The 112,964-nt window shown below is 33.0% G+C and overlaps 8 protein-coding genes across 8 annotated transcripts; 2 read left to right on the forward strand and 6 right to left on the reverse strand.

Moving 5' to 3' along the window:
* Nucleotides 1–334: 334 nt before the first annotated feature.
* Nucleotides 335–17,483, reverse strand: LOC127714780 (glutaredoxin domain-containing cysteine-rich protein CG31559-like). The gene is made up of 4 exons (XM_052220819.1): nt 16,850–17,483; nt 3,481–3,717; nt 2,696–2,761; nt 335–1,773 (listed from the first exon to the last, which is right to left on the reverse strand). Exons 1-4 carry the CDS (start codon nt 17,267–17,269, stop codon nt 1,585–1,587), a joined length of 912 nt encoding a protein of 303 aa, XP_052076779.1. The 5' UTR covers nt 17,270–17,483; the 3' UTR covers nt 335–1,584.
* Nucleotides 17,484–19,840: 2,357 nt separating this feature from the next.
* LOC127714774 (ankyrin-3-like) lies at nt 19,841–23,206 on the reverse strand. The gene is made up of 2 exons (XM_052220814.1): nt 23,068–23,206; nt 19,841–21,763 (listed from the first exon to the last, which is right to left on the reverse strand). Exon 2 carries the CDS (start codon nt 21,757–21,759, stop codon nt 19,906–19,908), a length of 1,854 nt encoding a protein of 617 aa, XP_052076774.1. The 5' UTR covers nt 21,760–21,763; nt 23,068–23,206; the 3' UTR covers nt 19,841–19,905.
* An 8,600-nt stretch (nt 23,207–31,806) lies between these two features.
* LOC127714776 (male-specific lethal 3 homolog) lies at nt 31,807–53,282 on the reverse strand. The gene is made up of 11 exons (XM_052220815.1): nt 53,098–53,282; nt 46,697–46,779; nt 45,593–45,685; nt 44,571–44,799; nt 43,727–43,780; nt 43,185–43,271; nt 42,108–42,250; nt 39,340–39,483; nt 35,476–36,095; nt 34,628–34,712; nt 31,807–34,084 (listed from the first exon to the last, which is right to left on the reverse strand). Exons 1-11 carry the CDS (start codon nt 53,194–53,196, stop codon nt 34,027–34,029), a joined length of 1,695 nt encoding a protein of 564 aa, XP_052076775.1. The 5' UTR covers nt 53,197–53,282; the 3' UTR covers nt 31,807–34,026.
* Nucleotides 37,015–39,329, reverse strand: LOC127714778 (uncharacterized). Its single transcript, XM_052220817.1, has 2 exons — nt 37,063–39,329; nt 37,015–37,026 (listed from the first exon to the last, which is right to left on the reverse strand). Exon 1 carries the CDS (start codon nt 38,404–38,406, stop codon nt 37,282–37,284), a length of 1,125 nt encoding a protein of 374 aa, XP_052076777.1. The 5' UTR covers nt 38,407–39,329; the 3' UTR covers nt 37,015–37,026; nt 37,063–37,281.
* A 2,793-nt stretch (nt 53,283–56,075) lies between the features above and the next one.
* Nucleotides 56,076–60,554, forward strand: LOC127715796 (uncharacterized). The gene is made up of 2 exons (XM_052221935.1): nt 56,076–56,111; nt 56,720–60,554. The coding sequence occupies exons 1-2, from the start codon at nt 56,076–56,078 to the stop codon at nt 60,179–60,181; spliced, it is 3,498 nt and encodes a 1,165-aa protein (XP_052077895.1). The 3' UTR covers nt 60,182–60,554.
* Nucleotides 60,555–68,344: 7,790 nt separating this feature from the next.
* LOC127714779 (cathepsin O-like) lies at nt 68,345–83,360 on the reverse strand. The gene is made up of 9 exons (XM_052220818.1): nt 83,190–83,360; nt 79,895–79,997; nt 79,305–79,413; nt 77,789–77,854; nt 76,274–76,430; nt 74,458–74,573; nt 73,100–73,263; nt 69,487–69,579; nt 68,345–68,983 (listed from the first exon to the last, which is right to left on the reverse strand). The coding sequence occupies exons 1-9, from the start codon at nt 83,346–83,348 to the stop codon at nt 68,946–68,948; spliced, it is 1,005 nt and encodes a 334-aa protein (XP_052076778.1). The 5' UTR covers nt 83,349–83,360; the 3' UTR covers nt 68,345–68,945.
* Nucleotides 83,361–83,570: 210 nt separating this feature from the next.
* On the forward strand, nt 83,571–93,187 carry LOC127714783 (40S ribosomal protein S3-B). Its single transcript, XM_052220822.1, has 6 exons — nt 83,571–83,652; nt 85,774–85,998; nt 89,517–89,611; nt 90,546–90,733; nt 91,124–91,313; nt 93,135–93,187. The coding sequence occupies exons 1-5, from the start codon at nt 83,623–83,625 to the stop codon at nt 91,309–91,311; spliced, it is 726 nt and encodes a 241-aa protein (XP_052076782.1). The 5' UTR covers nt 83,571–83,622; the 3' UTR covers nt 91,312–91,313; nt 93,135–93,187.
* Nucleotides 93,188–106,681: 13,494 nt separating this feature from the next.
* On the reverse strand, nt 106,682–110,370 carry LOC127714785 (uncharacterized). The gene is made up of 2 exons (XM_052220824.1): nt 109,938–110,370; nt 106,682–108,318 (listed from the first exon to the last, which is right to left on the reverse strand). The coding sequence occupies exons 1-2, from the start codon at nt 110,020–110,022 to the stop codon at nt 107,804–107,806; spliced, it is 600 nt and encodes a 199-aa protein (XP_052076784.1). The 5' UTR covers nt 110,023–110,370; the 3' UTR covers nt 106,682–107,803.
* Nucleotides 110,371–112,964: the final 2,594 nt, after the last annotated feature.

Consider the following 112,964-nt stretch of genomic DNA (forward strand, 5'->3'; position numbering starts at 1 on the left):
TTCAATATAAAAAAACTATTGTGTTTCTCTTCCCTTCTAAAACAATTGTTTTCTTCAAATAATTTAGAATCAAACAATGCATTTAAAACAAAAAGAAAAAGAAAAAAGAAAACTGTTTGGTACCTTATTATATATAGCGATAATATTAATTATAAAACCAGAAGTCTTTCTATTAAAAAAAAAACCCACAAAATTCCGGTTAACGACAATACAAAATCTAAGTCTTTAGAAAAAAAACTTTTTTGTCTTTCTTCATATATCTGAGCAAATAACATTTGAGAAGAAGCATTGTTGTCATAGTAGCAAGCAACATGCACAACATAAATCACAAGACTTATAGTTAAACCTTTTTATTCAAAATTACATACATTTTACAAAAAAACATTAACAATTATAAATACAATGTAATTTGCTTTAATCAGCACTTTGGTTTGACAAACATAATGAAAATGAAAGACTAGCTTCATGTCAACAATACTAATCTGAAACCAGTCATAGCCACTTTCTCATTCATAAACAGGCAATCAGACTAGCTACGTGTCCAAGATACAGAACTGGAACTACAGTCATGGACACTTACTCATTAATAGATTTAACAGGCAACCAGACTAGCTACATGTCCAAGATACAGAACTGGAGCGACAGTCGGTAAAAGTAAAATATTACAAGGTATGGCGGAGTGTTTTATTTTACAGTGCTACATGTAAAAAGAAATAATCTCATTTTCTCTTCTGATCTCTATATTTAATGTGCAACTTGCTTATATTAATTAAAACTAGTGGCAACTTAAAATCAAGAGTTTACTGAATCTTATACACAGCCTCCAGTGATGTCAACAATGTAAACGTTAACATCCAGTGCTGGCAACAGTGAATGGTTAACCTCCAAGGATGGCCACAATGTAAACGTTAACCTCCAGGGCTGGCAATAGTGTAATTGTTAACCTCAAACGATGGCAACAATGTAATGGTTAACCTATAGTATTGGCAATAAGGTAAATGTTACTCTTTACAAGCTGCATGACATTTGCAAACTACTTAATTATGTTACATGCCTGTCTTAAATAGACTTAATCATCTCTGATGTATAACACGTGGTAAATATGATGTACTTTGAAAGAAAAGAAATCATAATAAGAATCATTTTGAAAATAATTATCGGTGGACGTTTAAAGCTTCAAAACACCATTCTCTAAGCAATTTTGAAGTAAAGCTGAAGGTCAAATAACGGTTCAATTTTTTTAGGATTTTTCTGACTGTCATTATTTGACCATGATTAGGGGTTAGTGCTTCCAGTACTGAGAGACGGTGTGTTAATAATAACCACCGAAATGTAACTACAAAACAGGAGATCTTAAGTTTGATAAAAAGTACAAAAGAATCAACAAATTCGGTTATATGACGCACAAAGAGAGGTATTTTCTGCATGCAAAATAACTTTGAACAAACATTAATGTATGGGCAAGGTTCGTTAGTAACATCTCGGGCATTAAAACTGTGCATAAAAAAGTCCAGCTTTTCTATGTTCAGGCAAGGATTGCACAACATATTAAAAAAATCTTTAGTTTATTCAATATACACGTCGTTATTCTTGTTGGTCCAGACACATATCACATCTTTGTAAACCATTTTCATCACACTGCATACAGCGAAGTGAATAGAATTCTTCCGTAAAAAAGTTCCTCTTTAATGACTTTTTACTACCATGACAATGTATGCATGGAATATACCTGTATCCACCACATTTTTCACAATGAGATTTCACATTTATTTTCTACAAAATCAAATTAAAATACATATATTGGTGAAAATGTTTTCTATTTTAATGAAATATTTTTAACAAAAAATTTGAATGATTGAGGCCATGTCTAGTTTTGTTTAAAAAGGAGCAAACAAATTCAAATCATAAACTAGACATTCTATACAGATAGATTGGATTTTTTAAACAAAAACTAATTCTTGCCCAAATTTATTCAGCAAACTGAACATGAGTATTTTAAGTATTCAGTTTATTTTGAACCACATAAAAATTTGTGATGACTAATGCGTCAAATCCCCTTTGTAAATGATATTCATAAGATTTTTTCAAATATTTTTTGTATTTGTTTTTTGTTTTGTTTTTTCGGTTTTGATACATCAAACAGACACACAAAAAAACCCAGAAAAAACGACTTTGGTCCTTACAAACACAGGCAATTGTCTCTGAAAGTATATAGGTAATTGTTTTCAGAGACAAGTGGCAGTGTTTACAAACCTGAACGACAATATTTTTGACAAATGGATACACACTTTTGTATAAAAAAAAAACGTATCAAAAGTCACATGCGTGACTTCTTTATCCTCTCCTCTGAAACCCCATCCCCTAATCTTTTTCTTTAAAAAATCTACTTCTTTATACCCCTGATGCTTCTTACATCGGCAGTTAACTTCCTATTTATCAATTATGTATATACCTGAACATATTACACGTGTGATATTTGTATACCTTAAGGCAAAGGTGGACCATTACTACATGTGCATTATTCATAAATCCATTCGAGTGGATTGTTAATCTGTCATAAGAAGAATTTTCCTGTTTGTAGAATACTTACTGAGTGTTTATCGAGTGCTCTTTGATATCTAATTTATTGCTAAATAAAATATTTAAAGGTAATCAAATGTAGAAATCTCGGTACGCTTAACTTTAATTGTCTTACCTCAAAATGTTCTAAGATTTTCTTTAGTTCCCCAATTTCGTTTAGTTTTTCAAGTTCATCTTCACTCTGAAAAAAAGACAGATATAATTTTTTGACAGACATACTTCCATAGTGTAAACGTTTTTTATCAACCACCGGTCAGAAGCAATATATCAACACTTTCTTCATGGTCAAAGGTCGGAAGGACCCTCCCTGACTAACTACCTCCAAGTCAAATTGTCCATAGATTGTTTTGGTTGTACTGTTTTGACAGTCTTGGTGTTTATGCTCTCAAACGTTTTGTGTGTTTTTTGGCTTTCTAATCCTTTGGCCGGGAGCGTACATGATGAGATGTTTTTCAGGGCACCAATTTTGATTTATGTAGTATGGGTATATTAACTGTATTGTCGATAAAAGTATCAATATTTCAACAGCATGAAGAGTTCTTGCTTGGGTCTAATTTAAATGAAATTTCAGAACTTTTATAATACAAGTAGTTCTCATCATTATTGATCTCAAACTTGAATAAGTGAAATCAACGTTTAGCCAAACGAACACTTGCATATCTTATCTACTTATGCACACCGGTTTACTGCGCATGTTCGCCACCACGACATGCAGAAACACCTAATACTTGTTCCACTATTAATCATAGTCACACTTTTTTATATAACATTACACATCGATGATATTGCACTGCTCTGTAAGTCTAAACGTACTGAATTGCTTTTCGTAGAAGAATCAAGTATCAAACAAACTTCTAACTTGTCTGACGAAAGTCAATGCTAGCTATGCACGTGACTTACCCCTAATAAATTTCCATCGGCGAACACCTGTGGCAAAGATATCACGTTACTTCCCAAACGTTCCATTAATTCTTTTTGATTGTCACTATTCATAAACAAATCTTTTTCTTCATATCTAACCATATGATTTTGTAGAATCTTTTTCACAATTTTACATCGTTCATGAGTTTGTCTCACTACTGTCATACTTGTTGTATATATCACAATTTTTCCTATTTCTTGCTCTCTTATCTTTCTCTGAAATTAAAAAAAACAATGTTACTTTAATACTAAATTGGTCTTTATTCACTTGGAAAAACTATAAACTGAGCACCCAGTGTTTCTTACACATTGTGTTATTTAACTATATCAGCAAACAGTTTTAGTCTTTTTGGCAGTAAATTAAATACCAGTTATTTCTGTTTTATGTTTGGTTCTAAATACTCCAATTAATTACCTCAGCGGAAACATTTTAAGTAAAACCAGACAATAAAGGTCATGGCCTACAGCAACAGCAAATATGGCAAAAGACAAACTGTTACACTTGACTATGTCACTGGCTAAAACCTAGTTGATATATTTATATACAGTGGACACACCATACAATTATGCATTAATTTTTAGTTGCAACAAGTTGATTTCAGGTTCTGTCTCCTCTGAGCAAGACATTTGTCTGTTGTTGTTGTTTTTTTTTTTATTTGCTGCCTGCCTGTATAGGTTTTCTTCACTGAATGAAGCCCTCAACAATAAAAATTAGTTCTTCCTCGTATGTTCGTAAACCAACTGGTACACCAATGAATCATAATATAAACCAACTGGTACACTACGGAATCATAATATAAACCAACTGGTACACTAAGGAATCATGATATAAACCAACTGGTACACTAAGGAATCATAATATAAACCAACTGGTACATTAAAGAATCATAATATAAACCAACTGGTACACTAAGGAATCCTAATATAAACCAACTGGTACACTAAAGAATCATAATTACCATGAGTGCAATCTAACAAAGGAACATTCAGGAACTAGTATTGCTTGAGTGAATAAAAATACATATCCCCTTCGCGTTAAAATTGGAACAGAAATGGAGCAATGAAGACAATGAGAACAACGGTTCTCATCAGTTATAAGGACTGGTTTATTCAAAACAGTCGCACTATGACCACTGGTGTATCCAATAAGTCGTTAATATATATGGTAATACAACTTTGTGCGTAATATCAAGTTTAAGCCAAATTATAAGACATGTTCTGGTCTGGACCAGGCTTACTTCCCAAAAAAAATAGTTAATTTGACCTTAGCTTGATGTCAAAGGTCATGGTTACATGCTTACCATTATACCGCTAGTACTTTTGGCCTAGATAATCTCACTTTGAGCGAGTAAATAAGATCGACAATGAGAGTTAAAAAAGTAAACCAACGTACATCATGTACATGATAAACGTAGTTCCCGCCTGAACTAATATCCCTTGACGTTTCCTGGTCCGAGAATTTTCGTAACAAGTAGTAGGCTGTAAGTAATGTTTAAAGGTTTTAATTAGTTTTTTTTCGTAATTAAAAATTTCCTATTCTTAAGGCAACCATTTACGTTACTATTTATAAGTATCTTGTCCTTAATCGTCGGTGTTATAAAACAGTGCAATAGTTCAGAATTAAATATCACTGTTGACGTCAGAATCATATATTGCTTAAGAACTAGCCAATTAGCATTAAATATGTATTACTGTGTCCGGTGTGAGAGCAAGGTTTTTTCTCGTATATTTATTGTGATCGCGGCATAATCTATCGTGTTTCCAAGAGAGTGCAATGAGTTACTGCCAGAGATTTTTACATGCATGGAGCGTGGTACTCCTGTAACACTGGCCATTGGGTGTAAAGCACCCATTTCGACCAGACAAAGCCGCGTATGTGTGCGTTCTGCACATATAATCGGACGTCCCCTTCCCGTCACCAATACTACCCTATACGGACAGGGAAGTTCATTTGACCAGATTTTCGGTAAAGCTTTTGGTATGTAAATGCATAGATTTGAGGGAAATGTAATTGGTATAAACAGTGCTTTGAACATAATTATTTTCGTAGTGGAAAATTAAAATGACCACTTAGCTGAACATTAAAATATCCACCGGCTTTACAACTCAATATTAAACAAATCACTTAAAAATATCCTTTAATTTAATATAATTCGTCTTTAAGGTAATCAACTTTGCTCTTTGAACGTTATGTATTAACAATAAATATGTGTGTGTCTGTGTGTGTGTGTTTATGCAAGAGAGTGTGTGTAAAAATAGCGCCAAGAAAAACTAGAGCCTCTCAAGAGCCTGTGTCGCTCACCTGACTCTACTTTAGAAATCATGTAAAGATAGATAAAAATCATAACAGATACCCAAATAATGATTGAGGCCAAATTTGGTTTAATATTGGTCCCGTTATTTAATCAAATATCCTGAGTGGCCATCTTGAACAGTAAATCGGCAACAAAGTAGCAACACTTGGTCAGCACCTCATAAGGAACATTCATGCCATGTTTGGTTTCATTCCATTCAGTGGTACTCTAAAAGAAGACATTTGTATGTATTTCCCATAGGGTCCTATGTTAAACTAAGTCCCCCGCTGGCGGCCATCTTGGATGATGGATCGGCTGCAAAGTAATAACACTTGGTCAAAACCTCATAAGGAACATTCATGCCATGATTGGTTCCATTCTATTCAGTGGTTCTCTAAAAGAAGACATTTGTATGTATTTCCCATAGGGTCCTATGTTAAACTAAGTCCCCTGCTGACGGCCATCTTGGATGATAGACGAACTGCAAAGTAACAACATTTGGTCAGCACCGCATAAGGAACATTCATGCCATGTTTGTGTTTCATTCCATTCAGTGGTTCTCTAAAAGAAAACATTTGTATGTATTTCCCATAGGGTCCTATGTTAAACTAAGTCACCCACTGGCGGCCATCTTGGATGATGGATCGGCTGCAAAGTAACAACACTTGGTCAGCACCTCATAAGGAACATTCATGCCATGTTTGGTTTCATTCCATTCAGTGGTACTCTAAAAGAAGACATTTGTATGTATTTCCCATAGGGTCCTATGTTAAACTAAGTCCCCGATGGCGGCCATCTTGGATGACGGATCAGCTGCAAAGTAACAACACTTGGTCAGCACCTCATAAGGAACATTCATGCCATGTTTGGTTCCATTCCATTCAGTGGTTCTCTAAAAGAAGACATTTGTATGTATTCACCATAGGGTCCTATGTTAAACTAAGTCCCCCGCTGGCGGCCATCTTGGATGATGGATCGGCTGCAAAGAAACAACACTTGGTCAAAACGTCATAAGGAACATTCATGCCATGATTGGTTCCATTCTATTCAGTGGTTCTCTAAAAGAAGACATTTGTATGTATTTCCCATAGGGTCCTATGTTAAACTAAGTCCCCTGCTGGCGGCCATCTTGGATGATAGACGAACTGCAAAGTAATAACATTTGGTCAGCACCGCATAAGGAACATTCATGCCATGTTTGTGTTTCATTCCATTCAGTGGTTCTCTAAAAGAAAACATTTGTATGTATTTCCCATAGGGTCCTATGTTAAACTAAGTCACCCACTGGCGGCCATCTTGGATGATGGATCGGCTGCAAAGTAACAACACTTGGTCAGCACCTCATAAGGAACATTCATGCCATGTTTTGTTTCATTCCATTCAGTGGTTCTCTTAAAGAAGACATTTGTATGTATTTCCCATAGGGTCATATGTTAAACTAAGTCCCCCACTGGCGGCCATCTTGGATGATGGACCAACTGCAAAGTAACAACACTTGGTCAGCACCTCATAAGGAACATTCAGGCCATGTTTTGTTTCATTCCATTCAATGGTTATCTAAAAGAAGACATTTATATGTATTTCCCATAGGGTCCTATGTTAAACTAAGTCCCCCGCTGTAGGCCATCTTGGATCATGGACCGACTGCAACGTAACAACACTTGGTCAGCACCTCATAAGGAATATTCATGCCATGTTTTGTTTCATTTCATTCAGTGGTTCTCTAAAAGAAGACATTTGTATGTATTTCTCATTGGGTCCTATGTTAAAATAAGTCCTCCGCTGACGGCCATCTTGGATGATAGACCGACTGCAAAGTAACAACACTTGGTCAGCACCTCATAAGGAACATTCAGGCCATGTTTTTTTTTCATTCAATTTAGTGGTTCTTTAAAAGTAGACATGTGTATGTATTTCCCATAGGGTCCTATGTTAAACTAAGTCCCCCGCTGGCGGCCATCTTGGATAATGGACCGACTGCAAAGTAACAACACTTGGTCAGCACCTCATAAGGAACATTCATGCCATGTTTGGTTTCATTCCATTTACTGGTTCTCTAAAAGAAGACATTTATATGTATTTCCCATAGGGTCCTATGTTAAACTAAGTCCCCCGCTGGCGGCCATCTTGGATTATGGATCGGCTACAAAGTAACAACACTTGGTCAGCACCTCATAAGGAACATTCATGCCATGTTTGGTTTCATTCCATTTATTGGTTCTCTAGAAGAAGTTCAAAATGTAAAAAGTTAACGACGACGACGACGACGACGACGACGACGGACGACGACGACGAACGCCAAGTGGGCCAGGTGAGCTAAAAAATATTAACACAGTGTGTGACAAAAATAACACATATGTGTGACCAATCTTTCAACGTTTTTATAGATATTACGGTCTGTCAAAGTTTGATGAAAACAAAGAAGAAACGTATCAAAAATACCAAATGATGAATAAGTTTACGAACAGAAAACAAACAAGTTCAAAGTCAGATTTTTAAGAATACAAAATGAGAACTTATATTGCATTTCCCAATTAAGGTTTAAAAAAGTTAGCGTATTCGTTTTTTTCCATATCTAATAATGTCCGGAATAAAAAATTTCAGGTGTATACACGTGTATTATGAAGTGTCATGAATTAATACAAAGATATCTATAAATATATATATTATTCATTAAGTTTACTATAATTATTTGACGAGATCGATATCCATTTGGATCAAAATCGTGGTCTTTCATGTAAAAATCGTCAGGAATTTAATATTCATGGTCGTTTAGACGTTAAAGATTTTTGCTTTGAAATTGATAATTATTTTTATTGAACGATATATATTTTCTTTTCATGACTTTATCACTTGATGTTAAATCAATATCAATTCCAAAGAATCTGCTAGTCGGTGATGTGTATGTATTTAAAGGCTATTGTTTTTTTATTGTTTTTTTTTCAAGGTAATGTGATCTGACAGAATGAAAAAAAAAAACTAGAGGCTCTAAAGAGCCTGTGTCGCTCACCTTGGTCTATGTGCATATTAAACAAAGGACACAGATGGATTCATGACAAAGTTGTGTTTTGGTGATGGTGATGTGTTTGTAGATCTTACTTTACTGAACATTCTTGCTCCTTACTACTATCTCTATCTATAATGAACTTGGCCCGGTAATTACAGTGGAAAATACTTTGTAAAAATTTACAAAAATTTACAAAATTTATGAAAATTGTAAAAAATTGACTATAAAGGGCAATAACTCCTTAAGGGGTCAATTGACAATTTTGGTCATGTTGCCTTATTTGTAGATCTAACTTTGCTGTACATTATTGCTGTTTACAGTTTATCTCTATCTATAATAATATTCAAGATAATAACCAAAAGCTGCAAAATTTTCTTAAAATTACCAATTCAGGGGCAGTAACCCAACAACGTGTTGCCTGATTGGTCTGAAAATTTCAGGGCAGATAGATCTTGACCTAATGAACAATTTTATCCCCATCAGATTTGCTCTTAATGCTTTGGTTTCAGAGATATGAGCCAAAAACTGCATTTTACCCCTATGTACTATTTTTTAGCCATGTCGGCCATCTTGGTTCGCGAGCGGGGTCATCGGACACATTTTTTAAACTAGATACCCTAATGATGATTGTGGACAAGTTTGGTTAAATTTGTCTTAGTAGTTTCAGAGGAGAAGATTTTTGTAAAAAATTACAAAAATTTACGAAAAATGGTTAAAAATTGACTATAAAGGGCAATAACTCCTTAAGGGGTCAACTGACCATTTTGGTCATGTTGACTTATTTGTAGATCTTACTCTGCTGAACATTATTGCTGTTTACAGTTTATCTCTATCTATAATAATATTCAAGATATTAACCAAAAACGGCAAAATTTCCTTAAAATTACCAATTCAGGGGCAGCAACCCAACAACGGGTTGCCTGATTGGTCTGAAAATTTCAGGGCAGATAGATCTTGACCTAATGAACAATTTTATCCTCGTCAGATTTGCTCTAAATGCTTTGGTTTCAGAGATATGAGCCAAAAACTGCATTTTACCCTATGTACTATTTTTTAGCCATGTCGGCCATCTTGGTTTGCGGGCGGGGTCATCGGACACATTTTTTAAACAAGATACTCTAATGATGATTGTGGACAAGTTTGGTTAAATTTTATTAGTAGTTTCAGAGGAGAAGATTTTTGTAAAAGATTACAAAAATTTACGAAAAATGGTTAAAAATTGACTATAAAGGGCAATAACTCCTTAAGGGGTCAACTGACCATTTTGGTCATGTTGACTTGTTTGTAGATCTTACTTTGCTGAACATTATTGCTGTTTACAGTTTATCTCTATCTATAATAATATTCAAGATAATAACCAAAAACGGCAAAATTTCCTTAAAATTACCAATTCAGGGGCAGCAACCCAACAACGGGTTGTCCGATTCATCTGAAAATTTCAGGGCAGATAGATCTTGACCTGATAAACAATTTTACTCCTGTCAGATTTGCTCTAAATGCTTTGGTTTCAGAGATATATGCCAAAATCTACATTTTACCCCTATGTTCTATTTTTAGCCATGGCGGCCATCTTGGTTGGTTTGCCGGGTCACCGGACACATTTTTTAAACTAGATACCCCAATGATGATTGTGGCCAAGTTTGGTCAAATTTGGCCCAGTAGTTTAAGAGGAGAAGATTTTTGTAAAAGTTTACGGACGACGGACGACGGACGACGGACGACGGACGCAAAGTGATGAGAAAAGCTCACTTGACCTTTCAGGTCAGGTGAGCTAAAAAGCACAACTAAACATAACAACGTTAAAACTGTGAAACACGGAACAACATAAAACTGTGAAACACTTAACAACATAAAACTGTGAAACAATGAACAACGACGAAGAATTTTAATGAAGTTGTGCCCACGGAGGAAAATTATGTAGGGCAAACCGCTAATGAGACAGTAACTTAACAAGACGGATTAACCAAAAGACACGCCTCGTAGAGGTCATCATACGGCCTAGAAGTCATCATGCGGTCTCGAACGATGAATAAGCTTCAACACCGTGTAGTGAATGTCTTCACATGACTGAAAATAGTAATTTGTATTCTTGTTTATACTTAATTGCATCGGATAAAGTTGTGAAGAAGTTACAATCTAATTTTATACGTCGAACTCTCACTTATAGTATTAGATGCGAATAATGTTCAATGTGTAAAAAAATAATTGTTCAACATTCCTGTGTCTGGCATGCAACATGGACAAAATCAAACACATCAAACATACTCACCCATTCTTCTTCATCAATCTAACAATAATTATGAAATACAAGGAATTTATTATCTTTAATTTGTACAAGTAGGTGCTCCTAGTGGCTCATTAATGTATCCTTTTCCTATTGTATTATTAGCAGTTGGTTTTAAATCGAAATTTTCAATATTTCGGACTTTTTGCATAAACGTCCCCAACAGTTGCATCGACCCAGCGGTTGTAAAGACTTACTCATGATGCGTATTCGGCTACACAAGACTCATCAATGGCGCACGAATGCATGAAAACAGAAGGACGACTGCATGGAGACATCATAACTTAAGTGATCTAAAAAGGAGGAAGACATTTTTTCTATCGAACCTGATTCCTGAATGTGCCTATTTTTTTTTAATTTGGGTCATTTGTTTAAATAGTGATCCAACTATATATACGACAAGAAGAGTATCTCAAAATAATGGTTTGGAAACGTGTTCTTTTACTTCTCCTTATACAAATGCTCATTTACCCTACCACATGTACAGTTCGTTGTATCAAAACCGTGTACATGAAAAATTTAGAGGAAGTATGGAACGTTTAAAGGTTACTTTTAACATCAAGGTAATATAATATATTATAAAAAAATCAAACTAAAGTATTAAATGCTTCCTTGTTCCAAATTCTTTTGTTTGAAATGAAATACTAGTAAAACGTAACTTATTCAAATGATGACGATTGGAATTCTCAAATTCATATGATTATTCTCGTTGTGTTTAAAGGGAACCATGGTGTAGTTTTACAAATAAGGAAGGGAAAGGTTATTCACAAATATTTTTGTTTCATTCAATATTTGGTATTTGTTAAAATACAATTGATAACATTTTGAATAGTTCCTTATTACACTACTAAGTTTATTAAAATATAAATATATTTTGACTTTAAGGAAAAATCAAGTCGACCTACTGATCAAGGCCATTTAAAGTTTTTTTACCACCAGGTCTTTAGCTGTCAAATTCATGTTCACCGATTTGACTCAAATTCTCATATTTAATTTATAACATACTAAAACGTATATCCAAATTACAAAAAGTCTAAAATAAACAATTAACAATGCATGGACTCGATAATATGTATCAAAATGTCGTGTGTATTTTTGTCTAGACGTCATCTAATTAACCATCGAGATGACCTCCGAAGACTGCCGACGGTCATATAACCAGATATTAACATAAACATAAATATAAACAGATGGCGACCACGTGCATTTGGATTTTATAGGTCTGTTTGATTTTATATTGTACGTTAAAAAGTAAGTTTGTCATCGTTTTTACCTGTATACGAATGATGTTTTGTGGATCGAATTAGTCAACCAAATGGTTCAACCTTGTTTCACTTTCAATATTGACATTCTTTTCCTTTTAATAACTGAATACATGCGTAACCCATCTCCAGCTAAGGAATACGGATTCAATGAGGTCGAATTATTCACTTGCAAGTGAATAATTCATAAGCGATGTTTCTAAGCTTATTTTGACAAAATTGAACCTAAAAGCGAATTATTATTTCACTATATCACTTTCATTAATGATTGAACAAAACAAAAATCAAACGTAATTTTTTTTTATATCTCGTGGCTAATGTCCTTTTAAAGCCGCATTGAACTTATCAATCACAATAGTGATTATGGAAAATACAGTTCTTCAAAACTGACTGCCTTTATTTTAGCTTCCCTATCGTTAACGTGTTTATCCTTTGACTATTGGTTGCCTTAGGTTTTAAAATATACACTTTGTGTGTATATTGGTTCTGAATTGATGTCTTTCTTTCTTAAAACGGTTTACATACTCTGACTGGGTCCATACTACAGCGTATATGTACTGTTTGTCAAGACTTGACTTACAATGGATAGTTTTTGTGAACCTAGCTATTTTACTGAATCAAAATTTGTAGCTGCCTCAAGCCGAACGTGACAGTTTCAGCGATTCGTTTTAGAAACAATGTTATTATAAAACTCCCCATGAATGTATTTCCACGTCTTTCTTGGCTTTCGAGACCATTCTTGGTGAAATAAAATCAAGAAATGCTTCAAACGCAACCCATTCTTTACTTTTCGCTTTGATCCCTTATAGTATTTACTATTTTCCTAGTCCCAATCGTAACTGTAAAAATAATTTTATATATATAGCGACTGACGTAATTCCGAATTGCTATAAAAAGCAAACAAATACATGTATATATATATATGTCATCGATAAAAGTGACTATTTGGTACTTTTTACAAAGTAATTTATAACAGGTACTTCAACAAAATTTGCATGTCTAGGTGAAGGTAAAACTTGCATTATTATGTTTTATAAAATATATATGACCAAATAATACGAGGTATGATACTACATTATTACTTATGACCCTTGGCTAAATCTTTGTATTGCAACAAGTTATCTTATCTATATATAAAATATGTCAAAGGTTGAAAGTGACAACAGTTTATTGCAAATAAAAATTGATTAAACTTGTTTTATTTCTGTATGATCAATACATCAGATGTTAACTTAGATATTTTAATGCACTTGTCTTTATTTACATATATATTAAAGCCTTGTTTTTATTTGAAAAAAGGAACTATATACAGTGAATTTGAATACAGTCTTCCGTGTTCGTGACCAGTTGCTCTGTTTGCAAATTTTAGGTGATTTTAAATTTAATTTAGTGAAAATTTTCTATCATCATCCTTTTGCATTCACTTCCCCACTAAAGAAAGGAGAGCTGCAGTTCACGGCACGATAAGAGATATGTTTACTTTTATGGTTTTGTGACAAAAGACCACCTTGTATTACTATACATTTTCCCACATAATTTCCATGAAAATCCAGATACTGTATAATTATATCGGCTATATTGCCTTGTCCGTCCGTTTGTCCGTTCGCCAAACAAATATTTTCGTCACACTTTTCTCAAAAACCACTTAACCGAATGGTCAACAGCCCAACAGTAATAATTTGTAACGTGTGTTTCTGATCTTTCAGTCACCTAACTCCTGTTTCCGACACTTTGAGTTACGAGTGGGGGTATGCTTAGCTCGACAACGCGTGAATTTTTGTTATTAAATAAAGACATTATTCTTTTTCATTTGGGATCCTAAAGGTTGCATGTATAAAAACCAAACACTATATTATGTGACAGTTTTAAGTCCCATTTTTTTTTCAGTTTTAATTTAAGAAGTCATTAGGACGTTTACTGAGTTCCAATTCAATTTAAATAAGCATCTGAATTTTGGACTTCCGGTGCAGGGGATTTTAAACTCAAGTTTTTTTCTCCACAAATGATGTTTGCGTATATTGTTTTTTTTTACTTCTACTTAAGCATTGATTTTAAATAACAATAGACTATTGTAAACAGCCTTCAAGTCAATATAAATATTTTAAAAAGGTAAAGTCAAAACGTTTTATGACCACGTAAATGTTTATTTAAAGACTGATTTTGTCCATAAGCTAAGTAGTAAATATTTTTATGTGCAATACACACAAACTTGAGACGTTAACAAGCGTTTGTTACATATAAGGTACGTGTATGTCATACGAATATTTGTTACTTTGATACGGTAAAACAAAGGTTACGACAAAAGATGTGAATAATTTATCATGTCTTTTTCATGTTCACTGTCATAAGTAAGACTTCCATCACTGTCATTAGCTCTATATTAGATTATTTTAGAAAGAAAACGAGTCCATTAAAATAACACACTAAATAATATATAAAAAGAGTTTGCGAGGTTTTAACATATGTCCAGGTTGTCATTGTTATGTACTGGTTATATATCTGACTAGATTTAGTTGATAAGACTCGATGTATGTTGGCAGATGTTCCAAAGGCACAAGCGATTTCTTCTTGGTTGAACATTCTTTGTATAGTATCCAACAGACGGAAAGGGGGAAGGGGTCACAACATTGTACATCCCTTTGAGTACAATTAAGTGGGATAACCGAGTGGTACCTTTCTCACTTTTTTCTTTGTTCTCCATGTAACCTTTTATCTAAAACCTCACTATTTCTCATGCAAGTGCATCGAGGATGGGTACCTTTTCACGTTCTTTTCCTTTTCTCCTTTCTCACAATCTTTCCTCTAATCTCAAATTACAGTTTTCATGCTATGAACACAAACACACACACACACACAAAACCCAAGATACAGTCTTTAATGGTGGTCAAGTGTCTGAACAATACATCAAGCTCTAACTCGCTCGGAGTAATTTCACATGGACTTTTAAAAATTTACCATCAAGTATGAAATTTCTTAAAACATGAAGATACATGATTTATAGTAAAAGACAAATACAACTGATTGGTTTCCTTATTTGAGCATTAATATCCCAACCCTCTCCGGCCTTTAATCCGGAAGAACGAAGTAAGTATAGGTACATAAAAGAACGCCCGATAAAAATCAGTACAGGAAAAGCACTTAGCTTTATAATACCGGTATAATAAATACAATTGTACATCATACTGCAGCGATCCAAAGACCAGACTGGTCAATAAAATATCAAGGGTGAGTAAGTTTGGCTTAACGTTCGCATTATTTCTAATTAAAGATGAGAACGTTTTTAACCAAGATTAAAATGGATTTTATAAGTTATTTACATGTACGTGTAATTTAAAATTTCAATTATAGATAATTTAAATGTATTCATTATAAATAACAGACTTTTGAAAGATAAAGAGATCGATCAAATACACATCAGGATAACCTCCTTTATCTAGAAATCAAAGGTTTAGAGATAGTTACTCATACATGTACACATACATGTATATATATATATATATATATATATATATACATGACAAAACGAATTCCAGAGATTAACTTTGTCAATGTTTGTACAAGGAAGTTATCGTTATTACAAAATCATTGTATTTATATTTCTATTGTTTTTCCTTATTCATCAAAAACAGTACTCGGAACTATAAATGCAATAACTTTATTATTTAGACTAAAATCCAAGACCACATGTCAAGTAATTTATTGCTTTTCAGTATTAGGTAAACTTTTATGACCACGTCCATGTGCGTTTAATTACAATTCATTTAATAATTCTCTCTTCCTGCAAAAATGATTTAAACAACAATGACAAATCAATACCATTCAATCAAAAGTCATCAATGTTTTTCACAATCAATTTATCGATACAACTAATTTTTCACAGTGACATAAGGTTTCGAACTTTTGTTGTTATTAGATCAACTAATACATCAATCGATCAATAAATCGACATATAATACATAAATTAAATAATTAATTGTATAATAGAAAGGGAATTCTAAAAATCATGTCAAAACCCGGACATTGCCACCAAAATGCCATTCTCATCTCAAGGCTACTGTTTAATTTAATTAACTTTTGACATAATTAGACGAACAAAGTGCTTACTAATGAACGGTTTTTAAATTTTACGAATTGTTATTTTAATTAGACATGCCTGTGTACTTTTATTGAATTTTCATTTGTAATATATAATATATAAATATAGATAAGTTCAGCCTATTGTATCGCTATGATTTATCATGGTTTTAAATAAAGTTATCGAAATCATCACATATTATATACTTTAAAAGACTGCGGATATCATGGTAGATTTTCAGTGGGGTTTGGCAGGAATTGGGAACTCCACTCCGACAATCATAGGATTCAGATATTCTATATAAAATATATATGCCCTGTCCTCACTGGATAACTAGACGACACCAAACTCAAACATTTCTTAACGTCCTCCTCCAAAATACTTAACATTCCTATTGTTTTTGTATTAAAATATTTAAAACCTCACCGTGTTATCTGGTGCATCCCTCAAGAACGTATTGATGCCAGCACGAACTCTGTTTTTGAATCCTCGTACAGAGCCTTTCCGACTAAGGATCTGTTTCTCCTGAAGTGAAGACGGATCAAGTACGTTACGTCTGCCAGCAAACGTTTTATCCGTAGAACCGTCTCCGCTTTCTAGGTCTAGGTAAAATGGTATGGTACCATTACCATTAATTCCATTCAGAGATAAATGTTTAACATGGTTTTCCAGTTCGGCATCGGTGTATCCATTCCTTCCAAGTTTGCAGTACTTCCTATCGTCTACTTTATTATAATCCAAATTAAAAGAAGCTTCAGACTGGCTTCTCTGCAATCCAGTGAATTTTTTATGCTTGCTTAATGGTGTAACACAGACTCCAGAAGAATCTAAATTGTTAGTTTTCATTTTCTAAAATAAATAACAATGGCTTAAATTAACGCCTATATTTTTAGCAACAACGTCACTGAATCTAAACATAAGAATTCTTTATATTTTGTATCTTTCTTTAGGTGTGGTCGATTCAATCAATTAAAAAAATATAATATTTCCCTGATGTGCGCAACAGACAACTGCAAAAGCAACTATCATTATCCACAGGTAAATATGTTACCTGTAACCACGTGACTATCATCTGATATGTGGATCGTTAAACATTAGCTAAATACCAGAATGGACAACTTTACAAATAGGTACATGGAGTTTAATGTTCCAAACAACATTATTTAGGCGAAAACAGGATACCTTAATGTAAAAACAACGGTTTTAAATTTATTTACATTGATACAGTGACTGGAACTGCCCTTCATAATATTTGTGTTTATTTTCCGAAAAAGAATGTTAAAAATGAAAACTCGACTTTTCTTTTCAATGATCTCATGGAAAATATTCAATTTCATTGAAATTGTCATTGGGCGCCGGGCGGTGAACCAAGAAAATCAAAACATCAATTTCAGTTGCCAAAAGGACAAGATAAAATGAACAAGGGGCATAGTCCTGAGTTATGGTTGTCATTGTTTTAGGAGTCTCAGTTTTCTTGTTTTTTTTTAAATTACTAGTGTCAGCCTTAGCACCTATTACACTGGGTATTCATGTTAATTGTACAAACAATGTTAAACGTTTCCTAGAAAGAAAAAAAAACGAATATGTATATAATGTGCAAGGAAATGAATACACTATACTATTCCCACATTTAAGGAGGCATTTTATTTAGAAAAACAGAAATGCTGGTATTCTTAAAAAACGTTTGTGTAAATCTATATATATGTGAAAGTTTGTGTCTACTTCGGTAAGTGGTGTAAATGACGAACTGTTCGCTTGCTTTCAGCTACTATATACATGATACAGTTTGCCGCGATGCCAATTTCTCACAATCGAACTATACATCATGTTAAAAAAAAATATTTGATACCAAATAATGATTTGAAATAACAGATAAATACTCTGGGTGTGATAAATATCTTCTTAGAGCAAATCTGAACTTTAAATGTTCAATTTTTTAACCATTACATGACAACCTATATATCAGAAATCATTAGTTGTATACAAATGAATGACCAAATTAATTGATCGTATACCTCATGTTAATTATTTTGACAATACCAATTTCTATGCATTTTGTATGCGTTACATGCATATTTGATGATATAATGCCAATAAATGAATGTGTATTGCTTGTGTAACACTCGTTAGTAGTACATTAATTGTCAATATATTTGTACCTTTTTGTTATTTTGTCCATAGTTGAGTTCTCTCTTGACACATATCTATCAATGACAGCACGCGTCTATGAACCTTTTAAGAAATAAGCGGCGTCTTGCAGCACATTACCATTTATATGTAAAGACGTCAACACATAAATCTGAAAAACTGTTTCTCGCCTGTTTCACGCAGAGTTATGAATTAAAAGAGATGTAATTATAGCAAGCAAAGAAACAGAAATTTACAAAATTGAAATCTTTTAAGGTTTATCGAGATTATTTTGAGATAGTTTGGGGGAGTTTTTTTTAACTAACCGTATATCATAATATTTAAATAAACGTCTAGCAAAATCAAAATTTGATGCAAACTTTAAGTATCAAAGACATTTCAATCTTATATTGTGGTTTTCTGTAAAACGCTAAGAAGAAAATTTAATAATATATCTCGTGTAAAGAAGCAGCCATTCTCTTTGTGCACCCAATAATCTTTGCAAATAACTCCTTTGGGTTCGTAAGTAGTCTACTGTGAGACAGAGTTTCCGAATCGATCCAAAATGCCCTCATTTTACAGTAACAGTCCAAAATTCCTGCTCTTCGAAAGTCATCCCAGTCGACCCACTCAGAGCATATACTTGTGAGATGTATTATTAATTTTCAATCCTGAAGATATATCAAATATTTGCAACTAGATGTTAAGCAAACAACAATCAATGAATTAGTCTTTTTTTTTAAATATTTTAATTCATTAGATTGGTAAATACTTGCTATTTTGTCAGTCATCAATTTTAATGTCTCAACGGTTGTTATAAAAAAGTAAGAAAAATGGTCTTGCAGATCTCTTGGACAATGGCATTAAAATCGACCCAAATCTAGGACAGTTGTGGGTTAATCTACACGACCCACCTACAATTAAGATCGATATATGGTATCAACAACAAAGTATTGATAGACAAGCACCCGGTCGCGAAAACCAATGACGAGAATTTCGGTAACTCCCTGTTTTATGATGGAGCTCTCGCTTCATATTTTTTCAACGAATTGTTGCATATACTCTCTGTTTATCAAGCGGTCTTATCAATTTTTTATTCACGGTTTATGGTTACCCCTTGGCACCCCCATTCTTTATCTTGGAATTGTCACTCCAAACCAATTTATGTTGATACCTGGTTTCTTCTAATTCTCATTTTGTAAAGAAATCTGGATCGAAACCACGATTCCTCACAATCATCTGAGGTACGGTCTGTACTTCAACAAAAAAAAAGAGTAAATAGAGCGGAAATTGAATAAGATTCTATATTTTGACACATGTAAATCGCAACACTGACCCCTCGAAAGAAAAACAAGTTAATTTAATAAAATACGAGTAATAACAATCTTTGGTAAGGGTAAGGAAGACATTCCAGAAAATGACAAAGAATTGTCCCTGAAATAACTTCTGATAGCTGCAACAGTGTGCATAAATAGGGACACTGGTTTATTACGTTGGTCTGAAAGTAATTGTTTCAGAACTACATCTAAGTCGTTGTTGTCCTCAGAATCAGTGCTGATGGAAGAATCACTATCACTATCGTCGCCATCAATATAAGACTTGCTATTGTCGCTTTTTTCTTCGTCTTTTAAAATGTCAGACGACATAGATGAAACACGTGAGCCATTTTGTAATAAAAGAATAGCAATTTCTTTATGATCCTTGTCTTCCATATCTTCAAGAGCAACATCTAATGGGATCATTTTTCTTGAATTTTCTTTGTTTACTTCGGCTCCATGCGCCAATAGCAATTTTGTAATTTCAACCGATCCTATTTCTGCACATTTGTGGAGGGGGCTATCAAGGTCTTTGTTACAAACCGTAACATCCGCATGAAGATCAAGGATATTGCGTACAAATGTTAAATTTTGCTTCTCTATTCCTAAAAATAATGCAGTTTTTTGTTGATCGTCAATTCCATTAACGTTACACGTTGTCGATCTCAAGTGGTTTAAAACAAGTGCCAAACTTTTCTCCGGCAAGGAGACAGTCGCATGGAAATAATGTCTGGACCCAAATCCTGCAGCATTTTCGTATCTTATGCTACAGTTTTTGAGAAAATACCACATTACCCGTTCTGAATTGTTTATAATTGATACATACAAAGGCGTGTTATCATTTATGTCCTTCCTTAAATTTACGTCAGCTCCATAACTTACCAACAGTTTGGATAAATCTAGTAGATCATATTTAGCAGCAAACTGTAAAGGTGTCATATCAAGCCTTTCCTGTCGTGTTATTACTAAAGCGGATTGGTCAACTCGACAGCCTGCATCTAAAAGCCACGTAAACACATCTAGCCTTACTTCTCCTTTTTGATAGCTTGAACACAAACGTGCAATAGGTGTTGAAAGGTAACTCCTTGGACCATCCTCACATTCAAGGTCCGCTTTTAAGTGGTCGCCAACATTTGGATTTGCTCCACATATAAGAAGTAATTTTATCAAGTCAGAATGCCCGCGTGTTGCAGCGAGAAGTAATGGCGTTTCATGGCCATATTTTGCAATGCTGTTAACGGTCTGCATAACCATCGGTTGGATCTTTTCTGAAATATCAAGTCTTGAAAACTTTTGTGGAATGCTTTCTTCAATATGAACCCATTTAGACATTATCATGACCAGACTCCTACAGTCACCTTTTCTTGCAAGCGTATGTATTGGCGCAAATCCTTCGTCGTTTAATTCTATCAAACTACTTCCAATTTGAACAAGACGCTGAACGATATCATAGTTGCTGTTTTCTATAGCAAGATGAAGTGCCGAGTTGCCTTCTGCATCTTTTCCTGTCATATGACACCCAGCATTGACCAACCAATCAACGACTTCAGTCTGCCCTGACTTGGCGGCAAAACAAAGAGGAGTTAGTTTAGTCAAAGGATCTGGTTTATTCAAAAGGCATCTAGGATGACCGATCAATTTTTTCACAATTTCAAAACGTTCTTTTCGCATTGCGAGCAATAAGGGAGGTTCCCTATCATAATCCTCTCCATTTACGTCACATCCGGCATCAATTAGATAAAATGCTATGTCAGTTTGGCGGTCAGATATTGCAGCACATAATGCCGTTCCTCGTAATCCCATAAGTTTGTCCATAGCAGCACCTTTTTGAATGAGGTGTCGAACTCTTTTCTCGTCTCCATTTTCTATGGCTTTGTGCAACAGTTCTTCCATTTATCTGGAAGAAAAAGAAAGCCGTAATAATCTCAAATATACTATAATTTCATAGAGAACTAAAATATTTTCATGAGCGAGGGCTACGTTTCTTTTTTTTTAACAAAGCTTTAATGTAAGGAAAAATTGTATATAAATTTTTTCCTTGGTTATCAATGACACAGGCACTTGTCTTAGAAAAAATTTCCTATATACCTTTATATCAAGATTATATATAGGACATTTTTGTCTGAGACAAGTGCCGGTGCATGAAGGGTGAAGCTATTTAAGCAGGGCCGTAGCGCAGGGGATATTTCAATATAAGGCAGTAGGGGAAACTGAACGATGATGATTTAGATATTTAGAAGCTATACAACAGTGTTCTCTTAGATATAATGGCAACTTTAAACATCTGTGTATCTTTTCCTTGGACCTCTTTGATTATTTTGCTCATATGTATAATATATATAAATCTAGATTCGGCTTTCAAATCTGTTTTCTAGTTAAAAAAAAACCACGAGAACAACAACGTATGTCAAGTGATGGCATTTGTTTAACGGATCAGGTGGGCTGAAAATATTTTCATGTACCTAATATCTACCGAATATCAAATTATTTTACGGCAGTCCGAATGTATCACTTTTTATCAAATTCAAATATTTCAGTGGATAAAGCACATATCATATGATTAATATGACATTGCGTAATATAAGTGTACAACATGCATGACATATACAACATGACAAATAATGTAAAAAAAACATAATGCACCACAAGAGAAGATTAATGACAATGAATGATATGCTATATATATAAGTAACTAAAAGTCTATTTTTTTTTGCATAGTATACTCCATAACTTATGGTAGACCAACTTGTGACAGAATATAAGTTCCCCCATAATATTTGTTCCAAAGAACTTTTATCATATAACAAAAGTTCCATTGGGAACTTTCCTTACATAATAGTTTATCCAATGCTATAAGAAAATTTCCTTTAAAAAGGATAAAATATTACATAATGAAAGTTCCAAATGAAACTTGGGAACCGTACGTTGTACTGGGTTGAACAGTTACTATACACTACAGTACATGGAACAAACTCGTCAGGTGCTTGTGTCTTTTTTCCCAGTACTAAGAGAGGCATTAGCTGGTTAGGGCGCGCTTAGTGTCGGAAATATGTACCAGTTGACTAGTTTGCGTTTTAGATTCTGCATATAGTGATATACAGTCCGCTATTATATATGTGACAATCAAAAACATCATTCTATGCAACGAGCCTCTGTGGTTAATAAGGTTGTGAAGAGTTCACGTGCTAGTGTCAGTCTCACCTTTACTTTAGCGTCCTTGTTTACACATCACAGTCGTTTAAAGACTTTAATGTTATGTATCGGTATTCTTATATTTAAAACGCTTTAAAGTACAAAATGTAACACGTTAGTTTAAACTCGTAAACTATATCCCGGATTTTATCCTTTCGCAGCTTTAAAATAAATCGTTTTGCTCACGAAATGGATTAAGATGATATAAGAAAATCATGACTAGATAAAATAACGAAATAAAATCCGTCAGTGTTTCTTTTTAAAGAATAATTGTCCCAATTAGATTGATATTAAATGCACTGCTTAAAAGTTAAACCTTCATCGTTTATATATAGATTTACACCATAAGTTTTAATTACAAGTCGGAAGAATACATGATTGAATGAGGGTCCTTAATGTCCAGCGAAAGATATCATATAAGACGGTCGTTTTTGGTTAATGTCATTTGTAATCAAGCTTTGTATCAAACCAACGGGCTACATGCATCGGATTGTTTTTTAAGTTAATACAAGGAACAGTCCACGTCATAGAATTGATCTCCCAGAGCCACTTATTTCTAGCTGGTATACCCGTATTTTTTATTTTTCCTATTCGGGCTGCCTGGTATTAGGCAGAGAAGCAGCAATTTTTTTTTGGCTCGACAATGGCGACCATAGGCTAGATCACTTGCACTCTCAAGACTTTAACGTGTTCAATATTATATTTAGTAATTGAATTAATGTTGTGATCACATAAAAAACGTTAAAAAAACAGCCTCGGGATACCTCTAGTTCGCAGATTCAGATAAATATTCTAACACTGCATCGTCGAGTGTGATTTGATTGGAATCTGCTTGTATTTAACGCTCTATGATCACAAGTGTATAGTAATCCGCCTAGAACAAGCTTACGAGTGTGATACGATATTCGGTCAACACAATTTGTAAATGTCGAGTAAATAAAAAGTGTATTGCACGAAATACGGAGGTGGAATCTGTCTCTCTAATGGTTTTTTAGACGATTAAAAGAATCAACCGTTCGAGGAGATTATAAATTGCCTAAGAATTGGAGAAACTAATTAATAAATCAAAAAATGCTATAGCAGTCTGGAAACCGCGGAGTAGGTTGTATTAATTTGTATGTTTTAAATGTGCATGTGGTATGATTGCCAATGAGACAACTTTCCACTAGAGACCAACTGAAGTAGAAGTTAACAACAATAGGCCAGCGTACGGCCTTCAACAATGAGTAAAACATATACAGTACAGTACGCTAGAAAAGACCCCGAAATAACAAATGTAAACCAATTCAAATGAGAAAACTAACGGTCTGATTTAAGTACAAAACAAGTAACGAAAAACAAATGTGACAACCACTGAATTACAGGCTCCTGACTCAACAGGTTCAGTGATTCCCAATACCGTTAAAGTGTTAACTCAGTATTAAGACAGGTGGGAGAATAAAAACCATTAACACAATTTAACAACGCATGGAAGAACAACATTATTTAACCTTTGAATATTTTTTCCCCCCGGAAAATCAAACCTGTTGTGTGCGAGATTGAACACTGTACATTATATTAATCTTAGGTAAACTTTGGTTTGGCAGTATATAACTAGTGTCATTGACTGGTAAACTTGTGTTCTGTTTGACAGTATCTAACTAGTGTCATTGACTGGTAAACTTGTGTTCTGTTTGGCAGTATCTAACTAGTGTCATTGCCTGGTAAACTTGTGTTCTGTTTGGCAGTATCTAATAAGTGTCATTGCCTGGTAAACTTGTGTTCTGTTTGGCAGTATCTAACTAGTGTCATTGACTGGTAAACTTTGGTTTGGCAGAATCTAACTAGTGTCATTGATTGGTAAACTTTGGTTTGGCAGTATCTAACTAGTGTCATTGACTGGTAAACCTTGTGTTCTGTTTGGCAGTATCTAACTAGTGTCATTGAATGGTAAACTTTGGTTTGGCAGTATCTAACTAGTGTCATTGACTGGTAAACTTGTGTTCTGTTTGACAGTATCTAACTAGTGTCATTGACTGGTAAACTTTGGTTCTGTTTGACAGTATATAACTAGTTTCATTGACTGGTAAACTTTGGTTCTGTTTGGCAGTATCTAACTAGTGTCATTGCCTGGTAAACTTTGGTTCTGTTTTGGCAGTATCTAACTAGTGTCATTGACTGGTAAATTTGGTTCTGTCTGACAGTATCTAACTAGTGTCATTGCCTGGTAAACTTGTGTTCTGTTTGACAGTATCTAACTAGTATCATTGACTGGTAAACTTTGGTTCTGTCTGACAGTATCTAACTAGTGTCATTGACTGGTAAACTTTGGTTCTGTTTGACAGTATCTAACTAGTGTCATTGCCTGGTAAACTTGTGTTCTGTTTGGCAGCATCTAATAAGTGTCATTGCCTGGTAAACTTGTGTTCTGTTTGACAGTAACTTACTAGTGTCATTGACAGGTAGACTTGTGTTCTGTTTGGTAGTATCTAATAAGTGTCCTTGACTGGTAAACTTGTGTTCTGTTTAGCAGTATCTAACTAGTGTCATTGACAGGTAAACTTGTGTTCTATTTAGCAGTATCTAATAAGTGTCATTGACTGGTAGACTTTTGTTCTGTTTGGTAGTATCTATATATATAATAAGTGTCATTGACTGGTAAACAAAGGTTCTGTTTGACAGTATGTAATAAGTGTCATTGACTGGTAAAAAGTAAACAAAAATACCGAACTCCAAGGAAAATTCAAAACGAAAAGTTCCTTAACAATTGGCAAAAAAAAGCTCAAACACATCAAACAAATGGAAAAACAACTGTCATATACCGGACTTGGTACAGGCATTTTCTTATGTAGAAAATGGTGGATTAAATCTGGTTTTAAAGTTAGCTAAACCTCTCACTTGTATGATAGTCGCATACAATTCCATTATAGTGACTACAATGTGTGAACAAAACAAACAGACATAATAGGTAAAAATGTCAAAAAAAGAGGTACAGCAGTCAACATTGTGTTATAATCTCAATCACTATAAAAACAAACAAATATGTCAACAAAGAAAAACAAAATGGCATATAGACAAAGCACATACGCAACATTAAACACAAGAATACAAAAAATGACAACAGCACAACGACGTACCTATAATCTTTACATCAAGACCATCATGTATTATATGTGAAGTTGATACGGAATATTTATCAACAAGGTCTTGGTATCTTCCGATGAACTTTTTTAGAAAAAGGACGAGACGTTCTATGACATAACCCTGGTTCATCAACTTTTTGCTCAGACACTGGTGACGTTTTACAAAGTCTGAGTAGCAGCTGTAAGCTCTTGAATACCGAATGTTTGGGAAATGTATATCCCATACGCAAGTGAAGTTGGTACATTGCTATTAAGGTGGGGGAAATTGATAATTTCAAAATTAAAATCGTCTCGTTTGTCATAGATTCTGGTACCGAGATGACCGCTGATGTCAAATTCGAGGTATAAGTCTAAAAATGAGACTGAGAAAGCCGTGTCTGTTGTTTCTGTAATTTCTAGTTCTGGAGGATATATTAATGGAACCCAATCAGAAAAGTTTGGATTGTTTATGGAAAGAACATCATCAATAACTTCTTGTTTTTGACAACTCCGACTCATATGAAAATAAAAAGAGGTCGGCAAGGAGAGGCGCACAGTTCGTTCCCATAGGAAAGCCGACAATTTGTCTAACTCAAAATTCAACAAATATGTTGTCAGAAAGAAACTCCAGCATACTGATCACTTGTTCCTCTGTGTAGAATGTTTTACATTTTTGTTCACTATTAACAAAATATGCCGTATGGTATCCATAAGGAATAAATTTATAGCGTATGCTACCATTCTTTTATTGAAAAGCATTGTGGATTATTTCTTTCAGAAGATTTTTCAATTTCACATGGGGAATGGTGGTAAACAGGGTTGAAAAATCAAAAGTTTTGATAGAATTAATTTCAGAGAAAGATCGAGATTTAAAATTATCCAGAAGTTTTTTAGAGTTTTTTTAGAATCCACATATGGTTAATACCACTACGCGAGTAAACAGTTTCACAGTATTTCTGAAGACTCTCTTTCACTACCGACAAAATTTTCGTCAATCTAATGGACAATCATTTGTAGAATATACAGATGAGCCGGCAATGTACAATTATTTGTACGGAATTTTGTAAAGCTTAGGTATCCAATACAAACAAGGTAAGTCCTCAGATTTGCTGTTAAATGTAATTTTCATTGAAGCCATGAATGACGTATGATTCGCCAAAATCTCATCCTTGTCAAATGACATGTTTTTGTATGTGGGATTACCTGAGTGCTCATTTATTCCTAATTCTTTTACAAGGCACTCGTAGTAGTACGATTTACATACAAAGACAATATTATATGAAGCTTTGTCCACAGGAACAACAACATATTTATCGTGAAGAGATGATAGACATTTCACAGCTTCTTTGTCTCTGTAAACGGACATTAGTCGATTATTCACACAGTTTTTCAACTTATTATTTGGACGTTTTATCAGTGACCTGATTGTTTTGACCCATTCTGATAAAGTGTCTATTTCAACTTCTTCTCATTTAGCCCATGCTCTGGCGTAGCCCTCAATGGAATCCATAATTATTTTGAAGTTATGGTTCCAATTGATGTGTTGGGTTCTCTAAACTTAGGACCATGAAATATCACCTTTCGTAGATGTTCATGTTGAATTATGTTTAGATCCCCAGTAATAACATGGCCAGAGGGGCTGTAAATCTAAGGCGAGTAGAAACAGTCGCATGTCAGAGGGTTTTTTAGGTATTCTTCTAAATCAAGGTCCTGCAATGCTTGCCGATAGTTAAATACTTTAGGTGCAATGGTTTTAGTGTAACTGTAGGATACAATAGGGACAGACTGATTTTGAAAATAAAGTGGAATTTTGGATGTTACCTCCTTGTGATGAAGAACGTTGCTGATGTTAATTGCATCACTTCCTTTATTTGAAAATTTAACTGGAAGGAATTTTCTCTTTTCATCATGTAAAGGTTCCGATCTTACTGGTTTAAAAAGATGGAAAAGAGCTACATTACAAATTATACTGACTAGTCTGTATATTGAAAAAAATGTATCTATGCATCCCTTGTCAAGTGCTTAATCTCTCAAACATTTTAGAAAATTAACCGGCAATGAAAAAAGAATAGTTATAATGTTATGTAACCCTAGCGGATGATGAAGATGTGAAAGAAGGTCATCAAAGCTCCCAGAGGGCGATCTACATTTAGAAAACTTTTTTACATTGGACCGATGGGAACGTTTTTGCCAATGACTACGCTGGTGTCTTAAAGTAGTATTAAATAAGCCCATTACATTTACATCACAGCAGGCTGGACTTGACAAATTTCCTACTCCTTTGATGTTAGCATAGCAACACTATGGCATTGCAGTACCTAGTTCCCTTATCCAATAATTTTCTCTATCTTTTCGGAAAGGAGTACTTAATATAGGGCTATTGGTGTGTTGATAAATTTTCTCGATGATGCGTACTTTCATACATAAAGAAGGATCATGTAAACGTAGGTTCTGTTTGACAGTATCTAATATGTGTAATTGACTGGTTAACTTTGGTTCTGGTTGACAGTGTCTAAAAAGTGTCATTGACTGGTAAACTTGTGTTCTGTTTGGTAGTATCTAATTAGTGTCATTGACTGGTTAACTTTGGTTCTGTTTGGCATTATCTAATAGGTGTCCTTGACTGTAAACTTGTGTACTGTTTTGCAGTATCTAGACAGTGTCATTAACTGGTAAGCTTGTGTTCTGTTTGGCAGTATATGATTAGCGTCATTGACTGGTTAACTTATGTTCAGTTTGACAGTATCTAATATGTGCCATTGACTGGTAAACTTAGGTTCTGTTTGGCATGATCTAATATGTGTCATTGACTGGTAAACTTAGGTTCTGTTTGGCATGATCTAATATGTGTCATTGACTGGTAAACTTAGGTTCTGTTTGACATTATCTAAAAAGTGTCATTAGTTGGTAAACTTTGGTTTTGTTTGGCAGTATCTATCTAGTGTCATTGCCTGATAAAATTGTGTTCTGTTAAGTAGTATTTTATAAGTGTCATTACCTGGTTAAATTGTGTTCTTTTTGAAAGTATATAACTAGTGTCATTGACTTGTAAACTGGTGTTCTGTTTGGCAGTATCTAACATGTCTAATAAGTGTCATTGACTGGAAACTTTGGTTATATTTGGTAGTATATAATTAGTGTCATTGACTGGTAAACTTTGGTTCTGTTTGACAGTATCTAATAAGTGTCATTGCCTGGTAAACTTGTGTTTTGTTTGAAAGTATCTAACTTGTGTCATTGACTGGTAAACTTAAGTTCTGTTTGGCAGTATTTAGTGTCATTAACTGGTTAACTTGGTTTCTGTTTGGCAGTTTCTATTGTCATTAACTCGTAAACTTTGGTTCTGTTTGGCAGTTTTAAATAAGTGTTCTCAACAGTAAGGTTGGATTTTGATTTGTAGTATCCAATAATCATCATTGACTGGTTAACTTGGTTTCTGTTTGGCAGTTTCTGGTGTCATTAACTCGTAAACTTTGGTTCTGTTTGGCAGTTTTAAATAAGTGTCCTTAACAGTAAGGTTTGATTTTGATTTGTAGTATCTAATAATCATCATTGACTGGTTAACTTTGGTACTGTTTGGCAGTATCTAATAACTGTCATTAGCTGGTACACTTTGGTTTTGTTTGGTAGTATCTAATTAGTGTCATTGACTGGTTATCTTTGGTATGTTTGGTAGTATCTAATAAGTGTCATTAACATACAAGGTTGGATTCTGTTTGGCAGTATTTAGTGTCATTAACTGGTAAATTTGGTTTCTGTTTGGCAATATCTAGTGTTATTAACTGGTAAACTTTGGTTTTGTTTGGCAGTTTCAAATAAGTGTCATTAACAGGTAAGGTTGGATTCTGTTTAGTAGTATCTAATAAGTGTTATTGACTGGTAACCTTTGGTTCTATTTTGCAGTTTCAAATAAGTGTCATTATCCGGTAAGGTTGGATGCTTTTTGGCAGTATCTAACTAGTGTCATTGACTGGTAAACTTTGGTTCCGTTTGGCAGTATCTAATAAGTGCCATAAGCTGGAACCTTTGGTTCAGTTTGGCAGTATCTAACTAGTGTCATTGATTGGTAAACTTGTGTTCTGTTTGGTAATATCTAATAAGTGTCATTGACTGGTAAACTTAGGTTCTGTTTATGAGTATCTAGTGTCATTAACTGGGAAACTTGGTTTCTGTTTGGAAATATCTAGTGTTATTAACTGGTAAACTTTGGTTCTGTTTGGAAGTTTCAAATAAGTGTCATTGACTGGTAACCTTTGGTTCTATTTGGCCGTATTATATAAGCATCATTGACTGGTAAACTTGTTTTCTGTTTGGCTGTATCTAGATACTGTCATTGACTGGTTAACTTAGGTTCTGTTTGACAGTATGTAATAAGTGTCATTGACTGGTAAACTTAGGTTCTGTTTGACAGTATCTAATATGTGTCATTGACGGTTAACTTTAGTTCTGTTTGGTAGTATCTTATAAATGTCATCAACTGGTAAACTTAGGTTCTGTTTGGGAGTACATGTATCTAATTAGTGTCATTGACTGGAAAACTTGTAACTAATAAGTGTCATCGTCTGGTAAACTTAGTTTCTGTTTGGCAGTATGTAATAAAAGTCATTGATAAGTAAACTTGTATTCTGGTTGGTAGTATCTAGATAGTGTCATTGACTAGTAAACTTAGTCTGGATGTATGCATGTTTACAATATCTATGTATGTATATATGTTAGTATACAAGTAAAAACTGCAAAAAAATGCATTTTGTTTACTTTGATGTGTGATACCTTGAAATTCCATCCACAGAATGTGTATAAAATGGTATGTTATTGCTGTATCATTTTTTGTCTATTGTTATGAAAATATTAGGGGTCACCAGATTTTTTCTCCAGTATTTATCAATTATTCTCAATATTTAGAGTTAAAAAGCATCAAAAAGACAAAATAAGCATAAATATTGTGACTGTAAGATTTCATGTTTTTTCTTAAAACATCATTCAAATTTGAATGATTTTTACAGCAAAAAATCATTAAAAGGGAAATGTTAACAGCAATAAGATATCAGTTTTAATCAAAATTCTATGGACAGAATTTGAGAAATCAGTTTAAGGTATATGAATTCCATTTTTCTTGTTTTTTTAATGAACATTCTATACGTGTATCTCTAAAAGTGTAAATGCTACAAATAATATTTTTCTAATATTCAGGTGCAGCTTAGTGTTTTAAATGCATACAAAATCTTTAAAAAAAACTGAAATACTGTCCAATTAAGTTTACCATGCCTTGAACATGAATAATGGAAATGTTGGGTATATATATCCATGAGACAGTAGTCAAATGACACCAAATACCAAGGAACATCTAATAACAGCTATTCCAGGAAAAAAAAGTATTGGCGGTTGGAAGGCACATTTTTTTGAAGACTCCCCACTTATTCATTTTTAGTTAGAAATTAGAGTGTATATTAGTGTTAAAAATTGTCTCAACCCCATTACCCATGTATAATTAATATGTATTAAAGTGCCTTGAATACTCCCTATACGACTCCTCCTGAAATTACCCTATATCCTTTTTTTATATATTGAACAAGCAGTCAAGAAATGTAAGTATTCATCTTACATATAATAATAAACCCAACTTTCAACTAAAGAAGTAAATATAAAAGTTTTTGAACATGACACATTTATTAAATATATCTACATAGACACTAAATTTTAAAATCATGCAAGCTTATGAACTTTAAAAATATATACAACTCAACATTTAAGATATGAACAGGAATAGGAACAATGTTTTACAAAAATATTCGACACATTCTATGAAATTTTACAATGAAGCTCTATATGTTTTATGAACTTTAGTTGCTGTTAACATCTTACATCTACAATGTAAATATTCCATATGAGTGTAGTACAAAGAAAGCAAATAATTCATATTACTTCACTTAAAAGTTAAGATTTTCGATTCTAAAAATATTTTTGCATTTAATTTAGTTAAATGTTTGTATGTAGAACTTTCACAGAGTAAAAATGCACACAAAAATATACTATTGGTTAAAATATTTAAATTTTACAAAATCAATGAAATATTGCGTTACTCCAATTGCTGACAAACTATATGAATCAAATTTACAATAAACTATGTTTCCTGCTTAACTATCTTAATAAAAAAATTCACATCAATTTCAAAATTCATTGTAAATCATAACAACAACTGGTTTATAAACCAAACTATTGGCTAAACAATAATGTGTCCAAAGAACACCATCCCCCACTTGCACTACCAAATATTTCCATGTTCAGTGAACCATGAAATCAGGATCAAAATTGTAATTTATCATATAATTTTAAAAGTTCACTAACCCCAAAACTTTAAACTGAGAATGTACTAATTTCCAACTATCACATTTCTATATTCAGTGATCTGTGTAATTGGTGTCAAAACCGTAAATTGGCATGCGATTCAAAATTTCAGAATTCTAGGTAATATTTTCACTAGAGTACACCAAAAGGTTGTGATTGGCTTACAACGTCCTAAACAATGTGAATTCGACCAATGATGTGACATAATCTTCATATTGGAACTAAGAACAATAAATTACCCACAATCCTTAAAATTTTGAAACAAATTCAAAAAGTTTGCATAAAAATTAACATGTGTACCAAGTATCAAATTGTTGTGACTTCAATTTTATGGTAAATTACCTTGATCAAAATTAAGCTGATATTGGATGGATAAACAGAATTTTGGATATAAGGACACACAGATCATATAACATAAAGCCTCCTTCCAACATAGGTGGGGCATACAAATTGGGTATAGTTATCTACAGTTGAAATTCTCATACCTGCCAACTATCAAAATAACCATAGGGGATTTAAAGTGCAAGAGGACCTAATGCTCCTCTTATATTGTCATTAGTGCTTTTAATCAACTTCTATATTATTTGAATGAGTATGTATGTGCTTAAAGACCCTTTTAACTCATTTGAATGCCTTTATTGAGGTGTTCAATTTATATAATAAAGACTTTCAATATTCAGGTCAACACTTCTCATGGGGATATCCCCCATAAATCAGGATAGTTGGCAGGTCTGAATTCTGGTATGCACTAAATCTTGAACTCAACAACAAATATAAAATAACAAAGAAATGTATGTCAGGTAAGAGTAACATAGATTGAGGACCCTTTAAACTTAAAGTAACAAAAGTATAAAGGGAACTGCTTCATGCCTGCCCTGCTATCTATGCATTATACCGTCTCAAAATCAGTAATGAAACACTATGTTTTTTCATCTTGGAACATAGATTGACCAAGACAGCATTGTGATTATTCTTGACAACTTATGGTTTACATTGGTTAAGTTGTTTCAGAAAAGATTTTTTTTCAGCGTACTATCTTATAATGGAGACTAATATATGATAAGTGAAAAATGTATGAAAAAAATATATAACAATGAATGGAATCAATACTCAGCAAAAAGTCGAATGTTTGTCTACTTCAAATAAGAAATAAAACATCCACAAAACTAACTTTTTCAAGGCCACATGAAATCAGTTTCAATAAAAATGAACCCAGAATATATTCTAATGACAAAGTGATATGATAGATTGTCTGTTGGGCTATGTCATTATGACACGACGTGGTAAATGTTATAAATGATACAATTTATGAGTAACATATCTTCCACACTTAAAGGTTTACAACTTTCACATTGTCAAACAAATAAATTCAGAACAGCCTCAGCTTCTTAAAGCAGAATCCTTTCATAACTCCCATAAGCAGATAAACATTGTTTAGTCCTTGTTTTTCAATCATATATATTTTCTATACTATATGCCCTATGAAATGAACTCTAATTCTGTGACCTGGCTACAAATCCCGTCATCCACTTTTGTAGGATGCTGATGTAAATAGTTCTGTTCTTCTTTCTGTTAAATAACTAGAAAAAAAACGTAATAATTTATACTTGTATTTTAAATTCCTGAAATTATTTTCTTGTTGCGTTAATGCTATATTAATTAAATATAGACAAAATAGCATTGCAAAATTATGGATAAAAGAAAATATGAGAAAATCATTAGGATTCACTAATAAATTATAGATCTGACTGTCAAACACTGATTAATATAAGAGTAAAATATAATTTTGAAAAATTTGGAAACAAAACATATACAAATACCACATATTATCAGCTTCATAAATGTATATAATGTACAGAAATGGATAAAAGCACCGAACCTGTATAGTATTCCAAAATAAATTGCTGTATCAATAGCAAAGGATACAAACTAACTTAACAAATCAAAAATATTAATGTCACTTTAGTCATTGTGAACTTCTAAATTAACCTACAGTTTGATCCCTAAAATATGTTACTGCAAAGTAGAATACTCCAAATGCTAAATTATATCAGTAAATGTGCTTCCTTCACTCAAGTTTTAAAGAATCAAAATTGCTTTAATAACCATTCTTTGATACTTACTCTAGAAAATGCTCCAGCAAACTGACTAAAGCCTGTACTTTAGATTCACTCATATCCATGGACATGATCAAGTCTGGCATTTTTACTGAAAGTATACATTAAAAATCTAAAGTCCATAATTAAGAGATAACGGATACTTATTGTTTCATGTAATAATAATTTACTTATTTATTCAATGGTACTGGTATGTTTGTTGAACTCAAGTTCTAGCTGACACATTCTAACTGTTTCTTACAATGAAAAATCTGACTTTAACTTTACTTTTATGAAATACACACACACAAAAAAATCAATTCTTTAATATACGTTGATTTAATATTAAAACTACTCTTTTTTTTCTTATTCTCAACTGTTAGTACAGAAAAAAAATTTGAATTACTTTTCTGCCAGGGCTAATTTCTTGTATATACACAAGAGTGAGCACACTTAAATGTCTGATAATGAATAAAATTTGAAAGTCTTGGAGACTGTAGTCTTACTATAGCTATGATGAAAACATATTTGTTTTTGGTTATTTCAATTGTAATAAATAAAGCCGTTAGTTTTATTTTCGTTTGAATTGTTCCACATTTTTCATGTCCAGACTTTTTATAGCTGACTATTCAGTATGGGATTTTCTCACTGTTGAAGGAGGTGTGTTGACCTTTAATTGCTTACATCGTCTTCATTTGAACTGTGGTGGATAGTTGTCTCATTAGCAAACATACCACATCTCCTTATATTTACTTTGTATATAGTTTTTCATAGTTTTTCATAAGAACAGAAAAGACATCTAATCACAAAAATGTTGTTGAGCAATGAATCATTAAATGTTTTAAATATGACATAATAACATAGTAGTCTTTTACCGAAAATTCTAAGTAGATGTTGTGCCCCATACACTAAAGATGGAGCATATGTTTGATAAGCTTCTGGTGGGAGTAGTTGCCATGATAACACACTGTTTATAACTTCTTCTCTATTAGCTGCTGTATTACTGTCACTACTCTCATTACTTCCTGTTGACTCCTGGGTTTTATCCTGACCCGAAACAGCACTGGGTAACAACAATGGAGGAGGCCTGTCTCCACGACGTGTGGATGGTCCAGGCCTCTCGGGAGGTATCTCCTCCTCCTTAAGTTCTGTCAGATCTTTGTTTCCACTTGATTTACGTCTTTTTCTACCTCTTTTGTGACTCGATGCAACACTATCTGATTTTTTGTCTATATCCCTCTCATTGTCGTCTGCTGATGAGGATTCAGTCCCGGACACTTTATCGGTGTCTTTTTTCACAACTTCATGTATTGATTGTCTGGTCAATCTTCTAGGAGTTATCTCTTCTTCTTGTGTAAAATCTATTTTTTCTTTTTTAAATATTTTTGGTGAAAGCTTTGGTAACTTTGGTGATGGTTCTCCATTTAAGGAGGCTGCTGCTGTATGATGTTTTGGAGGTCTCCCTCTTCCAGGTGGTCTTCCTGGGGACTGCATGCTTAAAATATTTGATGAGAGTTATGCAAGAAAAGATGTAAGTTAAAATTTAGGTAATATATGAATATAAAGTGTGTCATGTTATTCAATTTATTGAATAACTGCTGTACCTGCAATTAATTGAATAACAAAAATAACTGCCTCTACCTATGATTATACATAAGAATAAAAGTCTGGCAATTGTATCTCAATTCAGCCAACCCACTTTTACCTATAAAATCTTCTGTGCTGGGCATCAAGGATACTTGTGTTGCATTCTATATGGTTGTAATTTTTCTATTTTGTTTCCTTTACATTTTGTTATAAAAAAAATTTTGCTCTGACATTATTGAAGGTTGTATGGTAACCTGTAGTTGTTAAAATTCTTGTTCTTTGGTCTTTTATGAAACGTTGTCTCATAAGCAATCTTACCAGGTCTCCTATTTTTTATTTCAATGTGATATAACTATAGCAACTACTTTACAACAAAATACCTCAAGCCATGCACTAATCCATACTCATTTGTAACTATGGTCATATTTTTCAACCTTATTCTTGATTTTTTTATATCATGATTGTTTTTGTTATTCAGTGCTGTAAAAATTGTATTGTATATAGATTTTTATAATTTCTGAATGACATGCTCACAAGAGAGTAACTCCATTCAAAACTTAAACATTCTTCTTCTACAGTACTGGTGATATTCTGGCATACAACAGTACTGAAGAAGTCTGGCATACTACTGTACCTGAGATATTCTGGCATACTTCTGTACCTGAGATATTCTGGCATACTTCTGTACCTTAGTTTTTCTGACATACTACGTACTAGGATATTCTGGCATACTACAGTACCAGACATATGCTAATATACCACAGTACTGAAAACTTTCTGGCATACTGCTGTACCTGCAATTTTCTGGCATACTTCTGTTCTGGAGGTTTTCTGGCATACTACATTACAGTACCTGAGATTTTCTGGCATACTACATACAGTACTGAAGACATTCTGGCATACTACATTACAGTACCTGAGATTTTCTTAAATACAACAGTACTTGAGATATTCTAAAATATTACAGTACAGGAGATATTCTGGCATACTGCAGTAAGGGATATATTCTGGATAACTATAGTAGGAGATATTCTAGCAAATAACAGTACCTGAAATATTCTGGCATACTGCAATACTGGAGATGTTCTGGCAAACTACAGTATGAGATATTTTGGCATACTACAGTATGAGATATTTTGGCATACTACAGAACTGGGTATTTTCTGGCATACTACAGTTCTCAAGATGTCCTGGCATACTGCAGTACTGGAGATATTATAGCATACTACTGTGCCAGAGATATTCTGGCATACTACAGTACCAGAGACATTCTGGCATACTGCAATACCCCAGATATTCTTGCATACAACAATTCCGGAGATGTTCTGGCATACTACAGTTCCATAGATATTCTGGCATAGTACAGTACCAGATATATTCTTGCATAATACAGTACCAGAGATATTCTTGCATAATACAGTACCAGAGATATTCTTGCATACTGCAGTACCGCAGATATTCTGGCATACAACAGTTCCGGAGATGTTCTGGCATACTACAGTTCCATAGATATTCTGGCATAGTACAGTACCAGATATATTCTTGCATAATACAGTATTGGAGATATTCCGACATACTACAGTACCAGAGACATTCTGGCATACTGCAGTACTGCAGATATTCTGGAATACAACAATTCCGGAGATGTTCTGGCATACTACAGTTCCATAGATATTCTGGTATAGTACAGTACCAGAGATCTTCTTGCATAATACAGTATTGGAGATTGTCTGGCATACTACTGTGCCGGAGCTATTCTGGCATACTGCAGTACTGCAGATATTCTGGCATACTACAGTAACGCAGATATTCTGGCATACAACAGTACTGTTGGTTTTCTGGCATTCTACAGTTCCATAGATATTCTGGCATACTATAGTACCAGATATATTCTGGTATGCTACAGTACCTAAGATAAAATGGCATGCTACAGTACCAAAGAAAAATTGGCATACTACAGTACCAGATATTTTCTGGCATACTGCAGTACCCAGGATATTCTGGTATACCACAGTACCCAGATACTCTGGCACACTATAGTACCAGAGATATTCTGGAATACAGCAGTACATGATATTCTGGCATACTACAGTACCAGAGATTTTCTGGCATACTGCAGTACCCAAGATTTTCGGGCATACAGCATTCCCAAGATATTCTGGCATACTGCAGTGCCAGTGATTTTCTGGCATACTAGAGTACCATAAATATTCTTGCATACTACAGTACCTGAGATAAAAACTTTAAATTAGAGGCTTTATAGTGTCTACATAAACCTCTACTCTAAATTATTAGTGCCCACTCTTAAACTTTTTCAATTATCTTTCGTTCAAAAGAAAATAGCCAACTCTAAGTGTTTGGTAAAAATCCCACTTTTCAAAACTTGATTTTCATAAATTTTTCATTGCATCTTAAATTCATTATATTAATAAATAATTTGATCTTATGAAATTGTCCTGTTTTCAGCTGTGAGACACTATATTAAATTAGGATCATAAATGTATCATTCAAGCGAAAGTTAGGTAGCAATCCATTCTTCTAAACATTTTTCAGAATACCTTTACTGCCTTTTTTTATAGAATTTTATAGATTTAGAAACAATGTCATCCATGTTCAAAAGTGGTTTTGTTAATCAACTGTGATTAAAATATCTCATTCATTCAAAGTTTGGTAACAATTGGTCTTTATCCTGATTTTTCATTTTTTTTTTAATAATAATGACATTCATGGGGTCATCAACCATAATTCTTCTAAATCAAAAATGTATTATTCTATCATTGCTTGGTACCAATTATCCCTTCACATCAATATATGCACTATTTTTTTCAAAGGTCAAAACATAGGGCTGTGCAGCATATTTTCAACATTAATATGCCTTGAACTTCTAAGAGTTTAAACTTATACTAAAATTCTGTATTACCCCTCCCTTCACTTAGGGTCTTCCTCAGAATTTAATTTGGCCGCTATCAATGTGTACTGGTAACATTCCCAAGTTGTGTCTCTACGTGATGAAGCAGTACATATCTGGAAACAAGTAGGTAAAAAAAAAACAAACATCTATGAACATCAATGGATATTAAATTTCACACCAAAAGAGATGTGGTTTGTGATGGATGCAATTTTCAGACCACAAGTCACATAAAGAAACTTACCTAGTTTTAGTTTCCCCTTTGAACTTGTATGTAGTTTGTAACTTGTTATACTGTTGTCTCTCGTTGTCATACAGCAGGACTAATGGTAAGGTATAGTCAAAACAAATCCTAAGTCCATCTACTAATTCTTTACACAAGTGTATACTGAAACAGAAAATATAACAGTATAGTCAAAACAAATCCTAAGTCCATCTACTAATTCTTTACACACGTGTTTCCTGAAACTAAGAAAAAAACTAAGGAGTTAAAAAAAATCTTGTCAATCTACTAATTCTTTACACAAGTGTATACTGAAACAGAGAAAAACAGTGGTGTCAAAACAAATCCTAAGTCTATCTACTAATTCTTTACACACGTGTTTACTGAAACAGAGAAAAAAACAGTGGTGTCAAAACAAATCCCAAGTCCATCTACTAATTCCTTACACAGGGGTTTACTAAAACAGCATAAAAATATAGTAAAGTCAAAACAAATCCTTGTTCTAAAAGTCTCCAGGAACATATATATTGACGGGACTCGACACTACCTAATTGTAGCCGATTTTATCGTCGGGTCATATTTCATAAAGATACGATACAGAAATGGACATGTGTTAAAAACGTACTAGCTATTGTCCTAATAATTTCTTATAATATCAATAAAATGTCATTCAAACTAAGTTTTAAAGTGATGCCAGTGTATCGAACTTGTAATCTGTCACTTCAAATTTGTTATAATTGCATTCATTTCATCACAGAAGGGTACAGAATGTTAACAGGGTAATAAAAAATTGGTGCCGATTGCATTCCCAAATTCACAAACCATTCTAAAACACTTCACATCAAATAAATCACACTTATTTTGGTCATTTTATATGACAAAATATATCTACTTTATGATAAAACTTGTATTTATTTACGATTAGAATTATGTGGTTAATTTGTTGAGCAGTTGATAGTTTTTCAGTCAGATGCTACCAAAATCCATAAATCTCATGAAGTCTCGTAACGTCTGAGATTTTATCAATTTTATACTGAAAAGCCTATCAGATTCATTTCCCGTTAGATATACTTTTTACATTTCTTTTTATACTATGATAAAAACAATAAGCACATTTAGTTAAGGTGAGAGAATGTTTTAAGGAGGACTTCATGAGTCGGTGCATCCTTAAAGTTGTCTGTGGAATTTTGGTTTGAAATTCCTGCTGGTAATTTATTCCAATCTTTGTTTGGCTAAAGAAAGAAAATTTTAAACTGTCTTTGTTACATTGAAGCTATCTGTATGTTTGTTGATGGATAGATCTTGTTTTACATTGCCTTTTTATGAGTAGTTATTGCGATGGTTTTGCAATTTCATTGTTTATGACTTTATGGAACATTTGAAGTCTGGTTTTTAATCTGCATTCTTGTAAGGTTTTCCAGTTTAGATCATTTGGCATTTCCGATACACTGCTGGTGTTATGATGCCGGCTTCCAGTCTGTTTATTTTCTGAAGTGTGTGGATCCCAAACTATGCAACAATATTCTAATTTTGGTCGAACTATAGTTTGGTTAACTCTTTCCTTTACTTATTTTGAATTCATTTTAAAATTTCTCTTGATAAATGATAAAGATTGATTTGCTTTTGCTGTTGATTGTATATGTTTCCTCCATTTGAGATCTGAAGAAAGTGTAATGCCTAGATATTTTGTGGTTTGGGTTTTTCCAGGAAATGACCATGCATGTCATTATAACTAAAATGTATTTGTTTTTTCTTTGTCGAGACTCTAAGGATATTGCATTTTTTCGGGTGAAATGTCATGATCCAGTCTTTCTACCATTTTATAGTTGCTTCAATATTTTCTTAAAACTTAATGCAATCGTTTTTGCAGGTAATAGGCCACTAAATGATGCTGTAGTCTGCAAAGAGTCTTATTTGGCTGTGTTTTAGGTAGTTAGGTAAGTCCCTAATGTAAATGAGAAAAAGTATTGATCCTAGTACAGTGCCCTGAGGAACATCTGATGTTACTGAAATTTTGCAGATGTGTTTTAGATGACTGTTTGAGTTCTATTGGAGAGAAATGATTCAGTCCATTTAGTTGCCTGATCAGAAGAGCCAAAGTGTTTTAATTTGTAAAGTATGCATTTGTGTGGCATCCTTGATGACTAGATCAGTTTGTTATGTTTTATCACTCTCTGAACTTGTTGGTGTACAAGAGATATAACCTGTGATTCACATGATTGTTTGCTCTGAATCTGCGTTGTAGTTCATAGAGTATTCTATTTGATCCAAAAAGTAAATTCAGAAATTATTGCGTGCATTTATTATTGCGATTTTTGAAGAAAGGACAATAATGCGAGATTAATTATTGCGATTTCAGAAAAAACTGCATACATATATTTGCATCAGATATCAGAATGCAAGTTCTCAGTATTGCGATAATCACCCATTGGCATTATTTGCATAAATAAAAACCTCGCAATAATTTCTGAATTTACAGTATTACAACTCATCACTCTCAAGCCACTTACCAAATGTTAAGTTATTCTGTTCCGTAGTTTCTGAGAAAAGTAAGAAGGAAATTTGTGTTGGACTAACAGATGAACGAAAGTGATTGCAATATAGCCTTTTAGAATGGGGTACAAAATTTTATGTTTTTTTGATATTTTAGTTGGATTTGATTGCCATGAATATCTAACAATACCCAATATGTACCTAGATCCTTTTGACTATGTGTGAAATATTTACCACTGGACATTTATCAAATTACAACCAATCAATAATCTATACCTTCATTTACAATGACTTACTTCTTTTCAAATGGTATATTGTTCCCCTCTTTATCTAAATATCTAGGTTTTCCTGGTGTGCCACACATCAGATTTACACAAAAAGTCTTCACAAAACTCTCTAAGATGTTGATCACATTATGTTCTGTAGGCAAGGAAACAAGCTGAAAATATTAAGGGCAACATTGTAAATGTAGTCTTTATATCATGTACCTTAAGCAAGAAAATAAGAGGAAAATATTAAGAAAGATATTGTATAAATAGTCTACACTTCAACGTTTCTTGTTTTCTACATAGTTTTCTTGATATACAAAATTATAAGAGATTTAGTCTTTACATTGCAAATGAGGTTAAAAGGTTGCCGATTGTCCATCCTGATGTATAGGATAAAAATAAATTACATTTTTCTATTTGATGTATACCTCAAAAATGAATTATATCTTGACTATTCATTTATGGTTAAATAAAACAGCATGTTAATGACAATTTTTAAATAAGCTAGTTTCAACTTAAAGGAGTAGGCCCAGTAAGAACCCTTGCTGGCCCCAAAATACATAAATATGGGCTGTGTTTGACAATACAGTGCACATTCATCAAGTACTAGCATAAATAATTCATGTACAATTACTAAAATCTTCACAATTTTAGCATTTGTGTTCAGTCTTAATATTTAAATACATGTTGTACTTAATGATTATACACAACATATATAAAGGTTGAGACTGAACACGAATGCAGCCACTTACATTTTAGACAAAAACCATCTGAAAAGTGACGTTTTATAGCATATTTGATAGATTTTTCATACTGAAGCTTGAATTTGAGCATCTTCCATGCCCTAATCAGTTCAAATCTTGTAAATAAACTAACTGATTTGAATGAAGTAGACACTTTAGTGTTTGAAAAATGTCCAAATCTCTCTTCAGATGTACTTAAATTTTAGGCCAAAATTAGCCCTTACCAGACCTTTTCCTTTAAAATGCTAAAGGACTAAGTTCATAATTAATTCATATTTCTTTTACTTGCTCAGGTAAGTAACACATTATGGGTGTTATTTGAAGTTATACAATAAAATATTTATCGATCGAAAATTGTTACCATTTCATCTCTATTGATGGATAAGTAATCTTTCTCTAACTCTTCCTTCAATACTTCAGGGATTTCAAATTCTGACAGCAACTTTTTCTGAAAATAAGAATATTTTTTTAAATTCTTATGCTGACTTTTAAACATTTTATTAGATTTTTTAAAACACTACATTGTAATGAAAAAGACACCACAATATTATTTAATCAGTGTTGTTTAAATGCAAGAATTTGTGCAAATGCTTCACCAGAACTTTATTTAAAGCTCTTAAATTTAAATTATTTAACCATTCCAGTGCAAAGCTATCAATCTTACTTTTTAATAAGTATGTAATACTTTTATCCTCATTCTTATTATTTGTGAATATGACGTTGTTGAGAAAGCAATAGCTGTAATCAGAAATATGGAAACATTTTCCAGTATGTTTTCTAATTAATTGATTGATAGTTGCCTGTTTAACATCCCTTGGCATCTAGTTTTCTGAATCTCTGACTTAAATAATACCAATGAGAATAATGATAACTAATACTGTTACATGATAATAAGTTTTTTACCTTTCTATCTTCACTTTTATTACTTTTTCCACTTATTTCACTTCCCTCTAGGCTCTGTAAGGATAAAATATACTTTTATTAAAAAAACTGCTTTTTTCAGTTTAAAAACAATTATGCAATCAAAATTGAAATGCAATAAGATAATTTAAACATCAGGGATTCCATACATAAAGCTTTTTTCTTCCTGTTTTTCATCTTTAATGAAGAATTTATTTCACTGAAGGCTGCTCAACATACACCAGCAAATATTCAATGCATATTTAGGGCTGTTCCATAAAAACATATATGGGACCCAGGGAAGGCAACTTAAATTTGACACTATGGGTGGGTGCCAAATATTGTGTTTAATGAGTTTAAAATTATGCAGGACTCTAAAATCGCTTCTATGGGTGGTCACTTCGTTTTCAAAGTGCCTTCCCTGGGTACCATGTATGTTTTAATGGAACAGCCCTCAGGATGATAACATGTTAATGAGTTATGAGTATACTGTGAATTCATTTATTTTCATTGCTACCAATTTTCGTGGATTGCGGAAAAATTGTATTTTCATGAATGTTTGATTTCATGGATTTGTCAAAAGTCTGCTTACAAACCTATACAGAATTTATACTTAGTTATCCATACTTAGTTGACATTTAAATCTGTGGTTAAGCTATACCCAAGAAAACCACCGAAATTGGTTCCGAATCCACAATACCCCGCTTTGTACTTGACAGAGATCCAGAATCAGATATTTAATATGCTAATCAACAAGAAGACCTATCACACTTCTAAGACACATCATTCTAACTTTTAACCAACCAGGCTTTTACACTTATATATGTTTAAAATGTAAGTGGCAAACCTGACTGTCATCCTCATCATGTTCACCGTTCTGTACACCATTTTCTATCCCATCATCCTCTATTCTACCATTTTCTTCCTCTTCATCTCCACTTTCCTCTTCCAAGTCATCATCCTCATCATCTGATACATTCTGGTGATCATCATCACTTTCTGCCAAGGGTGATCTCCCCTTAAATGTTCGTCTCAAAATGGCATCTATATGTTTATTTCTGCTCTTATTTGAACTACTGAAAAATTTAAAAGTTGTGATAAAAACACGGTCATCCTTTCCTTTGTTAACCTAAATAAAGTTTTTAATTCTAGGTTTTTAAGAAGGTAAGGGATACAAAACTGTGGATCTTGCTGGGCTTCATTAATGTTGCCAATTGCAGTTTTGTTGTAGTTAAAAAATAATACCAAACAGCAATTGAAACATTTGCAACATAAATCAAAAGCTTACTCATGTGCAAAGGAGACATTAAAGCAACCAAAAATAAACAGTTGACACTGATTTATGGCTCGCCTGTCTGCATAAATTTCAGAAAAAAGACAATCTGATGGACAGCAACATTGCTTATTAATTCAAAGTCGCTGGACCATGATCTAGTAGGCAGGGCCTCAAAATGATATGTACTGATAGTATTTTTAGAAAATATCATTGATCTGTCACAAGTAGTTCCTGTTAAACTGACTTAAGCAGAAAACTTAACATTAAAAATTGCTTATTAATTGAAATTGGCTGGACCATGACCTAGGGGGCGTGGCCTTGAAATAGTCTTCCAACTGATATGAACTGATAGTAATGCAACTTCATACAAAATATCATTGATCTATCACAAGTAGATCCTATCAAATTAACGTAAGCAGAAAACTTAACATTGAAAATTGCTAATAAATTCAAAGTCACTGGGCCATGTCCTAAGGGGCAGGGCCTTAAAATAGTCGCCAAACAGATATGTACTGATAGTAATGCGACTTCATACAAAATATCATTGATCTCCTGTTTTAGAGGCCATGATACAAGTACTTTAAAATACTTACAACCTTCTAGTAGCATCGGACAACTGCTTCATAAGTATTCTGTTTTCTTCTGTGTTTTCCAATATAGAATTTTCTGCAACTACTCTGTCCCAGCTGTAATACACCAGTCAAAACATATTTTAATGAAAGGTTCTGAATATTCATGAATACCTTGGTAATATAGGAAAGAGTTATTTTTGTTACAAAGGTGTGTGTGTGTGTGAGCGAGCATTAACCATCCCTGATCCATTAAACAGTAATTTGTAGAGCCATGAGGATTAACAATTTATACATATTATTGATAAAAACAAATTGAAATGGCTTTTCTTTGCTTTTTTAACTTAACATTAATATCTTAACAAATATTAAATTAAATGCTTGTTTCTACAACAAAAGCTCAATTACCCACCTTAAAAGGGCATTCACAACTATTTAGATAAAAATTATAAGTACATGTATGATTATTTAAGTTTCAAACATAAATAAAAGCAGAATAATTATTATTAATAATTCACTTTCCAGCCCCTTTGATTCAATTTTGTAGAAATAAACTCAAATTTTGATATAATATTGTCTTGCAAACAATAATTCAACCTCATTTGGGTCTGTATGCATGCAAACCTATAGTTTGACTCTTAGTTGATTATGGGTTGCACATGTACTCGGCATGTTCAGTTTAAAGGAACTAATGTTATTCTGGTTAACACTTTAGATTATTGTCAATCAAAGAGTCTATTTGAGGGTAATAAATTTTGCAGCTAATGCTCCTATAAGACATGAAGTGTATCTTACCTTATATAGAATAATTTATATTTGTAAAAGACTCTCAGTAATATTTGATTTATTCACGCTACTCATCATCTCTTTACAAATTAACACAAACTCCACACACTTTTATTAGGAATTTTGAACACTGCAGTGTGAAAGTGCAGGACTTGGCATGCTCTTTATAAATTTTTGGTCCTAGGAAGCTTCACTGATCTAAATAGGTGCAATTTCATTTCAGTTTAAGTTCTCTGGTTCTCCCTGCTTTGGTATATATATAATATAAATGTTAGTTGATCATTTGATGATAATTTTGACAAATGAAAACTTATATTTAGTATTATGGGATGTTATTCTAACCTGTTATTCCAACCCTGAAAATGGATGTGATATGCAGGAATTCTCTGGCCATGTTTATTGTGTGTAACTTCTGTGTCTAATATCTGGAAATGAAAATATACAATTAATCCAAGCCCCATCTGGCAAAGTCTGCTTGAAATACTTAGATAGTAAGAAACACAATGCAATTATTTTTAAGTTCAAATTACTCACAAATTCTTTCCAAGAAAGAAATTTGTATATATATGTAACACCCAGAAATGTGTCCATCCCCCAAAGGTGTCTAATTCCTTTTACGTGTCCATATGACGTCACTGAACTGCAAAAACATATCTAGATGCTAAAGGGTGTGTCCTTTTTATGAACGTCCAGTCGTGTCCATTTTATTAAAAATGCCCAAATGTGCCCATTCGAAGCATAAACATCTCTTTTTTGTAAACCCTCAATGGTACCTATATTTTAAAAATGTGCTTTGCCGAGAGCAGATGGATACCACCTGCAGAGGTCCAACCCTGAACAGTTAGGGCAAAAATGGACACAATATTCAAGCTTAAGCTTGATACAGGTCTGAATTTGGATTGTAAATTGAAATATTTGACACATTATAGGTTTCTGACACAGAATAAATGTAGTCAAAGAACTTGAAATTGGTTATATGATTTGAATTTATATTCAATTGAAGATTTCTTGCTGTTGTGCAATACACTGTGCGGTTGCGCAATACTTAGTAAATATGTTTTCAGACTATATAAATATATAGAGAATTAGCAAAATAAATTGTGCCCCCCAATTAATTTTGGGGAAAATAGATAATTTCTTAAATCTTGAGGTAAAAAAAAAATATTTGAAGAATAAAATTGATAATTTACAATTTAAGAGACATCCGTACACTTAAACACAAGTTATTATCTGAAAACTAGAAAAATGCTTGTTTTGGCCCCTAATTCCTGAACGGTTTGGGCAATTACCCCCAAAATGTATCCCAACCTTCTACTTGTGGTATTGGACCTTGTGGTACAATTTCAGAGCAATCACAATACTTGTACACAAGTTATTATCCCAAAACTAGAAAAATACTTGTTTATTGGCCCCTTTTTGGCCCCTAATTCCTTTAAGGTTGGGACCATCACTCCCAAAAACAATCCCAACCTTTCTTTTGTGGTATTGAACCTATTAGTTAAATTTCATAGAGATCCATACACTTGAAATAAAGTTATTGTCCGGAAACCAAATGTCTTAGGACGACGATTACGCAGACGTGATAGCAATATACGAACGCAAATTTTTTGCGGTCGTATAAAAAACCACCAAATGTGTCCTACCTTTTGAATTTATTGTTATTATGTTGTCCAAAAATGCATGAAATATTTGCCACTGGACATTTAGCATCCATCAATCAATTAATCTTTTTTCCTATATATGCATGAAATAATTGCCACAAAATGTTATGCAAGCAACAATCAGTTAATCTATTATTTTCTGTTAGTTGATTATGAACTCTTACAATAAATTTAATGTAATGCGACAGTTAAAAAGATGATGCACATTTAAAATGACTTAAATTCACATCTTCTAAGTTACGCATACTGGTTTTAACTTATTTTAACTTTACCTTTAAGTAAAACATGTTTTTTTTAAATATAAATTATAATCAGGGATGCTTATGATACATGCAAAGTTATTTCTCTTGTTTAAGTCTCTTTAGTGAATTACCGTAAACGTTATTGACGTTGCTGGGGACATATTAGCACTAAAACTTTTAAGAAGTTCTGGCGTTTTAAAGTGGACATGTTTTGGCGACTAAAAATTATCGAAAACGTTTGGGGGATGTGAATTTGAACATGTTTGAGAGTGTTACATATATATATATATCTATTTTTATATTGTGTGCACTTGACCACATCATCTATTTTAAAACATTACACATGGCCATAAAGAAAAGAAGTTTCTTTGCACTTCTGCATGTAGTTGGTCTTCTTTTTGGAACTTCTGTGTGCTTATCTTCTCTGTGAATTTGCATTAAAATATGGACAATTCATACACAGTGCTCCAGCTAGAAACTGAGGGCAGTTGGACAGTCCCATAAAAAGGACACTTTTGCGTGGCTATCATTTTTACAACAGATTTTTCTTTTATTATTATATATTGACAAATATAAATAGCCCCTTTTAATATCATAGTTTATTCTGTACTAAACTAACTTATTTCTTACAGAGATATGTGAGGTTTCCTTTGCCATATATAAATAAAAATAAATGGGGAATGTGTCCATGGGACACAGATAATGCCCCAGATTGCATATAACGTTATGAAGGGACATAACTCAAGAACTCCATTTGTAAAGGACCATAACCATGATAACCAGGGCTTCTGAATTTTTTTGAAAATGCAATTACCCATGGGAAAGTTATCTTACAATTTTACTTTCCCGCATCAGTTTTCACTTTTCCAGTCTTATTTTTTCGTCCAACCATTTTCCCTGAAACTGACGAACCCAATTTTCATGGTCATACAGACGGTTTGATTACATTACTGTTTAAGTCTAATAATTTCAGTTTCTTTGATGAATCGGCAGAGATCAGATATTTATGCAAACTCATGGCTTCATGACCACCGTTACTGTTTACTGATAATAACTAACTAACGCTGTAAACGCAAGGAAACAAGTGATTACTTCAGGGAACCAGTTTCTAAACTAGATTTTGTCCAATAACCGACTTTGTCAAACAAGAATACGACGCACCGGAAAGTACCACATAAAGACGATTTAGTTACCCGACAGGAAACTGGTACCTGCCTTTTCGTTTACCCGACGATTTTTTTTACTTTCCACAGGAAACGGGAAATGGGAATTACGAAGCCCTGCATAACTCTAGAAAAATAAAAGTGACGCCACCCAAATTAAAACTTGATCTGTGTTTTGTGGTAATAAGCATTGTGTATAAGTTTCATAACATTTGGTTGAGGCAAACTTAAGTTTGAAAACAAACAAAATTTCAGGACGTACGGACGTATTATTAATGCCCCCTCTCCGCTACAGCGGCATAAAAATCTTTTCACATGCTTCTTAGCCTTTTTTCAAAGATTAATTATAGTCCAGATACAGTCATTAAGCCAGATACATTGTATTCATGAATAGATGTCTAGGATTACAGTAAGCTACATGTAGATTGGGTGTCTATAATTCTATACAGCAGCTTCATTTTCTAAATTTGACAGAAGTATAATTGGATATTATGTTTAAGGTATCTAATTATAACACATCAACTTAATTATTTTAACCAGACAGATCAAGTTTATTTATATTCAACAGTAAAAGTAAAATTTCAAACATACTGCTACTACTAGGTGGGGTGTTTCTTGACGTTGACTACCCATGGAGTCTCGCACAATGAAACCTGGGTTACACCTTTTTGAGCATTTGAATAATTTATTTTTACCTTATGGTATTTTATATAATTTGAGAGACAAAAATAATGAAAAAAATGAATATTTAAAAAAAATAGACTAAAAGTATAATAATAAATAAATTTATAAATGATCATAATTGATAATTTGTTTTTTAATCGAAGTTAAAATTTTTAAAACTTCAAACGCAGCCTTAAATTCATTCAAAAGATTATCTTGAGAAGTTAAATGAAAAAATTTTGGTGCATCTTTTCAATTATCAGTAAAAACGAATTTTAAAGAAAACCCATTTTAAGGGGAAATACCTCCACATTAAAAGAAGAAGACCAACATTTTTCCAAGATTTGTTCCTTTATAACCACTTTATTGACTGTCATATTTTACTTTACCCATATTCAAAAGTTTCTTCTTGTTTAAATACAATTTGTAAATCAAAGCTTTTGAAAATTATTCCAATCACTGATGATCCATCATGCAATGAAGTGAATGAATCGGTGAGGACTTCCTGATCTTATTAGCTGTCATTTTTATAATTATGCAATCATCATGATAATTTGTACAATTTATTATGTAAGTAAGTAAGTTAATTTCTATTATAGTGACAGGTGTAATAACAGTTTAACTCTTTATCTACCACTGACGGATATATACGTGGTTTTTATCATCGTTCTGTCCGCAGTGACTGATAAATCCGCTTGCATAATCAAGCGTGTATTCGCAGTGACTGATAGATCCGCTGTTAACACTTGCGCAGTCCTGGTGACAGATATTTCCGTAAAATATACCACTGTTAAAACCCTTTAGACAAAACTGTTGGGGAATCCCATAATGAACCAATAAAATTCGGTTTTACGAATGAATAATCTTTCAAAATAGTACATTCCGTTTCTATAAAAAGTGTGTGTTTACATTTAATTATGATGAATTTTACAAGTGTTCGGAATGCGATTAAAACAATGGCAGATGAATGGGCTTCTTTGTTCAAATAGTATAGCGAAAAGAAAGAATTTAAAGGATTTATGCAATTAGAGAGCAAAATTGGAAGTATAGGAAGGGATAATTTAGTTTGTCGGAACAAGATTGCGAGTCTTCCGAGAATGAAGAAGCCAAACATGGACAAAATAATTCAACGTCCGTTTACGGCAGCTTTCAAGCTTGATAATGAAAAGAAAGAAATTGATTTGGTATTTGTTTCATTTTTCAATTAATATACAATAAATACTGATTAATTAAACATTTAACTAGAGTACTCATAACACAGCCTTAACAATTTGTGAAAAATTCTCTCACTGCAAATTATCTCTTGTAGTTAACCTACAATTCAGCTGCAGTAGCTACATGTAACTAATCAGCAGTGTGTAGTAGTGAACTGTTAAGGTACCTGTGGTAGATAAGAAGTTAACAAAATACAAATATATTACAAAAACAATAAAATACACCCAACTCATTGGGTCTATAAGTCACTTTCAAAATCATAAAACGTAATTCTTTTATCACGAATGGGGATTTCAAACAAAATAATGAAAAAGTTTAAGCTAAATTCAAATTAACTGTGTTTCAAAACATTAAAAGTGATCACAAGCAATCAAGCCTAATTAATTTAGAATACACAAAGGATTATTAAAAATGTGTAAAGCCATTTGACATAGTTGGTCAAAATAACTTGTGGACATTGGGGCAATGGATAGGGAAACAATTGCAAGATTTTTTTAAAGTGTTACTTGTAAGGGCAGAAGGGCACAGTCTGAAGAAGGTGGGAGTGATGAACCTCTATATTTTGTCTGGCAAGGACACTGAATACGAGAGTACAGCTCTGAAATCTCATTTAACTTATCATTCATTACACATGGGGCCATAGGCAGCTCTCCATTTTGTCTGGTTCAGAACCAGTCAATAATTGACAAAGGGAAACAAGTTGTGTTAAGTACATAATGTATGTAATAACAGATTCCAATTAGTAAATAGACTGTTGAGGATTGTAGTAATGTAGATTCTGTAATATATTTTTTCTTGTAAATGTGTTACCTTTCATAGGCTATAATTGGTGATGGAGAAACACACATTTTGTTTTAACTTAATATGAAGCTTATGTGTGTTTATCTTATTTAAAATTATATGTGCTAACATATTAATGCTTTTGTGTTCCCTTCTTACTTGAAACCTTATTGTACTGTGATGCTTTTTATATGTTAGAGTCGATTGCAAGAGCTTTCTTAAGCTCATATTTATTGTTGTTTGTAAATATGTGACAACTCTAAATAAAATTGACTTTCTTACTTACATATTTTCAATCTTTCTTACATATATTTCATTGATTTAGGTTACACATACATTGAAAATTTCTGATCATTTCAGCACCTCCCTACAAAGCCCTGTTGTTGATTCTCAATACTAATATACTAAAACCAACCTATACTTGTAGGTATCGGGTCCGTTCGCGCCCAATACACGTTCGCACCCTACACGTTCGCCCCCCTAGGTCCGTTCGCACCTACACGTTCGCACCCTTTTTTTTATTCAAAAACCTGATAATTTTTATATTTAAATGTTTATAGCAATATATTTACCATGACACAAAAAAAACCTTGTCAGAATCTCACTTTATTTAGAAACAATGAAAAAATATATATTTATAGCAATACACTTACCAAAACTCGTTTACAAATTATTAAAAACAAAACCAATAAAAAATGGGCGCGAACGGACTTCGGGTGCGAACGTGTAGGGTGCGAAAGTGAAAGGGGGCGAACGTGCATGGGGGCGAACGTGATTGGGCGCGAACGGACCCGGATTCTACTTGTAGCTCTAATACATACAAACCTAAAACACAGCCGCATTCAATTATTATTAAATGAGCAACATATTGAACGAAAATTACCATGTACATGTTCATTTATACAAATTATGTATACCTTTATTTCAACGTTATTTTTTTGAAAGAAATTTTTGACATAGGGAAATGAAAGTATAAGGTGTAAACAATGTTTAAAAATAGGTTTTGTTAAGTTAAGAACCTTTGCATCATAAAGTACTCGGGCCTTTGTCGGATCTGGTTCAAAGCAGAGGACTGGTTCTCCTACAGAATAGATGAACTTTATGCCTCTTATGGACATAGTACGATATCCATTTGAAGATAAGAAATACACTCAATTGCTAAAAAACTATTGAGGGATTCGTTCCCGCGTCACTTCTCATAATAACAGGAAGTGGAATTTCGCAGGTAAAATTGTTCTATTTTCAGGAATAGTCACGAAGAATATCCGTATAGGAATCGGTCGCCTACTGTTTACGAGACCAAGGATTTGTAATTTGATAATAAACTCATCATAGATACCACGATACAAATTTTGTACACGCGTGTCTCGTCATCAAAAGACTCACCAGCGAAGCTCAATCAAAAAAGTTTAAAAGGCCAAATAAAGTACGAAGTTGATCTAAGCAGAGACATATATACACATATATGTGTATATATGTCTCTGATCTAAGTAAGGGTTACCGTGGAGTTTAAGGGTTAGATTAACTAATATCGCTCTATATAGGTTGTGTTCCTTAAAGTAAAATAAGAACGGCGAACAAAAAAAGACGAAATTATTTCGACATTTTTTTTATAAAAAAAAATATTTTGACGCCCTTAATTTACGCCTGGACCACCTGAATCCGCCATTGATGATTATGTTACGTTTGGTTTATTTTGTTCAACACTTTATTAATAGAATGGGGCTAAGTCTAGGAAGATAACTGAATTTATAGTAAATTAATTATCACAAATGCAGAACTGAATTGGCGACCTTTGTGCATGCCAAACTAAAAATAAAGTTACAAAATAAATTAACACGAAGTACGTTAACCATATCCTCTTAATTTTCTTTGGATTAATGTTTTATAGACTGCTGTCCAATGAGAGAAGAGAGGCGTACATACAACTACATACACTAATACTTTGAGGACAGATTCTTTTGCCAAACATTTCAGAGAATACAGTACACAACAATATTGTGTCATTTAAAAAAAAACTTCAATCACATATTTATCTGATCATATATATAATTCCATCCTCTATATCACCGAATTTGTACTTGCCATGAACAACACGACGAGTGCCACATTTGGGACAGGATATGCTTATATATAATCAGAGACATATATATGTGTATATATGTCTCTGATATAATTAACCTTCCCGGCTCAGTGGAGCAGCTGATATATTCCCGGTTGTTATTAGGTTTGTTTTTGTACAGCCTTTTATTAACTATGTAGTGTTTTGTGGACTGTTGTTTTTCTTTAAGTCATTTTTTTTTATTTGTTTTGTCATGGTTTTTTTCAGTTTTTCTTCGACTTTTTATTATCCCTTTGCTGCCTTTATTGTTTATAAAACCTGTGCATAAATTGTGATACTGTTAAGATGTATTGATTATTTGCTTTTTGCTTCACTTCCAGTGGCTATTATTTCGTAAATATTCAGTTAACAAATTACAAATACGTATAGTAGATATAGATAGTTTGACAAGGCCATGATGAAAAGGGCGGAAAATTTGGACTGGCACTGAAGAATATCGACATGTTGGCTAGAGAAATTACGCCATAAATTAGGACAACTGTGGGCCCCTAGCTGAAATAGATGTTGAAAGGGTATTTTAATTTGTAAAGAGCATAATATCCTTCCCTATTTATACGAAAAGTATATTAGTGTACAAATATTAATGAGATTTTTATATATTTTGAAACCATGGCAAATATTCATTTTTTGACTTCATTTAACAGTTTCGATGTAGTAGTGTAAAGAAAAATAAGTATTTTTACAACTAAAATTGCACTGTTTACTAATTATGCCGAATCATATTTTGGGTGCCAAATGGGAACCTTAATGACTTCCTCCCTTTCATATTCAAGTTTTTCTATGATTATTGGATTGTTTACAGATTGGAACATACGTTGATACGTCGTCAAGTGGAAAATTCAAATATGATATTGATGAACCTTCTTAAGTAAAATTTTTAAATAGTCGAGCAACAATATCAAAATACTTATTAAGATCACCGCATTAAAGAATTTAACCAGGACATATCTTAATAATTGAAGGATGTGACTTTAATCTGTATGAATCGTATCCTATTTGTTTGTCTTGTTCTCTAATCCCTTGTTTTTATGCACACTTTCCATTATTTACATGGTATAGTTTTATTTGTAATGGAAGTCGAAGGCGATATTGATATTCTTCATTGTGGAATTTGCAATAATTGGCTTGAGAATCCGCGATATTTAACTTGTCTTCATTCATTTTGCGAAAATTGTCTTGAAGACTGGATTGCAAAAACTGTAAAACCAAATGATAATGGAATTGAATGTAAAATATGTAAACTGTTTACAGATGTCAGTGTTGAAGACAAGTTTGACCCTAAGACATGGAAAGAGCAAATGCCAAGAAACAATTTTATATCAAGTTTAGTTGAGCGAGAAAAAGTTACCGTAACTAACGAAACAGAAAATTTCTGTAGGCCATGTTTTGATTCTGATGGCGTTAAAGTGTCCGCCACCCACTGGTGTCAGCAATGTAGCGGACTGCTTTGTAGCACGTGTGCTAATTTTCATAAAAAGGTAATTATCTTTTGCTTTCTTATATTATAAAACCTAAAAGGCGCTTAACATATTTGTATCGGCCAGAGGTCCTCAAAGAGAAGCAGGTCAAACGTGAAGTGTTGATCGAGAGATCATAAAAATTATGTACGAACTCCAAGAAAAATCTGGCGTTTTGAATGAAATTGTTGTCAGAGGCGGATTAAGGGGGGGAGGACTCCCGGCCCCCCTTTTGTGGGAAAATTTTGTTTATTATTTAGGGAATCACTTAAGCATGACTGGAGCGGGCCCCCTCTTAGGCAGTCAGTGGGCCCCACTTATGAAAATTTCTGGATCCGCCACTGGTTGTTTATTGTCCCCTAAATCCCTATTCTTATGTTATGCTGTCAAATAAAAATAAGATGTAGTATGATTACCAATGAGACTATTGGCTATACACGAGGGACCAATTGACGTAGATGTATATATATATATATAAGCAACTATATGTCTTTCCTATATAACATGAGCAAATCCCATACCGTATAGCAAGCTATAAAAGACCCCGATATGATAAAATGTAAAACATGACTTCATCAATGGCAGTTCCTCTATATGGATATCAATACACACATAACTATACAGTCGTGTTTACAAAATAACATCGGAAAAAACATGTACCTTCAGAACATCAGCAACCTCTGTTGTCTTGTGCTTGACCCGGGAGTGTGGGATAAGTTCTGTCTCCCGTTGTTTAGTTTAAACTCAAAGTATTTGGTAATATTCCGCATGCACCTATCATTTAGTAATAAAGAATGGTCGGCCTGGGGTTAGAATAAGGTGCCTAGGTATGATTAAATGTCTTCCCGTGGACCTTATAACATCTAATGTCCTTAATCTATAATTGTATCTTCATGTCATGTATCCATCCTCTTCCATTCGTCCTTCAAGGATACGTTCAAATGTCAATATTTTTATACTCTTAAAAATTATAAGCTGTGTGAAACATATAAAAATACCATGTTTTAATGCAAGGAGACTTTAAAATGATCTACAGTAAATAATATTCTTTTTGTTTTTTAGGTGAAGAATCTTGCCAGTCATAAACTGCACAGTGTGGAGGAACTGAAAGAACACCCAGAGATAATATCAAAGGCTTTTGAACTGTGTGAAATTCACCCAGAAGAAAAGATCGAAACTTACTGTTATTCACATGACGAACCGTGCTGTGTACGATGTGAGGTACATAAGCACCGACACTGCGATGACGTAATTCCAATCGAAAAATGGGTCAGAGAAACCCAGAATGCACAAGAACCTTCTGAACTTCTCCAAGAACTTGATAGAAGATCAGAGGAGGAAAAATCGAAACAGCTTGATGTGGTTAAATGCATAGCGTTGAACGACGAGATTACTAAAATACGAGCCAAAATTGACAAGCATCTGAATAAGATAGAAAAACAATTGCGAGACGAGATTTCAATGTTTATGGAAACAACTGAGAACGAAAAACACAAAGAAAACTCCCCTATTCGTTTTTGTAAGATGTATTTACAAAAACTGATTAAAAGCGGTACATCAGTACAACTACTGACAAGTATGAAGCGAATTCGTATATTGTTAGCCAAAACAGAAAAAGGAAACGACAAGGAGCCAGAGATCATTTACATTAAATTTGATGAACATTTGCAAGGTATTCCAAAGGAAATCCGGTCATTTGGTCATCTCGTCTCTGATAAAAAGAAGCTAAGAAATGGCAGTGAAATCTCTTTAAATATACCGGTGACAAATAATGACGAAAAAAGACCACCAATGCCAACTGGTGCAAATAGTGAAATGAGTGTACACGAACGTATTTCTCCTGTAGTGTCACCAAAGCCTGCAAGACGAAAGGAACCGAACGATAAACCAAAAGCAAAGCACCGAAAGAATAAAACTGGCGAGGAATCTCCAAGGTCGGATAGAAAAAGCGTCAGGCGCGAAAAAAAGAAAGGCCCTCCTCCTCCCCGAAGAGGACAGTCTGTTAAAGCAATTGATAATATTGCAGAAATTGAGAGAAAACTGAAACTCTTTGTCGATAAACATATTACAAGTGTGGACTTTGAGAAAAAAAAACGTGAACACATCTATAGCTATGCAGATGACGACGAGGTATTTGGGGAAGACGAACAGTATGCAAAGGTTAACAAAAACGGCGAACAAAACAGAGCTGAAGATACAAACAAAAACAACAAATCACAGCAACAACAATCGAATGATTCAAATGGTGTTATCAAAACGAGACATAAAAGAACGGAAACAGTAAAGAAAAAGACTGACCCTTTGGACCCAGAAAAGGAAAAACTAAATGCACTAATATCGAGCTATCTGCGCAAGAAGGAGCCTGCTAGTAACTCCCTATCCAACACCAAAAGTTTCTACTTTTCAACGCCAGATATTCCCTCAATAATTAAAGAAGATGACAATTCAAGTATAAACAAACCGAACCATTCTGAAGGACGTGGGTCACGAACACGAAGGAAAAGTCTTCAGGCTGCAATGAACGATGAAGTATCGGAGGACCCTGACTATGATCAGATAGACTATGACAGTCCCTTTCTTGATCCCACGTATATACCAATGAATTCTCCTGCAAAGCAAAACAAGGGTATAACTACAAAGAAGGAATTTGCCTTTGTAGACAGAACAAAAACTTCAGATAGCACTGTGAACGACAGTGATGTATCGAGTTTAAATGTTCAAAGCATTGAATTTGAGGTTTATAGACCCGAATCACAATTGAAAGCAAATGAGACTAATGCCGGCAAAAAGAAAGAGATGGAGAAAAATAAAAACGCAAATAAAAAGAATTTTTTTGATAAAGCAAAAGAAAAGTTAAGGTTTCATAAAAAGAACGGAAAGTTTGACGTCGAACAGTCAACGAAAGACAAAATCTTTAAAAATGACCCAATGAACGACCCAGTATATGCGGGGACGGTCAGAAAAGCGGCACATGAGATAACGCCCAAAAGGAGAAAATCAAGTCCATACGAGCAAAATTTCGAAATTATATATCAGGGATACAAAGAAACATTAAAAGATAAAGAAGAAAATCCATATGAAACAAGTTTTCAATTGATGAGTAAAGAAAAGCAAAAAGAGCAAAATGAAATTAAAGAAAAATCTGGAATCGAGAAAGAAAGAAACAACGATAACAATACAAATAACGAGCCTGAGGAGATCCAAGTGAAGTATTTTGAAATACTGGACGAACAGACAATACCATTGACCCCAGAAACAGAAGGAAATCTAGACAGTGATGAAAAACAAGCACTTAAGGCTGCAAGTGGGGGGAAACGCCAAGTTCAAATGATAGGAGTAAAACTACCACAAGTGCCAAGTAGAGAAGGAAAGCGACTACCAGTGACTCCTCCTGGAGAAAATCAAACGTTAGTGATTCCATCGGGAGAAATACAAAAACCAGAGCCTCCTCCTGTAGGAGAAAAACGACCACCAATACCAAAAGGTATGATGCCTGGTATGTCGGTCGCATTTTTAGGTGAACTACAGAATCGTCTGAAAACAAACCAAACGGCTCCCGACAAGGACAACATTGGTTTGAAAAACACAGATGAATATACCGATAACCATGGAAATAAATTAAACATAGAAGGAATTCAGACAAAACGGAGTCCATCAGCTAGTCCAAAACCGCGAAAGAGACCAATTGGTGGACTGAAAGTCGAAGATACAGAAAATACAAAGAAGGAAACGGAACAGTCTAAGAGCGAAAAGAAGATGGTTCCATACGAGGCAAGGTCAAGAAACGACTTTAATGTTCAAAGTGGAGACACCTTTATATCTGGGGGAGTGTTCAATAGCAAAGGTAAAGTTCTCTTGATAGACAGAAATGAACAGAAACTATACATTTTTACATGTGCCGCGGAATGTCAAGATGTGCTCGACTTCAAAGAAAAACCTTTCGATATTACTGCTGTTAATGAGAATGTTGTGGCCGTCACTTTTCCAGATGCAAAATCCGTTGATCTAGTGGACATGATAGAAATGAAGACAATTAAATCTCTCCCCGTTAACGAATGTTGCTTTGGAATCACATACCAAATCAAAGATTTAATCATCCGCTGCAGTGAAAGCATCATAATAATGAACTTGAATGGCATAGTCATGCGTACTATACGTGTTCAGACCGATTTCGAAGGGTACCTGACCTGTCATGAAGACAGAATTTACTACACACACAAGTCTTCCTTAATTTGCATTGATAAAACAGGGAACCAGATTTTCACTTTTGAAGACCCGGCACTAGAACGAGCAGAGGGTTTAGCAACTGATTTTGAAGGAAATATTTATGTAGCTGGCATTGATTCAAACAATATCTGGCAGATTTCTGGAACGGACGGTAAACAAAGCCGGAAGATAATAAATGTGCTTATCTCACCGAAAGCTGTAGCATTTAATGAGACTTTGAACCGATTTTTGGTTGCTTACGATAAGACAAATGTTATAATTTATGACTTGCATTCATCATTTGGGTCTTTAGTTTAATAGACATGTACGCAATTTAATATTTTTGGATCCATTTATTAGTCACCTTAATATCTAGTAATTATAAAGTTGACGACGATAATATTTTTATTTTTATTTTCAATTTACGCAAGATTATAATGGTCGCACATAGCATGACTGTTTAGCTTCTTGTTTCAAATGTGATTATTAAACCCCGTTATCAAGTCTATTTATTTTCTCCAAACAAGCAAGACAACAATTGTCTTTTTTTCATGCCTATTTCATTAATTCCAGTGGTATACCAGGCTTCCATTCCAAAACATGCCACAAGCCTTACGTGTATTCATTCCGGTTGATTTGTTTAAGTCACGGATGTTTCTAAGCATCTATGAAACAAAATTTATTAACTCTTCGCTGCAAAAATATTATTTGTAAAACATAATTATGTCTTCTCGCCAAGGGTGAAATATGAAATAATGTACCCTTAATTCTATACCTGTATAAAGAATTTCAAATCGATTTTTTATCAGAGGTGGATGTTGGGGGACAGGGTAACCGCCCCCTTATGGAGCTACATTTATGATTAATGCAGACTTTTTACCTGTTCCACTCCAAATGTTGTCAATTTGGGTGCCCCGCCCCTTTCGAAAACCGGGATCCGCATCTGTTTATGAGTATGGTTTTAACAAACTATAATGGTTGTTTAATGTTAACCACAAGAAGTGTTTTCCATTGCTTTTTCCTCGCCAGTTATCCATCAACTTCTCCCTAGCGTATCCATGTGGAGAATCACTAGAAACTATAATAACTATTGGCAGAAGTCCATTACTAGAGCCCTTGTAATGGACTTCTGCTATTGGTGATAATAGCTGTTTTTGTTTGCACCATTTGTTCTCCATTTGGATTTTAAGATTAGACATCAGTTTAAGTTTAAAAAAAACAACAAAAACAATCCAAGCATATAATCAACAATCTTGTTTTCGCATAGACCAGGCCGTTGGTTTTCTCTTTTGAATTGGTTTACTCTTATCATGTCGATCGAGACCCTTTAAAACGTACTAGACGATGTGGCTTTTTGCTCATTGTTGACAGCTGTTACTTAAAACCACGTCCTTTGGTCTCTAGTGAATAGTTGTCTCATTGGCAATCATACCACATCTCCTTATTTTTAAATTAGTTCCTGTCTAAATCATCCACGGCGTATCTAGACTCTGGGCGATATATATATATGTTGACATGTGGAATAAGCAATGACTTTTCGATCATTGAAGACCGGGTCTCATGCTACAAGTCTTTTGGTTTGCTGTCCAATTGTTATATATATATATTACTACATCTTCTGTTTCAGGTGAGATGAATAGCATGCGCCAAATTAACAAAAATATCGTTTCTGTTCTGATACTTTATTGGTATAAATATAGTACATCTAAGACAAGTCTTTCTGTTACATGTTTTCCACCATGAGTGGACCTTATATTCCAGAGTATTGACTAATAGTAGAGAGACATTCGATGTGACATCTTCTATAGAGTATACATAAAAGTAATTACCAACCGTTTTCTTATAAAACAAAAGGTTAAAATTAAGTAAGTTATTGTGTTCAAGTGAAGAGGAAAAACCGAAATCCTAAAGATTTATTGATCACATTCAGGACGATAACATGTTAATTATACTAGACCAACAGCCTGAATCTTATATTTAACGTGATAGCTCGCAATGGATTACATATCACCCTACTCGGATATATTTTTATTTTTCCGAGTCAACACGTTTATTGCTCATACTCTTAAATGCCACGTGCTAGGTGGCGAAACAGCAAATACTAATTTTAAATTTTAAACTTTTTGGCAAGCCGGGAATCGGAGCTCAGTCACGACCCTCCACACTAGAGACGAGTACGATACTACAATTAAGACCGCATAGGCGGTTGAAGTAAAAATAAAAAAAAATACCTAGGACAATACGTAAACAAGTGTGTTCACAATGAAATGTCTCGCCTGCTTTACTTATCGTGATTGAATTTATGTTAAAAGTGTGTTATATGAAGGTTTTACTATAAGTTTCAAATACAATTTTCATTATTAATGATCGATGTAAATGAGGTCAAGGTCAGATGAACCCTGACAGACCGACATGTACACCTTACAATCATACCATACACCAAATATAGTTTACCTGTTGCTTATGGTATCAGAGAAACAGACCTAATTCGAAAATTGAACATTGACCATTGAACCATTGAAATGAGGTCATGGTAAGATGAACCATGCCAGACAACATGTACACCATTCCAAATATAGTTGACATATTGCTTACAGTATTCGAAAAACAAACATAACCATGAAAACTTTACATTGACTAATGAACCATAAAAATGAGGTCATGGTCAGATGAACCCTGCGAGACAGACATATACACGTTACAGTTAATTTTATGCACCAACTATAGTTGACCTATTGCTTATAAGTTAGTATCTGAAAAAAAGACCAAATCGGAAAAAAAGTAAGATTTGCCAATGAACCATGAAAATGAGGCCAAGGTCAGATGAAACCTGCAGTTAAACATGTACATGTTACATTCATTCCATACGCCAAATATAGTTGACCTATTGCTTATAGTATATGAGATACGGACTTTATCACATAAAAGTAACCTTGATCGCTTATCTATGCAATGATTGGTAGGTTAACTGATTGGTGTTTAACGCCACTTTTAACACTATTGTGCTATTTCGTGGCGGTCAGTTTTTATTGGTGGAGGAAGCCGGAGTGCCCGGAGAGAACCACCGACCTTCGGTAGGAATGTGAAATGAAGTCTAGATCAGCTGATGAAACCTGTCCGACGGACATGTAGACCTTGCAAGGAACCCTTATATCAAGAATAGTTATCATATTACTCATAATAAGTGAGAAATTCACATGACAAAAAAAAAACCAATCATTTTTCAAGCAGTCTTTGAACCCGGGAAATGAGGTCAAGGACATTGGACATATGCCAGACGGAAACTTCATAACATAAGGCATCTGCATACGAGGTAAAAAGCATCCAGGTCTTCCGAAGTACTTTCTGAAATATAAAGCTTTAAACAAATAGTTCACGCCGCCGCCGGATTGTAATCCCTTTGTTTCGCATTCTGCGACTTCGCGGAAAAACTACGAGAAGTGTTTACCGAAATTTAAAAAAATCAATCCCATATAAGTGCCAAGAAGTTTATTAAAAGTAAAAAACAAATTGACAAGTTTGTTTCAAGACTGTTGAGGTGGTAATATTCTCTTTCAGGATTTGCTTCCTTAATTTGTGATCCTGAGTGTATTTCAGGAACAAGTGTTATGCGCAGTAAGATATAAGAATCGGATGCTTCTTTTTTGTAATTTTATTAAGCTGTGAAAGCGTTGAGCACATTTTGTATCAAACACAGAGTCTTTTAAAGAACGCAATGATTCGTATATATGTATATATATATATACAAGTCTAAATTGAAAACAACGTTCAAACCTATGATTGCGTTGGATAAAAACCGCAATTTTTATACGTGTGCATGCAAAACAAATTTCTTGGTAGAGGGGTCTAAATACAGCACAAACAACATTTTCAAAAAGACCAAAAAAGTGAAAAAGTATATTTTAACAAAACGCATTTGACTATCAGGTCGAACAACTGATGTTCTTAAACCCTGCTGACTGCCATTGGCGATTGCCAAATAAACGGATCAGCAGATGTAACAAAATGGATCTTATAATAATTTATTACCAAACAGAAAACAATAAACTTGCGGAAAAGATGGTATACCGCAAACATGAGGTGCAAAAATTTGTTCACCATATCCGGATTTCGACAATTAATGTCTATTCAGTGATGTTAGCAATTGAAACGGTATTTGGAAGACCATATAATTTACCTCAATTTAGGATAGACTCTTGAATTTTGAAAGAGTCGAAATAGGATGAACGGATCATATAAACCCGAAGGCAAAAATAATACAAGCCCAAACGAAAAAATATAAACAAGTCTAAATTGAAAACAACGTTCATACCTATGATTGCGTTCGATAAAAATATATATAAATCATCATTCAACGATTTATACATGTATATAAATGTAAATGAGGGAAAGGTCAGATGAACCCTGGGCGATGGACATGTATGCCTTACAATCATTCCATACACTAAATTGGTTAAAGTATATGAGAAAAAGACCTAACCAAGAACACTAAATTTTGACCAATGAACCATGAAAATAAGGTCAAGGTCATATGATATCTGCAAGTAACTAGACATGCACACAAAAAAATGCTCACCTTGCAATCATTCTGTTCATTACATATTTTTAAACTATAATTGCTTATAAAGAATGTAGTATCTGAGAAACAGACATTACCATGAAAGAATGAAATTGACCAATGATCCATGAAAATGAGGTTAAGATCAAACAACCTACTAGAGAGACATGTACACAATACAATCATTTCATATACCAAATTTTAGTAGACCAAATGGTTATAATACCCGAGAAACAGACCTTACAATGAAAACATAACATCGGCCAATGATCCATGAAAATTAGGTCAAGGTCAGATGAACTCTGCCAGACAGACATGTACAGCTTGCAATCTTTCCATACACCAAAAAAACCTTTTGCTTATATTATCTGAGAAAAGGAAAAAGCTAATCAACAATAGAGACTCTAAAGAGTGTGTGCATTGTCAACGATGGCTGCTCTGCAACATTGTAGACTAGACTGTACTTTGACCTATAATTGTTAACTTTTTACACATTGTGACTTGGATGCAGTGTTGTCTCATTGGCACTCATACCACATCTTCTTATTTTTATAGAATATAAATCATGATCAAAATATCTGTTTTGCTGATCTTGTACTGCTTATATTTTTCTCTCCATCTTCTATAGTTTTTGCCCAAAATACAAAAGGTGTAAAAAAATGCATCATTTAAGGGCAATAACTCCTATAAGAAGACATTTGACAACTTCATCTTTTCTGACCTATTTGCAGATCTTGTCTTGCTGGTCATTTTTCTTTTTGAAATTTTCAACTATCTATAACATTTTTCCAGATAATAGGCAAAAACGTGTAACAAAAGGATAAAAGGGCAATAACTCCAATAAGGAGTTAACTAACAATTTAAGCCATGTTGACTCACTTGTCCATCGTGTCTTTCTGATTTTTTTGGGGTGTTCAAATTTCTATTCATCTATTACAGTTTTTAAGATGAAAGGCAAACACACAAAAAATGAGAACACATATTTTTTAAGGGCAATAACTCCTGTTAGGAGTGGACTGACAATTTCGATCATTTGTTGACTTATTTGTAGATCTTGTCTTGCTGATCTTTATTACTTTTTAAATATTCTATCTATCATTTAAATATTCTATCTATAATCTATGATTTGTATAGTGTATAGCAAAAATGAAAAATGAAATGAGTGATAAATATCTTTTAAGGACAATAACTCCTATGAAGATTGGACTGACGATTTAAACCATTGTTAACTTATTTGTAGATCTTATCTTGCTGATGTTAAACGCTATTTAGATATGCTTTCTATCATAGTTTTCAAGATAATAGTCAAAAAAACAAACACAAAAAAAATTGTTAAAATAGTTGTTGAAATAAGAGGCAAAAATAAAAAAAGGTAAAATTCAACATTTAAGGGCAATAACTCTTATTAGAAGTTGTCTAATCTGATATAAATGGACAGTAGGTAAATCTCAACATTCTGAACATTTCCTTGTCTGATTTAGCTGTTTTCAAGATAATATTAAAACAGAAATTGCACTTTACCCTTAGGTTAAATTTTTAGCCGTGTTGGTCATGTTGGTTGGTTGGTTGGTTGGTTGTAGGCTAGATCATCAGAAACAGCTTTTAAACAAGATACACCAAGGATGAGAGTGGCCAATTTTGTTTCCAATTGGACCAGTAGTTTCAGAGGAGAGGATTTTTGTTAAGATTAAGGAACTACAAAGACGACAAACAACAGACAGCAAGTGATGCGTATAGCACACTTGGCCCTTTGGGCCAGGAGAGGTAAGAAAATTGGCCAATGAACCATGAAAATGAGGTCACAGTCAGATGCACCCTGTCAAACAGTTATTTACATCTTACAATCTTTCTATACACCAAATATAGTTGACCTCTTGCATATAGTTTCTTAAAAGCAGACAAAAACTAAAATAAACTGTTATCACAGAGATATGTCTCGCCTTTTTATAATTTTGATAATGCAAATGTTGAAATTAAAATAGCAATACTTTAACATGTAAGTTATGAAAATATGCAAAGTCGATGAACCATGACTGAAGGTACATGGCTAAACAATCTCCATGGAATGAGATGTGCCAATGCTAATACAACTGCATACCAAATACCATTGACTTATTATAAGTTGTTCCCTTTAAACAAACCTAAAACACAAACATTAACTTGTAAACTATGTAAAAGTTTCAAAGTCAATGAACCATGATCAGGGGTGGGGCTATATAATCTACATGGAAACGATACTTGCAAATGCCAATAAATTTGCATACCAAATATCATTGACTTAACATTAGCAGTTCATCTTAAACTGATCTAATCACAAACTAATACATGTAAACTAAGCAAAAGTTTCAAAGTAAATAGACCATGACTGAGGCGGCAGGGCCAAATATTCTCCATGGAAATGAGATGTGCTAATGCTTATACAACTGAACACCAATTAACATTGGCCTACCACTAATGGTTCCCCTTGAATTGACCTAATCACAAACTAATACATGTAAACTTAGCAAAATTTTCAAAGTCTATAGACCATGACTAAGGGGGCGGAGCCAAATAATCTCCATGGAAATGAGATATGCCAATGCTTATACAACTGCATACCAAATACCATTGACCTAACATTAGTGGTTCCCCATAATTTGACCTAATCACAAACTAATACATGTAAACTATGAAAAGTTTCAAAGTCAATAGACCTTGACTGAGGGGGCGGGGCCAAATAATCTCCATGGTATTGAGATGTGCCAATGCTAATACAACTGCATACCAAATATCATTGACCTACCACTAGTGGTTCACCATGAACTAGACATAATCACAAACTAATACATTGTTGACGCCGCTGTCGCCGCCGCCGACGCCGGAAACAGAATACCTATGTCTCGCTTTTTGACTCCGTCAAGGTGAGACAAAAATTAACATTGACAAATGAACCATGAAAATAAGGTCATGGTCAAATGAAACCTGTCAGACAGATATGAAGACCTTGTAAGGATCCCATATATAAAATATAGTTTTCCTATTACTCCTTATAAGTCCGTGAAAATTTACATGACAAAAAAATCTATAATTCTTTTAAGCAGTTTCTGAACCATGGAAATGAGGTCAAGAACAAAGGACATATGATAAACGTAAACTTTGTAACATAACTCAACTGTATACAAGGTATGGAGCATCCAGGTCTCCTATCCCTGCAACCTTCATCAAATGTGAAACAAAAACCCGAATGTGTACCACTGAATATCATTTTGATTTAAATTAATGGTTGAAATATCATTTCATCAACTTATTATTCTGATCCATGAGTGAAACATTAAGAAGTAGGTAGCCCTCCTTCTTTTTCAAGAAATCAAATTCTGACAGTATGTTTACCTATGTTATAGTACAGATATTCTACAAGATGAGAAGAAGATATGCAAATGGGCAAACAAAATAGTATGCTCTCCTCTGGAGGCATAAAAAACTCATCTAATACAAACATTCAGTATCTGCATGTATTGTACTCATTGTTTATTTATTCAATAAAGGTAAAACAAATTTATACTTTAATGGAAGATGTTTCAGATTCCATATTATATAAAAATAAGCAGATATGGTATAATTGCCAATGAGACAACTCTCCACCAGAGACCAAATGACGTAGAAGTTAGCAACTATGGGTCACTGTCCAACCTTCAACAATGAGCAAAACCCATACTGCATATCAAGCTACAAAAGGCTGAAGAGACAAATGTAAAACAATTCAAACAAGAAAACTAATGGCCTAATTTATGTACAAAATAATAAAAAAAAATATATAATATACAGCAACAAACAACCAGTGAATTTCAATCAGTCTCCTAACTTGGAAAAGGCACTTACAGAATAAAGCTGTTTTGTTACATCTAATCTTGATAATAGTAACTACTAGAAAGAAAAGAAGATTATTCATGATATAAGATTTTATTACTTTATAGAAAAATATATATTTAACAATTTAATTTAACATTATTAATTATTCATATATATATATATATATATATATATATATATATCTGATTAGAAAAAAAAACTACATATATATCACAGAGTTCAAAATGTCATCAACTTGTCAAAACTGGACAAAAACTCCATTCTTAGAAAGTTTTTCCATGCATATATGTATAAGTCTATTACAAAAGGAAAAATGCTCCAATTGCAGCTGTTGTAATACATGATATATGGTTATACATGTGAACCACAGAGGTGATAACATTTAAAAATTTGGAATGAAAAGAAACAAATTATTGAATAAACTGAAGAAATGATAAAAAAAAAACTGATGAAAGGAGGGATGAAAAGATGAATAAATGGAGGCATAGACCTCAAAAATGTTCCCTAAGGAAAATTGCATATCATAACATTGGATTTTGATCAGATTGATCTATTTCATAATTCTTATAGAATATGGAAAGTGAGAAAGGTAAAGATGACTATAGCTGCTAAGGAGCTCTGGCAAAAAAGAAAAAAAATATGTAGCACCAATGTTCCCTTTTATTTCACATCTTCTCACTGAACAGTCACTGTAGTAACTTCTTCAGCAATACCTACAACATTTTTATAATTTTTTTAAATATAAATACTTCTATTTAACATTGTTTTAAAAAAGAAAAACAATCTTTTTAATCCTTTTGAAATTGACCTGTTTGTAAGGAGATAAAAAGACAAATTGAGATTTGATGTATCCTGTATTTAACATTAGGTACATGTAGTTAGTCGTGAACTTTTTTTAATATGTACAATTTCCTTTTCTCAAAAGGCAAATGCTGTGTATTGTCAAGGTTAAACAGAATTTCCCCTAATTATTTTTGCACACTACAATCCTTTTTGATTAAATGGCAAAATTATATGAAATCTCTCTTCTTATTATGCTTCAATATGTACAACATGAATTCCTGTATTTTTTTAACAGGCAAAATACCCTTCAATTAATGCTAATAATATTGTTAAACATATACCACTTTACTCAATATAGTTTATAAAATACTCATGTATTTCTATAAGAGAACGATCAAATTTTAAAATATTTAATAACTTAAAGAGAACTTACCACACAAATTTTCACCAATCTTTATATACAGATAGCCTTTATTACCATAATCTGTTCCCCATGAATTTCTTACAATATAATATGGTACATCACCTAAAATCAAAATATATAAAAAAAAAATAAAAGAACAGAGTTCCAATGTCCCCCACATTGCACATATTTTATCTGTCCAAGGGCAAACTTTATTTTTGTTCTTTATAAACTTTTTTACAAATATCTAAGAAAAACGAAGGCTTGAGAGCAAATAGAATGCAATTTCCAATATAATTAATCTTTTCCAAGGGGCATAACTCCTTTAATAATATTTGATAGGCACTGATCATTTTCGAACTTGTTCGAGACATTGCTTATATAAACCTTTGATTTAAATTTGATAAAAATCTGGCAAAAATTGTACACATTAGAGCCCTTACAATGCAATTTTCCATATAATTAATATTTACAAGGGGCATAACTCTTTTAAAAATAGTTGAACCACACTAATTTTCGAACTCGTCTGAGACATTGCTGATATAAACCTATGATATAAGTTTCATAAAAATCTGGCAAGAATTGTACACATGAGAGTGCTAACAATGAAATTTTTTTAATATTTCCAAAGGGCATAACTCTTTTAAAAATAGTTCATGGACACTGATTTTCGAACTTGTCCGAGACATTGCTGATATAAACCTATGATCAGTCAATATACTTCTTTCAAATTGATACATCCTTGTATCGATATGTTCCTCACAGTGATACTGTATATGAGGCAGGTGTTACCTCTAAAAGGGGACAAAGTCAGCAAACCTTTTGAATACTTTACCATATCCTGTTTACAGCAGATCTATATATATAAACATTTATTGCAAAAAAATTTCACTGCATAATTTCTGGTGAAAAAGAAACTGAGTTACAGAAATATATCCGATGGCGATGTTGGTCCTATAGTTAGAAATTTGATATATGACGTCATTTTCAATGTAAACAAAGAAATGCTATCTTATTTTAAAATATTGTTTAATTAAAAAAATAATAAATCATACCTAAAAACAACAAATATATACAAAGCTGTACAGATACAAAAATCTGCCTGATTGATCTGAGGTGAGTTTCCCCTGAGAAGTCATTTTGTTTGCTAAAAACTTGTATGTTGAATAAGCTCTAGACTCAATTTATTACATACACAAACATATTAAATTCAAAATGTTCGACCTCATTATTCTTTTTGATAATCAGTTATACAAGTTTGTGGGAAATCGTATGACTTGCAACATGGCAGCGTCCCTTAGCAGAACAGGATCAAGGTTGTGCATGCTCAACTGTTAAAAAAAAACTACGACTTTGAAATTCATTAGTATATTGATTTTTTTCGTTTTTTTCGATTTTCTTACTGTTAATGGGGACTTCTTCCCAATATTATATCATTCACCTGAGATATCCTACCCTATCATATCTGTACTACATGGTTGATATATGCCTCACAATGATACTGTATTATTTCACTCACCAGAGATATCATATCCTACTATCTGTGCTGCATGGTTGATATATTTCTCATAGTGATACTATAAGTTATCTACATTCATATCCATAGATATGGATATTTTAACACCCTGAAGTATCCAAGTACACCCTGAGGCGCAGCCGAAGGGTGTACAGGGTACTGAAGGGTGTTAAAATATCCATATCTACGGATATGAACGTAGATAACGAATTTATCCCCGGTCTTAGTCCAAATCTGGCCATTTTTAGAGAAATTCGACCACAAAGTGTAACGTGGAAGCAACGTTTTTTTCATTTTTTTAAAATCTTATATTGAAATTTGGGAATTCAACATATTTTTTACGGGGTGTAGAACCCTGAATTCAACATATTTTTTACGGGGTGGTAGAACCCTACAGGTAGTCGAATATAAGACGTTTTAATCCGGAGAGAGAGAAACTGGAAGGGGTCGAATTTGGCGCTCAATGTTGTGAGAGTTACATCATAGACGGTGTGACGTCAACGTGGGTCATTTGCATAGCTAGGTCAGGAGTTCTATTTATGGACAATCATGAATGTGGCAGCCAAGTGATGCATTCACTAAAATGAGTGCAAATGATCGACATCATAAGATAAAATCGTACAGACATCATGGATAATCTACAGAATTTTATATTTTACAAGGAACAACCATTGAACTAAGGAAAACGCACGTGGCGTCCCCCGGGGTAATGGATAGCAACATCCGGGTATATGGGTAAGCAACACCCAGGGGCTATGGGTTTTGTTACGACGTGCGTTAACCAATCAAAATCCTAGAAATATACTAAGCCGGGGATAATGTATTATATCACTCACCTGAGATATCATATCCTACTATCTGCAATGTATGGTTGATATATGTCTCACAGTGATACTGTATTATATTACTCACATGAGATATCATTTCCTACTATCTGTCCTGCATGGTTGATATATGTCTCACAGTGATACTGTATTATATTACTCACATGAGATACCATATCCTACTATCTGTACTGCATGGTTGATATATGTCTCACAGTGATACTGTATTATGTTACTCAAATTGAGATATCATATCTCACTATCTGTACTGCAGTCTGCATGGTTGATATATGTCTTACAGTGATACTTTATTATACAACTCACCTGAGATAGCATATCCTACTATCTGTACTGCATGGTTGATATATGTCTCACAGTGATACTTTATTATATGACTCACCTGAGATGTCATATCCTACTATCTGTACTGTATGGTTGATATATGTTTCACAGTGATACTGTATTATATCACTCACCTGAGATATCATATCCCACTATCTATACTGCATGGTTGATATATGTCTCACAGTGATACTGTATCATATTACTCACCTGAGGTATCATATCCTACTATCTGTACTGCATGGTTGATATATGTCTCACAGTGATACTGTATTTTATCATATACTTGTATAAAATATTACTTAAATTTTACAGTTCAATAATATTAAAAAATTAGTAAAAGGCTATGAAAGGGTTATTATGTTTATTAACCAGATTCGTAAGAATTTCCTCGGCGGGCTGATAAACGAACCTTTATTGACTGCTTCCGGAATGTTATCATATGCCTTTCCGTTATTGTCCGTGGGGTTTATCACATGCAACTTCGTGCATTTCTGGAAATTTGTTTGTAAACATGGCAGACGTGAAAATAAATTTTTCAAACTAAGAACATAATAATTGTTGTGATATGTCACATGATAAATGAAATGCTTGTTACATCAATAAAAACAATTTAAGTTAATAAATTTGTATTTGGTTGTCTGTAAATTATTATCTAAAAGTTCAAAGAAAGACAAAATTTTAATAGTTCTTGTCTGTATTTCTTCTGCTGAAGTATATGATAAAAAGATCATTACATGTCATTTTTCATATCAGACCCTTTATCGGCCCTCGTTCATGATATCATCCCTCGAGCCTCAGGCTCGTGGGCTGATATCATGACCTAGGGCCAATAAAGGGTCTGATATGAAAAATGCCATGTAATAATCTGTATATATCACTCACCTGAGATATCATATCTTACTATCTGTACTGCATGGTTGATGTATGTCTCACAATGATACTGTATTATATCACTCACCTGAGATATCATATCCTACTATCTGTACTGCATGGTTGATTTGTGTCTCACAATGATACTGTATTATGCCACCCAAGTAGTTGTTCCATGTAGTGGCATCTACAGCCACACTAACTGGTGAAATATTCAATAACTGTACAATTTTATCTTCCCTCCCAACTAGTCTGAAAGAAAGCATGGTCTTTAATGCATAATTGTCTCATTGGCAAATATTCCATGTCTCCTTCATTTTTTAAAAACATATGCATTATTATACTCTACACATTGGTAGTGTACTATGTACTAATCCAATGATTATATTTGAATGGCATAAATAGATAATATTTCTAAGTGTTTTACCAGCATTCTTTACTTCATTTAATTCAAATGAAACAGTTGTGTTTCATCAAATTATTGCAAAATTGAGTGATTTATTCCAATATTTGGTCTAAAATACGAAATCAGAATTAATAAACTTTGAAAATAACACATCAGAACCCAGGGCTATGGTAATTTAAACAAATTAAAGGTCTAACAATTTCAAATATTATCCATAAGTATGTAAATTTTAAGACAAGGTTATAAGGGCTGTTCCATTTAAACATACATGGTACCAAGGGAAGGCACTTTCATAATGGGGTAACCACCTCACAGGGGGTGGGGGTCTCTTCCTATACAAAGGTATTCACAGACAGTTGGTATGTGTCATTTTTTGGGAATGTCAAGTATATCAATGGATTGCAATTTCAAGGGAGCAATATATCAATGGGTAGAAATTTATATGGCATTTATATTCATTTTCTGTTAAGAACTTAAGATGTCTGTAAAAACTGTGTACTGATAATTTTATCTGATAATATGAATGATCCAATGTGATTTACATCTAAATAAGATATGACATATTGTATGTTTGATAGCTATGAATTGGTTATAATTTTCCTATGAAATATATGTATAGTGTTTGAATTGTTTTACACTAGTCATTTTGGGGCCATTTATAGCTTCCTGTACGGTGTGAGCCAAGGCTCTGTGTTGAAGGCCATACTTTGACATAGAATTGTTAACTTTTTACACATTGTGACTTGGATGGAGAGTTGTCTCATTGGCATTCATACCACATCTTCTTATTTCTATGACTATGGGTAGGGATATTCACAAAAATCAATATATGAATGGGGAGTGTTTTTCAAACCCCTGCCGGACGTCTGTACCAAAATTTGTATGTTGAGACCTCCCTCCCCCTTAACCATCAATAGAGGCAAATTCAGAATGTCACTAACATTTTCACTGTATTTGACACCCACCCATTTAAAGATTTAAAGTGCCTTCATTGGGTTCTATGTATATTTTTATTAAACATCCTTAACTTTTATACCTACCTTTGAGAATTACATGACTGGACTATAACTCCATCACTGTTATTGACTATAATACGACAGGAATCAGATGTGTCTGTCAGTGGGTATTTTTTCTCTGTTGTTAGTGGAGACTGGGTCTGAAAACAAATTCCAATATCATAGAAAGAAAGTATCATAATTTACATGTTTATAGATATAAGAAGATGTGGTATGAGTGCCAATGAGACAACTCTCCATCCAAGTCAAAATTTATAAAAGTAAACCATTATAGGTCACAGTATGGTCTTCAACACGGAGCCTTGGCTCACACCGAACAGTAAGCTATAAAGGGCCCCAAAAAATTACTAGTGTAAAACCATTCAAACGGGAAAACCAACGGTCTAATCTATATAAAAAACGAGAAACGAGAAACACTTATGAACCACATCAACAAACGACAACTACTGAACATCAGATTCCTGACTTAGGACAGGTGCAAACAAATGCAGCGGGTTTAAACGTTTTAATGGTACCAAACCTTCACCCTTTTTCTGAAACAATAGTGTAACATCACAACATAGAAAGACACACTATAAAATATCAACTGAAATAGCTTAACTCAATCAAAGGACATATTAACACCATTGAACATACACTGAACAAATAAATTTGACCTATGACACAATGTAAATACAAAATAAATAAACTAAGGGAAGAATAATAAAAGTAACATGTTATATCGGTAAGAAATGTTAAACAATTAAAGAAAAACAATATGCTCGAACAAAAATACCATCCATTTGCAATAACTTTAAACACAGGTAAATGAAAATAATTTTGTTGTTAGGTATACGTGTACAGTACCAATAGAGAAAGGAAATATATTTACAAAATAAATAATTTTGAATACAAAATAAATAAACTAAGGGAAGAATAATAAAAGTAACATGTTATATCGGTAAGAAATGTTAAACAATTAAAGAAAAACAATATGCTCGAACAAAAATACCATCCATTTGCAATAACTTTAAACACAGGTAAATGAAAATAATTGTATTGTTAGGTATACGTGTACAGTACCAATAGAGAAAGGAAATATTTTTACAAAAAAAATAATTTTGATGTTCATAGTACGAAGTGAAAATTTATAGTTATACCAAACACTTATCAAAGCTGGTATATAGACCAGATATTAGATTATGCATTTTTAGAATATATCAACAGTATTTGGTAAATGATAAATCATTAGATTGAATCTTGAATACTAAACAACCTGAGAGCCATCATGCTGATATTTTAAACGAAATTTGTTTAGCTAAGGTGTAGTTTTTGTTTGTTTAACTTTGTTTAACTTTTAAAAGAAAAACCATGCAAACAGTTTTTATGAAACCTGACTTGATCTTGTAAAATATGGAAGTGAAATATCAACATTTATATTACATGTATAGCAACTCAATACTACATTGCTGATTTTAATATAAGTACTCTGTAGTTTTTTTTTATAATAAAGTTAAGTTGAAGTTATTAAAGGTGGCCTACTCAGCTTGAAGCCTTTCAGTATATATACTTCCTGTTTTATTTGCCAAATGTTTTATACTTAAAGTATGTCATAGATGTTTATCTTTGAATTTGTTTCATATTTTGTTTTATAGCTTGGCAATTGTATTGGTCTAGACTGATCATGAGGTGTTGAAGACATTTATATGTAGCCTCAAGTTCATTATTTGGTTCATCACACTTTTGTAGAAAGATGTGTCTTAATCAGTCTTTTCAACATTTTTAGTAAATGCATTGATTTGATTAACCATCCTATTTGATGAGAATACAATATTTAACTTCATGACATTCAATGACTTACATCTTTTAGCCACTTTACTGCTCGATAAGGATCACCACCGCTACATCCATCATTATATGTGGCACAATCAATAACTTCCTGTACACTCAGTGTAGGGGGAGGTAATCCTGTCTGTATAGCTTTCATACTTTCTATAGTTTCTGTTGCACTGAATGCCCTGGCAACATAAATATAGATGAAATTGTATTATTACCTGGATAATTGAAAAATGTACAAATTTTCCTGAAAATTGCTATGAAAATCAATAATTATTGTAATTTCAGAAATTATTGCGTGCAATTATTGCTATTTTTAAAGAGTTGACAAAAATGCAAGATTAATTATTGGGTTTTGAGGAAAATACTCACACAAATATATGTATCGAATTCAGAATGTGAGTTCTTATCATTGCAAAACTCACCCAGTTGCATTTTCGCATTAATAAAAACCAAGCAATAATTTATGAATTTACAGCATACAATTCAATGGCACTGATTATTATTGGAGGAGGACGTAGGAGTGGCTTGGTAAAACAAAAACCTTAATGTTCAACACCTGACAAACTCTATAATGAACATCAAACATACCTGTAACTTGATTAAAATCAGATCTTAATTCCCTTCAGTTTGGTGGAAGGTTGTAGGCATTCGTGTACACAGTAAAATGGAGCTTATGAAAATCTGCTATTAATCAGGCTGGATCTAGTGCAACTTGCAACTCCATCAAATAATCAGTGGGTTTTAAAATTTTATTGAAGTGGTAAAAGGCTAGTATTATCTACACAGGTAGATATTAATCTTGACCTGATTTTACTATTAGGATGTGGAGTCATCACCGGTAATTTACTGCTTATAATATACATAAAAGTACATGTAACAGGCTATTATTTGAACTTGGAATTATTTTTAATTATGGAATTTGCATTTTTTCTTGTGCTTGAAATTTTTAATGAATTCCATGTTTATTCTGTATTATAATGTTCTGTGCTGCGCACAACACTTTCTATTACAAAGAAGATAGCACATTTTCAATAGAATGTACTGTGCCGCGCACAACACTATCTATACAAAATACATTGTCTTGAAAGTATGATGCACCGCTCAAAACATAATAATACTTAATAAACATGGAATTTATCAAAAATTTCAAACACATGAAATTATGCAAATTCCATAATTAAAAATAATTCCAAGTTCAAATAATAGCCTGTTATGTATATAACCTTCATTTCATTAATTGAATGAAGCTTTTTTTTGTTATAGATTACTAGTAATTAAGTGATTGTTGTGCATAGAATAATTCTTTACTATAAAGTAAAGAACAATTAAAATTATAATTATTTTTTTCATAAATTTATTTCATAGATACTGAGTGAGTGAGACAATGTTCAGATGTTGTTGATGTTTAGTTTCAGGCAAAACACCAGGTAACTATATGTAAAATATACTTTACACCAAGTCAAAATAGTCTTGAATGTGTCTGAAAAGTAATGACATTTGGATCACTATCATATCTATATTTTATTGTTCTACTAACCAACATCCTCCACATTTTTTCTGATTCTTTACTGGAGTCACAAAGTTTAAGTTGCTAAAATTTCTCCTGTAAGATAAAACTATAATAAAGTGAAGACCACAGATACAACAGAACTGCAGCTCTTGAACGGAAAATGTGCATCATAAAGGAACTTGCATTTTATGTTCAATGATATGTATGAAGTCAAAAGAGTTTGTCGAGTGGAACATAAGCTATCATCCAGAAACAAACAAAAAAACTAATCAAATTGGTACGTTAGTTCACATTGGGAAACCAAAATATCTCTGTTTTTAAATTAATTAAGGGCTTAAATGCCAAAATCTTTAAAATGAATATGAGTTTTAGGATCATGACATTGTGTCAAAATCTAAAAGGATTCTATGACATTGTGTCAAAATCTGAAAGGATTCTATGACATTGTGTTAAAATCTAAAAAGATTTATGAAATTGTGTTAAAATCTATGACATTGTGTTAAAATCTATAAAGATTCTGTTTGGTGGAATTTAAATAATCAATTTGAAATTACAAAACAAATCTCATTTTTTAAGATAATCAAGGAGCATAACTCTTGAATGGTAAATGCCAAAGGCTTCAAAAAACTTGATCTGACATTGTGCTATAATTTTAAAAGATTTAGAGAAGTAGTTATGTAAGATGAGTAAGGAGGAAACTCTTAAAGGTATATTTCAAAACAATCATAATTGAACATGATCTGTATTTTATGGTTCATGACATTGTGTTCAAATTTAACACCGATTTGGTCCAGCTGGATTATATATATCATCTAGAACCAAAGGTGTGTGCATGGACAGACCAACTGACATACATGTGCATCACTGTATATCCCCATCTTTGAGGACAGGGTATAATAAACAAATGGCAGATTTTCAAGCAACAATTTATCCCTTATGTCTAAATTATATGGTTCATGGTTATCTAGTTTTAGTAATGACCTTAAAATATTCTTGAAAATTTGTAAACAAAGATTCTGTCTTTGCTTTATGCCTTTCACCTTCTTAAAACTATTCCTTAAAGCACATTTTATGTTGTTTATGCATTTACTATTGGCTAAGTTATCCAATATTTCCTGAAAAATATTGTCACAAAATTTTCAAGGGGGAATAACGTTTCAATTTTGTTTGAAATCTTTGAAATCCTAAGATTCAAATTTTCTCTACTGGAGTGGTCATGCAGTGCTTATGGTTATATCCAAAATGACTTGAGATTGTAACATGCATTACCTGGGGGCTTTTCTCAAATGACCAAAAGGTATTTAATCATTTAAAGCTGCAACGATTTCAGTATAAGATTATTCTATTTTTGCTGTAGACATTTCAATAATACATAGAATTTCTAATTGTTTTAAATAAGCGAGTTACTGTAAAGTCTGTTATACACTTTTGCTGCTTTAAATTTTTTCTTTCTGTATATCATTAGCTAGAAGAAATTAAATAAAGAAAAAATCAAAATTAAAGATTATTGTCATAGTTATAAATAAAATAGCCTGGAAATTACCAATCAACTCTTTTAGGAATATCCAATTCCCTGAAGAATTTACTTGGAGTATGTTGTTGACTTTTATCTTTGGTCTTTCTTGGTACTTTCAAATCTGATAAATACTGATCTGAATACAAATAAATATATAGTCAATTTATTGAAATTTTATCTTGCATTGAAAATTCTGTATTTTACTAGGGTATATATGACATGTATGATATACTAAAAATATACTGCAATATTAAATTACAAAATAAGTATACTTATATGCAGACAAAAGTGTAAATTTAACAAAAAACAAATTTGAGACAATCTCACAAGGTCTTAATATAAAATAAAAATATACATTAGTAATTGCTCTGCTGAAAATAATGGTTAACTTAGATATTATGGATTTGTCTCCCCTTTCCATTCTTTAAATATATATCTCCCTTCAGTACTAAATGAAAACAGAAATTCAAATAATTTATTTCAATTTTAATTCTGACCTACATTAAAACACTTTAAAGAGAGATATACTTCCAAAAATTTGAAGTATAAAATATAATACATGTACAATTAACAACACAATATTATATTAATTGATGAGACAGGAATGAAGCCTATACCTTTAAATTCTTCATGAGAAAGATCGGAAAATTTTGTAGGTCCATAGTATGCACTTAAAAGTTTGTGAGTTCCATTCAGAAATCTTTGGAATTCTAAGTTGGTCTGAAAATATAAATAGTAGTGAATCAATACGAATGATAAATAACAAAATGACAAAACAGGAAAATCTTTTTTCTAACTTCAATTACAAAGACAAACCAAAGAGTAGCATTTAATTTTTTATCATTTCCGTTGGATAAGGAAACTTTTCAATTAATTTTTTTTATTTATTTCAAACTTGAACTAGTCTTACACATAAAAATAGCTTTATTGCTGTTTTTGGACTTAAGTTGCGTCTTTTTTTAAATTAGCACAGTTTTCGTCAGGAGTTAAGTACAAAAGTTTCAGGTGTTATTATTCCTGTGTAGTTTGTGTACTGGATTTGAACTTGTTTAATTTTTAATCTGAAATCCTTAACAGAGCTGTAACTTAACCATAACATATATGTCTAGAGGTTACTATGCCATCTACAACAGCAGACAAGCACATATGACAAGTTCTTAAGCAAATCAAAATATATTCAATAGTGTTCATCAACTATCCTACAGAAAACGACACAAAAATCTACATGGAAAATTGCAAAAATGAAGGTACATGTATCATATATTTCTTGGTTTTATCTTAAAATGTTATGTATATAAATACAATTTTATATAATTTTTTTATAATTTTTTTTTATAAACAGATGTAATTTATAAGGGGTACCCAATATATAAGAAACATATCAGCTGATAAAAGGACAGTCAGTAATTAAAAGTTAATTGCTATGCAAAGCACATATGGTTAGGAATGGTTTTTATTAAGAGACAATCATAACCAGACAGGACAGACTTATTATTTTCATATTCTAATCCTTTATCATATACAATTAAACAGGTAACTTAATGTTGACTGCTGAAAATAAAAATAACTACAATTTTTCATTTTACTTCAATTTATGACCCAAAAACATGATATGATTGTATTAGTGTGCTTGTTTTTTTTGGATACATGCATCTGAAAAAACTAATTGCTCATGTGCCATATAAATTTATTTTCTGAACTACTGTAAATTCAGAAATTATTGCGTGCATTTATTATTGCGATTTTTCAAGAATGGACAAAAATGCGAGATTAATTATTGCGATATCATGAAAATCTGCATACAGATATATGTAACAGATATCAGAATGCGAGTTCTTATTATTGTGATAGTCACCCAGTCGCATTATTCGCATTAATAAAAACCTCGCAATAATTTCTGAATTTACAGTATGTATATTTCAATCATCACAACTCTTACTGAAAATCTTCATATAAGGTTTTCTTTATTAATGAAGATAGGTTAAGTCCATAAGTAATTGTACCTCATCTTCAACAGCCTGATCACAAAGATTGCATAATTGATTTCCAATATCTAAGTTAATGATTCTTCCTTTTTCAATGTTTAGATCATGTGAATTCAACCTTAATTTTGATAGTTTATTTATATATATAGACCATGGCACAGACTTGCCAACACATACTGAATACTCAAACATTTACTTGCCACTCCACCGGGTCTGTGTACACTATATTTTGCAATGTAACTTGCAAAACCCAGAATGTTGTATACCTTCTTAAGTGTCGATGTGGCATGCAGTATGTTGGCAAGACAGAACAGCCATTCAACAAACGCATGAATGGTCATCGAAGTGACTACACCTGCAAGCCCGACCTCCCCGTAAGTCGTCATTTGAGATCATCTGTGCATGCCCAAGCTGATCTCAAAAACCTTACCATCACTATCATAGACCACAACGAGGGTTGGTCAAGGGCCGACAGACTTGCTCGGGAAAGGTTTTGGATAAGAAAGCTTAGGACAGTTTCCCCAGAGGGCATAAATGAAAAAACATAGAATGTGTCACTCATTTTCTCTACCATCACTTGTTTCCCGTAACTCAGGCTTCCGTTTTGGACTCTTACAGTTTTAGAAAATTTATTCCTCCTTCCAAACATCAATATTGAAAAAAATTACCAGCGTATTGTTTATTGATAATTTGTATAGCATTCAAGATTTTTATTTCAGTTTGACTACCACATGTCAAGATAAGATTCATTTTACATCCTACTGATGAAGGATATTAGTTATCCAAAATATCTAAAATTTGTTCATGATTTAAATATCTTTTGGTGATGTTGTACCCTTTTAGACTTGTTATATATATATATATATATATATATATATATATATATATATAATATATATATATATATACAATATATATATATATATGTTAAGCACTCGTAGGTGCAATGGTGACTCTGAAGTGTGATGGTGATGCTGAAGTGTGATGGTCACACAAAAATGCAGTGGTCTGTTCCCTGATGTGCCATGGTCTATATTATGCTTGATGGCTAGTTTTAAATCTACAGAAGTTCAATTTTTATAAGAAGTAGATCTTTTTAATGGTAAGTATATAAATTTGCATTTGTTATTGTCTATGGATGTCCTTAGTTACAGTTTCATACAAATTGAGATATCGCCCTCTTTGATTTTCTGCATGTGAACATAATTCTATGTTAAAATTTTATCTTTGCTTAGCTACTCTCATGAGTTCCTAGTTTACCGTAATATTATGAAACCAAGAGTCTGTCTGCAGACCCATATGTATTTAGCGAATGCCGTGCTCTATCATACGTAAAAAAGAACCTTTTGCACATTTCTAAAAAAAAAAATGGCTACAGAAGGTTAACTTTCCCCTCTCCACCAATCACTGACTCCCCGTTTTCCATAATATTAAAAGTTTATAAGCCCCTTATAAGCTTAGAAGACCTGAAAACTGCTTCTTAAAAACAAATTGACTTCTATATAAATATGAAAGCATTGAAATAATAAAATATGTAGTCCATCGCACTTCAGCGTAACCACCATCGCACTTCTGCATAGCTATCAGGAAGACAGCGTTACAATGCCACCATCGCACTTCAGCATCAAACCATGGCATATCAGGGTGACCATCACAGTTCAGTGTACCATCACGGTTCAGAGTCCTTCATATATATAAACTTTCTACATGTTTTATATGTTCTGAGCTTTGTGCCCTGTTCGTCACTCCTTATAATTGTAAAAAAATATCTGTTAAAAGCAAACAATATAGACATACAAAGGCTTACATTAAAGGACTTATTATTAACGATAAAGTTTATTGAAAAACACTACTAGAAACATAATATGGAATATATATAATAAAGCTCATAAGCAGACAACTGTGAACAGGATATGGTTACTTCTACCTTGTAGTTTTGATATTTTTTGTAGAACACTGGTGTTTCCGTAATGCTCTTTTTGTTAAACTTTTGAAGTAAAATTCTGAATTCTTCAATCCCGTTGCTGTTCACCAATAAAATTAGAGAATATAATACCAAAAACAAAGTGAAAGTGAAACTTGACATAATGCAAAAACTAAATATAAAACCGGACTCCGTGTAGAAAACTTTTCCGGAAGTGACGATATCTTTGGTTGTTGTAGGATAAAGGTACAGATTTAAAATGAAAAATTTCTAATCGAAGATACCTGGTTTGAAATTAATTAAAAAAGTGAAAATTAACTTTCCTTCAATAAAATGTATAACTAATGCAAAATATAATACGGAAACAAATCCGAGATCGATCTCCCATAATACATTTCGCTACACATTCAACTTCCTCTTTCAAATTGCCGTCAACATGGCTAACCCAATAAGTAAAAAACGGAAGGTTAGATTCCTTTTTCACTTAGTCTTCTACATATTATAAAATATTAAACGGTCCTTACATGAACACCAGTTATTGTACTCTCTATTTATATTAAGTTTTGTTACCGATGGCGAAGTTGTTGACAGATTCTGAACGGATAGGGAGATGTTCTGTCGTTTTAAAATTGAGCATACTTGAGTTGAATATAATTGTGATTCCAAAGCATAAGACTGTCTGAACTGTAAAGTATGTTCCTTTTGTAAGGTCACGAAGCAACGGACTGAATAAAATGCATATCATTATTTTTTTCATGTAGTACTGATAAATTATATTGCAAGACTCGTTCATACTTTGGGGGGGGGGGAGGGGGACAATTTACAATTTTGAATTCTGTCCCGGTCCGACTTCTGATTTTGTATTGCCCCCTTGATAACGTTATCCCATTTCCATCCTGTAATTTCTTTTTGAAATCCTATACTCTTGTTTTTATGCATAGGAAACTAAACTGTTGCCTAGTCTTGTAAAAACTGTCAAATTCATCAGAACATTGGGATTATGGGTTTATTTCTCCAAGAGACACTTAATGGCGGTTATGAAATGTGTTTGTGAAAAAAATAATTTTCTCAGATTTTACTGATCAGTCAAGGATATAACTCTATAGGGTTATTACAGAAAAATAATATACATTTGTTATTGTGGACTAAAAAATCAAAGAACCCTGACAACACATGTATGTTACATGTTTCAAAGGGACAATATACATCATTAGTTTTGTTAACATGTATACAAGTTCTACTGATATTACTATTGTCTTTATGTATACTTAACTATAGAAAGATATAACAGTTCATAGTTTGTCAATCATGCATAATACACCTATGTTATTAGAGAAAAAATGTTCTTGTAATAACTAAAGGGTGTTATTACAGCTTCTCTACATCAATCCAAAGCATTTGCTCAGACTTACATCATGCTGAATTACAATGTCTTTTAATTTATTGTAAGGAATAATGATCAGAGCATGTAATGAGGTTCTGGGCAAGCTTCCCAGTAATTCCCAAGTGTCTCATATTATAAGTTACATGCCTTTAATAACCAAGTCTTGTTATTACAGATAAGTTTAAAATGTATTCATTAAAAGCCTTGTCTCATTGATTTACCATGGTTAATGAAAAAATGTATTAGATATAATTCAAAAATTAGTAATCAAGGCTATGCATTTAGTTTCTGCGCAAAGTTTTAAGAGTACCCTAGAGCCCACTAAAAATTAAAAAAATATTTATGATTTATTTTTACAAACAACAAACATGTTATTACAGATTTAGAAAATTTAAGGATTAAAGAGTAGACAACTCATGAAAGTATCTGTAATAACACATGCAAGTTATTTTCTGTAATAACCTTATAGAGTTATATCCCTGACTGCTGATAAAGACATGAACTAATGATTGTTATCCCTGCTACAAATCAACCAATGTTCTTGTAAACCATAATTAATTTACCATAAATCCATAATTTTTGGAGTATTTATGCCGTTAAAACTTCTATAAACTGCCTTGTTGGTCTTGTGGTACAAATGTAGCATGTTTGTCTCAATTGCAGGATTTTGTGAGTTCTAACCCAGGCTGGGGGGTCAAACCGAAATATGTTAAAATTGGTTTTAATTTGCTGCTTCATAGCTATAAAGCACTCAGCATTAAGGAGTAAGAGCAAAGGCTGGTCAACTGGGATTCCAAATAATGTGTTTGGGTAGGGTGACTGGTCTTCCTGTGGACATTTACCTTGGTAATTAGCGTGTTTAAATTCCAGCACAGGGTGTTGACTTACAATGCAGGGTTAATGTTAATATTACATTAACTTGTTCTCTTGAATATGTATTAAATTTGACATTGGGACATTACACAGCCAGCCATCATCATCATCATCAAACTTGTATGACTTGTGTAATTGTAGATGCCAAATATTAAAAAAAAAAGATACTAGGCTTATAATTTAGTTGGCTAGATGAACTTTATACTAATTAAGTTTGCTATGATTTACAAAATGAAATTTTTAGGATCTAATGCACCCATAAATTTTAAGTTAAAAATAGTACCCCTACATTTTGTAGATGAAGGTGAATTAAGTTTTTCTGTTTTGTAGTTTGTTGCTGATGGAGTTTTCAAAGCAGAATTGAACAACTTCCTGACTAGGGAACTAGCTGAAGATGGATACAGTGGTGTTGAAGTCAGAGTAACCCCAACACGAACAGAAATTATTATCCTGGCCACAAGAACACAAAACGTTCTTGGTGAGAAAGGTAGACGTATCCGAGAACTGACATCGGTCGTACAGAAAAGATTCAACTTTCCTGAAGGCACAGTTGAGGTATTTCTATTGTTAATCAAAATATTAAAGTCATATGTTAAACTTCAAATTACAAAAAAAGTTGAATTTGTTTTATATACTTGAATGGCTAAGGTTTACTCTAAAACAAGCGTACATGAATTTTCTTGTAAAAGAAAGTCCTTTATAATGCCAAAATCTTCATAAATGTACTGCTATTGAATTATTGTCTTCCGGTACACTAGTTCGCTGCTATTTTCCCATATGCAATGACCTTAACTAGGAGCCCTCTTGCTAGAACTTCAGCCACCGCACAGCGCATGGGGAAAATAGTGTTGAAAGAATGCAAACAAACGTGCACTGGAAGGTAAATAGTAATAACTTATTATTAAAGAACAAATTAAATACACCAAATCATTAAACAAAAGTTAAGGAAAAGTCAAATTAACAAATGGGAAAGCATGGAAAAATATAAAAAAGAAATATCATGGCTCTTTCAATTCACTTATTTTTCATGTGCTCCACATGCGCTGTGTTGATTGTTTATCAATGTTATGATCCGTTAAAATTTGGAAACAAACTCGGAAGTTAATTAGGTTGCGATCAACAATCACTGAATGAAATATTTGTCTATCATCAGAGTTCTCCAAATCTTTTTTCCATGGTGGTACTTGAAGAAAATCTGCCGGTCCTCACTATTATTTCTGTTACAAAATTCAAAAATGTAAAAAACCTGCATACAGGACTTAGTTTAGTATATATGCATGCATTGGTTTAATAATTTCGATAACATTATAATATAAACAAGAAACTCGTTTCATATGACTTTAAGCAGTTGAAGACAAGTTTAAAAACTTTGATATTTACAGATTAACTTTAATTGTAAATTGAATTAATATATTATTGTAAGAAAATGAGAACTGCTATGACATTGGATAGGTTATACAATTTTTAAAAAAGAGTTTATTGTAAAAAAAAAAAATTCTTTGGTACCAATTTTGGTAAATTAAGGGAAAACTTACATTTTTGTGGATATTTGATTTAGATATACAAGCCTATAGAAAATTTGTAATTTGTTGAACAATCAAATTTGTGGTTCACCTGTACCCACGAAATCCAGGAAAATTGGTATCCCACGAATAATAATGAATCCACAGTACAGTACATTCCGGTTATTTGCATAGCCTATTTGTCAGACAAAATTATGCAATAAAGCGGAGTATGCTTATATCCGAAATGCCAAATTACGGAGTCAAATAACATCGATAGAACAGATCAGTAAAGGAAATCCCTGAAGAAAGATGAACGTCTATATTGAATGTTGATTTATATTAATAAAAGTTATATGTCTAGTGTCATACATGTTATTTTATTTTGTATTATTTCAATAAAGATTATTAACACATTTTGTTTTAGTTTATTTGCGTACCGACGTTTCCTTTACCAGTTTACCTGGGATACGAAAATAAATTCGTTCTAAAAATAGAATTGTTTCTATGACCCGTATGTACAATGTACATTGTTACGCTTTGATTAAAATAAACTGTTTAACAAAATTACACAGTTTATAATCATTTTAACAGTAGATGTGTACTAAACTGCCTTTGATATACAATATTTACAGCTTGCAGAGTGAAGTAACACTGTTTATTTAACTTCGTTAGTTTCGTATATGCAAAGCAGTAATGGGGCCCTGTACGGGTTATTTGCTGGACACGAGTATTGAGAGTGAGAAAATATAATAATTAGAAGTAGATGCTCTTTTCAAAATACATTAAAATTAAATGATTGATGTATAAAATTCTTTAACCATATATAAATGCCCTGTAATATTTAACATAAATGCAGATCACCCCAAGCCCAATTACGAGACGGTTCACATTGGATAATGATCGATAATTAGCAGGCGTTATTGTTTTTGAATTTCACCCAAATGTAATCTATGGACAATGTTTGAAATCCAATCAATTATTTACACCTTTTTAGATAGAATGGTCAGTGTTTTTACAACAATTACCTGTTTGACATTTTTATGACCTCGAGGCTTAAAATAGAACATGGGAAACTTTACCTGTGTAGATATCGAGGTTTATTTTTAATCAAATTCAATCATATAAACACGAAAGAAACTGTTTTAAAACTTTATTTGAATAACACAAAAGTAAATATTAAATAATAATGAAAATAATGATGCATTCAAGAAAAATATACTCACCAACTTGCCGTTTCCGGTCAAAAATTTTGACAGATTTAACCAAACATATCTAGATGGCGATAATTTTCTATGCAATAAACCGAAAGGCCACTTGTAGAGGTATGCATATAACCGGACAATTTAACATTAGATGAATGGGAAATGGTTTTGTGCAGGAGAAAACTATGCAATTAACCGAATTATGCTATTAAGCGGTATGCAATTAAGTGGAGTCGACTGTACCTGTATTCTTTTATATTTTGTCATTCATGCAAGCGATGTTTGTTAATTACAAACTCCAATGAGTTGGGAATTAAGTTGGATTTTCACTAAATTTTCTGACATGTCAATTGCTATCTATTTGGCCTCATCACTGGCAGAAAAATCAATAATTATATGTGTGAACTGTCACCTGCTGGAAAGTGTTTGTAGGTCTGCAAATGATAAAAATTGAAATATATGTAGCCTCATCTGTTCCTGAAATCAGATCATGTATTGCATTTTCCATATATTTCTGGTTAGTGGCCATTTGTCCAAGATGTTTTCTTATGTCAGAAATGTTTTTACTCTATATTACACAATACATGTTGACTGTCGAGACCAATACTGGTAAAAATGTTATTTGTCCTATTTTCAGGGAAAAAATGTAAGGGTCTTTCTGGGTACTCTCAGCAAAAGCCTCTTTTGACTATTGAGCCTCCTACTTGAACATTTTCTGAAAACCCTATGGATTTATAAGCCCTCGACTTTCAGTTGCAAAATCCATGTCCAACTCATTGAACAGACTTGAGCATTTGTGTCCTCAAAAAAATACATTTGACTTACTCTGATTGACTGCATCTTAGTCCTCAATTTTGAATGATGCATAACACAAGTAGGCAGACATTATGGATAAAAATAGAAAGGGAAAGGGAAATAAAAATAGTTAAGTTGAATAGAAAGTGAAAGTAGGTTTATAAAATTATTAACAGTGGTTGGCTGCTATTCACACACGTCTGTGATCATCATCATCTCAATAATAATATCACTAGGAACCTCCAATGAGACTGTATACAGATATGTGTGAATACACAATGTATGTATGTGTCATATATATACTTGTCCTGAAGACGCCACGCTTGCTGGTGAAACATGGCTACCATTACTTTGCAGTAATTTATGAGTGTTGTTGTCGTTAATGTCGAGATATTCTTACTTTTTGAAAGACAACTGTGAATATCTGAATACCTAGAGATATCCAGTCTTTTTTACCCTACCGCACGATCACCACTTCAGGTGTTGGTTCATTTAAACAATTACATATTTGTAGATAGGTAAAGAAATTCATACTGATGAACTACATGTATCATGAATATTTCTGTTTCAGTTGTATGCTGAGAAGGTTGCACAAAGAGGGTTGTGTGCTATTGCCCAATGTGAATCACTTAGATACAAACTTATTGGTGGTCTTGCTGTAAGAAGGTAAATTTTTACACATGACAATTGTGAAGAAAAAGAAAATGTGAGGTATAATTATGTCAATGAGATAGCAATTACACATTCTAATCTTAGTCTTTTGAGCTGTAACTGAAGTCTTTACCTAAGTTTATTTGATTATGTCCCATTACATTAGGAAGACTGTTATTGATTTGGAAGTCAAAGGTCAAGGTCACAATAGCTTTTGATAGATTGAAATTTGGACACAATTTTCGTTTCTGTATGGTATCTGCCTCTTAATTGTTGTTCATGAGATCAAAGGTCAGCATTCCAACCTGAGCAATTTTGGCAAATTTTGGTTTTCAGATATCTTTTTGAACCATACCTTCAATCAATGCCAAGTTTGGTAATATCCCTTTTGGTTGAGAAAAAAATTAAACTCCTGTCAGCAATAAACCATAATTTGACATAAATTTGATGCAGATTTTTCATTTTTTTGGACACCTGAAACAAAACAAAAAGCAGAAATTTTCATAACTTGTGAACCATACATCCATTCATTACCCAACTTATTTATTGGAAACAACGTTATGAATTTAAGGTCAAGGCAAACCTCAATTGTCGAGTAAATATTTATTCACAACATACTCGACTTGGAACTTAGGGCTGTTCCATTAAAACATACATGGTACATAGGGAATGCACTTTAAAAATGGGGTAACCACCTATAGAGGAAAATTAGAATTTCTCTCATATTTCCACTATACAAAAACATAGATGACACGCACCCATAGTTTAGATTTGAAAGTGCCTTCCCTGTATGGTTTTATGGAACAGCCCTTATTATACAGAAAAATTCATTTGAAAAAAATCTGCAATATATAGAATTATAAAATAATTGACTACTGTGCTTACACACAGTAAACTACCAAGTTCATGATTAATTTGATGAACATGATATATCTTTCTTTATTGATAGAGCATGCTATGGTGTTTTACGATTCATCATGGAGAGTGGAGCCAAAGGCTGTGAAGTTGTCGTCTCTGGTAAACTGAGAGGACAGAGAGCCAAATCCATGAAGTTTGTTGATGGTCTCATGATTCACAGTGGTGACCCAATTAACGAATATGTCGACACAGCTGTAAGACACGTCCTTCTTAGACAAGGTATACTTGTTACTGTTGGTGTATAACTTTTGCTGGAATACTCTATCGGAGTAAAGACAACTGATAGCAAAACACTTAAAAAAACTTTGAAAGGAATTGACAACAATCTTATAAAATTTAGATTTAAGTAAATCAATATTGATTCATGAAAATAAATGTTAAGGATTCAGAAATTTAGACCCAAAACAGTTATTTCACTCCGTAAAATCTTTTTCTAGCTATTTCTGTTCCAATTAAAACAATATGAATGTTATCATTAATAATCTGTTTCCTTTACCCTATGTCTTTGTATATTATAGAATATATGCTTACAGATTAAAAATAAAAAAAAACAACTGGGTAAGGGTGCTTTTATCTTTAGTTTCTTATTCATTTAGTTATTTTCAATAGGTGTACTTGGAATCAAGGTAAAGATTATGTTACCATGGGACCCAAGTGGTAAGATCGGACCCAAGAAACCATTGCCAGATCATGTTAGTATTGTGGAACCTAAAGACGAAGTTGTTCCTTCAAGACCATTCTCGGAGCAAAAGGGAAGCAAACCTACAGAACCAGGCCAGACACCTGTTGCATTATAAAAGTAGGTATACACCAAAAAAATAAACTTTAAACAAATTTGCTTAAACTGTGGTAGTAAAAGTAATCGCTATTGTGAGATACCATTTTTTTCTTTGATTGATTTATAACAGTTGGTTAAAATCGTGATATTTTATACACAAACAAGTTCAAATTATTGAATCTTTTAATTTTAAAAATACAAAATTTATGATACCATGAATCAACAACTTAATAACAAATCATGAAAGTTGGCGCAGCTCTTATGAATGAAAATTATTTCATAGTACATAGGAAAGTGAAAACATGATTTAAAACCTGATTGAGAAAAACAAAGGCATATGCAAATGAATGTTACTAATAGCAACATTAGCTGCCAAATTCGTCATCACTGAATGAACTCAAATTCTCAAAAGAGCCACTTGTACCTTAAATTCAAAAATCCAAAATAAATCTACCAGATAGTATTCTCCAGATGTTTACAAGACATTAGTCTATCAGACTTCAATATTTGTAAATTTAAATTTTGTATCCATAGATATCTGTTATAGAACTTCTTAATTCTTGCTTTTATGTCCTGAAAAACTGTGAAAAAAGCTTCATTTTGAGATGATCTTGTAATTAATACATTATAGATATAAAAATAGTATATATTTTTACTAAGATTTAAATGAGAGGTAAGGTCAAGGCATGGCTTATATTTATCCTGTTTAACATTATGTGTAAGATGTCCCAAGTTTCTGATATCACAAGTGACAGTTCTGAACTAGAGTCTCAAGATTATATCAACCTTATTTATTATTAAATAAAAATCAAATAATTATAATTACCCCCTCTGTGAAGCTTGTACATTATTATATTAAAATTCTTAAATCTTTAAATTATGGAGGTTCTATTGCCTAATGAATAAAGTGATGTAATTTAGACTCTTAGTTCACAAAACATGAAGGTAATTTAACCTGTATATCTATTATTTGATGCACTTCCTGATTGTTGTCCTTGCATTTGTAATAATGTAGTGGATTAAAGGGAAATTGCAATAGCAAAAAACAAGTTTTACTAATCCAGTTGTTATTATTTACAATAACTACTGGTTCGCTGACTTGTGACATTAAAAATGTAGATTTTCCATAATATGATTGATATTAGAGGCCTATTTTATACATTTGAAATGCAAGAAGTTTGAAGCCCTTATGCAAATACATATACATAATTCAAAAATAGAAATACTGATAGACTACTGTCTTTTAATAATCTGATATAGGTTAATTGGTAGATAAGTAATACTTTTTGATTTTCAAATTAAAGAAACCCAAAACAGTGGCTTTATCATAAATGTCATACTTTCTGTCAACAGTTGCATTAAACTTCAAAAAGTACATACAGGCAAGAAAGAAACAAAACTGTCAACAGAGAGTGAAACACCCTAGTCCAGTGCCAAAAATAGAACATTTGAAAGCTGAGGCTTCAACCTTGTGCTAAATACAAATTGAATTGAAATAAAGAGATTTTTTGAAATTTCAATGAGACAGCAACCTATCAACACAAAGAAAAATCACACTAATAAAGTAATGTAAAAGAAGAAAAAATAGTATACAAAAAAAATTTATTAATAGGAAACACATTGGGGGAAAAAAGCTTTATAGACCTAGTTTATGTAATAGGATGGTAAAATAGTTTATGTAATAGGATGGTAAAATAGTTTATGTAATAGGATGGTAAAATAGTTTATGTAATAGGATGGTAAAATAGTTTATGTAATAGGATGGTAAAATAGTTTTATGTAATAGGATGGTAAAATAGTTTATGTAATAGGATGGTAAAATATTTTTAATTTCTTTTTCAGGTGATGCAGATCAAGTCAGAAAGACTGTAAATAAAAAAAAGACTGAACATAAATCTCTCTTGTATTTTAAATCCTATTTATTAGGGTTAAACACCAACAGTAGTCCTACTGGACCTGATACTACCAAATTAATAATAGGCCAATACATTTCGCAGAGTAATTTGTAGAGGTTCTTTAAATAACTAGTTTAGAATTGGAAGAAATTCACTAAACAAGTTGAGGTATTCTTTCATTAGAGATGATCTGAAAATAGAAAGAAATACTGAAAACTTGGTATATGCTTATATCATAGCAAACCAAGTTCTAATATTATACAGGTCTGTCGTCGGTATATGGTGGCTTGTTTTAATACAGATTTCCAAAAGTTTTTTTCATTTTGAACAAACATAATTTGTGTGTTTGCATGAATTAACTATTGAGCCATAAATCAGTTCTTGAGAATTTTGGAATTTTTGTTAGATTTGTATGCATTTAGAAATTATTTACTAAATCTAAAAATTGAAAAAAATAAAATCTATAATTTAAACTTCCAGAGATATCATTAATTTAAAAAAAAATGTGAAATAAAGGTAGAAATGTATTAAATACATGTTTAAAGCTTCATAAAAAGGGATTGATTTATTTTAGTTTCCTTTCAAAATTTTTGTCTTTGTTGTCTTTATCATTTATGTTTGTGTTATATTGTAACATGATATCGTGTCTGTTATGCCTTTTAGCTCACCTGACCATCTCTGGAAGTATAAATGCATACAAAATTTCATTAAGATCTGAAAGGCTCAATAACATAAACTCTGCCTTAAGCAACAACTATGTGTGGTAAATTCCATAGAATTGTGCAAGGGAAAAGTGCAATACAAAAATGGTAAAGAAGAGATGAAACAGAAACTGTATATCTATTATTTGATGCAATTCCTAATTGTTTTCAATGCATTTCTGATGATGTAGTGGATTAAAGGGAAATTGCAATAGCATAAACAAGTTTTACTAATCCAGTTGTTATGATTGACAATAACTACTGGTTCGCTGACTTGTGACATGTAAATTTTCAGTAGTAATATAAATTTAACATTTACGGCTAATCAGCCATCAACATTTAAATCGGTGGTATTATAAATAGCCTTTAGTAAGCTATCTCCAAAAGGATAAACAGTACACTGACTAGTTAAAGTGGAGACAATTACAAATGTTGGTCTTTAAAAGCAGAAGACAGAAAAAAAATGAGGCATCTTATTTAATTGTGTACTGTATCGGGTAGTATATTATAATTGTATGTATTTTTGTCCACATGTATCCACAAGTCCTGTCACCATTGTCGGATTTAAGCTTTTAGAGAATCTTTAGTAATTTGCTGTTTAAGAATCTAATGCATTCTGGGTAATATTTTCAAAAGCGTACACTAAAACGTTGTGATTGGTTTAAAATGTACTAAACAATGGAAGTTAAACCAATGACGCAATGTTATTTTCATTTTGGTATACGAACAATGAGATTACCCATAGTCCTTTGGATTCTGAAAAGGCGAATTGATAACATCATGTAGCTCCTTTATAGCTTACCTGACCAAATGAATCGTGTGAGCCATCTTTTGTCAATGTCTGTGGTCATTAATCAAAAGTCTTTATTAAACCACTGGATCAATTTAACCAAATTTGTGTAGAATGATATTTACTGTGTGTAGGTTAGATATAAAAATAAGGTGATGTATGATTGTCGATGAAACAACCAATTACCAGAGACCAAATGACTTGGATGTAAGCAATTAAAAGTCGCAGTACAGCCTTTAAACGAACAAAACCCATATAAAATAAGCTTTAAAAGGCCCTGACATGACTAAATGTAAAACAATTCAAACGAGGAAACCAATGGCCTGATTTATGTACAAAATATACAATATGATAGACCTTTAAATTGCAGGCTACTGAGGGCTATTCCATTAAAATGTATGTGGAAGGGAAGTTTAATTATTGAATGTGGGTCATGGGTCTTTTTTCAGTATGCGTCTATTACCATTATTCACAATGATCTAAAAAATGGTTCTTGGTTGTAGGGATATTTTGAAAGTCCCTTCCTACCCTCCCACATATATTTTAATGGAATAGCCCTAACTAAGGGTCTGGCACATACTAAATGTTTCCGGGTTAAACATGTTTTAACGAATGCTAAATCTTCCATGTAACATGGGACAGTAGTGTTGCAGCACAACATAAGAACAAACTGAAGTTAACATTATTTAAAAAATCGATCAAATGTCTTAATGATGTCGGTCAACCAATCATGATAAATATGCTGAACTGATCGTCAATAAAATATCTTAAAATGCTCCATACTAGTAACTGAAAGATACCATCAATTGAGTCCTTATGGGTTTTGGTCATTATTTATTTTTGACCTAATTTTATGGTTTTGTCTCTTAAAAACTTAAGGCGAATGGAATATATCAATAAATAATTGATGCACTTTTTAATCGTTTCCATGCATTTGTAATGTAGTGGATTAAAAAGATGTTGCAAAAGCAAAAACAAGTTTTACTAATCCAGTTGTTATGGTTTACAATTACTACTGGTTCGCTGACTTGTGACAACTATTTTTAGTAGTACAATAAATAAGCCACTTGTGGCTACTTGGCCATCCTATTAAATCGGCGGGTCCAGGTGAGGGCGTAATGGGCGTACGCCCCCCCCCCCCCCCTTTTAAAAAAAAAAACCCCCATCGTAATCCGCTAATATTGTATTGAATATGGCAATTTATCAATGTATCATGTGTGTCATTCAACGAAACCAGAACTTTATCTAAAATAGAGAGATAATTATCAGTCTGGCTACTTCATAATTTGATGCTAAAATGTTGAAATGCAGGAGCTTCTGAGCTTCCCCATGGACCCTCTACCAGGGCAACCGTAATTACGCCTCGCGTTCATAAATTCCTGGTCTAGGACTATTGAAATGTTGAGTAACGCCTTATACCCTAGAATTTGGAATTTCTTGTTATTGGTCTGCTGCTGTTAAGATCCATCCAATCATTTTAATATACCATAGACAATTCATGGAATGAATTCGGCATAAAAAATGTCAAACCCTGACGCTTTAACTATAAAATATACATGCTCCGAGTCGGGAACCGTAACATTAGTGCATTTCACCATTATTTTGTTTTTTACCGAAGAAAAAGGTCCAAAAATTTTTCGCCTCGTTCCGCACTCAAACAATAACAACTGACTACCACGAAATACTTAGTGCTGAAAGTAGCGTTAAACACCAATCAATGCAGCTCCTTTTTAGCTCGCCTGACCAAACAAATCGTGTGAGCCATTGCTATCATTTGGCATCCTTTGATGTCTGGTCATTAACCAAAAATCTTCAATTAATCAATGGTACTAATACCGGAGTTTAAACTAGAATGGGTACTTTGGGGGCCTCGGTTGTTCGAAGTGGCCCCCGACTTCGTCCAGGAGATCAATCTTCATATATCTCTTCGGTTTGTCTGTTCCCGCCGAGTTGCCTGGTGGTTCTCTCCGAGTACTTAGACTACCTCCACCATAATAACAGACTTCCCGGTGTCCTAGCACTCCCGTGGTGTTGGGTTGGGGATTTGTCCTTGGTGGTTGGTTGTACATATGTTAGTGACACATCTCCATTAATCATGTTGGGGAGTGTCCATGGATACCACTGTACCTTCGCAGCTTTCGAGGGGAGCCCAGAATAACGGATGTATCAACCCGAACGTACAATGGATCAATTTTGTTAAAATGTGTCCTGAACGATTTTTATACGACCGCAAAAAATTTTTGCGGTCGTATATTGGTATGGCGTCGTCGTCGTTGTCGTCTTCGTCTGGCGTCGTCCGAAGACACGTTGGTTTTCGCACTCTAACTTTAGTTTAAGTGAATGGATCTCTATGAAATTTTACCATAAGGTTCAATACCACAAAAGGAAGGTTTGGATTGATTTTGGGGGTTATGGTACCAACAGTTAAGGCCAAAAAGGGGCCAAAAACAAGCATTTTTGTAGCATCAAGACATAACTTGTGTGTTAGTGTATGGATCTCTCTGACATTGTACCACAAGGTTCCATATCACACCGGGAATGCTGGGATTGAATTTGGGGGTAATTGCCTCAAAATATTAGGAATTGGGGCCCAAAAAAGGGGCAAAAAACGCATTTTTCTAGTTTCATGATGATAACTTGTGTGTAAGTGTATGGATCTTTCTGAAATTGTACTACAAGGTTCCATATCACAAAGGGAAAGCTGGACTTGAGTTTGGGGGTAATTGCCCAAAACGTTTAGGAAAAAGGGGCCAAAAATAAGCATTTTTCTAGTTTCCAGACAATAACTTGTGTTCAAGTGTATGGATCTCTCTGAAATTGTACTGCAAGGTACCATACCACAACGGGAAGGCTGGGATTGAGTTTGAGGTGATGAATCATAAGGGGGTTCAAAAAATTTGGGGGGGGGATTTTTTTTTTTTCCTTTTTTTTTTTGTTTTAAAATTTTCCATTTGAAGTTGGTTATTTCTGTTTTATATTTAAAAGCAAATAATAATGATATGGTAGGAGATACACACCAAACAAGATGTGTAAATTATTATATAATAAGTATTGTGCAATAGCAAGAAATTTTCAATTACACAATAGCAAGAAATCTTCAATTGCACAGTATTGCGCAATAGCAAGAAATCTTCAATTGCACAGTATTGTGCAATAGCAAGAAATATCCAATAGCACAATATTGCGCAATAGCTATTTCTTGACCAATTTCAATGGGGTTTTATTCTTGAATTCTTGGGGTTCTTTAATATGCTGATTCTAACCGTGTATTAAGTTTTTGGATTTTGGGCCCCGTTTCCAAAGGGTCCAAAATTAAACTTAGTTTGATTTTAACAAAAATTGAATTTTTAGGGTTCTTTGATATGCTGAATCTAAACATGTATTTAGATTTTTGATTATGGGCCCTGTTTTCAAGTTGGTCCAAATTGGGGTCCAAAATTAAACTTTGTTTGATTTCAACAAAAATTGAATATATGGGGTTCTTTGATATGCTGAATCTAACAATGTATTTAGATTTTTGATTTTTGGGCCCCATTTTCAACTTTGTCCACATTGAGGTCAAAAGGGTCCAAAATTAAACTTTGTTTGATTTCATCAAAAATTGAATTCTTGGGGTTCTTTGATATGCTGAATCTAACCATGTATTTAGATTTTGGATATTGGACCATAATAGGTGAATGTCCAATTTAAAATTTTTAAGTTCTTAGACCACATTCATTCTGTGTCAGAAACCTATGCTGTGTCAAATATTTAATCACAATCCAAATTCAGAGCTGTATCAAGCTTGAATGTTGTGTCCATACTTGCCCCAACTGTTCAGGTTTCGACCTCTGCGGTCGTATCAAGCTACGCCCTGCGGAGCATTTTATTGCTGTATGTATATGAAAATAAGAACTGTTTTGGTATGATTGGCGATGAGACGACTGTCAATTAGAGACCTAATGACGTAGATGTGAGCAGTACAGCCTTTAAAAATGAACAAAACGCATAACAAAAATTAAAGGCCCTAGCGTGACAAAATGTAAAACAATTCAACGAGGAAACCCACGGCCTGATTAATGTACAAATATAATCTACCGCAACCACTGAAATGCCGGCTGCTGTTGACTTGGGGACGTAACCTGGGACCGTGGTGTTACAGCAAAATACGAGAACAAACGTAGAGTTTACATTATTAATAAAAATATCAAGCAATTGTTTCATGATAATCGTTAAATGTCTAATAATGATTTCTGTCCGTTTTGATATATACGCTGGAAATGTGATCAGCAATAACATTACTTCAAGAATACACCATAACTGAAAGGTCCGTCAATTGACTCTCTACGGTTTTTTGCCATTACTAGTAGTTATTTTTTACCTAATTTTATGGTTTTGTCAATAGTGAAAACTAACAAAAATGTAATACATCAATTAATAAGTGATGCACTTCTTATCATTTCCTTGCATTGTAATGTAGTGGATTAAAAAGATGTTGCAAAAGCAAAAACAAGTTTTACTAATCCAGTTGTTATGGTTTACAATAACTACTGGTTCGCTGACTTGTGACGTGAAAAATAGAAGTTTAATAGTACATGTATAATGAAGTGAACACTGAACCTTAATTAACGGAATAAATTATTTGTTCAGAAGGATCAACAGAACAATGGTAGTTAAGTAGATTTGAAGGTTTGAAAATTGAGACAATTTAACCCCCAAATTGTGTACGTGTATCTGGCAGTATATTCTAATCTGAATTATTGGTTCGTCGCGAACATTTATCCACAAGTCGAAAGCTGTATTAAAATCATAAATGTTGATAACGCCCCTCAAGCTCGACAAGTCCTCTCGCTATTGTCTGAATGAAGCTGTCAATCATGATCAAAGAGTAAAGGTGGAACCTTATTTGGAATGTCTCGTCCGTTAAATAAATGCCAATCTTGCATACACGTTTCTCATTTACCTTTCAGCTAAATATAGCTAACACTGAACCATTTCGTTGATTGTCTCGACGTTTTATGTTTTAACGAAGCAGCCCTACACAATTTTGGGCGTTACTGACGGAAATAGATTAAAGTAAGAATTTTTCAAAAGATAAAAACTCAAATGAAAACCATTCAATAAATAAAATGTGGTAAAAATACCCACCTTTGAAAAGTGATTATGAATGTCTGCCAAACTTTGTCGTACAACAATGGCAAAAAAATTGTTAAATTTCGATAAATGAAAATAATCGGAACTACCGGCTACCAATACTTTAATTGTTCATAAGTTTGGTATCTGTATTTAATCCGATAAGTCTGTGCAATTCGCTTACTTGATGGAGTAAGGATAAAACAACTGGACATTATGAAATTGCATGACTACGTGAAAATTTGTTTGCGTGTTAGACAAAACGTGTAATATTTTAGCTTGTGGGAGCGCCAAGACGATAGCTATTGACTCGTGAGCGCACTTTTTTATTTCGTAAAATCTAGTCTATAGGGTTGTTGCAACCACGTTTAAAATATTACTTTTAAACGCACAGATGACTGGAAATTTTTATGTGTAAATCGTGATCTCCCCTCGGAGTATTGTCACACTATTGCCCATGCTGAGGGTGACCATAAAGGTAGAAGAAAGTATTCACAGATGCAGGTTAATATACCAGTCTGATGTTGCGAAGGATACTGCAGCTCAGTAGCACCTGCTTGCATCCAGTGCGGTACTATCCACCAAAGTTCGTGTACTGTCCCGAAAGAAAGAACCCGTGTCTTCTCGATACTAATGATGTATGGTATTGCTACGAAGCCGTACATCATCACCGATTTACAATCGGTGTTAAAAATTCTACAGTCGCAGCCGCTATCCGAGAGGACCAGATGTACACTGCTGGGTTCTGTTTGTAGTTGTTCATTACAAACTGAGCTGATTGTCTTTGCACGATTTCTAGCAATGGTCTAGCTAGCGTTGTGTATCACACATATTTTGTTTGTTGTCTACAGTGGTGCAGGTTTCCTTGGATAGGGACCCAAACTGCGTGCATATTCAAGCAATGGCCTTGCCGGTGTTGTGTAGCACACATATTTTGTTTGTTGTCGACAGTGGTGCAGGTTTTCTTCGGATAGGGTCCCAAACTGCGTGCATATTCAAGCAATGGCCTTGCCAGCGAAGTGTGGCACACGTATTTTGTTTGTTGTCGACAGTGGTGCAGGTTTTCTTTGGATAGGGTCCCAAACTGCGTGCATATTCAAGCAGTGGTCTTGCTAGCGTTGTATAGCAGAAATATTTTGTTGTGGTGATCTGTTGTCACGGTAGTGCAGGTTTCTTTGGATCAAGTCCCTGGTAGAAATAGCCTTTTATGTGATCGAACGTGTGTTTTAAGAATACATATTTTTCCTATCAAACCTTTTGCAACGCGAGGATCGGACGAAGGATTCCGTATCAATTCGGTGTGGACTTGCTACATACATTACAATTATTCATGTTCTTCGAACGAATATATTGTGTCCCAGTTGTAATGTAGTGGTTTGATTTGAAAATAAATTGCAGTAGCCAAAATATTGACATGGATGAATTTGATCAGTCGATTTGCATGAACATTTTCATAAAAAAAGACATCCGATTTTGGAAGTTGTTGCCCCTGAAATATAATTTTTATCAAATTTCGCAGATTTTGGTTAACTTGAAACTATTTTATATAGAGAGAAAATGCAATAATAAAAATTACCAGACAAATAAGTCTATTGACAGAAATGTATCCCATATGGGAGTTATTCCTTCAGAACGGTGAATTTTCACATTTGGTTTCCGGACAATAACTTTATTTTAAGTGAATGGATCTCTATGAAATTTTACCAGAAGGTTCAATATCACAAAAGGAAGGTTGGGATTGATTTTGGGGGTTATGGTACCAACAGTTAAGGAATTGGGGGTGTGCCAAAAACAAGCATTTTTGTAGTTTCCGGACAATAACTTGTGTGCATGTGTATGGATCTCTCTGAAATTGTACCACAAGGTCCCATATCGCAAATGGAAGGCTAGGATTGAGTTTTGGGGTAATTGCCCCAAACGTTCAGGCATTAGGGACAAAAAAGGGGCCAAAAACAAGTACTTTTCTAGTTTCCAGACAATAACTTGTGTTCAAGTGTATGGATCTCTCTTAAATTGTACAAGGTTCCATACCACAAAGGGAAGGCTTGGATTGAGTTTAGGGGTAATTGCCCCAAACGTTTAGAAATTAGGGGGAAAAAAGGGACCAAAAACAAAGCATTTTTCTAGTTCTAGAAAATAATATTCAAAATTTCCCAAAATATTGGGGAGTGGGGGGGGGACGGTCAAAAAGTTGTTGGGTGGGGTTTCAAAATTTTTGAAATTTATTATTAAATTTTTTTTTAATAAATTTTAAATTTTTTGAACATTTTTTTTGGGGGGTTCATACTTTTTTCTTCGTTTTTTCAAAAAAAAAATTTTTTTTTTCATAATTTTTTTTCCCCAAAATTTTCCATTTTGACACTTGATTATTTCTGATTTATATTTAAAAGCAACAAATACTGATATGGCAGGAGATACACACCAAACAGGGTGTGTAAATTATTATATATAACAGATTTTAACAAAGTATTGTGCAACAGCACAGTATTGCGCAATAGCAAGAAATCTTCATCAATTGAAAATAAATACAAATCTTTAAACCAATTTCAATGGGATTAATTTAAAGTCTTTAATTTTTGGGCGTTCTAACCTTGTATTACTATTTTGGATATTGGGCCCCATTTTTAAATTGGTCTACATTGAGATCCATAGGGTCCAAAATTAAACTTTGTTTGATTTCATCAAAACCGAATTATTGCGGCTCTATGATATGCTGAATCTTATTGTGCATTTAGATTTTTTTTATTTTGGGGCCCCGTTTTCAAATTAGTCCATGTTAAGGTTTGAAGGGTCCAAAATTAAAATTTGTTTGATTTCAACTAAAATTAAATTTTTGGTGTTTTTTTATATGCTGAATCTAACCACGTTGTTAGATTTGGATATCAGACCATACTAGGTAAATTAAATGTTCCATTTCAAGTTTTCAAGATCTTTGACCACATTTATTTTGAGTCCGAAACTTATATATTATGTCAAAAATTTTATTATTAATACGAATAATGCAACTGGCTGAGTATCGCAATAATAAGAACTCGCATTCTGATATCTGATTAATAATAATAATAATAATGATAATATCTAAATAAAGAGAGCAACTCATTTGGATTAAACCCAATTTTCAATAAGGCTCTCGATCACTCTAAAAAATGTGTTTAGAGCCTAAACACTTTCCTAAACACATTTATGAAACCGATTTTTGACATGTTTTAAATCTAAACATGTTTAATATTTAATGTGCTAACAGCCTAAACGTGTCAAGCTATAAAGTGCTTAGACTGTAAACATGTTTAGCTGTTAAGCGTTTAGACTAGAAACACGTTTAGCTAAAAAGTGCTTAGACTGTAAACATGTTTAGCTGTGAATTGTATCTGGAAGCATGTTTAGCTGAGAAGTGTTTTGTCTGGAAACACGTTTAGCTGTGACGTGTTTTGAATGTAAACATGTTTAGACCATAAAGGGTCATGAAGAAACATGTTTATCATTTTATTGTGAGAAGCCGTTACTTCATTAGGCCCCAATTAAACTAATATTCCGGAAGGCTTGACTGTAAAACGTATGATAGCTCTCAATAAAACGGGTTTTCATACCATCACAAAAAGGAGCCAATGCATCAAACTAAGAAACTGGAATTTCCATATCAAATTGAATGTGACCAATACCTTTTCAATCTCAATGAGTTTTTTTCTTTAATTCAATTCACGTCATTCAACTATTGCATTTTTTCTTCATTTCAAATATTCGTAAAACAGTCTAGAACTTTTGAAATGAAATTATCATTATACTAATTCTAGCTTTAAAAACAAAATTACAACATATAAAACAAAGGAATTTGTGTTATCATCTATTTCCAGTTTATCATTGAACACAATCAAAAATAAATTCATATCAAGGTACATGTACATAATATTGACCAATCTTCTTCTTATACCCCATCTCTACAACAAAACAATTTGAAAATGTTCTGTTTTCATTTTACAGGTCAATAAGAGCTTCTCCTTTCTTAGTACCCAACTGCTGGTCAATAGCCTGAAATATAGAAAAATATTGATAAGCAACTAAGTAGAATTAATCTAAAAATATAAGAATACGAACTACAACACTAAAAAGTAAAACATGATTTAAAATCCAGATAACATTAGGACCGTGGTATAAAAACATAAATTTACTGATGAATCAATTGGTATTTTTAAATATAAAATTTCTTTTCATGCTTAATATTATTCATTTGATCAAATATATATTGGCATTTTTAAAATCAAATACACTTTTGATTCTTACCTAGCAGCATATTTGCTACTGTTCTTTATCTCCTCTTTTAGCATGCCAAGACAGATGATGATTTCTTCTGCACTTCTCTCATCTAGAATAAAACAATACATATCAATAAAATTATAAAAAATCAAAGCGCGAAAGCGCTGTAAAGGCAGTTAATTACAGGTTGTGTGTATTTTTAGTCCAGTTATATCATTATCTTGCATAGTACATTGTACTTATCAGAGGTGGCTTTCAGTATTTAAGATTTAGAGTTCTCTAATGATATTGAACAAGTTTTATGAATGTCATATTCTGAGCACTATATGAAGGCGATTGTTCTCACTTGTTTATGAACTAGTGCATTATGTCCAGTTTGTACCTTTTTTATCTATGTTTGTAGTCAAATACTGTTTAAAATAGTTTGGCATTTTCTTTTAAGTAATAAGTAAATGTTATCAACTGTATTTTATTCAACTTTGCAAATGTGGTTTGTTACTGGTAAGTACAATGTATGGATGATAGTTGTTTCATTGTCAATCATAACACATCTCCTTATTTATATAATGATCTATATTCAACGACCTCAGGTACAAAAAAAATGTATGTAACTAAACTATGATGGGCAACCTTTGACTTCTTTCTTTAATATAAACTTTTGATTTGGTACCATAGAACTATGTAGAATAAATGTACATTGCAACATGTCAACTCTTTCAATGACAATACTTTTTTTAGAAACTATAACTCCAAGCAAAATTATATTTCCAAGTATAAAGTAATTTATGAATGAAACAAGAGTGCACACGCTGAAATGTCTCGCCTTCTTTACTAGTCATTGATATTATGTTGATAGTCCTAAATATAAAGCTTTATTACAACTGTCACATAAACTTAACATTAACCAAGTAAACTAAACATTGACCAATGAACCAAGAAAATGAGGTCAAGGTCAGATGAACCATGCTAGGCAGACATGTACAGCTAACAATTCTTCCATACAACAAATATAGTTGACCTATTGCTTATAGTTTAAGAAAAACAGACCAAAACACAAAAACTTAAAACTGAGCAATGAACCTTGAAAATGAGGTCAAGGTAAAAAAAAACCTGCGTGACTAACATATAGATCATAAAATATTTCCATACACCAAATATAGTTGAACTATTGCATATAGTATTAGAAAAAAAGACAAAACTCAAAAACTTAACTTTGACCACTGAACCGTGAAAATGAGGTCAAGGTCAGATGACACCTGCCAGCTAGACATGTACACCTTACAATCATTCCATACACCAAATATAGTAGACCTATTGCATACAGTATAAGAAAAACAGACCAAAACTTAACCTTGTTCACTGATCCATGAAATGAGGTCGAGGTTAAGTGAAAACTGTCTGACGGGCATGAGGACCTTACAAGGTATGCACATACCAAATATAGTTATCCTATTACTTATAATAAGAGAGAATTCAACATTACAAAAAATCTTAACTTTTTTTTCAAGTAGTCACTGAACCATGAAAATGAGGTCAAGGACATTGGACATGTGACTGACGGAAACTTCGTAACATGAGGCATCCAAATACAAAGTATGAAGCATCCAGACCTTCCACCTTCTAAAATATAAAGCTTTTAAGAAGTTAGCTAACGCTGCCGCTGGATCACTATCCCTATGTCGAGCTTTCTGCGACAAAAGTCGCAGGCTCAACAAAAAGGAGTTCTTAATTAAGTAATAAACTGATTCGCTGAGCGCAGCTAGATACACCCACAGAGGTCCAACCCTGAACAGTTGGGGCAAAAATGGACACAATATTCAAGCTTGATACAGGTCTGAATTTGGATTGTAATTAAATATTTGACATATTATAGTTTCTGAATAAATGTAGTCAAAGAACTTGAAATCGGTTATATGAATTGAATTTATATTCAATTAAAGATTTCTTGCTGTTGTGCAATACACTGTGCTGTTGCGCAATACTTAATAAATCTGTTGCCAGACTATAAACAAATAAAGTTCAATTTCTTCTCAATGTCATATTTGAAATTTATGAAAATCAATAGGGAGATTACATCAATAGCTATAAATAATTCACCAAAGTTTCATGCGAACTGCTTAAAGCATTTTTGAGTTGTTGTCCAAAAACTGGAAAATCCCCCCCTTTTTAATGAATAAAAGCCCATAACTCAATAATGTAAAATCTAAAATTTATAAAATTCTAAAGGGAGCTTACGGATTGATAATTTAGTCTTAGATGCAAGATTTTTTTATCAGTTGTTTGTGGCTTTGAACTAGCTGTCAGTAAATGCGAGTACTCTCAGATCTGTACTTAAGTGTCTTTTTGTTGTTTGGATGTACAACTACCCGGCCACGTCCACTTGTATTTGTATTTATCCATCTGATGAGTTAAGCCTCTTTCAACTGATTTTTATAGTTCGCTCTTATATTGTACTGTTACACCACTGTCCCAGGTTAGGGGGTGGGTTGGGATCCCGCGAACATGTTTAACCCCGCCACATTCTGTATGTACATGTATGTGCCTGTCCCAAGTCAGGAGCCTGTAATTCAGTGGTTGTCGTTTGTTTATGTGTTGCATATTTGTTATTCGTTCTTTTTTTGTTCATAAATTAGTCCGTTAGTTTTCTTGTTTGAATTGTTTTACATTGTCATTTCGGGGCCTTTTATAGCTCACTGTGCGGTATGTGCTTTGCTCATTGTTGAAGGCCGTACTGTGACCTATAGCTGTTAATTTCTGTGTCATTTGGTCTCTTGTGGAGAGTTGTCTCATTGGCAATCATACCACATCTTCTTTTTTATATTTACATCAACAGATATAAACAATTCACCAAAGTCAAGGTGAGACAACAAAACTTAGTTGTAAGATCTCTGAAATTTTTTACACGGTACAAGTTTTTCTAATTGTTGGAGATTGTATGGTGACAGTAACACCTGTAACTGCTTAACCCATTTCTTATGCACTTTGGTTCGATAAACTCACTGAATATCATACCACATCTCCTTATTTTTATATGCATTACAATTTACATGTGCATGTAATTGTAAATAATATTTATATATATATATCAGAACAAACTTCATTGCGTCACTTTTATTTATGCATCCTTTGGCACAATACAAGTTCTAAAATTACACAACATATAACAACTAAATGTTATTTCAGATGAAAGTTTTGTTTCAGTTCCATTCATAGGATTTATTAGAATTTTGTATGTTTTGCCAAGTCCAATAATTAGCTCTATGTGCATGTGTTAATTGGAGACTTTTCTATCCCGTATAAGAGTTTTGGAACTAATTCTGTTTCTTTTTTTGAAAAAAGTGAGCAAACAAATCTTGCACATTTAAACTTTTGTCTGCCATCACACTGTCACCTGGATCACATAATTGAACTATTCTACATCTTTCAACTATTTCACAGTCACTGGTACAACCAACATATGCATTAGAGACATAGTTGACTAAACCACCAGGTGTCGAACATACAAGTATTTTCAGTGTTTCTGTTTTTATATGATGAAAGGTTGCCTGAGCTCTAGGAGCTTTAGGTTTTATCACGGGATATTCTGTGCTGTCAATAATAATCCAAGTTGTAGGAAACTTTAATTCTAAGTTGGATGGCGAAAAATACCTGACTAAACCACTAAATGGCCAAGTGTTAGCCTCACGCCACTGTTTAGACATAAAAACAATCCATGTTTACACAATATTCTTAACACTAGTTTCAATCTAGAATCTAGACAGTTCAAAGTTGGTTGTATAATGCATCAATTTCATCAAAGTCATAAAAAAACTGATTTTCAAATGACACCCTATCAATTTGAAAATATATGTATCTCAAACAATGTGCTGTTGGACCAAGTGTGGTCAAAACAAATAAAAATTTAGTATACAACTCTAAACCGGTATAAAAATGCATGGCTGTGTCACGTGTCTTCATTTCAAAATTCTCTGCTGAAAATATAGGCATTGATGGTGTTTGCGTAATTCCATCTGTGAAGCTCAACATTAGCTCGGCAGTTGGTGGTGGACAGTCATAAATCCTGTCTGCAGTATGAATTCCTTCTTCAGGAAAACCAACTTTACAATCAAAACTTTCCTCTAGATTTCTACTACAATATTCATCAAGTTTAGTTCTTTTGTTTTCACAGGAAACTGCCCTGATTTTTCTTTTTGCGGACGATTCAGTCTCTTGCTTGGTCCAGGAAAATAGGCTGGGATTGGCAGTAGACTTAAGTCTCTGTATGGTGGGTTTGTGCCCTGAAAAAGGTTATAAAACATTAGTTTTTTGATAATTAAATGAACTTCCATTAGCAATGCATACTTTGTACAGAAGCAAGTTAACTCGTACCATTGTAAACTCGTACCACGTAAACTCGTACCAACGTAAACTTGTACCACTGGGAAGTCGTACCAATCAGAACTCGTACCACTGCAAACTCGTACCATTAAAAATATATTCAAAAATACAAAAGTTTTATGATTTTTTTTTTGGTAAACTAAATAAAAAAAGTTGAATTACTTGAATTTTATACTAGATTTTAATGAAAACTTAAACAAAAATACGGATGTTTTATGATTATTTTTTTTTTTAAGCTTTATACAAAAAATTAAAATATCTTTGAGATTTATACCAGATTTTAATGAAAACTTAGACAAAAATACAAATGTAATTTCTTAATTACCATGCTAATAAATATATTAAATTCCTTTGATTGTGTGATTATTGGTTGATTATTAACTAATCAACTTGGTATTTTTTATCTTTAACTAATCAACTTGTATATTGTATAATCATATAAGCATGGTCATATTCTGCTGAAATGTGCTGAATATTGTATAAAAATAAATTTCATACTTTCTAACTGTTGGTCATAAACAATTTTAAACCTTTAAAACACAATCAATAAATTCTTTCATTAAACAAAATTCCTTTTAGAAACGATAGAAAAATACCCAAATCTATTCAATGTTACTGATTTGGAATGATTAAAAATTAAATCAAATAGTTGTCAGTAAAAGTTTAAAAAAGAGTCTATTCAAGGGAGACAACAAAGCCAATCTGCCACGGTTTTCTCTATCCAATTAGACAAGGAAAATTAGCTACAAATTGGTTATTGTAATTTCAAATTATATACATTTTACAGACTTGAGAGGTATTGAGTGAAATTAAAGTATATATTCATCATTAAACACCATTTGAATGCATTTAAATAAGTTGGTACGAGTTTACAATGGTATGAATTTACCGTGGTACGAGTTAGCAGTGGTACGAGTTTGCATTGGAACGAGTTTTTGTTTAGTGGTACGAGTTGACATTGGTACGAGTTACAATGGTACGAGATAACTATAATTCCTTTGTACTCGTAACCTGGCAAAATATTAACTAGATTTATTCATTACAATCTGGATAAAACTATGTTAGCCTGATTCAATGTACATCAAAATGTATGTTATGAAAATCCTAAGGACAAACAATGAGAGACGTATGCAACAAACATACATTGTTTGTACCTAAATAACTATAATATAGATGAGAGCATGTCATTGTTTTGTTCCTGTTAACATTGTCATTGATATTTTTCAAGAAAGTCTATGAGGCATAGCTTATGCATTCCTGTCATTACTACATAAGCATAATTACTGCTAAAATAATTCTCAGTATGATATACCTCTTGTAAGAAATCATTATAATTGTAGCAAGCACCAAAAAATCTCAAACAGATCACATTGAATCGTAATCCAAAAAATTATGACGTCTTGAATTAACCACCCCCTTTTATTCTAAAACGATAATTGCGGTTGTAAACTGACTTTGGTTTATTCGCATGGCGATTACATATATAACTATATATTTTAAAAAGAAAATAGAGTTTTACCATGAATAGTTTCCTGCACGTAGTCTTTTTCAGTAAAATGTGCCTTGCAAACAACAGCTGATTGAGATGGACTCCACGATTTCATCGTGTTCTCGTCCAATCTGCGTATGGGCCATGGCGTTGATCCAACTTTTCCTTCTTTTTAAGTCATTTGGAAATGCATGTCCTCCTCTTAAATGACATCCAGGTACACAACAACAAGTACTTAGCATCGTTAATTAAAAATGCAACTGTAATAGTTGCACAGTGCAGAAACCGGAAATTGAAGTACAGGATCTGCTACCACGGCGCCATCTATTCAGGAACGATAATTTGCTACTTTATATAACTGCGAAATAACAATAACGTTAAACGGGTTCGCGTGCATAAACAGAAATGCGCTTTAAATTGTATAATATAATTCATGTTCAGTCGACCTTTAATTATTATATCAACGACTGAAATGATTTATAAACATCTAGATTGCAGATAACACTCGAAATTAACCCGACCTCTTTCCACACGGAATTCAAATAATTCTAGTTTGTCAATCGGTTGACTGCTTATAGTGTAAAATACAAATATATCAAAAGTTTTTAAAACTAACAAAACACAATGATCGTTTCTCTATTTCCCAATGTAAATGAAATGAGACAATAAACATTTTATACCACAATAAGAAGAGGAGAGAATCAACATTTTCCGGATCTACTTGGAGCTAAATGACCCCCCACGTAGATAAGTTGGATATCGCGGAAAGAAATATTAACACGGCAACTAGAAAGGCATTAAAGCACTGCCTTTAAAAATCACAACCGCTTATAACTATTGAAATAAACAAGCATCTTTCTATTTATTTTGAGGAAATGTTGATTGTGCATATCGGAAGTGCTTACGAAAACAATGAACTCGATATGACACTGGATTTGCGAATGATGCACCTCATCCTGATAAGACTCGGCAGATTCCGCTACCCTTCATGTTCCATTATAATCTGCCGAGGAGTACCGAACGAAAATTTTCCTCACAAACTCCTTTCCAAGAACATATATAAATAAAAAAATAAATGCAATCTTGCATGATAGAACATTAAACAACTCTTATCATCTATACACAAGATAGTTTGAACACTTAAGTTAAAGCTCTTACAAGCACTTGTTTCGTGGGATGGTACCCCTTTTCTCTCCTGCATTGACTATACGGTAGTGTACTTGTAAATAATGCTTATAACTATCAATAATCATTTAAAATTGGCAGTACAAAATAAAAGACGGTATAATCATAACTCCTTACCTTTCTGAAACAGTTAAGTTACGGTCAGTTATGGTCAGAAGAAAACAGCGTGGCCTTTGACTTCGGGTTCTTTGTTTCTTCTTCCCGCTCAAAAAATCATGCACGTGATATGAATGCCGTATTCGGCCTAAATGTGTTGTAATTCTAAACGTGTTTAGGAAAGTGTCTAAACATTGAAAGTGCTTAGAATTTAAACACGTTTAGCTTCATATACTTGACAAAGTAGCTAAACATGTTTAGCACAACAACATGTTTATTGAAAAGTGCTGAGAGCCAAAACATGTTTAGAAATTAAACACTTTCCTAAGCACATAAGTCTTGCAATACGTTTAAATTCTAAGCACAATTTTTACAGTGTACATACAATATCAAGTACATGAATAAAAAATAATCAATCTACTATTACACACACATAAACAATAGATGTATAGATACAGAAATATAACAAAAATAATACACCTATAGTATATACATTGTGGTTTAACTTATAAATTTCACACTGTTAAAAATATAATGACTTGTAAGAGTATTTGAATGCAGATACAGTTTTTGATTTTTTGATTTCACTGGATAGTGAATTCCACACTTTTGGACCACTAAAAGAAAAACTTTTTTGATTTGTATAATTCTGTATTTGATTTAGGGACAATAAAATTATCTGATAATGAAAGTCGAGTATTGTAAGATTGTTTACTATTTGTAGGCACAATAAGATTTGATAATATTTTGGTGCCAGTTCACTGTTACTTGTGGTAAAATATTCTCTTAGTAACGGAAATAATTCCTGAATCCTTAAATGTACAATAGATGGTTAACGAATATCATGTTCGTTTAAACTAATTCTAGTTGCCCTTTTTTTGCAATTTTAGTAAACTATCAATTAAAAACTTTAATATTACAGTTTCCCCATACTGAACAACATTTATCCAAATGTGGAAGAATATAAGCATGGTAAAATAGAATTCGTGCATTATGATTCACGTGTTACTTGATTCTTTTTAATAACGCTAATGAAGAATTAACTTTTTTGATAATATGATTAACTTGATCATACCAAGACAGAGTTGCGTCAACAAATACCAAGGACTTTTTCACAGTGACTTTTATTAATAGGTTGGCCATTAATGGATATATTTAATGTGTCATTGCACATGACGGACAGTTTTTGTTTTGAACCTATACACATTGTCTTTGTTTTTGACACATTTACTAACTTTTTGTTTTTATCACACCAATGAGAAATATTTTCTAAATACAACATTGAGTGCCAGATTTATATACCTTTTGTCTTTTCCAATCACAGAAATAGTGCTATCATCAGCTAATAGACCAGTGTTATAATTAGGATTGCATAAAGGCAAATCATTAATAAATATTAAGAATAATAGGACCTAAAACTTGTCAACGTATATTTGTTCCGCCTAACAGAAGTTCCACTGGAAACTTTGTTATAAACAATGTCATAATATCTGTTCCTGTTGGAACAAATATTCTATACCATTTATTCCGTTAGGAATATTTACTGTTATATTTATTCTAGTGGAAGTAATATTCCAGAATGAAGGAACTTCTATTCCGTGACAAACTGACCCTTGAGGTACACCTGCTTTTAATGTACATGTATTTGAAAAAGTATTTGAATGGATACGACCTGATGTCTATCGGCCAAATACGAAGTAAAACCAATGAAGTGAATTATAAGAACATTTATATTTATATAATTACATTATATGTATGTTTCATTATAATACGTTA

This window comes from Mytilus californianus, unplaced genomic scaffold, assembly GCF_021869535.1.
Source record: "Mytilus californianus isolate M0D057914Y unplaced genomic scaffold, xbMytCali1.0.p SCAF_9, whole genome shotgun sequence".
Lineage (NCBI taxonomy): Eukaryota > Metazoa > Mollusca > Bivalvia > Mytilida > Mytilidae > Mytilus > Mytilus californianus.

Coding starts and splice junctions, on each gene's coding strand:
- LOC127714785 (XM_052220824.1), bottom strand. CDS start 110,022: ATGAAATCGTGGAGTCCATCTCAATCAGCTGTTGTTTGCAAGGCACAT. Junction 108,319..109,937: donor CGTGCAGGAAACTATTCATG/GTAAAACTCTAT, acceptor AACCTTTTTCAG/GGCACAAACCCACCATACAG.
- LOC127714780 (XM_052220819.1), bottom strand. CDS start 17,269: ATGAAAACTAACAATTTAGATTCTTCTGGAGTCTGTGTTACACCATTA. Junction 2,762..3,480: donor CCGATGGAAATTTATTAGGG/GTAAGTCACGTG, acceptor TCTTTTTTTCAG/AGTGAAGATGAACTTGAAAA. Junction 1,774..2,695: donor AAATCTTAGAACATTTTGAG/GTAAGACAATTA, acceptor TTGATTTTGTAG/AAAATAAATGTGAAATCTCA.
- LOC127715796 (XM_052221935.1), top strand. CDS start 56,076: ATGAGACTATTGGCTATACACGAGGGACCAATTGAC. Junction 56,112..56,719: donor TACACGAGGGACCAATTGAC/GTAGATGTATAT, acceptor TTTGTTTTTTAG/GTGAAGAATCTTGCCAGTCA.
- LOC127714774 (XM_052220814.1), bottom strand. CDS start 21,759: ATGGAAGAACTGTTGCACAAAGCCATAGAAAATGGAGACGAGAAAAGA.
- LOC127714776 (XM_052220815.1), bottom strand. CDS start 53,196: ATGTCCATAAGAGGCATAAAGTTCATCTATTCTGTAGGAGAACCAGTC. Junction 43,781..44,570: donor ATGATGAGGATGACAGTCAG/GTTTGCCACTTA, acceptor TTATCCTTACAG/AGCCTAGAGGGAAGTGAAAT. Junction 34,085..34,627: donor TTGCTGGAGCATTTTCTAGA/GTAAGTATCAAA, acceptor TTTTTTTTCTAG/TTATTTAACAGAAAGAAGAA.
- LOC127714778 (XM_052220817.1), bottom strand. CDS start 38,406: ATGCAAGAATATTTATGGTACTCTAGTATGCCAGAAAATCACTGGCAC.
- LOC127714779 (XM_052220818.1), bottom strand. CDS start 83,348: ATGTCAAGTTTCACTTTCACTTTGTTTTTGGTATTATATTCTCTAATT. Junction 77,855..79,304: donor ATTCCTAAAAGAGTTGATTG/GTAATTTCCAGG, acceptor TTTATCTTACAG/GAGAAATTTTAGCAACTTAA. Junction 69,580..73,099: donor AGTAGGATATGATATCTCAG/GTGAGTGATATA, acceptor TTTTGATTTTAG/GTGATGTACCATATTATATT.
- LOC127714783 (XM_052220822.1), top strand. CDS start 83,623: ATGGCTAACCCAATAAGTAAAAAACGGAAG. Junction 85,999..89,516: donor TTCCTGAAGGCACAGTTGAG/GTATTTCTATTG, acceptor TTTCTGTTTCAG/TTGTATGCTGAGAAGGTTGC. Junction 90,734..91,123: donor ACACGTCCTTCTTAGACAAG/GTATACTTGTTA, acceptor TATTTTCAATAG/GTGTACTTGGAATCAAGGTA.